Source organism: Dermacentor silvarum, chromosome 1, assembly GCF_013339745.2.
Source record: "Dermacentor silvarum isolate Dsil-2018 chromosome 1, BIME_Dsil_1.4, whole genome shotgun sequence".
Taxonomy (NCBI): domain Eukaryota; kingdom Metazoa; phylum Arthropoda; class Arachnida; order Ixodida; family Ixodidae; genus Dermacentor; species Dermacentor silvarum.
Genome location: NC_051154.1, coordinates 37,390,398 through 37,534,576, shown reverse-complemented (window position 1 = coordinate 37,534,576; position 144,179 = coordinate 37,390,398). Strand labels below are relative to the sequence as shown.

The window sequence follows — 144,179 nt, the reverse complement described above, 5'->3', positions numbered from 1 at the left end:
CTGGCCACCTTCACTGATATGTGCAGCATCGAGATTGCCTGGAATTTGCTCCTCCGAACAATTCTAGCGTAAAGCTTTTCGTGAATGTCGGCCGGCCCTGCTCAGTCACTTGGAATCTGGAGCTCGCGCGCGTCCACCAGACCGGCCGTGGCTCAGAGCACATGAAGCGCAGAATACGCGTCCATGCCTCGCCGGCCCTTGCCGGTGACAAAGCTTCCCGTCAAAATTACAGCCGTAAGCTAAGCGCGAGATATATTTGCGTGCTCAGCCGCTTCACACCTGTGCACCGTGCGAGCAGCACGCGCTGCACCGCGCCCACTTTCCGCGTGGGCGGACGTCATGCGGAAAGCTGTGCGGCGCAATCTGCAGAGGAAGCGTTTTTTGCGGGTGAATCGCGAAAAATCATGTCACGCAAACTGGTGTCCTAGGGGGGGGAGGGGGAGGGGGGGGGGAGTATTTTGTATGAGTCCACCTAGTGGACTGTCCATTTCGGCCGCTGCTGATTGGCTCGAGCTGCACGAGTGAGGAGGTGCCCCCAGCCAGTCGCTTCCTCGCTCGTACAGCTGCAGCCAATCAGCGACTGCCGAAATGGACAGTCCACTACGCGGACTCTTACAGAATACCGACCCAGGTCACGTGTACTCACCCACTTCCAGGTACTTCTTGGCACGGGTTGCCTTCAGTAGGACTTGGTAGAGTGTCAGCTGCGCAGGCTTGGTGTACATACGCCCGTGAGGCAGCTTGACAGTTTCCTTTATGTTTTTTTTTTTTCCACAGAGAGAAAAAGAAAAGAAACTATGAGAAGCAGAATCACGACAGAACGAAAGAAGCCGGGGAAAAGTGGAGAGGGGGTCGTGCAAACACAATGTGTTTCAGCATCCCGCGAATGCACCGAAAAATATATAACCGGTGCGAAGCCGCAGACGCAGTAGAAAGACTGGTGTAGCGTACGTTAGGGAAGCTTCAGAAGGGTTTGGGTGCGAGCTAGTTGGTACGGATCATTCATATTTAAAACAGCGCCAAAAAACACGGACGGGAAGCTTGTCTTCGGCAAGACGTTCTCATTATAACGCTCCATCGTGAAACGAGCGCGTTTACCTCCAACGTAGCATGTTGCGTTCCTGTTTGATTATAGCCGGAATTTACAATCATGACTGTATGAACGGGTGGTGCACGGAAAGAAGGTGCGAGGATCGCTGTAAACATGCGCTGTTCTGATTTTCTTTGACTGTTTGCTATGACTATAAAAAATAATTACCGAAATATATGCCAATACTGCTAAACCATATAGTTGATAACAATATTTGTATGCAAGCATGTAAAAGCTCGCCAATTTGAACTCTGGTAAAAACAGCGTGAAAAGAGAGGTATTACATTCTGTTTAAACAGATAGGCCGGCCCCAGCTGTCGCGCTCTATAACCTGAAACTCTGCGCCGGATAAGAGGGAAAGGGAGCAAGAGGGGTGATGAATCATGATGAGAAAGCGAAAGGTAGGATGTGCAGAGTATGTACGTGCGCGTGACGCAGCGGAAATCGTAAACCCGCGTGAATAGCTCGCAATAACTTCAAAAAGGCTTGTGTTGTCTGCCTTGCAGCTGCAGCGTCAGTCTATATAGGGCTTTTCTTTTCTTTTTTTTTTAAGCTTCACCAAAAGTTTAAACATTGCCCGTGGCAGACAGAACGATTGTCACCCTTGAACTAAATTACTCGATGTGGCGGCCACTACCTCTACGAGACATCGTAGCATCGATTGTGATAGTAAAATAGAGGGTAGCTAGACGAAGCAAGAATAGTAGTTTTATCGGCTGTATGAACTTGTAAACATAGGCATACTAACTAAATTAACAAGCATGGTGTCACGCGCGCACAAGCAAACATGAACGCATCTCACTCGATGGCCGCGGAAACTCGCTGTCAGAACGCTGCAGGTAGAGTGAGTAATAAGCGCAGCAGAAGCAGCGAGCGAATTGACCTTCGTGCCGCTGCTCGCATCAACGCGATCTTCGCCGCGAAAACACAGCGAGGGCTGACTGTGCCCCCGCCGCAAATGGCTCTCAAGATACAGCCGCGCGGGCGCGCTCGGCGCAGAACGCCCCCCCCCCCTCCCCTCACAGTCAAAACACAAACGAAAACACGCATTCAGTGGGTGATTCGATTTGCCGTAACACCCTTTTATTGCGATAGCAGTTATATGGACACTCCAGGCGCATTTCTGCCGTCAGCGCCGCCGTCGCCGTGAGGTTCCGTATACAGCCCACAGGCGATAAAATCGTCGCCATGAGCCGTATGCTCTATGTGCGAGTGAAAGCGTGCGAGGGTGAGCCGGCGATCGCGGCTCAATCTCACGCATCTCGGCTCAAACAGAGGTCGCAGGGGGCTTTAACTCCGCGCGCGCCCTCCGCGCCGCAAGGCTCCCGGGGGAGGGTAGGGAGGGGGGAGGCCGTGTACTACGCCACGCGCTGCCGCCCGGGCGGCTGTGTCTTGAAAGTAGGGTGTAGTAGAATACGCTCTACTTGAAAGCCATCTGCAGCGGGGCAGAGTCAGCCCTCCCTGTGTTTTCACGGCTAAGATCGCGTTGATACGAGCGCCGGCACGAAGCTCAATTCGCTCGCTGCTGCTTCTGAGCTGACTGACTCCAGTGTTTTGACAGCGAGTTTCCACAGTCATCGAGCGAGATGCCTTCATGTTTGCTTGTGCGCGAGTGACACCATGTTTTTTAATTTAGTTAGTATGCCTGTCTTTACAAGTTTTTACGGCCGATAAGATTGTTATCCTTACTTCGTATAGCTGTCACCGTATAGCTGTCAGTATAGTAAGCTGTCAGTATCGCAATCGATGCTTCGCCTTTCGGGCGAAACTGCGACTTTTTTTTTTCTAAAGGGTGCAAGCCATATGTAATTATACCCATTCCTTAGAGGTCATGCATGCACGCGCTATTCATTGTTGTACCTTGCTTATTCCACTATATTAGGTATAATCCTAGGCAGCGCCACCTAGAAAAAGAACCACTAGAAGTAGTAGTTACTGCATCGACTGATAGATGTCACTAGAACCCGCTGGGATAAAAAAAAAATCGGTAGAGTTATTTTTTTTTTTTTTATGTTCCGCAAACTTACATCTCCTTACATCCTTACACACATTAAGGCAACCCGAACACTGAGCACACAGACGCACGACAAATTTGCATGCAAACACTGCAATTGCGCTGCCAACACCTATATGCCTATTACCCTGCCACGGAGAAAGTGTACCCGGCCTATATAGCCATGGTGCTTCGACCTGCAGTGTATTGCCAGAAGAACCACCTCTGTTCTACGTAATTAAACGATAAATATCTAGAGAACACTTGTTTGGATATAGTCAGCTAATAGGCACCTCCAAAGCCACACAGACATTTTAACTAAAAATCCCGCTATATTGAATGCCTTTCGAGTAGCGACTTCCAATTATGAGCATGGTGGCAATATGTACAAAGAACAGGTGTTTTGACAGCCCATAACACCCTTAACACCAGAAGGGTGTTTTGGTTGAGCAATACACCCTTAGGAAACGAAAAGACTGTTTTGGTAATCAAAAGCCCCCTACACCCGCATTTTTTTGTTTCGAAAAATGATGTTTTGGTTGCTCGAAACCTCCTTTAGAGTGCAAAGTGGTTTACAGTGCATTACACTCCACAATTAAACAGTTTTGAAGCGTGGGTAAAAGTCGGAGAGGAAATAAAAGCATACCGTCGTCGCCTTCGCTACTGCTTCATTAAAAAATAATTTTTATAAGTCTAGAGTTGTTGCTGTCTAAAGTCTATAAGTCAACAACTGCAGTCTAGAGTTGCAGTCTATAAAATCTAAAGTGCTAGAGTTGCTGCAGTCATTGTATTTGTGTGCGTGGAGTACGTGCGCGCGTGGCGCATGTGTGTATTACACGCTTCGCAAAGCACGTGTCAGAAAACAGTGACGCAGTCTATAAGGCTTAGAAATTCTGAAATACAGCAGCCAACGTTATACAACGGGCAGCTCGAAGCACGACCAGCGCTCAATTAGCGCAGGGCGGAGTTCATACTTACAGCTATAAGTTTCTCGAGCACCGGGTGCAGCTTGCAGTGCTCACTGACGTAGGCCTCAGCCTCTGGCGTCGCAATCTTGCCTTTGCCCCTACCACGATGTGACGGTGCCGTCTCCATGACTACGGTGCACGCGATCCTGCGAACCAGGGAAAACTAAAGCCCCTAAAACTATAGGTGTGTCGGCGTATAGTATAAGGACCGGACCACGACACTGCCAGCGCTATTGTAGTTTTTAAGAAGCGCAAGCAACCCAGTTTCATATCCAATCCATAGCTTGCTACAGCATTGCGACCCTCTTGCGTGAACTGATAATCTTATAGGTGACACCACCGCGCACTGTAGGATTCAGAAAGGGGGCCATGCCACCCCTTATCTATACCCCCCCCCCCCCCCCCCCCCTGGAGACATGGCAGCACTTCAGCGCTGACTAGCTGAGCGTGCAGTATACGCCCCTTTCGATCATCCCCGGTTCACTGTTTTGCCGTCTGCCTTTGGGGCTACCCTGCAACACCGTCTTCGGCGCCATGCGACAAGTGCCGGATAAGGCCACCGTGTTTGTGATGCTAATCGATATACGCTTATATTTTACTCTGCTAAGCGTAGTAAAAAGCCGAGCGCTCAAAAATTTGAGCGCTCGGCTGCACTTGTTAAGCGTTCTTTTTTTTTTTTAGTTCTTCAGCAAAAAGAAGAAGAAGAAGAAGAAGAAGAAGAAGAAGAAGAAGAAGAAGAAGAAGAAGAAGAAGAAGAAGAAGAAGAAGCCTTTTCGAACCGCCTTACTTTTGTTCTCTGGGATCAGTGGCTGCAGTGAGGACAAACTCCAAAGATGGAAACGAAAATGCTGAATTACAGGCGTGAGCAATATAAGAGTGAATAGCGAATTCGTTTATATAATAAGCGACCACTATGCTGGTGATGTTTGGTCTCGTATCGGCATGATATGCAACAAGCAGGTTGCCCGCTATAAACTATTAATATCACTGACACATTTATGCGGGGCGCAGGTGCCACTACAGCTTCTTGAAAGCAATTTGTGTGTTCCCTTTATTGCTTGGGGGGGGATTACGTGCGTTGTAGCTTTTCACACACTGACCTTATGTGTTGAACGATGCGTAATCCGCATGAAGGCAAAGCGGTGCCTTCGTGAATAGCGGCGTCAAATTAGACAGCTCCTACTTCAAACTTTAACGGGAAAAAATAAATAAATAAATAAATAAATAAATAAATAAATAAATAAATAAATAAATAAATAAATAAATAAATAAATAAATAAATAAATAAATAAATAAATAAATAAATAACGTGACTGGCTGGCAATCGTGTAGAGAATAAACGGAAAGGATGAAGAATTAAGGATCGAAGCAAACCAAACCAATCTCCTACCTCCAACTCGTTTTACCCACAAAATATATTTTACTCCCTAATTCCAGTCAAACATTAACCGCACCTCATTCTTTTTGTAACAGATAAAATACATCAAATCAAGCATGACCCCTGCATTGCAGTGCCTTTGGGACTCACCTTTGGCGCTAGAAGTGAACCACGAGTCCGGGGAACGGACGTTCGTGAGGTGCGTCTCGTGCAGTCGCCGGCGTAGCTCTGAGCCCAAGCAGTGCTTATCGACGCGCTCCGCGATACGGCAGCAATCGGGGACTGCTACACATATTTCAACGTCTCGACCTCCGCGACAGATACGAGCAACAGCAGTGTATACGGTCGCCGGCGTCGTTCGGTGAAAGCCTCGCGTGGACGCACAAGTCGGCGCCCAAAAGGTGTGCCGAAGTGAAGGCGCCTGCTGCGACTGCCACGAGTGAAAACGGCGTTTGCAACCGCTGATTCAATGTAACTCCCCGCTCCCTGGGTCGTATACACCGACACTGCCTACGCGCGTGCACGTTTATCTCCTTCTCTGCGCCCGTTTCCTTTTTTTTTTTTTTTTCCATTCAGAGGCTTCCGTGTTTTGTAACCGGCGCCTGTTGGCAGCTCTACAAGCGGCACTTCTGCTCATCTCTGTCTCCTTTCATGACATTTCGTCACACGCAAGGCCGTAATATCTGGTTAAATAAATGAAAAGTTAACAGTGTGAGCGAAAGACGAGGACACGTAGAAAGTGACAGGAACAGCGCTCGTATATACAGGGTCTCAAGATGATCATGCACCAAGATTTAAAAACATGCAAATGCCACGTCGCTGAACAGAACCAAGGTAATGTTGTTTGCTGTCGCTGGGAGATTCTCAGATCGTTCCCCACCGGCGGACAGTTGTTTTTTCATCCATTTTCATTTCCATTAATTTATCATTTCTTTAATTCAGTTAGTAAAGTATAAATAATTTCCCCTATGTTGTCCTTGGTGTTATTGTTTGTTGGCTTCTTATGATATGAATAATAAAAATCGGGCCCCTCGGTTCCCTCTCTTCTCGTTCATATTCAGGGTGTCCCAGCTATCACGCAGCACGATTTGAAAAAAAAAAAGAGGAACGGCGTTACGCGAAGCAAAGCTATAGTGCGTATTATAAAACGCACTATAGGTTTGCGTATACATAAAAGTGGTTTTCCGAGCGTGAAAGAAGCCCGCGAATACACGCAAAGTGCCTCGAGCGGCAATTCTGCGTGTATTCGCGGACTCCTTCCACCCTCGGAAAAACACATTTATGTGGCACGTACGGAGCAACAGAAAGCTGTATCGGGAGTTTTTCATGCCGCTCTACAATTTTCTCATTGACACTTTGATAATTAGGGCAGTACTTCTCGAGTTAGATAATTAATTACAATTACCTAATTAAATGTCAGGAACGAAAAAATTACTGGCGGCTACTCCACTGCACTGAGAACAATACGCACTAGGTTTGCTTCGCGTAACGCCGTTCCTCTTTTTTTTTTTTTTTTCAAATCGTGCTGCGTGATAGCTGGGACACCCTGTATATATATATATATATATATATATATATATATTAAGGTGAGTTCTAGGTGTAAAAAAATAAATACCTAGAAAGTGGATGGGAAAACGGCGCCGCGGTAGCTCAATGGTGAGAGCATCGCACGCGTAATGCGAAGACGTGGGTTCGTTCCACCCACCTGCGGACAGTTGTTTTTTCATCCACTTTAATTTCTGTTAATTTATCATTTTATTTAATGGAATTAGTAAGTACAAGTGATTTCCCCTATGTTGTCCTTGATCTCATTGTTTGTTGGCTTCTTATGATATGATTAATAAAAAAAATCGGGCCCCTCGGTTCCCTTTCTTCTCGTTCATATAGATAGATAGATAGATAGATAGATAGATAGATAGATAGATAGATAGATAGATAGATAGATAGATAGATAGATAGATAGATAGATAGATAGATAGATAGATAGATAGATAGATAGATAGATAGATAGATAGATAGATAGATAGATAGATAGATAGATAGATGATAGATAGATAGATAGATAGATAGATAGATTACAGGAAAGTAGCGAGAGCTGACTTTACAAGACAGAAAACGCAAGCAAGACGCCCCAAAGGGTGTAAACGTTTTTAGAGTGTGTAGACCATCATTTACTCGCTGTCATGGGCAGTGACTCGCGGAACACCAGAATGGCCCCTAACGTCACAAAAATATGTTATTTCCTTCTGCTCACAAATCGAGTCACTAAACATGCGTACATAAACTTATGAATCGTGTTATATAATACACCGTAGTGCTGAAATGCCATTCATTGTTTTGTCATGTTCGTGCATTGTCGCAGCGGCCGCTTTGGCACGCGTGAATGGGAAATTTGGCACACAAAAACACGCATGACACAATTGTGTTAGGTTTGGCAGCGGTTGGCGTTTTCAGCTCAAAACTACTGGTCCGTTCAAAGCTTTATTAACTTCAATTGAGCACAGAATCCTTGTCGCTCTTTAACCACTGTATAAAGATACAGTGGTTTACTATTTTTGGGTCATGTGATGCTCCGTGATTAAGGCACCTTGCACAGCCGCCATCTGCCTTCGCAGGGCTGGTTATTCATAGCCACTGAGGCGTTCCTCTCAGATATGTATACAGCATCAGCACGTGCTCTAGATAGTAGAAGTATAAGTCTATTTCATGTGCAATACAGTACACAAGGAGTGAGAGAAAAGACTGCTTTTAGACAGTTTGACGAAGCTCTCACCATAGCTCACAACATTGTATCTTGGACATGGGTCAGCATTAGGTCACAGACCTATTGAATGGTACATCACGTGGTGAACTACATACAATTCATTTAAATGGACAAATGTGCAGGCTATAATCACATTGAAGAGAAGTACAAAAAGTTACAATACAAATCTAGTATATAATTTCATATGATTCATTTCATGGTACACAAATAACAACAATTTTCAGGTTATCTCAGCATAAGAAACTATGCACACACAAAGAGCATACAAAGAAAATAGAATAAAGTATAAAATTAGCGCTACATATAATACTGCTGAAGTTGGTCGAGTGTGAAATACTCTATATTTAAATTTCGTTCATAAAAATCATTTAACGTTCCAGAAATGATGCAACATAATCAGTCTTAACCATCATTAGTTCTGCTGGGACGCACTTCCAAATATTTTAAACACCTAGTGTTATATGTACGTGTGTTTACGTTTAAGTTACCCGTGAGCGCGTAAATAATTAGTATTTTTCTTCATTTCCTTTCGTAGCGCATAACATAGCTTAAAATTAGAAAGATGGTCCAAACTAATCAAGGCATTCTTCGTAAGTAACAGCCGCGCCGGATGATCAGTAGCGGTATTAGCAATCACCCTTATCATTTTGTTTTGAAGTCTTTCTAGTTTCAAACTGCTTGTAGAAGTGGTGGTTTCCCACACGAGAAAACAGTATTCGATAGACATAAATAAAGAATGATAAACAAAAAGCCTTTGTTGGTAACAAGTCATTGTGACGGTAGATAAGTCCTAATGCATGAACTGCCTTGTGAGCTACATAATCAGTATGTGAGTCCCATGACATATGTTCAGTAAATGAAACACCAAGAGGTTCGAAGTTACTATAGCAGCTTCAATGGGGGCTTCGTTTTGTAGGAGTTGACTACGTTGTACAAAGTGCTTGCTTTTTGCCCGAAATACAAGCGCACCCGAAAACAAACAATTAAGGCGTTGGATCTGTAGTGTTGAACATGCGGACATGACTTCGTGAACACATTTTAATGCGATTAGCATTCTTGGGATACCTGACGCACTTCCGGTGGGTCTACTTTCACGCCCGTTTGGGGCAGTCCGCGGTCTAATGGTTAGAGCACCGGGCTACTGTTCGGAAGGAACCGGGTTGGAAACCAACCGTCGGACCAACTTGGGTCACTGCAGGTATGCACCGCTCTTCAATAAACCTCTTTCACGCCAACTTGGGAGTCACTCGCCCGGTATGTGGCGCTCTTTAATGAACCTCTTTGGCACCAATTACTTGGGTCAGGGGGTATGTGCCCGGTTAGACAACTTAGGGATAGACAACTTGGACCACTGGGTATTCATTCTGGCATATAAAGTAGCGCACATAAAGACCAGAACGCATAGAAAGAACGGCACATACCACCTGCGCTGGTGGTATGCGTCGTTCTTTCAATCAGTCCTAGTTTTTATGCACGCTGCTGTTGTTGCGATCGCAATTATATGGGCACGTGACAGTGCCCGCAGAAACAGTTCTGTTTTGTGTGCGTGTGTGATTTTCTTTTCTTTCCTTCCTTTTTTTTTTTGTATTCTTTATTTTTACTTATTTTTCTCTCCCTCGCCTTTCGCATCCCTTTTCCCCTCCCCCGGTACAGGGTAGCAACCGGAGATAACCTCTGGTTAACCTCCCTGTCTTTCCTTTACCCTTTCTCTCTCTCTCTCTCTCTCTCTCTCTCTCTCTCTATATGGGCACTTGCTTGCTTGCTTGTTCCTTACTTGTGGCGCTTACCCATTACGGGGGATTGGCCAACAAGCCGGCGGTTAAAGGTTAAATGGAAGGGGGAGAGGGAAGAATGGTGCTTTATGAAGAAGGGAAATGTTGGCGCTATCTTCCGCAGCCCTTGAGGGAACGCGGCTCAGCGCCAACGGCTAGGGGCAGAGTGAGGAGGGGAAAAGAAGATAATAGAGGAGAGGGCGAAGAAGCCAGTGCAGTCATGGGGAGCCGAGGGAGGACCGCGTGGTTTGGCAGACCTGGGAAGGGCGCGGTGAACCTATTGCTGAAGGGACGCTACACTCTCGCCGCGAGCCCCGTCGATCCGAGGAATTCGACGACGCTGAGCTAGTGCCGGAAGCTGGCTGCGGTGGGAGGGGAAAAGGATGTCCTCCTCTCTGGCGGCACGAACGCCCAGGCGGCGGAACTCCTGAAGGAGCTGGCCTCGATGTTGGAGGTACGCTGGGCAGGCCAGGAGGAGGTGTCCCAGTGTTTCAGGCTCCCCCACAGGAGCCGCAGGCCGGTGAAGAGGCGAGAACGACGGCTTCTGTCCAGCAGCAGCCGACCATCAGGCGCAGCAAGAGCTTCGAGCAAGAGCTTCGCTCTTGCTGCGCCTGAGGGTCGGTTGCTGCTTAAAGGTTAAAGGGAAGGGGGAGAGAGAAAGAAACTTAACGAAAAGGTAAATGAGGGTGAGGTATAACGTTTATAATAATTAGGAAATAGATTGGCCTAGGCAGATACAGAAATAAAAATAATTGTAATTATACATAAACAGCAAAGTTTGCGTGGGTTGTTTGTATTAGAATAACTCCGAACACACAATCAGCGATTCAATTAGCTATCCAATTATTGGTTTCGAGAATTAACATGGTAGCCTTCTTGTGTCACAGAGGTAGTCACAAATGGCCACGCAGATGTTCCTGTGGCTAAATCCCAATGAAGATGCCCCGAAGGAGAGAATATTTTGCGTAGTTAAAGAAATGCCCAATTTTCGGAATGAAAATTCGAATTTCTTCCTCTGATTTGTAAATCAACGGCATGCTAGTAGAAAGTGGTCAATGCTTTCAGGTTCCTGGTAGGTAGGACATAGAGGGGATGGTGCCAGACCAGACCTGTATAAGCTAAAATTTAATGGTGGGATGGGGCAGCGTAATTTTGCTATGGAGATTTCTAATTTAAGTGTGGGACACAATTTAGTGTTCCATGAATAGGACAAATGATTAAATTCAGACGTTTGGATTTTCAGTTTTGTAGAATCTTGGAAAAGAGAAAATTTTCTAAACTTAGCCGCAGTTACATAAGCCAAAGTAGGCATAACGGACATAACTGGTTCATCAAGAGATATCCGTGCAAGTGTGTCAGCCATTTCATTTAAAAATACACCACGATGACCTGGAAACCACATCACTCGCACCAGATATAAGTTTGTAGGGGTTAATGATTCAAATGTATTGGCTGCAGTATATAGTGTCAGAAGATGAAGTGAGTGAGGTGCATACTGACAGTGAATTTGTAGGAAGTTTTCGAAGAGCTAATATAATTGATGATAGCTAATTCAGCCAGAAATATGGGTGTGAAATCCAGAAGGCGTAATGCATATGCCCGAGATAGTGACTCAGAGAAAATACCCACACCCGCTTTCTCCTCACTCATTGACGCATCAGTCGTGATCACATTATCTATTCCCAACTGCGTCAAATGATCTTGTAATATGCCGTTTAAATATGTAGTGGGCAGGAGTTTGGAATTCGGTGGAAATATATCATCAAATTCATTCTTTATTTTAGGCAAGAGCTTACCTGGGCAAATGATCTCGCGTACATTAATGTTTACACGATCTAGTTCAAAAATATATTCTACGATGGGATATATTCCGAAAAATATATTCTACGATGGATATATTCCGAAAAATATATTCTACGATGGAAATATATTCTACGAAGGGATATTCTACGATGGATAATATCCATGTCATCAATCAGGTAATTGAGAAATATGCGGAGTACAATCAACCTCTCTATATGGCTTTCATATAGATTATGAAAAATCATTTGGTTCAGTAGAGATACCAGCAGTCATAGAGGCATTGCGTAACCAAGGAATACAGGAGGCATACGTGAATATCTTGGCAAATATCTACGATTCCACAGCTACATTGGTTGTCCACAAGAAAAGTAGAAAGTTACCTATCAAGAAAGATGTCAGGCAAGGAGACACAATGTCTCCAATGCTATTCACTGCATGCTTAGAAGTAATCAAGCTTTTACACTGGGAAGGCCTAGGAGTGAAGATCAACCGCGAATATCTCGGCAACCTTCGGTCTGCAGGTGACATTGTCCTATTCAGCAACAATGGAGACGAATTACAACAAATGATTCAGGACCTTAACAGAGAAAGTGTAAGAGTGGGGTTCAAGATGAATATGCAGAAGACAAAAATAATGTTCAATAGCCTGGCAAGGGAACAAGAATTCAGGATCGCCAGTCAGCCTCTAGAGTCTGTAAAGGAGTACGTTTATCTAGGTCAATTACTCACAGGGGACCCTGATCATGAAAAAGAAATTTACAGAAGAATAAAATTGGGTTGGAGTGCATACGGCAGGCATTACCAAATCCTGGCTGGGAGCTTACCCCTGTCATTGAAAAGAAAGGTGTACAATCATTGCATTCTACCGGTGCTAACATATGGGGAAGAAACTTGGGTGTTAACAAAGAAGCTCGAGAACAAGTTAAGGACCACACAAAGAGCGATGGAACGAAAAATGTTAGGCGTAACGTTAAGAGACAGGAAGATAGCGGTGTGGATGAGAGAACAAACGGGGATAGCCGATATTCTAGTTGACATTAAGCGGAAAAAAGTGGAGCTGGGCAGGCCATGTAATGCGTAGGATGGATAACCGATGGACCATTAGAGTTACAGAATGGATATCAAGAGAAGGGAAGCGCAGTCGAGGACGGCAGAAAACTAGGTGGAGTGATGAAGTTAGGAAATTCGCAGGCGCAAGTTGGAATCAGCGAGCGCAAGGCAGGGGTAATTAGTGATCGCAGGGAGAGGCCTTCGTCCTTCAGTGGACATAAATACAGGCTGCTGCTGCTGCTGCTGCTGCTGCTGCTGCTGCTGCTGCTGCTGCTGCTGCTGCTGCTGCTGCTGCTGCTGCTGCTGCTGCTGCTGCTGCTGCTGCTGCTGCTGCTGCTGCTGCTGCTGCTGCTGCTGCTGCTGCTGCTGCTGCTGCTGCTGCTGCTGCTGCTGCTGCTGCTGCTGCTGCTGCTGCTGCTGCTGCTGCTGCTGCTGCTGCTGCTGCTGCTGCTGCTGCTGCTGCTGCTGCTGCTGCTGCTGCTGCTGCTGCTGCTGCTGCTGCTGCTGCTGCTGCTGCTGCTGCTGCTGCTGCTGCTGCTGCTGCTGCTGCTGCTGCTGCTGCTGCTGCTGCTGCTGCTGCTGCTGCTGCTGCTGCTGCTGCTGCTGCTGCTGCTGCTGCTGCTGCTGCTGCTGCTGCTGCTGCTGCTGCTGCTGCTGCTGCTGCTGCTGCTGCTGCTGCTGCTGCTGCTGCTGCTGCTGCTGCTGCTGCTGCTGCTGCTGCTGCTGCTGCTGCTGCTGCTGCTGCTGCTGCTGCTGCTGCTGCTGCTGCTGCTGCTGCTGCTGCTGCTGCTGCTGCTGCTGCTGCTGCTGCTGCTGCTGCTGCTGCTGCTGCTGCTGCTGCTGCTGCTGCTGCTGCTGCTGCTGCTGCTGCTGCTGCTGCTGCTGCTGCTGCTGCTGCTGCTGCTGCTGCTGCTGCTGCTGCTGCTGCTGCTGCTGCTGCTGCTGCTGCTGCTGCTGCTGCTGCTGCTGCTGCTGCTGCTGCTGCTGCTGCTGCTGCTGCTGCTGCTGCTGCTGCTGCTGCTGCTGCTGCTGCTGCTGCTGCTGCTGCTGCTGCTGCTGCTGCTGCTGCTGCTGCTGCTGCTGCTGCTGCTGCTGCTGCTGCTGCTGCTGCTGCTGCTGCTGCTGCTGCTGCTGCTGCTGCTGCTGCTGCTGCTGCTGCTGCTGCTGCTGCTGCTGCTGCTGCTGCTGCTGCTGCTGCTGCTGCTGCTGCTGCTGCTGCTGCTGCTGCTGCTGCTGCTGCTGCTGCTGCTGCTGCTGCTGCTGCTGCTGCTGCTGCTGCTGCTGCTGCTGCTGCTGCTGCTGCTGCTGCTGCTGCTGCTGCTGCTGCTGCTGCTGCTGCTGCTGCTGCTGCTGCTGCTGCTGCTGCTGCTGCTGCTGCTGCTGCTGCTGCTGCTGCTGCTGCTGCTGCTGCTGCTGCTGCTGCTGCTGCTGCTGCTGCTGCTGCTGCTGCTGCTGCTGCTGCTGCTGCTGCTGCTGCTGCTGCTGCTGTGCTGCTGCTGCTGCTGCTGCTGCTGACGACGACGACGACGACGACGACGACGACGACGACGACGACGATAGGAAGAAGCTCAATTCCCTCATCAGAAAGGTCTTCAAGCTCGCCCTCGGCTTACCTGTAAGCACTCACACCGAAAACCTGTTCAAGCTCGGAGTGCACAACACGCTCGAAGAAATAATCGAGGCGCAAGAGCGCTCACAGCTGCTCAGGCTATCCGGCACCCGGGCGGGACGCAACATACTCGACGAGATGGGCCTCAACCGGTCGACCAATGCGCCGACACCGTGCGGATTCCCAGCGACATCAGGTCTCAACTGAACATCGCGCCCATTCCCCGCAATATACACCCCGCACACAACGTCGGCCAACGTCGGGCCAGGGGTAGAGCTCTACTCGAGCATGTCCGTATAACAACCACATTGAGGTAAGCGTCGTGGATGCCGCGGAATATGTCCAACAAGAGGCATTCGCCGTCTCCATCGTCGGCCCTAATTCCAGGATCACTTGTGGCGCTACGGTACGCACTTCGAAGCCCGTGGTATAGCCGAACAGGTTGCAATCGCTCTGGCTGTGCTCGATGGTCACAGAGAGTCAATATATAGCTATTCCAAGGCGGCTATTAAGGACTACCAAACCGGGATGTTCTCCCCTCAGGCCCTCCGCATTCTCCAAAGCGTCAAAAGTCCCCATTCTCTCACGTGGTTTCCCTCTCACTTGGGGTCGACTGAGGGCTTTCCCTCTAACCCTACGAGGGCACGCACGAGGCCGCGCGAGGATTCACTGACCGCGCCACCTCCGCAGTCCCCTTGCTCCGCGCGGAACCCTTGCTCACGTTCAATGAGATCACCAAACACTACTATCTGTCAAGACGGGTATTCCCCCTCCCCCACCCTGCCTTATGCAGGGCGCGGGCGGTCTGGTGGCTTTATGTGGTTATGACTAATAAAATCGAGCCCCTCGGTCCCATTCTACTTTGGATATATATATATATATTATATATATTATATATAATGTCGCATATTCCTGAGGCGAAATAAAGTCAGCAATTTAAAACTCACATCGAACTATGAATATTATACGAATTTGAACATTGCCGGTGGCAGATTATCTGGAGATAAAAAGATTCAAAGAAACGCTCCTAGACTAAGTTTTTCAGGGAGCACCGGACATACTCCAGACATGTCTAACTGCAACTTTGGTGCTCGTCTATTACAAGTGCAAAACTCATGGCACTTTCCATTCGGTCTTCAAATGCACAGTCACGATACTGCGCTTCAGATCTGCAAATAGAAAGTTACTCACATGCACCAGTATCCTCCGAGACCCGAACACAACAACGGGGCATAATCACTGTTCAAGGTGTTTTTTATTGTCTACTGTTATGTCATATTTTTTTTTATTTCTCCTACACACTGCACTTTTTCTATAATTGGCAATTTCCATTCTTTTCTTTTTTTGTTAGTTTGCATCTTCTTGTCCATTCCCCTAAACCCCCTAAATTTATGGCCAATCCCTCACTGTGGATATGCGTCAGAATTATTCCTGAAGTATGCGTCCGAACAATGACCAGGGCGTGTATTCAGACACTGAGGAGCGTTGAGCTGCAGAGAAGTGAAGAATTCGGCTAGCTACAGAACTTCAAAGAACTTCACGTGACGTTGATTCTTCCGGTGGTCATTTCCTTTGGTGCTACGATGTCCTTTGAATGTCTTTTGGTGCTACGATTTTGCGATGTCCTTTGAAAGCTTCGCTGCGAGACAAAAGAATTCAGCCTAAAATTTTCGATTTCTTTTCTCTTTTCCAGTTCAAATTTTACTCGTATATTATGTATTATGTAGATACAACAGATTTCATATCTATAATATGTAAATTTAATTTTCACAAGTTCCAGTTACCAGTTCTGATTGAAATTATATTCCTCAAGATTAATTAGTACTAGCGATTGGCACATCGTGCGGCAATGAGTACTATTCTGGACCACGCCGTGTTCTGGACCAGGTTCTGGAAATTGTCAAGTGACGCTATTACCAAATTCTATAACATGGCGGAATTGACAATGCCCAGAACGATCCAGAATAGTACCCAATGTTGGTGGCAATACAATTTTTAAAGACCTTAGACAACCGCCTGTGTGTGTCTTCGTCCGTGTGTTTTTTTGCGCTACAGAAAATCTGCAAACATGTTACACCAACAAGCCCAAATGTCTACACTGATGGACTTAGACAACAGTTCATTTAACAAGCACAAAGAAATCACCTACGCGAAGCATTCTTATGATGTCTAAATCTTTTTACTCACATTTTTGTAATTCATCATTACATTCCTCCAACAAGATGACAGCACCAGAATACCGAAACTGAAACGGTGACATCGGGCACAAACACATATAAAAATTAATATAAAATATAAATTACAGATACCTTCTTTTGGAGATCACTCGAACGCAACAACACATTGCGGTTTCACGTTTATTGCGACATTATGGTAAACCATTATTGAAAAAAACTGCAAAACATCGTTGTCGCAGGGCTGGCCCGTGGTCACGCTTACTCTGTTTACGCACGCTTACGCTGTTACGCACGCTTACCTGGGTGTTCTATACAAATGCGTGAGTGGCTTAATTTTAGTCCCAGCTCTCAGCGATTAAGCAAGATGGAGCTCAAAAACAAGGTCACTGTGATCTAAGCATGATAGTTTCGGTGCTAATTGGTGCTAATATGGCGTTGTAAAAATTAATATTGTGTGCAGCTTAGAACACCTCTCAAGTGATGTCATTTTGGTTCTGTTTTGACAGTCGCCAAGCAGAGCCACCAGGGTCGCTTCGCTCGCTATGCACTCCTTCGCTTACCCGGCGTTACCCGGTGCCCGTGGCAGTGCGGTGTTCCATGAGGGAACTTCAGCGAGGGATGCGATGTATTGGAGTTTTCGTATAAAATTGCCAGATTCTTCAACGTAGATTATTCTCTTCGGATTTCTGTCGTGTTCAGAAACTGCCCGTAGTGAGTAAGTTGTTGTTTACTTTGCATTTAGCTGGGGGACATGCTGATAAAGATGTGCGGTCGCTGCACGCCTAGCGCTCCGCCATGTCTGCAAGGGCAGTTGTAACGTAACCTGATCTGTGAGCCTGCCGAAGGCCACTGAACTGCTTTTATAGCGAGGAAAAAAATGCATGTATTTAGCGTAATCACGATTACCAGTGATTCAGATGTTCATGTTATTAAACACCTGTTTGGTGAAGTTACATAACCTCTGTGAAGTCGGAAAAGCGAAGACAGTGCAAAGGTCGCCCTTCGTTGAGCGAGCTAACTGGTATGCTTGCTGTTTCCTGTGTTATAGCACAATGGTGAAGTTTTACGAGAGGAAGGACACGTTCAAGTTCTCGTGGGACCAAGTGGCTCAAGGTTTCTGGGCGAGGTACCCCAATCCGTACAGGTAAGAACCTGGAGAATATTGAAGAATGTGGTCAACAGTGCACACGAGGATGCACATTTGTGCGATAGCACCTAATTTTGTTTGTTACGTTTGTTTTTATGTCACGTGATGAGACGCTTAAAGGAGTGTTTAATGTTGTATTCTCCCTTGTCAACATAACGCATAGGACGCATATGTCTGTCGTGACCGTGACGATGCTTAGCAGGGGCCGTATTCTGAAACGTTCGCCTAGGCGAAATTTCTTTTTTCGCTTTCAGGCGTGTGTGATTGGCTGTTTTAGCAAAATTGGATGAGCTGATTGGGTGGTTGAGCACGACGTCATTCAATTTTGCTCAATCAGCCAATCAGCGCGCACGCTGATTTCGCCTAGGCGAACGTTTCAGAATACGGCCCCAGGCGTGCTATTGACGCAGTGGCAGCGCAAGCAGCGTGGCGAGTATTACTACGGAGTGTATGTACATGGGCGTAGAATATTCGTTTTGTCTAACATTCGGCAGCCTCATTTAATTTTGCTTTATGTATGCTCAGTTTACCTGCTTGTTTTGTAGTGCTCCATTCTTGCTCGCTTGTTTATAGAGTTTGGCGTTTTGTTTGCAGCACGCATGTATTGACAGAGGACATCGTGTCACGATATGTAGAAGGGGAAAACTGTTCACAAAGCGATTACTCACCAAGACCAATCCTATGAACCGGCTACCCAAGTGGGGGGAACGCTTTGTCAGTTCCAAGTCCGTGCGCATTGTTGAAGAATCTGTCGTGGACCCCCGCACGAGGACATTGGTCACCTATACACGCAATATTGGCCTCCAACATATTATGGTAAGTTTCATTTTATTATCAATTCAGCTTACAGTGATTAGGTACAAATCATTGTGAATGAATTTCAGCACCTCAGAACTATTGTTCTAGAGAACACCACACCTCACTGATAGCGTGCAATTTTTGCTCATTTGTAAGAAAGTTGCGCAACTTTGGTTGGTGATGTAGCATTCACGTCTGCCCCTTGACTGAAATTGTGCTTTATTATATAAGGGATGTGAAAGTATGTCCAGTTATGACTAGAGGAAGAATCTCATCCGGTGGTGCATGATAATTCAATTTCATTTTCTTTTTCTACTCATGTTCAACACGGGTCATGGAGCACATGTGGCTTTTTCATCATTGACAGGATTGTCTAGTGTGTTTGTCTGCTTCATCATAAATGTCTAGCTCCAATTCTAATTCAGTTGTCTATACTTCTGCCTTGAGCAGTTGATCTCTGGGCTGCAAGCAAAGAAAGAGTAATACCACAGCAACTGATAGGTTTGATGTACCGAGCTAAACGATGTACCGAGCCTGGGCATCCTTGTGGCTTCTGCTGCTCACCAGCATTGTCTCTCAAACTGGTCAACAAAGCACAGATATTGATTTGATTGCAGTGCACTGATTCAGCACTCTAGACAAGACTCGCTGCAGGGCAAATGCTAAGCGCCAGAACCTCTACACTTTCGCCTCGTCTAGTTAAGTGAACAAGCACTAAATTCTGGGCAAGCTCTGCTCAAGAACATCTCAGGGTTTCAGGGCTTAGCTGATTCTTCACATAAGTGACAGTTTTAACTAAGTACGTCGATGTACAGATGTTGCTGGTCTCTTTTTATCAATTTATATGAAAAAGATGCTGGAAGACCTGCTGATGGCTTCCTAATCAGTTTTTTGGATATGTCATGGTGTCGGAAAAGGCCCAGGGGCTTTCTTTAATTCTTGTAGGCCCAAGCACACGCAAAACTGGTGCTACTCATATTCTTGAAAATGTGGTGTCAGGCATTTTAGAGCATCCAACAACAGTTGTTCGCAGTGCTGCAAGTGGGAGCTGAACCCACACCTTCCACATTACGCGTGCCGCACTCATAATATGGAAAATCTGTGTTAAGCTCCCATCTACGGCAAGTTGTCTTTTCGGCCACTTTCATTTCCCTTTTCTTTATTATTTCTACATTTCAATTAAACATCACAATTTCTCCTTTCTTATGTCTAACGAAAATTGAGCCACTCAGATCTCCTTATTCTTTGGTTCTGTGCATTCTCCAGTGTGATAAGGCATGAGATTTTGTGGCATTGCATGCCATGCCTTGACATGCATGCATGGCAGGAATCAGATTATTAGTGCGGAAAATGAAGGACAAAGTTCTGCATTGAAATTAATCTCCTGGGATGTGAATATGCCATATTTTTGTGTATTTGGGTTCTTCAGTAAAATTGCGCTAGTTTCCAGGTTACGTCCTTGGTATGATTAGTGGTACCAGTGAGCATCAGCGTCAAAATGCAGCATAAAAGGGTGTGTTCTAGTTGAAAATTCTGTTTTCTACCTGACCAACTTCATCACCTTTAGATGTAGCTTAATTTCAATTTGCTTGAATAAGAAAAGGTTGGTTGGTAACCAGCTGTCATTGTGGTTACACCTATGGGTACTGCCACTCCTATTTGTTGAGCTTTAAGTACCCATTCTTTTTCAACAATGGCTCTGTCTGAGCAGGCTTGCTTTGCCCAGTTCATGGGCATTGTCACTATTCAATTTTCGAGATGTGAGGTGTACCAACTCGAGGTGTCTTGCTGAGTGAAAGTCTCCGCCCTTGGAACATCTCTGCCTTATTGACAGGTCAAGCCACTTGGGAATTGTTTGCTTAGGTTGCCCTGGAAATGGATGCAACTGGTGGTTTCAGAATTCTGCAATAAGTGTTAATTATGTTTCTAATCTAGCATACAAATCGTCTGTGCAACTAAACTAACAACTTAAATCATGACTGAGAAGATTCAAAGGCGCTCGTTTCGTTTTGGACTACTATGTTGGCCGCCGTCAAAAATATTGACACCACGGCAATATACCATATGGTCTGCTGGTGTCACCCCTGAAATGACATGCCATCAGCAATGATTCAAATGTGAACAGTGGAGTGTGTGGCTTTCAATACATGCAGCATAATCTAGCTACGAGCAATAGATGCAAGGATTTATGAAGAGACACTTTTACTCTGTGCAACAGGGCAATACGGTCAAGCCTTGCTTGGTGATTGTGCAGGCAGCACTTGTCACTGCATCGTGTTTACAGTCCTCGGCACCTTCTTGTCCGTCTGTATCTTAAAATCATTCTTCTTGTGGAGGCATCAGTTGCAGGAAAAGGACTTCAATTTTAAGAAGCCAGGTGCTCTCAAGTGCATGTAAGCCCATGATTTCTTCATAAAAAAAGATTTCTGCTGTCTGTGCTAGTTTACCAAGAAGACTGGGATGAAAGGGAAAACAAGACTCACTACAACCGTAAAGCCCTCATGCCATTTTAACTGATGTGGTGCACCAATGATCATTGCTTGCCCATAGGTATGAGCTGAGATAACCAAGGCAAAAACAAGATCTGGTACTACTTTGCAGCACCAAGTGAAAGCGCTGGTTTGCAGAATGCTGCTTGTGACACTACAAAGGTGGTCATAAATCCTTGTGCCCACTTTTTATCACCAAGCAATGCTACATGTACTGACACGCAAAAAAAAACTTTGTTAGATAATAATGTTATTGTGCCAGAATTCCCCGAAACGCATAACAAATAATTATGTCCTCTTATCATGCAACCGTTGAAAATGCACACCTAAAGCAATGTGGCTTCATGGCACAGAGGTGTCATGAGTTTATCGTATAATTGTATGTACTAGTATACTCAGACTCAGAAGCATGTGTTCATGATTTAAAGAGAAGTTATAACTTTAAGCCTGCGTAGAAAGTTGTGTAAAAGCTGTAGGCCTCTACTCTGGAAATTTTGTACTAACTTTGGATCCTTCCAACGTGACTACAAATAGGCGTGCGTAAGTTAGTTGTCATTAAGTGCACTGTAATTTTTATAAAAAGGCATATTTTATATGGATTTGTATGTTCTTTTCAATGTGTATTACAATGTACAATGTAAGAAAAGGTTCACATCTTACAAGTGTCACTGCCATTGCAGAAGCAAATGGAACAACAGTACAGTGACGTTCGGTGGCCTTCCTCGTTGCTTGGTGACAGGCATAAACGTTTCATTTTCTGTCTGTGCGAGTTTGCAAGTTCCCTAGTCACCTTATAAAATAGAAAATGGTGCTAACTCATGCCATAAATTAAGAATCAAGTAGCCATAGACAAGAAGCGTTACTTCGGGGAATCACTACCGAATTTATTACAGCATCACCGGAAAAATTTTGGAGAGCTATTTCGCCTAAATCATTGGACTGCGATACCTTTGAAATTAACGGGGAACCGGTAACTGGGGGGGGGGATTTTGAATTAATATCCAATTCATTTAACGACCACTTAAAATTTGTTTTTACTAAAGATGATGATGCCCTATCTTTGATGTCTCCTTGCCACGTATACCAGACGTCATAATCTCAGAACAAGGTATCTTCAATATGCTGTTAAAACTGAATGTAAAGAAGTTCCAGGGGGCCAGACAACACCCCAAATTCGTTTCTAAAAAAATATGCCGAGTGGGTGTCCAAGTATTTGCATGTTTAATAAATCATTACGCGACGGTGAACTACTGAATGACTGGGTGTCAGCCAGAATCAAACCGTTACATAAAAGTGGAAGGAGAAACATTAACTACTATCACCCAATTTCACTAACATCAACAGCTTGCAAATTACTCGAACACATTATACATAATGAAATGCTAAATTTCTTAATAACCATAATTTTGTAAGCAATTATCAACAAAGTTTTAGAAAAGGATTCTCGACGTGTACTCAGCTGACAGAAACCATCCACAATTTTGCAATAAATTAACAATGGTACACAAATTGACGCTATATTCATGGATTTTTCTAAGGCATTTGACAATGTTTCTCACAAAAAGTTACTCTATAAATTGCATAATGTTTTAAAATATGATCAGTTAATTGAATGGATTGCTGCGTACCTAACCCGCAAAACAGTTTGTTTCCTTTCGGGGAAACAGTTTATCTGCAGTTTATCTGCAGTTTCAGGGATGCAGTTTATCTGCATCAGTAACGGTGGATTCTGGATTACCCCAGGGTTCCGTGTTAGAGCCACTTTTGTTTCTCATATACATCAGTGATATTGTACGAGATATTCCAGTTCATATCAAACTTTTTGCTGACGATTGTGTATTGTACTCCGAAATTAACACCAAATTGGATCAATTATTGCTTAACCGTGCACTTCAGAAGGTTGCTTCCTTGTGCCACGAATGGCAGATGGTGATCAACGTTGAAAAAACAGTTTTCATGAGAATAACACATAAAAAGAAACCTTTGCAGTTTGAATACAGTATTAATAACACTTTCCTCTCTGAAGGTAGTAAGTGCAAATATTTAGGGCTGTGGATTTCAAACGATCTTAATTGGAATACTCATATTGATTATGTAACTACAAACGCTAACCGTAAACTCTTTTTCCTAAGGCGAGCTCTTAAGTTTTCCTCCCCTTCTGTTTGCCTCCTGGCTTACAAATCCGTTGTACTGTCCATTTTAGATTACGCTGCAATGATATGGGACCCTTTTACAAAAACTAACATTGCCAAACTAGAACAGGTTCAAAGAAGGGCCATGCGTTTTATTTATAACACATTTACGAGAACTTTTAAACAGGGCTAATCTTCCTTCTTTGGCACAAAGAAATCATTGTTCACGATTGAAGTTCTTGTATCAACTAATAAAGGGGCATTATAAGATGGACATAACAAAGATCATTGCCTTCTCCTCCGGATACGCTACTCGGCAAAGACATAATTTCACTATAACTCCTTTTTCCTCACGCAGCAACTCTTTTAAGTATTCTTCTTTTCCATGCACAATAGTGGACTGGAACCAGCTAAAAAATGACGTCGTCTCTGTGCTAACGTTAACTTTTTTCTTATCATGTTTACAGTGACATTATTTTATTTGTACCATGTTTGCAGTGACAATGTTTTACTTTAGTGCAATATTGCGTGTGCCCGACCTGTATGCTTTGTATTATTCAAATAACAGACTTTTTATTAACCTGTGCATTTTCGTGCATACCAATGTATTCATTATGTTTTACCACCCTGCTAAAATCACCGCATGGTGGTTGCAGTAATTATGAAATAAATAAATAATAAATAAAAAAAAATAAGGGATCCTTCGAAGAGGTGTCAGCCTAAGCACAAAGGCACTGCTAACAAACCTTGGCTTGGCTTGGAGATGACTGGAGCTTTAAAGACAGTTCAATTGGAAATGGCAAAACTGCATATGTGTTATCAGCACAATTGCATGCGTAAGTATGATGTGGCTACAAATATAAATATTCTTTATAAATTGTTACACAGCATTCTACGTGCAACTGCTGCAGGATTGGGCACATTGCACAGTAAGCTTTTCATTTAATAAAAGAAAGTAGTACCATAAAAACGTCATTTGTCAACCCCTTTTCACTCTTCTGTTCACATTGGAATGGTTGCTTAAAAGTAGTACAGTTGAACCTCATTAGAATGAAGTTCCATCTGACACGAGAATACTTTGATTTTATCCTATATTTGGTCAAGCATATATTCATTGCGCAGTGTTATTTTATATTTACCCTGTTATACCTAGTATTTCGTTATATCTGTGTTCAATAATTGAGGTTTGAATGTACGTTCATGAAGCAAGACCAGTGAAGTGCATAAACCTGGTCAACATCAAATAGTGTACACCCATTTACTACAATGACTGCTTACAGTCATGGCAGGAATTGATGTGCATGCATGAAGGACAAGCTTGCTATTTTCATCATGAGCAATGTTATCTCTTAGCTTATGAAACTTTGCTTATTTCATGTATGCTCCCCTGTCTTGTCCACCACTAGGGCCTTTTTCAGGCATCACGGCAAGCGTAAATGAAGTAATTTCCTGAAGTTGACAGTTGCCACTGCATTTTACTTTTATGGGACTTCGGCTGAGCATGTATTACTGGTACAAAAGCAATTGGGCGAAGGAGCTCGTAATGTAGGTCTTCTCTGCAGAATAGTGCTCCTTGCATACATTGTAAAAAAAAAAAAAAAAGCATTTTTCAGATTTGTCTAAGTGCTGAATATTTGGTCCTTGTTAAGTTACCCAATGTAGATAGTGCCTTCTGTTGCCATCTTATTGTTTATCAGTTCATGGCACTAGTAATGTTACTTTTGTGAGCATGTAGAACTGTAATGTTGAGTGCTTTAAAGGGTCCCTGAAATGGTTCTGTCAAATTTTGGGGATGCGTAGGGTACAGCTACAATACAATATTCGTGCCACAATTTAAGTGAAGCGTCTCATATTAAGTGAGCTACGGATGATTACAAGTTACCCTACTCCCTAGCTATGCTTTTTCTTCTCAACTTGTTTGCCGAGTAATCGGAGCTAAGCTCCACCTTCACTGGCTCTGCGTCATGATGTGACAGCGCGTTGTCTACTTCTGGTTGTCTTGGAGTCAGCGCGCAAAGCCTCTCCAACCTCTCTGCTAGCCGCCTGGCCGTCAATCCCAGTGAGAGCTATCCAAGCAGAGGCGTAAACTAAAGCCCCTCCTTACTACTACCGCTGTGATGAAGGAGCTTTAGCATAGATGTACGTGACCGGCCTGCACGGTCCAGACACCTGGTGGCGCAGAACTCAACCAGCCAAACACAGAGCTAATATTGCTGTAACCAAGTGTAAAACACTTTAAACATTTAAAAAGGTGTGTTCAAGATTACGCTCCTGCCGAAAATTTACACCAGCAGCAAAATAATACTTGGTTTGGTTACTGCTATATTAGCTCTGTGTTGGTTGAGCTTTGTGCCACCAGGTGGCTGCACCATGCAGTCCGTTCTAAAGCCCCTGGAAAAAACTAAAGTAGCGCCAACTGCGCCCCTTTGCCTCCTCTCCTGGCGGCTGCAACAGCGCCTCTAGGGTGTCCACAAGGAAACTACGAATGCGAGAGCCGCGAGCACGACTGGGCGCGTCCGGGCTCGACTGTTGGGCTCGACTGGTGCGCATTTGCTAGCGCAGGACCTGCGTCTCCGGCACCCATGGTACCACTAGCATAGCAGGTCGGCATCCCGAAACGCGCAGAGCCGCCGTGCAAACAGATTCAGACGCGGTCAACAAAACTAAGGAAGATGCCATTCCCCGTCCAAGTAAACAAGAAAAAATAAAAGAAAAAGAAACGATTGGACACTCAAGGTGGCGCTTTCTCGACCTTTTAAAACATAGTGCGTCACGTTTGAAACCGTGCGATTTCTCAGTGCCGCCGAGCTTACCCGAATGTCGACATTTCCAGTGTAGTGGCGCTGCCTTCAGTAGCGTCAACGCTGAGCGCATCTGCATGCAAACGCACTCGCGCCGGCCCTGCTTGCTTGCGGGGTAGTTTTTCCCAGTACAAGCATTTACTTCACTTCAATATTTATCAAGCACTTCCATGACACGGTGTACCCCTAAAATAGTGAGCAAGTCGTAACCACACTATCGGCATAAACTTCTCAGTTTAAAGAGCCTAAAAAAATACCTTTCCATTTTAAGGAGCTTTATATCATGCATCTGAACGCATTGCGAGCACCTCTGTTTATTGACTTATTGAACACCGCATTTTTACACTTTCTGGCACGACACAAATCACGCCTCTTGTTTCTACATACATTCCATTGCCGTACTCAATGTTACCTTTTTGCATTTTTCATTCTCGAACCTCTCTCAATACACCGCTGCGAACCGCACCGCCCTGCTATGCCCTAGCGGGATAATTGCACGAGCCCATCTTTCTGGCCAAGCGCCACACTCGACGGGCTTCGCACCTTGTAACACAAGCAGACGACACTTGCTTTGCCACGGAAGTGCTTGAGTTTAGTGATAAATGGTCCTTATGACTTTTCTTTCGATTACTTTCTTTTTATAGAGACAAATTAACTAACATTCCAAATATTATGAACAACATTTGTCCACCATGATGTTGGGAAAATTATCGATGACGTGCCCTGGGCAGCCAATCGGATAGGGCCTAGTGATGTCATATGGTCAAATCACGTCACCTGGTCAGGGGCGGCTGGAAACTCTGCCGAGTGGCGTGCTGCAATTGGTAGCGATGTGCGTTTTTAAAACCTTATAATAAATTACACGCTTTATGCGGAGCACTTAGATGCGTCAATTAATGATCAAAGGACCTACCCTAACGACTCGGTACGTTTGTACAAAATCGTTTCAGGGTCCCTTTAAGGACAAAATAGCTTTCCATTAAAAACAAGGTATTTGTAGGGACACTGAGAGTATGTAGCCAACAAAGTGCTTGTAGAAATACCGAGATGTCAACTTGTGTTCATTTTTTGGCAAGTAACAAGCGATTTTGATAGCCAGTGTAGACTTGTAGCATAAAGAAGTGTTCATATGTATGACTTAAACTGGCATGCTGTTTTGGCAAATAACTTCTGCCATTAAACTTCAAACATGCATCATGAAATTCCTCAACTTCATCAAAGATTTTTCTGCACTTCTAGATGCAATGCCAAAACTTAAAGCTAGATTGAAAGATGCACGCATGTATATGTGCTCACCGCTTTTTTTTTTTTTTTTTTTTTTTTGTACATGAGCTCGTTGTCAACACTGCCTTTATAGTCTTGTATTATTGATCGGAGCATGTGCAGAATATTTTGCTTATGTGCGCTTATGTTTTTTTTTATCTTTTTTGTTCGCTTATTCATGTACTGTAATTGCCGAAATGCTGCTATTGACCTGTTTTATTTATTTATTTATTTTTGCTTATGTATGTTGGAATTTTCATGTATTGTACTAATTGTTGAAGTGCTGCTTTTGACCCACCCTGTAACGGCCGACAGGCCAACAGTATGAGTAAATAAAAAAAAAAACACTATGGAACATCGGTTTCCATGACAGTTTACCCTTCTGCTTATGTCCACTGCTATTTATGCAAGATGAGGTTTATTTTTTATACTTACTGTTTGGTCTCTCATTTCATAGGTCTGCAAAATTTCATGTGATTACAAGACAATTGAAAGTCATGCATATTGCTCTTGACTCCCATTCGAATGCATATCTCACTTTTTTTATGTTCATAGGGAGTGCATTATTTCACGGAAATGTGTTAGTAAAGTTGACTCTGTCTCTGCTGGATGTCGCTGTAATGAAAATTCCAACCACACCAGAAATGTTTCCAAATACTTTGCCATAGCACAGCAAGATGCAATACAGGGCTAGCAAGCTATTTCTGCGCAGTTTTTAACTCTTGCATTTCTAGCTTAACACAAAACCTTTGTCCTGCACTGACCTCTATGCCATGTTCTTTTGCAGTCGGTAGAGGAAAAATGCATCTACAAGCCTGCTGCTGACAACCCTAAAATACCGTGGTAGAGCGGAGAGCCTGGGTTTCATCTTCTATTCTAGGTTTTCCTGCGCCATCCAAGCCTTTGGTGTGGAACGTTTCAAACAGAATGCTGCCAAGGCATCCAAAGGATTTACATATGTCCTGGAGCGCATGTTCCCTGGGACCCATCCAGCAGAGAAGGAGCGCCTTCGTTCCAAGCTGGCTACTGAGCTGGCCAAAGCCAAGGCTGTGCCACTGGTGGCTGCAGCCAGTTGCAGCAACTAGTGCGCTAGGTGTCGGCGTTCACTTTACACTGCCACATAGTGCTCCCATGATACAGATGACTGCACTCAGGTGCACATTGTTAAGGTTGTCGACAAGACCTTTCTCTGCCATGAAATGTCTTTTCTGCACCTTTTTTTTTTTTTTTTTCGTACGTCTTTGGGTGCCAAGTAGTATATAGCATTCCAGTGAAACTGTAAAAATCCATGTTAACTGCCACTGCAGTTTCGTGGGAAGCTGCATATTTTATTGGAATTAATGCTTATATGTGGCATTGGGTGAGATGGCGGGGAAGTGTTTTGTTTTATGTTGTTTGTGCCATTTTTTACTGAGACTACTGTATGTGGTAGCCATGTAAAATAAAATTACTGTATTTTACCATTGCAACCATTCACTGATCCATTTTTTTCTTTGTCGAATATTCTTGGTCAATTGTCTCCTGGTAAAAACATTAATTTTGCAAAGAGGAGGTAGTGTAATGTAAATGATCTGCACCTAACTGCACAAGTTCTTGAAGTGTGCGAGCAATGAAGTTATTTTGTCAGGACTTCACTACATAGCATGGAACTTTTTAGCATCCGCAGCAGTGGCTATGGTGTTCTGCTGCTCGGCACAAGGTCGCCAGTTTGATTGTTAGCTGCATTACAATGGGGATGGCATGCAAGAATGCTTGTATACTGTGCCTTGGGTGCATTTTAAAGAACCCAGGTGATAAGATACAAATCCAAATAGCCCCACACTATGGTTGTCTCTTATAGCCCATATGTTGCTTTGGAATGTAAACTCATCAGCCCAATTCATCAGTGGTTGGTGCTAACCACAGTCTCTAGCAGGGTAAATGCATTGGCTATAAGGGGATTGTTTTCGTGGCTGTTAGACCCAGAAAACTTCTGTGAGTGAGTGTACTTGAGTTGCACAGACAGTTTTGTACAGTCACAGCTGTAGCTGTACTGCCAAAACGTACTTATGTAAATGGAACCTTTCAAGAATGCAAGCAGAAACTGGGGACCTATCTTTGGAAGGTGACTTTTGGCAATACCACTTTCAGTGCGCGCTTATTCGTTGGTTGAGCAAAACTGGGTGAGCTCTCAGACGGTAACTTTCGGTGATATCACTTTAAGTGCATGCTTATTGGTTGGTTTAGCAAAATCGGGTGAGCTGATTGGCTGATTGAGCAGCGAAATAGATTGGATAGTACCACCAAAAGTGATCGTCCGAGAATACATCCCTGGACTGCATTCAAACACCAGGATTACAATGCATATACATGCCACCAGATTATTTGCCAATTCCCCAGTAAGCACATGTGCCATTGTTGCTGCTGTTGAGATTATTTTATAGCATTGTAAGAAGGAAGACGAGAATCAAGGCCTGCAAAAAATATTGACTAAATTCCACTGCCTCAGCTGGTAGAGTCGATAAATGTTTTCTGAAAAAAAGCTTTTATATGGGCAAAATATGTGGACTTATTCAATCATTCTGGTTACTTGGATTCTTCAAATAGAGGCATCTTCTGACATGGCTCTCTTCACAGCTCCACAGTAACTGATGCAAATAAATGTGAAGCAAATGATACGTCAAACTCTTCCATACACATAACTGCTATATTACAGTTTGAGCAGTATAAAAATACCTTAAAAAAGAGCAGTTGGGGCAACTGAGGATGTTCTGTTCCTTGAATGTAGGAGTTTTCCAATGATAAAACAAAATTGTGGCTGCGACACGTACAGGTTGGTTACAGTGCTACATTAGTACAAATTGTGAATTGATACATTCTTTGTAGTGTTTACTTCCATGGATACAGACATTGGCATGGAAAAAAATGACTAGAGGAAGTGTGGGACAATTTTGTAGCCTAGTCGTAAAAAAGAGTAAATTTAAGGAAAGGGCCTCATCACGTCCATGTTAAGCATTGATGCATCACCGCAAAAGAAAAAGTGAAGGTCGAGAAAAAAATTTTAAAATAATGAAATTTCGAACAAACGTCCATTTTTTAACACTGTATTCACACAAAAATGTGTTTACCTGAACAGATATGTTGGCACATATTGCCAAACTATGGAGGAATGAAAAAGATTAGGATGTAGGGTCGCGTGACACTTTTGAAGTCGAGTAAAATATATAAAGGAAAGGTTCATGGGAAATGGGCCTCACCAAGTGACAGGCAAATAACAATTTCTAGTTTCCGAGCATGCGGAGAGATGCAGGGTTAGGGCCGATCGTGACGAACTATGCGGTTACGAAGCCGTTACCAAATGATCTACCACATGCCAAACAATGCCTGGAAATGTCCGGTAAGCATTTAAGTGGCAACCATGTAGGGCCTTTCTCCCAAGAGAGAGAGTGATTGTGAAGAGGAAGAGGCGCTATTTTCTGCAACCCTTTAGGAAACACGACTTGGGCGCCGAGTCGTGCGAGGGGGGATATAAGAGAGAGAAGGTCGAGGCTGTCACAGAGCCCTTGATGTCAGCGATAGCACGAAGGCGCATTCACAAGTTACACGACAGCCCCGTGTCCTCCAGGAATGATAGAGGACGGGGTGTCTGAAGGTGAGCCGTGGTGCTGGCCAGGGAACAGGAGCTGCGATGCCGAGAACGCAACGAGTCCCAGGCATCGAAGCGGCGCGTACAGAGAAGTCCTCTTTTGGAGTAAGCTAGGCAGAAACAATGAAGATGTTCAATTGCTTCAGCCTCGCCGCACGCTGAGCAGGCCTGAGATGTTGCCAGGCATTGCTGTACTTGGGATATGCCTCTGCAGTTTGCCCTACGTACGGGTTACACGAACAGCTAGTAAGAAATAAGGCAAGCTCATCACTACGCAATTGAGAAAGGACACGACATTGTATTTCAGTGGTTGCCGAGCCAGCGGAATTGTTGGCAACGACAGCGCCGGGTGAAGCTGCTCGTCGGCTCATCAAAAACATGCGAGCTCTCAAGAACGGACGCTGCACGGCAACTTCAATCAGTTGCTCGCCACATCACACTTCAAAGATGGAATTCACCAGTTTTCAGCAACTCACGCTTGCATTCTCTCGACCTAAATTGCGACTTTGCCTGCCACCCATGGACTCTCCCGTAGCAAAGCAACTTTACTGTGTCGCATGTGGTTGGCCGTTGCATTTAAAAATTCCTATTCATTTCTAATAGGAATGGCTAACAGTGCGGCATGCAATTCGTGCGGGTGCGATGAGCTAGAGCACCTTCTGTAGGTCATTGCCCAGCTTTTGACGCTCAACGAAGGATTCTTCAAGCTCAACTCGGCAAAAAAAAAAAATTAAATTTTGGGGTTTTACGTGCCAAAACCAGTTCTGATTATGAGGCACGCCGTAGTGGGGGACTCGGAAATTTGGACCACCTGGGGTTCTTTAACGTGCACCTAAATCTAAGTACACGGGTGTTTTCGCATTTAGCCCCCATCGAAACTCAACTCGGCATGTTAGATAGCAGAGTGCTGTCAGAGGAAAAGATTCTGGGACCATGGCCTACGCATTTTGCATGCGAAAGGCCACAAAGCTCTTCTTCACTTCTTGAAGGAGACTGGACTATATGAACGCTTGTGACAGTGGACCTTCCTCTGCGACTGACTGTGTGAATGACTGACTCTTTATGATTTTTTAATATTCTCGCTCCTTATATATTCTTCCCTCGCCCCAAGCGTAGGGTAGCCAACCGGGCACGTCCTTGGTTAACCTCCCTACCTTTCCCTTCTCGTCTCTCTCTCTCTCTCTCTCTGGGAGCACCCGATCCGGAGGCGCAGCAGACGCGCAGATGGGCCCCGAAGGACGTGTTAGATGCTGCCGATCGGTTAAAGTTAAAAAAAAAAAAGAAAAAAAAAAACGCAAGCATATCCAGGGGCTTTAGTCGAGACTAGGCTTCCTCCTAATGACGCACATATGGACTACAAGTAAGCCACACCACAGAACACCCATACTTTTGGAACACCCATTCAAGGAAGTTTCATTTAGGACACAAAATTTCATTCGTGTACCTTTATTAGTTTTAAACCTCAGCTTCGTAGCTTTAGTACCTTCCCGCAAAAAATGGGCAAAAATAAAACCGGAATTCTAAATGTTGCTTAATTTCGGCCGCATTATTAGAAAAACTGATAAAGTTACATGTATGACATTTTGCGTCCTAAATGCAAATTCCTTGAACTCTACTTTATCCAAAATTTAGCTTCCTTGAGCATGTAGTTGCCGGGCTGTTACAACAGAAGATTGCGATATTTGGCAATTTTCAAAAGCAAATTATCCAAAAAGTAAAAGTTCAAAATTATTTTGCTACGTCTAGGAACTACATAAATATGTCCTAAAGCTACAGAGCAAGCCGCAATGCAGTAAGTGCGGTAGTTTTTTCTAAATGGTCACAACTGAGACACAGTTCGCGAAACTCATGTATCTCATGCTTGTTCTTGAACGTTTATTTCTAAATCACAATAATCAATTTCTTTAGATTATATATAGTTGGAATCTACAAGGATTGAGCTTTTTCATGGTATATACCACCACTTTATATCTTTACCAGAAGAGCCGCCACGGTTGCTCCAAAAGTACTGAAAACGGGGGCGCGTGCCGCCGGAGTGGGACCGCCACCTTAAGTAATAGAATTGTTTTCGTAAGTTTGAATAGGCGCTGGAAAAATTCACACGCAATTCATGTGATGACTGGAGCATAGCTCGGACAAAGCCATGGCCATAACTGAGCAAAAGAGGCGTGTCCGCGTTGCACTGATAGGGCAACACTCAAAAAGTCGGAGCTGGCCGAAGCGCCACCGACATCATTCACAGGTAGCGAAAGTGGCGACCCGCATTGCTTGCTGTTCACGTCAACGTCACAAGAGTTTCGGGAGAGCTTCCTCCCGCTGTTTGCCGTGTTTGAAAGAACTGGTAATTTTTTCTCGAACCGGTCAGTTATTATAGAATGTGAGCTTGGCGTACACGCCATAAAGAACACCGTCGCGTAGGAGAAACACTGCAGTGTCAGTCATGTCTCTCAACATACGTGATAAGCAGATCGCTGCGCTGAAGCAGATGCTCAACTTCAACGTTCCTCAACCAAAAGGCTCCTTTTCGGAGCCTGTGTGGAAACTTCTGGTGTACGATCGCTGTGGACAAGACATTATATCGCCTCTTCTGTCGGTGAAAGAGCTTCGTGACATGGGCATCACTTTGCACATGCTTCTGCATTCCGACAGAGATCCCATACCGGAGGTGCCTGCAATTTATTTCGTTGCGCCTACTGACGAAAACATTACGCGGATATCGCAGGACTTCCGAAATGAGTTGTACGACCATATTACCTGAACTTCGTGTCACCCGTGTCGCGCCAGCACCTTGAAGATCGGCTTCGGCAGCTCTGCAAGCAAACTCTGTGCCAACGTGTCGAAAGTGTTTGATCAGTACCTCAACTTTATCACTCTGGAAAATGATGTTCTTACTGAAGCACAACGATCGGCATACTGTTTCGTATTACGCCATTAACCGCGGCGACGTGAAGGACACAGAGATCGAGGCAATTATGGACAGCATTGTCGACTGTCTATTTTCCGTCTTCGCAACGCTAGGTACCGTGCCCATAATTCGATGCCCCAAAGGAAATGCTGCTGAAATGGTCGCAGAGAAGCTCGACAAGAGGATGCGCGAGAACCTTCGCGACTCTCGGAATAGCCTGTTTCTGGATTCCGCTCATGGCAGTGGCCAGTTTAGTTTTCAAAGGCCTCTGTGGTTGTACTTGATCGAAACATGGACATGGCAACACCATTGCACCACACTTGGACTTACCAGGCCCTGGCACATGACGTGCTAGGCCTGAGCCTGAACCGTGTTACCTTGGAAGAACCTGTCACGTCATCCCCATCATCTGAGCATGTGGGTGCCAAGCGAGAAAAAAGACCAAGACGTTTGATTTGACTCAGGCAGACAAATTCTGGCAGCAGCACAAAGGAAGCCCCTTTCCCACTGTGGCTGAAGCGGTGCAAGAAGAACTAGAAGCTTACCGTGCACAGGAAGATGAGGTGAAGAAGCTGAAGGCAGCCATGGGTTTGGAAGGTGACCGAACAGATGAAGCTATCACCATGCTCTCCGACAACACAGCAAAGTTGACATCAGCCGTCAGCTCACTGCCAGAGTTACTTGAGCGCAAGCGGCTCATTGATTGCACACCAGCATAGCTACTGCAATTCTTGAACACATCAAGGCTCGAAAACTTGATTTGTACTTTGAGACTGAAGAAAAATTACTTGGTAGGCAGGCTTTGGATCGTTCCCTCCTAGACCTGATAAATGACCCAGAGGCAGGCACAGCACAAGACAAGCTGAGGTTAATCTTAATAGCGTATGTGCTTGGACTAGATGGAGCCCTTGAGTACGAGGATGCCTGCAACGAGCAGGTTGTGACCTGAATCCTCTGCGGTATTTGCGCCGCTGGAAGGACTATACCGTGTCACAGCTCCGCAACCAGTGGGCTCCTATGGTGGTGGCCCTCGCACCGTGGGCATGTTCTCCAAGTTGATGAGCCAGGGCTCGCAATTTGTAATGGAAGGTGTCAAGAATCTGGTTGTCAAGAAGCACAAACTTCCCATAACACGACTGGTGGATGCTCTAATGGAGTTGAAATCATTGCCCGAAACGGATGACTTCCGGTACTTGGACCCTAAACTTCTTGGACGTGTTGAACACGTGCCCAAGCACCATTCCAAGAAGCAGTTGTGTTTGTTTTGGGGGGTGGCAATTATATTGAATACCAGAACCTTTTGGATACACTAAAGGTAAATCCAAGAAGGTTGTTTATGGATGCACACAGCTCACCAATGCTGCTCAGTTTCTGGAGCAGCTGGCCCAGCTTGGAGATGAAATTAAGTAAACCATGCCTGGGGGGGGTGTCACTTGTGACCGCCACATGTTGCAAGTCGGGCCGGAACAATACTTGTAGCTCTGGGCACAAAAGGCAAATAAAGCCACTGGGTTTATGAAATCTGGGAATCGCAGTCACTGATTTTGAAGGTAGCCGTACTGCTTACATTGTTACTTTTCCTGCTTTTTTGCTTTCTTTTTCCCATGTTTCCTTGTGCGAGTACGTCCTCAACACACGAGGATAAATAGTTATATAGTGTTGCAAAGTGAGAAAGCCTATAACCAAAAAAAGCCGTGTTAACCATAGTCTGCATGAAAGAGACAAGGTCGATATACGTGGTATGTGTATTTATAGTACTAAAGGTGGTGCAGTTAAAAAGGATGCAAATGTTGGCATAATTGCATGACATTTTGGCATTACTTTCTTTGTTCCATTGATGGACTTAAAAATTTTTTCTGGACCTTCTATTTCTGTTATTCATATCGAGTAGTTCTCATTTGCTTTCTTTGTAAATTTATGTGTATCTATGTCAATGTGTCATCTTTTGCATTAACTTCGTTTGACATGGCTTCCCAAAGACATTCCACAAAGTAACGAAATTTCCCTCTTAGGAGGTTAAATACATAGCGAGATCCCAGATATGCCAACCCGAAATGAATTCGGCAAAGAAGTTCAAAAGAACCTTGGCTGGACAGACAGTCATATGTAGCCCTTGTATACAGAGGTGACGTCATTTAATGTAACACTACTTATACGGCGTAATGGGGCGTGAAATAAAGTGAAGTAAGACCAGGGCAGGAAATAGCGTCGACACACTCTTTCCTGTCCTGCTCCAGTGTAACGAGACGCGAAATAAAGTGAAGATAAGGTGAAGACTTCACTTTATTTCAATCACCTTTTGCGGAAGCCTATTGCACGTCCCATTATTTGTGTCTCATTACACCACGGTGAGGTCATTTGCAGATTTGATGCACATATGTTCTCTGGGGCACTTTGGTGGCTGCTTGCAGGGAAAAAAGCAAAAACCAGGCTGGTAGTTTACAACACTAAATACTTGGCAACTAATATTGCATATTGGTGTTCTTTAACAACTGGTTAGTTTAAACTGGTTATTTAAGCTAAGCACGTGGAAGTGGCACTATCAAGAGACACATATGGTGAAATTGATTTTTGTGAGGCATTACACCGCTGTAAGAAATATACTTCAGGTGTCGACACTCTGCCCAACAGCGCGACCAGATCGCGTTCGCTGTAGCCACGCCCAATCGGCCCCTGAGCCGCTGCGTGGGGGGGGGGGGCTGCGGCTCAGGGGCCGATGGGGCGTGGCTACAGCGAACCACGATCTGTCCGCGCTCTCCGCCGCGGCAGACAGCGAGTGTCAACACCTATATTTCTTACACCATGGCATTACAAAAGCGGGAGTGTTTCATGTTTGCTGTAAGTAATACAGTAATTGACTAGCCTGTCATAACTGATTCTGTATTGGCGCTTTATGGATGTGAAGTGTGGAATACCATTACCTATGTGAAAGAATGAGCCAGTTGCATCACGGCTGCATACTCGTATTCCTCGTATTGTACCATGTCTAGGACAGAGCGTAATGCTTTTACGAAGGTTTGTGTAGCAAGCATGAAACTTCTCTGGGCCAGTGGCATAGGGCTCTTGCAGCTTTCCTAAAAAATATGAAGTGCTTCAAAGGGTTGAACAAGACAGTCCCTCCAGTCTACTGCACTTTGGAACACAATTTCCACAAAGGCTCCTCTATGTGGCTTGGAAACAGTTCAAGAAGTGCTGTGACAGACTTTGACGAAGACTGTGCATATGCCAATCAACATTGAGGTATGCCGTTAACTAAGCAAGTACGAGTCTAAATTGACCTTGTCCACTCAGGATTTGCATGACCTGTTAAGGTGCATCATCTTTAGAAACAAGTTAAAGTATTCAGTATCATTACGGCTAACAGCTCATCTGCATGTAGGCATTTACAAGGTTTATATATTCATACAGGTCATGGAGGTCGCTTGTACTTTGTTACAGTACTACAAAAGAGGTTTAAGTGTGCAGTTGTCAAATAAATGTTTTCTGCTTTGCTCATGTAGTAGCCTACTCACCACAAAGAGAAGAGCATGAAATGTATACTCGGCAAGACATGTGCAATAGCTTAAACCAAGAGCAGATGATCATCCAGACCGGGTTTTCATGAGCTTTTATGCAGTTTTGAGCTAGCACCCATTTCAGCCAATCTCTTGCAACATAATTGGTGGGACCTTGCTCTGCTAATTGCACTAACTGCATTTTGAGAGGGTTCTGATAGCAGCATAATGCAAGTTGGGTTGATCACTTAACACAGACAAGTGGAATATGCATTCCTTGATTTTTGCAAATGTTTTGTATACTGGCGAGGTTCATGGAAGAAGAGCTGAAGTTAAGGTTAATCAATTGTAGTCTGGAGCACACTTGTGCAATGTGGAAATGAGTCAAGGCATTACATTGGTCGGACAGGCGCATGTTGATTGTACCACTTGATTTCTGCCTGCCTAGGGTGTGAAGAATAAAATAATAATTTGTGGCATTTGTGGTCAGACTTTTGCTCACAACTGTATATGACTAAAATGCACGTCGAGTAACAAAGGGTGCACTAGAAAAATGTTTCTCCGAGTCTCTTTTGTCATTCTAGTAACGTGTCTCAGTCAACAATTTAGGGAAGACTTGCAATTCACAAAAACAGCACAATTTCTGATGCACTATTTATGATGTCATCTGACATAATGCACTGTTAAAGAAATATATTAATCTATCTCTGCTGCACTGTTTTAATAAGTAGCCTTCATTAAATTGCTTAGTATCAGGGTATGGTGTTGCTTGTCCAACTGTTTCCTCAAATGTGCATGCAGTTTATATGGCTTCTTGATTGTTCTGGTTGTTAGAATTGACTACATTTTCTACACTGGGACTAAAAGCCTAAATGAAAAATTTAATACCCCGAGCTTTTGAAAGCTGAGCAATTAAATTTGGGCCTGGGTACTAATGCATGACTAAGCATTGTAGAAACATCTGCGCTGAAGGATAGTTGAAAGTGAGGCTGGTTGGTACAGCATTTTTGGAAATGGAACAGCACGAAAACGCAGAACACAGAAGATGCCACACACACAGCTACGTGTGTCCCCTTAGTGTGTCCTGTGTTCTCGCACTGCTCCATTTCCGAAATTGTGCACTGTTTCCTTAAATTTGCTAATTGCTAAACATGAGAAAATTTAGCACTTGCAATCGGGCTATACCAATGGTCATAAAAAAGGGGCCAGCAACACCTGTTCACAAGTGCTGGCTTCAGATGCCAGCACATTCAAGCAGGGTAAATTCCAGCAAACTTCTGCAAGGCAACCTCCACTTGCACTATAGCCACCACCACGTATTCCCAAAGCAATCACTTCTTTGTGCTTGTGGCTTTCCTCCTTGTACTGGCATCCATTTGTACAGGGGCTAGTTCAGAGTAGTACATGCAATAATCATGATGCTCAGCCAATTGTGTAACTATGGTCCTTTATTGTTTTTTTACATTGTGCCTGTAAATGTACGTTGCTCATATGTGCACGAAAATCTGTTAATGGTGGCTGCCATTTTCAAATGCACCTGGGTGCGAATGCTTCAACAATATTTACGGACTGAAACGCTAAGGATTAAAAAACATAGGTGGCACAGTGCCCCTTCAATGAGGGAGCATTGCCAAGGCTCTAGGCAATTTTTATGAAACGTTTCTACTTTGACTTCCAAATATTACAACAGTCATGTGTGTTTTACGTTGCACACGCATGTTAACTTAGCACTGCCACATGCCACAATGTGGTGTTCATATTTACAGTTCACCATTTCACACACATCATCAGCCATCAGCTGAAGCTAAACTAGTACTATATACAGAAAAATGTGCCAAGAGCCAGTAGAGGACTACAGTGGACTATCAACTGCACACACACAGCAATGTAGGCACCAGAATACATGCACGCACTCCACAAAAAAGCCCAGCTCCTCTGTGTGGTGCAGAAATACAACAGTTAGAATTCTAGACAAAGCAGTGGACATTCTAACTACAAACTGCTAGGATGCTGTATCACACACAAACATAGATTTATGGCATGGCTAGTGTACTGAAGTGGTTTCTTTAAACGACTTTCCAAGCTTCACCATGCTGACGTCCTTGACATTCAAGACAAATTTTCCAGTTCCACAATGTGCAAGGTCAGATGAAGTGACTGCATGCTGCATTTAACCAAGATTATGTAAAAAACCACGAAACTTAATTTTAGAAGCAACAATGCAATCCATTCGTGCTTGAATATGCCCCACAAGCCATGCACTTTATGGTATGTTTGCAACATGAATGTATGAGTACACACCTTGATGCTGGCATATGCTGCAGTTAGTATGTCATCAAATGAGGTTACACTTCAGAGTGCTCAAATGTTATACAAATATACAACAGTATGCTGAGCATGATGCATTACTGAAAAGTTCAATGATTTCATGTTTAAAATTGTTGGGTGTCTTACACAATGCTTTTAAAATCACTGATACAGAACAGGCTACAGAAACGGCCCTTTCCTGTCAATGTTCAAACTAAGGCTCGGCACACAGTTCAGGCCCAGAAAGAACTACACTTGCTTTGTCTTCTTGGCAGGTGTTGGTTCTTCACTCTCTTGGAAGACTGGCTTGGGCTGTGTTGTAGCATAAGCAGGGGTCACCCAGTAAGGGTTTTCAGCTGCTTCCTTGGCGTACTTAAGAATAGCCTCACGTGGGTCCACATTGTCGTCAACACGCTTAGTGGTGCCAAGGTTGCGCACAATATAGGAAGAGAGCGTGTTTCCTGCTGAAGCGATGCGGCCTCCTTGGCCAGGGCCTGTGACAGGAAGATCAGGCCTTTGAGACAATACAGGATCTTTGCGTGCCTTCTCCAACCGCTTGCGCGTACTCCGCGGCCGCTCTTCTCGGAAGAGTGGCAGCGCATGCGGCGTGAGCACTTGCGCTTGGGTGAGCCCCTGCTGTGCAGGTTTGGCCCGAGCAGCCTTGGACACACACAACAGCGCACCATGGTGGCTGTGCGCTGTATCGTATAGCAGGCGCACTTCACCGCATGCCAGCCCAGCCAGGAGTTGATTTAGCCGAGCGTGCCAGATGACTCTGGCCACTGGCACCGGCAATCGAAGTCGCATCACTTCCTGCAACGTGTCGCGCTCAAAAAACACCAGCTGACCATCGCCAGAGCGCTTCGAGGTGGCTGTGTAGATGACCCGGTCGTCTGGGCTGAATCCGCAGTCCGTGGAAGGGTACAAGTTGTCGAGGTCCGCAAACGTGTGCAGAGCCGATGGCCGCAATGCGCGGAGGTCCCACAGCTTCATCGTGTCATCGCAGGATCGCGTGGCAAGCTGGCGGCCGTCCTGGGCGAATGCTACGCAAGTTACGTCGATGCCCCGTCGGTGCGCCTCGCGTACCGTGTGACTCGGGTGCACTAAGGTGCGTCGTTGGTCCCAAAATTGGAGCGAGCCATCCTGGCAGCCAGCGACCATGAGCTGGCCGTCTCTGCTGAAGCGGCAGGTAGACGGAATTGCTCGGAGGCCGCCCTGTTGCTTGGTCTTTACCAACGCTTTGTGGCAGTTGGGTTTATCCACAGTCCACAACCGCAGTGTGCCGTCGTTGGCACAAGTGAGGAAGTCTTCGCGGCTGCGCGGGTGCCAGCAGCCGTAATTTAGCATCGCCACATGCCCTTTGGTTCGGGCCATGTCTGTTACATACTGGTCTCCCTTAATGCACTCCATCACCTCGAACCCGTCCCGATCCAGCACTTTGGCCTGGGCGTTTCCGGACACCACGAGGAACGAGTCGCCCGTACAGCTGTACTCTAGATTTCGAATCTGGTGACAATCGCAAGGGCGAAGCGAACGGAACGGCTGCAGGGATGAATCCATGCCGGCGAAATCAAACAAAGTGATGTCGAAGTCGTACCCGCCGGTGACAAGACGTGCTCCATTAGGATCCAGAGCCAACGCAGATACTATCTTTGTGCCATGCCGTAGCGTATGTCTTCTTTCACTGGAATTGCCCGATATGCAGCAGTACACTCACTTTCCTCGTCGTCGACGTCCTCTGAGCTAGATCCGTCATCTTTGGCCTGAGCTGACAGAGAAATCGGAGGCCCCACAAGCTCGTCTTCACTGCCTTCTTCCCTCGGTTCACCGTCGGGCGCAGGATCATTCTCTCTCTGAGCCTCGTCTTCAGTGCAACTTTCAGGACGGCTATTGCATGGTTTTGGGACTTGCATGGTTTTGGGTTTTGGTTTTGGATCTTTGCTCCTACTTATGGCCGTTTTCCTAGCTTCCTCGAAAATGGCATTAAAGTCAAACACGCGAGCTTTCTTGCTTGAGTTCGGAAGAGGAGCGCATTCACCTTCACTCGGAGCTGCCATTTTGAAATTGAAGCTGTGTCTGGCTTTTGGCGTGCCTTGGATCGATGCCTGAAGGATTCCTCCGTTTCTGTTTGCCCAAATAAAAATAATATAAATAAGTGAACTTTGCAAAATAATTGATTCAAAAAAGGTTATTGGCACAAATAATACTATTTTACTGCATCTTTATTTAACAGAGTTAGTATACTAACTCTAGAGCAAAAGCTGGGTGAAAAACACACACACACACAACGGCGGAAACCGCAAAGGCGCCGCCATGTACAACTCATTTTTGTAGCACTAAAAATATGCATATTATTATGCAAAAGCAAGCACTTATACGTAGCACGTAGGCACGGACAACGTTTGAAGTTCATTCCGTATATTTTTCAGAAAGATCGGATGACTATTTAGGAAATGTTTATGTGAAATTTACGGTGTCTAAAAGGCTGCGTTACTGACGGAGGCTCGGGATCGCGTTGATTTCCCCCATGGAGGTAAAAAAAGTTTTTTCCTTCCTCCATGATTTTCCCCTAATTGCGCGCCTCGTCTGAAAGTCTGGACAGCGCCTGGTCTGGATCGCACCTCGTCGTCTGCGCTTGCGGTTCCCGATTTCTATTGACCCTTTTCGCGGAGCAGTTAGTGAGTGGTCCTGATCCCTTTTGACGCAGGGTAGGCGTCTGTCAACGCCACAGGAGACGTAAAGAACAAGAAAGGAAAGAAAGTGAGGCGTATAACGCAAAGAGGAAAAAAACAAAACACAGTTCGTCACAGTCTTTGAGGCCGTCTGGTTGGTCCGGTTCACTGTTCACCAGTCGTCTCGGATTATAGTTTGTTTTAGAGAAATGAGATGGCGCTCACGGCGGGGCTTTACGCGCCATACTAGAGTGTACTAGATAATGGTCGAGTGGGCCGAACGGCGCTCTCCCGCTGAGGCGCCGCGTGTGGAAAAATTTTGCGAGGGCGCTGCGAGCGAACTGGATTGGGGCGGAGACGCGCTCCGCGGCATATTCAACGCACTTTCGCTGCGGGCGCCGAGGCCGATTGCGCATAGTACGCTCTTAAAATAGTGCCTTATTTCAACTGCAAATTTATGTTTACACCATCTTGCCAAACATATATATTTGAGGCATGGATTATACAACGCGTCGTCTTCAGTTTTGCTGTCGTTGTCAAGCGCGTCGTCTGCTAGCGAGCGCGCGTTCGCTACGCGGACGCTGGCGGCGCCCAGTTTTTCTCGCAGAACGTCTGTGTAGTACATTTGTTTTTATGTTTTAGTTGCTTTGGTGCGCTCATGACTCTTGACGGCGGGTACCAAAGGTAGTTTCAGTCAAGTGAACCATTGTTTTTAACACTGTCTTCTAAAAGCAACTGGCATCTCTGCAACATGAAGCTATGTACGAAAATTTTATTATTGATAGCGTGTCATTTTACGCGCGCTTCTTGTCGGTGGATATTGATCAGGAACAATGATCGAAGAAAACAATAATAAAGTGAAATAAACCAGGTTTATTAGCTGCGTGGCGCGAAGAATGACCGATGTATTTCTACGTAATTAAATCAAAGGGTACATTGAGAATGGTACAAATGGTACAGTGAGAACTCCCGACCGTGCACGTTTACATACGAAACACACCTATTAGTGAATACTGCACATAAAACTCTCATTCGCAGAAATATTATTCATAGCAGGCAATTAAAAAGACCAGTTTTGAGAGACCGATGCAAGTGCGGACTGTTAATCCGAATGATTGTGCTGCCGGAGAGTTGTGGCTGTTGCGCAGAGGCGCAGTTCCTGAGAAAATTAACGCAGGGGTGTTAATAAGTCCGGCTAATAAGCTGCTAATAAGTCTTGCTAATAAGTGTAATAAGCTGTCATTCAATATAAATGCCCCGTTTTGGGGCAGCCTGTAAATCTGCTAACTTGATTCAGGCAAGGAAAACTTCTTTTTGACAGTCTCACCATCTTTGCAACCCATAAAAACTGGGTGCCCCATGTGGTACCACACTTATCTTCTTGAACGAACGCAGCAGATCTGTACGTGTATGTGAGGTATGCCGTTTCTCTAATTGCTTCATTATTGTCGTTATGATAGTGCGTCGAATAACTGAAAGCAGCCGTTTATAATTTACAAGCTGCTTAGTTGAGCGGACAGACATTTGGGAATGGCATTACGTTTATGTATGAAATATAGGATAAACGTAACATGTTTTTCTCGGAAATCAGACTCGAGAATAATTTATTTTGTTTACACTCCTAGCAAAAAGACGAAGAACGCAGCCAGCTGTCTTTTTTTTTTTTAGTTCAAACAAATTTGTGGGTTTTACGTGGCAAAACCACGATATGAGTATGAGGCACCCGGTTTAGATTTCCCCACCTGGGGCTTTTTAACGTGCACCTAAATAGAAGTACACGAGTGTTTTTAATTTGTTCCCATCGAATTCCGCGACGGATTGAACCCGCGAGCTCCAGTTTAGCAGCGCAACACCGTATATCCACTATACCGGGTGTTCGAAATTAAGGTTTAGGGAATTTTTAAAAATCTCCTGTGGCAGTTAGCACAATTCTCATTGATGAGCTGGGTTATTCGAAGAGGCGGACATTAGTAGCACGAGAATCGAAACACCTATTCAACTTATTAACAAAATTGATTAACGAACTTCTTAGTTAATTACTTTACGACACATATTGCAATTTACGAGTTGTAGCCGGTGAGGTTGCAAAACGCATCCACTTGAAATGAATTTCCAGAATGACACCAGAATGACACCGACCGCGATAAATGACCCCGTACCCATTACTCCGCATTCTGTTACGCGAGTAAGGCGGAAACTTGAATAGAATGTTGCGCTGCAGTTTTTTTTTTTTTTTTTCAATAACAATGCTTCCCGTAAATCTGAGTACCCGCCGCGGGGGCTCAGTTAGCTAAGGCGTTGCGCTGCTGAGGACGAGTTCGCGGAATCGAATCCCGGCCGCGGCGGCCGCATTTCGATGGAGGCGAAATGCAAGAAGCCCGTTTGCTTGCGTTGTAGTGGACGTTAATGAACCCCAGGTGGTCAAAATTAATCCGGAGCCCTGCACTACGGCGTGCCTTATAATCAGAACTGGTTTTGGCACGTAAAAAAACCCATCTTCTTTCTGGGGTTTTACGTGCCAAAACCAGTTCTGATTATGAGGCACGCCGTAGTGGAGGGCTCCGGAATAATTTCGACCACCTGGGGTTCTTTAACGTGCACTACAACGCAAGCACACGGGTGTTTTTGCATTTCGCCTCCATCGAAATGCGGCCGCCGGGGCCGGGATTCGATCCCGCGACCTCGGGCTCAGCAGCGCAACGCCTTAGCTGACTAAGCCACCCCGGCGGGTCGTAAAAAAAAAAAACCCAAAAGAAGAAAGAAATCTGAGTACGAGGTGCCGGATGGGGCAGATATGCTTTACTTGTTTGATGCGGCAAGCAGGAAGGTTACATATGTTTCTCCGTTTGCGTTCCGCAAGACCTACTGATGGAAAACTATATGCGGAACAATACACACGAGAGATACATGCTGCTTGAAAAACGAGAAAAATATTTGTTCTCCAAAGGGAACCGTACAATAACATTGTAGAATGAAAGCCGACACTGCGGCCGCAATGCACGGGCAATCACCGAGCGGCATTAAAAAATAAAATGAAGAGAAAGAAAAGCATTTGTTCTTAAGACATATATACATGTCATATTCGATTATGAACACCATTTGAGAGGTCTGAACGCAAATACCAGCGCGCGAAGTAGTGCTATTGACCCTGCCGAGCAGTATCGCCAGCAGTTTCCAACGGCGCGACCTTGATGCGGCCCAATCCAGTTCGATCGCAGCGCCGCCACAGTATTTTTCCACGTCGGGCGCCTCACTGCAAAGCATGCGCCGCCCCAGCCGCTCGTCCCACTCGACCATATTCTAGTACACTCTAGCCATACCTCTCCTCAGTGACCGCTAGAGTGTACTAGAATATGGTCGAGTGGGACGAGCGGCTGGGGCGGCGCATGCTTTGCAGTGAGGCGCCCGACGTGGAAAAATACTGTGGCGGCGCTGCGATCGAACTGGATTGGGCCGCATCAAGGTCGCGCCGTTGGAAACTGCTGGCGATACTGCTCGGCAGGGTCAATCGCACTACTTCGCGCGCTGGTATTTGCATTCAGACCTCTCAAACGGTGTTCATAATCGAATATGACATGTATATATGTCTTAAGAACAAATTCCTTTCTTTCTCTTCATTTTATTTTTTAATGCCGCTCGGTGATTGCCCGTGCATTGCGGCCGCAGTGTCGGCTTTCATTCTACTATGTTATTGTACGGTTCCCTTTGGAGAACAAATATTTTTCTCGTTCTTCAAGCAGCATGTATCTCTCGTGTGTATTGTTCCGCATACAGTTTTCCATCAGTAGGTCTTGCGGAACGCAAACGGAGAAACATATGTAACCTTCCTGCTTGCCGCTTCAAACAAGTAAAGCATATCTGCCCCATCCGGCACCTTGTACTCAGATTTCTTTCTTCTTTTGGGGTTTTTTACGTGCCAAAACCAGTTCTGATTATAAGGCACACCGTAGTGCAGGGCTCCGGATTAATTTTGACCACCTGGGGTTCATTAACGTCCACTACAACGCAAGCACACGGGCTTCTTGCATTTCGCCTCCATCGAAATGCGGCCGCCGCGGCCGGGATTCGATTCCGCGAACTCGTCCTCAGCAGCGCAACGCCTTAGCTAACTGAGCCCCCGCGGCGGGTACTCAGATTTACGGGAAGCATTGTTATTGAAAAAAAAAAAAAACTGCAGCGCAACATTCTATTCAAGTTTCCGCCTTACTCGCGTAACAGAATGCGGAGTAATGGGTACGGGGTCATTTATCGCGGTCAGTGTCATTCTGGTGTCATTCTGGAAATTAATTTCAAGTGGATGCGTTTTGCAACATCACCGGCTACAATTCGTAAATTGCAATATGTGTCGTAAAGTAATTAACTAAGAAGTTCATTAATCAATTTTGTTAATAAGGTGAATAGGTGTTTCGATTCTCGTGCTACTAATGTCCGCCTCTTCGAATAACCCAGCTCATCAATGAGAATTGTGCTAACTGCCACAGGAGATTTTTAAAAATCACCTAAACCTTAATTTCGAACACCCGGTATAGTGAATATACGGCGCTGCGCTGCTAAACTGGAGCTTGCGAGTTCAATCCGTCGCGGAATTCGATGGGAACAAATGGAAAAAACACTCGTGTACTTCTATTTAGGTGCACGTTAAAAAGCCCCAGGTGGGGAAATCTAAACCGGGTACCTCATACTCATATCGTGGTTTTGCCACGTAAAACCCACAAATTTCTTTGAACTAAACAAAAGAAAGACAGGTGGCTGCGTTCTTCGTCTTTTTGCTAGGAGTGTAAACAAAATAAATTATTCTCGAGCCTGATTTCCGAGAAAAACATGTTACGCTTATCCTATATTTCACACATAAATGTAATGCCATTCCCAAATGTCTGTCCGCTCAACTAAGCAGCTTGTATATTATAAGCGGCTGCTTTCAGTTATTCGACGCACTATCATAACGACAATAATGAAGCAATTAGAGAAACGGCATACCTCACATACACGTACAGATATGTGTAGATCTGCTGCGTTCGTTCAAGAAGATAAGTGTGGTACCACATGGGGCACCCAGTTTTAATGGGTTGCAAAGATGGTGAGACTGTCAAAAAAAAAAGTTTTCCTTGCCTGAATCAAGTTAGCAGATTTACAGGCTGCCCCAAAACGGGGCATTGAATGACAGCTTATTACACTTATTAGCAGGGCTTATTAGCAGCTTATTAGCCGGACTTATTAACACTCCTGCGTTAATTTTCTCAGGAACTGCGCCTCTGCGCAACAGCCACAACTCTCCGGCAGCACGATCATTCGGAATAACAGTCCGCACTTGCATCGGGCTCTCACCTTTGAGACTGCAATAGTGCGGCTATGCGTTACATTCGTACGGAAACGACTGTTCGGCGTCGTACAGCATATCAATAGCACTTTCACATATATATATATATATATATATATATATATATATATATATATATATATATATAGTTTAATTGCCTGCTATGAATAATATTTCTGCGAATGAGAGTTTTATGTGCAGTATTCACTAATACGTGTGTTTCGTGTGCAAACGTGCACGGTCGGGAGTTCTCACTGTACCATTTGTACCATTCTCAGTACCCTTTGATTTAATTACGTAGAAATACATCGGTCATTCTTCGCGCCACGCAGCTAATAAACCTGGTTTAGTTCACTTTAATATTGTTTTCTTCGATCATTGTTCCTGATCAATATCCACCGACAAGAAGCGCGCGTAAAATGACACGCTATCATAATAAAATTTTCGTACGTAGCTTCATGTTGCAGAGATGCCAGTTGCTTTTAGAAGACAGTGTTAAAAACAATGGTTCACTTGACTGAAACTACCTTTGGTACCCGCCGTGAAGAGTCATGAGCGCACCAAAGCAACTAAAACATAAAAACAAATGTACTACAAAGACGTTCTGCGAGAAAAACTGGGCGCCGCCAGCGTCCGCGTAGCGAACGCGCGCTCGCTAGCAGACGACGCGCTTGACAACGACAGCAAAACTGAAGACGACGCGTTGTATAATCCATGCCTCAAATATATATGTTTGGCAAGATGGTGTAAACATAAATTTGCAGTTGAAATAAAGCACTATTTTAAGAGCGTACTATGCGCAATCGGCCTCGGCGCCCGCAGCGAAAGTGCGTTGAATATGCCGCGGAGCGCGTCTCCGCCCCAATCCAGTTCGCTCGCAGCGCCCTCGCAAAATTTTTCCACACGCGGCGCCTCAGCGTGAGAGCGCCGTTCGGCCCACTCGACCATTATCTAGTACACTCTAGTGACCGCGCACGAATACGAAACCATTACCGCTTCTACCTTGCTTCTGAGCGATCAGTTGTCGGAAATGCAACTGAGTTTTCGCTAACACACTGTGCTCCAATCATGCTAGATTGAATCATGTGGATTGAAGACGTGTGCAGTAGTTGGCTGCAAAAAGAGTGACTGGCATGTTAAGGAACAGAATGAATCTGTGTGGCCATGTTCGCGGACCGCTGCTGCAACTGTCCGAACTTGTTACCGGCACTTCGTGATGTACGGCTTTCCTCGAGGACACAGAAATTTGCTCATCCGCCAGCCTTGTATCGCTACTTCAAAGAAAGTGATTCATCCCCAGAACGTCGACAAGTGAGTACCACTCGTTAAACAATGACAAAGGGAGCATCGCCGCTTCCTGTCATAGTAAGTTTCGCGCACGTTATCCATACATATTTGTCCCAAATGGCAGGAAAACTTACGCCCACTCTATCGCCGTCGTATCAAGAATAAGTGAATGGACGCACACTTGAATATGTGTGCACTGTATACGGACAATAAATGACGGTACTACTCCGATAGCGCAGGAATGGTCGAAGCTGAATGTTTGGTGACGGTCGACAAGAGTGAGCGAGATACTAGAGGTAATATATATTTACTACATAGCATGAAAATGTACAAAACAGCTACGTTTCAAGCCTTGTGCGCAGCAAGAACAAATCTATCGGAACTGAGCACACCCGCGAGCGATTGTAGGCAGAAAATAATCAGATAATGGCCGCACCGAGGAACTTCACTGGGTCAGAAACTGACAAGCCACTGCTTCAAAATATTCGCCAAATAAAGAACAAAGGGCAAATCACACTAATCCTGACTGAATTCATAATCGGACAGCTTGGAATACATATTTAGCTCCGCTTTTAGAACAAGCACCATATACGCTGCTTGCGCCGTTTGGACATAGCTTAATCAGCTCCGAAAGCGCTTTTGCATGTTCTCTGAAGCTGTGATCAAACCTTCGTGTCGTCCACCTAGTCACCGTGTACGATATCTCCGAAAACAGAGGTTTTCTAAGCTGCGCCGGCGTCATGCACTTCCATTGTAAACAAGGAGGCAACGGAGACAGTTGAGGCAAGCAATGGACGCATCACCACGTGATCAAACATGGCAGCGCCCACGGGATCGCCGCCCAAGGGTCTAAACATGGGCGCTACGGGGCGCTTTTCTTCTAGAGTTCGTTATATGACGTCACTTGCCGCTCACCATCGCACATTCTCAAAAGTCCCTAAAAGATCCTGAACCTAGGCCCCCTAGGGATTTTTGTCAGGGTTGCCAGGTTGGGCTATAAATAGCCAAATTGGGCTACTCTTTTTCTTTTTTTTTTTTTTTTTTTTGAGATGGCGGGATTTTTTGGAGTTGGGCTATTTGGCTACTTTTGGGCCATGGAATGAAAAGTTTTTTTTCGCAGAAAAGAAGGGCAGAACAGGCCCCAGAAGGTCAAGACGCACTTTTTGAAAAGCTAATGGAAACAGTGCAGGTAAATTTTGACAAACTCCATGTCAAAATTGACAGAATTGAACAAAGAACAACCGCATTGGAAAACTCATTTGCAGAACTCAGACATGCTGCAGGGCCAATTAAAGCTGAGCCATACTAGCGGCCACCCGAAAAGACCGCTGAAACACCACCCAACTCGCATTAGAAATGGCTCCAAAAATCACCAGTTATAAAATTTGGCAATGGAACTGCCGTGGGTTTCGCTGGAAACGGGGGAACCTGCAGCAGTTCCTGGAATATTGGCAGAATTCTAAAAAAGAAGAGTCACCCGACGTGATTGCCTTGCAAGAGACCGGGGGACCGGCAAAATTAATGGGGTATAAATCATTTGCCTCTAGTGGCGCAGACTCTCGTGTTACGACCCTGGTGAAGCACAACTTAACCGTTGTACATGATGTCGCGGCGTCTAAGACGGAACACGTGCTCATTGAAATTATACCAACCAAGAAAAGTGAGAGCAGCCTCTTTGTGCTAAACATGTACAGTTCGCTGAGAGAGCGACAACGGTTCGGGCCCCTGTTGCGCAAAACATTAGACATAACAAAGCATAACACCACCATCGTTGTTGGGGATTTCAGTGCTCCGCATCTGACATGGGGTTATCGTAAAGACACCTTTAAGAGGCGAAGCCTGTAGGCGGATGCGCAGTAGATGGGTCTCACTTTAATGACCGACCCCCAACAACCCACGCGCACGGGTAACAGCACGGGTGGACACAACACCCGACCTCACATTGACAAAGAATACACATGAACCTAAGTGGGTTAACACACAAGAAAATTTGGGCAGCGACCATTTTATCATATCCACAACACTACACACAGGGCCAACTAAAAAGCAGGGGTGAAAGCTTGCAATGGTAGAATGGGACACTTTCAGGCAGATACAACACGAAGACGATGACACTGACACAGAGTCCACCATCATCGACATCGATGAGTGGACCTCAAAATTACATAGAGCCATCAAGGAAGCCACTAAGGAGATCCCCGAGGAAGCGGGTCTAGAGGCAACTGACAGCAAACTCCTTCATCTGTGGGAAGCGCGCAGCAGCCTACAGGGACGGTGGAAGAAGCAACGGCATAACTGCAATTTGAGACGGCGAATTGCAAGGCTCGATAGGGACATCGAGGACCACGCCAATCGCTTATCCCGGCAACAGTGGGAATCTACTTGTAGTAGCATGGAGGGCCAGCTGGGGCTGAGCAAGATGTGGAATCTCCTTCGATGTCTCTTAGACCCAGACAACACTCACACAGTGCAGCGACAAAACCTTACCAAAATCATACATGGGTACCCAGGGACCACCGGGGAAATGTTAAATGAAATTAAAGATCGATATATTGGCAATACATAGAAAGAGACACAGAAAGACTACATAGGTAAAGCGAACCCCTCTTTAGATAAGGACATTACAGAGGCTGAAGTGAGGGCGGAAATTATGCAGTTACGCACGAAATCGGCGCCAGGGCCAGATGGTATCACGAACAAAATTCTACGAAATTTGAATGATGAATCTATCACGATCATTACTAAATATATGAATGAGTGCCGGGCAGAGGGATCAATACTGCAGCAGTGGAAAACTGCACACGTGGTGATGATCCCGAAACCTGGCAAGAAACTCCAAATTGAAAATCTCCGGCCTATTTCTTTAACATCATGTGTCGGGAAGCTGATGGAGCACATAATCCTTATGCGTCTCCAAAATTACATGGAAGACCGCGGGCTGTACCCTCTCTCTATGATTGGGTTCATACCGCACCTCTCAACGCAGAACGTCCTGCTCCAAATTAAGCATCAGATCCTTGACGCTAGGGGCCGGGGTACAGGACTTAAAGCCATCTTGGGCTTGGACCTCACGAAAGCCTTTGATAACATAAAACACAGTGCGATTCTAGAGAATCTCCGGGATTTGGGGGTGGGCCACAAGGCCTACACCTACATTCGGGACTTTCTAAGCGCACTGCCAAAATCACCCTCGGGGATCTTCGATCAGAAAATATAGTTTGGAAGTAGGGGTACACCACAGGGCTCGGTCTTGTCCCCTTTTCTGTTTAACGTAGCAATGATCAGCTTGCCAAAAATTTTAAGTAAGATCAGGGGCCTCAATCACGCTCTCTATGCCGATGACGTCACACGGGCAGCAGAGAGGCGGAGATTGAGGACACATTACAACATGCAGTGAGGGCAGTCGAGAGCTATGCTACAAAGAGGCGACTTAACTGCTCGCCACAAAAATCTGAGCTACTGCTGGTGTACCCCACCACAAAAAAACAGTACAGAGGACAACCCAGCATAACACTCACGGCGAATGGGGGCCCATACCCGTAGTGGAGCAACTCAAAGTACTCGGACTCCGGGTGCATGCGGAGGGGAGGAATACGGAGACCCTCAAAACTCTAGAGATCAGCACACACCAAACAATACGATTAATTAAGAGAATAGCCAATAGACGGTATGGCATGAGGGAGGCCAACCTGGTTCGCCTGGTGCAGGCCTTCGTCATTAGCCGTATCGTCTATGTGGCACCTTGCCTAACATTTGGAACCGCAGAAAAGAAAAAGCTTGAAGCCCTCATTAGGAGGGCATATAAGCAAGCGGTCATCGTGACCCTCACTACACCAACTGATAAACTGTTAGAGCTAGGTATACATAACACTTTAGACAAATTAATAGAGGCGCACACAATATCTCAATATGACAGTCTGACACTAAATCTAACGGGACGACACATACTTAGCAAACTACACATACACTATGAAGAACAGCACGGAACTAAGAAAGACACCCCTAAGCAAATAAGGAAGGATCTCCGTGTCCCCCCAATACCAAAAAACATGCACCCGGAGCATCACAGAGAGTGCCGGGAGGCTAGGGCTCGTTATGTTGAGCACAAGTATCAGGCCGTGGAGGACATGGTCTATGTGGACACCGCAGAATATAGGAATCAGGTGGGTATGTCTGTGGTGGTGGTAGACACGGAAAGGGAGCCCCTCGTCAGCGGGACCGTCACCACAAACAACCCTCCTCTGCTGTACAGCAGAGGAGGCAGCGATCGCATTGGCAATTGCATCGACAGAATCAAAATTCATTATCATTGACTCAAAGATCGCTGTCTTCAACTTCGCCAGGGGCCGCATCTCCATGGAGGCGCTCAAAATTTTAAAATCATATAGTGACCAGCGACGGCACGGGGCAATCCATGTCATTTGGGCACCCGCGCACTGCTCGCTTCCTGGTAACGTGGCAGCTCACACAGTAGCTCGAGGACTTACTCGCCGAGCAAGTGAGCCAGCCCAGCCAGAGTCCAGAGGAGATCGAATGGTCACATATAAACAAATTACCGATCACTATCGGCTGGGCCGGGCCCGGTATCCCCCGGCTCACCCTAAATTAACTAAGAAACAGGCAGTGGTGTGGAGGCTCCTCCAGACCAACATGTATCCGAGCCCTGTGTCCTGCAGCCGGTTTTATCCTGGAAATTATACAGAATTATGTAAAATATGTAATAATAGAGCGGACCTGCCACACATCTTGTGGGCATGTCCCCAGTTAGAACCATTCAATGGCCGCCAAATAAAAGACCAAGGGAAATGGGCAGCACTGCTGCTCAGCTCAGACCACCACGAGCAAGATTGGGCGACCCGACTGGCCGAGAGAGCCGCCGAGATACAAGATATCTTAGCCATCTCCTAGGTGACGGGGGCAGGAGCGTCTTCGAACCCCCCTTCGAACGAATTCCTTCCCTTCCAATTAAAACGAAGCTTTCATTGTCTACTTTGCCTGGTTTCGCGTGGCTGCTGAGTCGGTCCCTATTTCGGCAGGTAAACTTGTGGATTTAAATACAAAAGGTAAATAAAAGTACCTGCAAAGTGACTTAATAAGCCTTGTATGCTACCCAAGTATATATGCATAACACCTGTACATATAATGTCGATTCACAGGAGCATACCTCTAAAGCACACCGATCTGATAATGGAATTATGAATCACATTTCAAATTCTTTGATTTACTTTACTATCCTTGTTTTAGAAATTTGGTGCATGTGACATTGGGAGTTTTGCCCGTTCTCGGCCAGTCTTCCAGAACGGCTATGTCTCACTGTCACACAAGAGGTTCAGTATTCCTAACTCTTGCTTGACACGTGTCGTACTTATTTTTCTGTGCCTACGCATGCCATCACCAAATTGTACGCATTGCCGTTAGATGTGAAGCATTTAGTTGACTGCTTTAGTTACGCTTCGCTTGACATAGATTACGACATGCGCATTAATTGGATTGGAATTTAATCTTGCTCGATTTGTTCATTCACATCGACTTGTAACATTCGCATCAACAAATTTGTAGATGTAAGAACGTTATTAAATGATTTATTTTGGCTCTAATTGTTTTAATCTTGGTTGATTTCTCTGTTAATGCATCATATTTACATTTTGTTCATGTATAAACTCTCTCCGTATAAATAAATAATAAATAAAAATGTTCTTTTCTGGATTTGTTCTCTGTGGCTAATTTGGGCTGTATTTATGGATTGCGTTTGGCTACTTTTCAACATTATCAACAGTATCAACATTTACAAGCAAAGAAAGGCAGTTACCCTGACCTGTGCAAAAGTGGACATTTGCTTCATATTTTTCACTGCGTTCTGATCTTGTTTTTCCTCGTGCCTGAAGCTTTTGCGCTTAAGCTCCTCGAGTTTCAGTTTCAACTCCTTTACTTCTTCGTTCAAACGGTGGCAGGAGTTGCACACAGGCGTGTCTGCTTCCGTCTGGACTCCTGCCGATCTGCCGATGAAACGCACACATTATATATAGCCAAGGCACAGCACTGCACAATCGCAACTAGTCGCGGGCTTTTGCACGAACCTTGTATTGCTTGTAGCAATGATCTGCGATGGCACTTCGGTATCCTCATCCTGAATATTGTCACAAAAGTCGTCTCCTGGTGAATCGATCGCTTCCTCCTTTATTTTGACTGCAGCGGTGCCCAGCGCGCGCCATGTCGTCGGCTGCTGTGCCTTCGCAGTCTCCCGTTTTTTCTCAAGAGACGCATGTCGTGTATAACTGCAGAGAAAAAGCACTGATTTAAGTATCTGAAAAGTGCACGAATTATTTTGACGTTACCTCTCCTCCCTCTTTCGTGCAGCCTCAGTTGCCTTTTCGTTGTACAGGAATAAAGACGGCACATAATCAATGTGCTGAGGATCCTTGCTGGGTGCACCTGTGTGTATTTAACTGATCGTTAGAAAGGGGGTATTGGCACTAGAACGTAAGTAGACGAAGTTATTCGCCAAGACACTTGCCTGTGATGAAATGATCTTGACAAATTCTCGCTCCTACGTTCGGTATCCACAGCTCGCCGTTCACGGTCGTTCGTTTGACGGCAACTGCCCATTTACGTTTGTGCGCTTCATTCCATGGAAAACGAAACATTTTTTTTCCTTTCACGGAAGAGTTCGTGCACCCTAATGCCGAGCAGCCAACCATAATCACGTTGCTGAAGCGTGTTTTCTTCGCGAATAGCGGGAAATATCGCTGCAGAAACTGCAGACAGGCTGAACGAAGCAACAGAAGCGCCAACCCTCGAGCCGGAAGTCGCTAGCTGACGACATCGTTTCTTTCCTACCATGGAGGAAAGAAACAAAACAGGAGAGGCCCTGACGTCACATTTTTGAAGCCGGAAGTGCAGCCGTGTTGGTGTGCCATCTCTCTCTGCGCCTCCAATCAGGAGTTCTGCAGCTCGCCAGAGCAGATGGGCGCGAACTTTGAACTTGCATTGTTACGAGCCGCCGGAAGTGTGTGCTGCCGACGCGCGTCAACACAAAGCCTACAAAACTTCTGTAGCAGTATTAGCGGAGCAGACGCGCTCCTGTGTTTTTCCGTGGCACGTTGAAGACGACGACGAAGACCCGCGCCGTGATTGCTTGAGTGTATCTGTTGTCGGCTAACACTCACACTTATGGCATATTCGAGTGGTCGTTTCAGAGCGCTCTGGCCGTGACATAAAAGTGATGAAAAACAACTTTAACGCTGTATTACGACAATAACCAGGTGTGGAAGTGATGATCCTGCTTCGTTATCACAAGAGGAACCCGTTTATGCAAACAGTAACGCTTAGTAACTATTTTGCATGACCGTTGTAGCACTACCAGAGCGCTCTAACAACGACCACCCGAATATGCCATTAGAGACCCAAAACACAACTTTCAAGCTTACTCACCACACTCCGAAGTCAGCTTTTCTTGCGAACAAAATTTGCTGCGAGAAAGACACCGGCGGAAGAATCTTATCTTACTTTTCAGAGACCGAGAGCAGCAGCGAAAGCTTCAGGAGCGCGGTTGCTATGGCAACGTTGACATTTGGGGTACCCGTCCCAGTGCTCCTTTGCGAAAAATAGCACGTGACTTCCGTCTGTGCTGGCCGGGGGGGGGGGGGGGGCGCGCAACACTCCAATTGCTAGTAGGTACAGCGTTTGACCGCTGGCGCCACGCTGCGCCGCTCGCGCGTACCGCGTTTCTAGGTGGTTTCTTTCGCCGAGGGCACTCGAACGCAATCATATGGTTATCATGAATGCAACCCTTAGACGCGTGGTTGTATGGCTGAGTGGCTACGCGCTCGCTTTGGGACATGCGTACGCTGGTTCGAATCCCGCCCGGGCTAGAATTATATATTTTTTAATATAACGCTTTTCTTTTTTTTCCTCTCTGTTTGCCAGCGCGGTCGCTTGAACCCCGGTGCCACGGCGCCAGCCGTGGTGCCGAGCACCGACGCGAAGCGGCGGTCGTTGGGGTGTTGCGGAGCGCAGCGTAGCAACACCCCAAATAAAAAAATACTGCTCCAGTCAGGTAGACTGCTCCCTCCCTGATAGTGAGATTATATTTGCATCATCAAAACAGTGATGCGTTTATAATACCACCGATCCCAACAGCAGGCAGTCACCACCAGCCCAGCGTTTTCTCCGTCAACGAGGCTCCTTCGTTCCAACGGCGGCGGCTAGAAACATGGTACGCGCGAGCGGCGCAGCGTGGCGCCAGCGGTCAAACGCTGTACCTACTACCCTGGGTTTTCTTCCTCCATGTTTCCTACATGTTAGGGTGGCCAGATTCTAGCCAATTCTAGCCCACGGTGTATCTTCTTCCACCGTGTTCTAGCCACCCTATCCATGTATTCACCACGACCTACTGTACTACCACCAGAGGTAATCTAGTAACGTTGTGTACTACTGACCTGACCAGCAAGCAGAACGCCAGCGTGCCTGTTCTAGCTCATATTTCTGCCACTACGAGCCTTATGGCGCTACTAGTTACCCCATCTGCGCCGCACTTTTGCTGTGGTCTGCTCGCGCCAAGCCGCGATGTTTGCGTGGGTATGCACTTTGTATGATTAAGAAAATAAGCAAAAGTACGTTGATTGAGTAAAATCAACAATAATGCTGCACTGCTACGTTACTTTGTGTAAATCACGGCAAGGTAAGACGCCTGGCATATGCCTTACACTAGGGGCCGTATTCTGAAACGTTCGCCTAGGCGAAATCAGCGTGCGCGCTGATTGGCTGGTTGAGCAAAATTGAATGACGTCGGGCTCAACCACCCAATCAGCTCATCCAATTTTGCTAAAACAGCCAATCGGGGCACGCCTGAAAGCGAAAAAAGAAATTTCGCCTAGGCGAACGTTTCAGAATACGGCCCTTGCTGAGCTCCCGCTTTACGCACCTGGGTGTAAAAAATGGATCAAGGCATGCAGTTTCTAGAAAAGGTGAGGCTGCCCTAGTGTTATTTGGCGTGCCGAAAATACAGCTACATGCCTTAAATTGTTATGCGTAGGTGTTCTATGATTAAAGAGATGTGCCCGTACATTTATTGTCACTTCTTGGCATTTCCCGAATACCTTTGCCACCGGTATCAAATTTGCGTTGCGAGCATGCGAGGCAAGGGTTGCACGAAATATTTTTGCAACGAACATTCGTGCAAATAAGTTGCGCCGCAGAAAAAAAAAAAAAAAAAAAAAAAGCTATTACCGTTGGTGGTTTACGCGTACGTTTTCATTATTTATTCGTCTCTTTTAACGGCCCGATATCCCCACAATCAAGTTCAGATTTGAAGCGCATATAGCCTTTACTTCACTTGAGATGGTTTTAGACCAGAATATGACATAAAGACTGAATGCAAGATGCACTGCTTTCAATAATTCTATCCATTGTACCAGGTGCACGTGCGGTGCCTGCCGTACGAAAAGCAAGCCGCATGTAATCAGCAAAAAGGAAGCGGAGCGAGGTGCAAGCACGTACTTTATACAGTCGAATTTTATACAGTAAATAAACAGTCCTCGGTCGTATACATTACGCGCGTCGCAAAGCCTGTCACACAACAAGTCATCAATTGATACAAACAGATGCGACCACTAATTTTCAGTGAGAGTTTAGAAGATTGTGAAGTTGACGGTGCTCAGAATTGCCCACTGGGCCATGGAATTTTATTGCAGATTGTAGACTGCAGGACCAAAAATATTTGTTAAAGGGTCCGAACAAATCTAGTAACATGAAAAATTTGGAGGACGCTTAAGCTTCGCCTTCAAGAGTGGAACGTGATAGCATTCAAAGATCCTTGACTGTTTCTCACACTTCCCGGCAACTGCAGCTTATGTAACCGTAATGTTTACCGGGAAACGCTGGCGGTGAACGCCATGCACGAAGGCGCGCTTTCTGGTAGAAACGCGCGGCATATTTCATGGGCCGACCTTCTTTTATTGTTTGCACCTTTAATATTTCAGCCTGCGAAGATTTAGCATAAAAGGCATGCGCTGTCGGTGTTTTGTTTCATGACAATTGTTTGTAGGCTCTCATTCTCAAAATTCCGAGGAATAACTTTTTAAAGAATGCAAGACAAAGTGTGAGCAACATTAGTGGTGAAATATATTTGGAGGGCCTGCGTGGTTGGGGATGATTTTCTCGGCCGCGGGCGCCAATGCCGACGCCGGATTTTCTGCGACAGGGGGCCCTAAACGCAATCGCGTTAAAACATTTCTAGTAAGAGTCGCAGAAGATACAGCGAAATTTCAGTCGTGCGTGGAAAGCTATATAGCTGTAGTTCCCATGCGACTGCGGGGATCATTATGACATGGCAAGGTGGGCTGCTGTACCCGAGACAAGGGTTCTTTTCTGTAGACGTGCATGAGGTATATGCTAAAGCTTATGCGCTATTGCCGGATTAAGAAAGACAAAAAAAAAAAAAAATTCAACTGCCTTCAAGCTTATTTGTCGTGCACGAGCTTTCGTGCACGACAACAAGTAAGCCCATTTCTCACTTGCACGATCAACAAAAAAAAAAGAAAAGAAAAAAGAAACGTGCGCGACATATCAGTTATTTGATGAAGAACCGCCCAGTCTTGGTGCAGTTGCTTCTTTTGTAAATAAACGCTTTGAAATGTTGGCTGAAGTGCACATAAACATTCTCACTATCACAAACATTACAATAAATCAAAATATGTCTAAATTTGAGCACGTTGCGTGGGTGAAGCATTTGTACAGCGCGCCCGCGTGTGCTGTGACCATTGCACGTCGATGCTCAGGATGGATGGATGGATGAGGCTGAACCCTTTAAATCGGGCGGTGGCATACGCCACCTAGCCATGACTATTAACATATTTTGTACTTTGTGGTGGGTGAAATTTCACCCCTGCCTTGATTTTAGCCACCAATCAGATAGCCTCCGTTTGGTTATTTCTACCTGCTTAAAGTCTATTTTGCCTTCACTGTCCCTAAACGAGAACCGGCGCAGGCGGCTCCATAGAGAGCCGCCAGCTGAGCAGGTCGTAGTATTCACCTATTGCAGCTGTTACTATTACTTTCGGCAATGCGGTCCTGTGCATGAGATCAGAGGTTCGAGCAAGGTTGGAAGTTATAGCGTCCTCGATCACCCGCACCGGTGCGCACCGGGGCGCCTTGGTGCGCACTTTCATCCTCGATTACCGGACGCGCACCCTGTTGGGGCGGTTTTCCGTTGCCCCGTCTCGCACCGAGAAAATCGGCGGTGCGCCGGGGTGCAATCCCAGCAAGCACTGCGGGACGCGCGCGCACCGCCGACTGCGGAACCGCGCACGCTCTGGCCCGATAGCTGCGGTTGCACGGAGTTGATGGAGTTAACTAGTTGAGATGTCGGCAATGAGAACGGAAGCGCTGCTAGTTGCCGCAATCGATGAGCCCATTCAGTTCGTCTGACAGCGAAGACGACATGCTGATCGACCTCGTCCAAAAACAATGTGGTGAAGAGCGGCCGAAAATGGACAGCTTCGTTGAACGGGTCGTCAGGCGCCTCGACGACACCGAAGTAGAGAGATTATTTGGCTCCCCATCTTTGTGCTACTAGAACTTGCTGGAAGCGGGTCGCAGAAGCGCACCGCGCTGTGTTACTGACATTACGCTCGACTCCCCGCGCGTGCGTTGCTAAAAACGAATACTTACTCGCCATAAAATCGTTCATTTCATCCACCGACATCGCCACATTATGTCTTTGCCATCAACTATAAAATCCATTGGTGTGTACTTGTAACCAGGTAGGTCGGAGCACGCAGTTTGACAAGGTTCGAGGGTTCGAGTGCTTGCCGCGTATCCTCTGCACCTGCAAACAATAAAACGTGCGCGCGCGCGTTTTGCGCACGTTTTGCGCGCCAGGGGCAAAGTGGCGCTTCATGCAAGCATCTGCACGGGGTGCAGTTTTGTCCTCGATGTTGACCCTCCGCAGTGCGCCACCACCGCGGTGCACAGCGCACCATTCTGGTTTCGGGGCAACCCCGGGGCAAGGTGATCGAGGACGCTATTAAGCAGCGAGGGGTAGGTAGACTGGCTCTGGGAGCACACGGAAATACACCAAATCAGGGGGTACAGGGTGACATGGGATGGACGTCATTCGAGGGCAGGGAAGCCAGCAGCAAGATAGAATTTGAGGAGCGATTGAGAGAAATGGCAGAAAAGCGGTGGGCAAGGAGAGTTTTCAGTTATTTGTACATGAGGAATGTTGATACAAAATGGAGGAAGCTGACCAGAAAACTGTCAATCAAATATTTGGACTGCAGGAGGGGTGCGAACCAGGAAACAGCGGTTAAGAAAAAGGTTAAGGAAACAGAGAGGGGTCTGTGGAAAACGGGGATGCAGACGAAATCAGCACTGGGAACATACCGAACTTTCAAGCAAGAACTTGCCAAAGAAAATATCTACGATAATTCTAGGGGAAGCTCTTTGTTGTTTGAAGCCAGGACGGGAGTATTGCGGACTAAGAGGTACCGAGTCAAGTACCAAGGTATAGACACGTTGTGCTGTGCGTGTGGAGAAGAAGAGGAAACGGCTGAACACCTCATACTTTTCTGTAAAGGGCTTAACCCTACAGTGCAAAGCAACGGGGCTGATTTTTTCAAAGCATTGGGGTTTAGGGACAGTGAAGGCAAAATAGACTTTAAGCGGGTAGAAATAACCAAACAGAGGTTATCTGATTGGTGGCTAAAATCAAGGCAGGGGTGAAATTTCACCCACCACAAAGTACAAAATATGTTAATTGTCATGGCTAGGTGGCGTATGCCACCGCCCGGTTTAAAGGGTTCAGCCTCATCCATCCATCCACCCATCCAGTGAGCCAGAATTTGGCGGGTGGTTCTGCGAGTACCTGGCAACCCTGATTTTTGGTTCTTTATTCTATGATCACGCGTTCGTAACGCGTCGCTGGGAGGTTTGTGTGCATGGATGCGTGTATGGAAGCAGTGAAAGCACGGCTACAAATATTGGTGGTGGCGTGACACCTGAAATACTTTTTTTTTTTTTTCTCTTGCGTAGCTGCACAGAACGAGCTTAGGGACCATGTCCGGTAGCAGTGCTATATCGAATGCTAAAGAGCTTCAGGATGCGATTTCCGGTGCAAAGTAGGTAGTCTCGCAACGTTTGGCCTTCTGTTTTGTTTAAAGAACTTGGTGGTTTTTGCAATGAACTGGATAGTTTTAAATTTATTCTGTTCTTCTGGTAATAACACAATCCTATCGAATCGATTTCTGCTTAACAACACGTGTGCTTAACGCTTTACGGGCCATAATGATAAAAGTCGTTATTCCATTTTCGCCTGTATAAAAGGCATTTAGAATACTGAAGATGTTGCTTCTGGCGCATGATAGTTGGCTTTTCGATTGTATAGGCTGTTTACACCATGTCTCCAATTGAGCCTGCCGTGGTTATTGCCGAATTACGCTCTAAGTAGTGCTGTAACAGTTCTCACATTTTTGCCTAGCAGATTTCAATAAAACATTTTATTATCTGTGCTATGCATTCAGAACTTATGTCTGTGACTTTCCTTAGGGACAAGCTGCTTGCCCTGTACTTCCATGCGAGCTGGTCGCCTCAGTGTAAGCAGGTGGATGACTTATTGCCCGACCTTGTCAAAGACGAAGATCTAGAGCGGACAAACTTCTGTAAGGTGAGGGTTTAGTTGCCGAAAATAGTTTTATGTGGCTATACACACACACACCATGTTGGAAGTGTGTGCGTGTGCCTCGTTCTTCATCTGTGTCCGTGTACTACTTGCTCTACACCGAAGTCTTCATGATGACTTCTGCTAACCCAAATCTGTACATTTTCGGAAAGAAGCATTTATATGGATTTCTGTGCAGGTCGATGCTGAACAAGTCGAAGACGTGAGCCTGAAGTATAAGGTCACCTCAGTGCCAACGTTCGTCATCCTTCTGGTAGGTTTAAATGAGAAATGCTGCCTAACCTGAAGAGAGGCCACATTTTCTTGTGGCACTTTTGCTTAATCCAATGAATATTCTTCATAAATTTCTGTTCATGAATTGTCACATCACTTGCTGCATAGCTTGATACCCACCAGTGTTTAGAAAAACACAATAAAGTCTTAAAGCATTGCATAATATTTAGGGAGAGCCCTACATACAGAGGTTAAATGTAATATGCAGATGCATGTAATTACAATCTTTCAGCTCTAATATTGAGCTGTGTGCTGCAAGAAAACTTGGCATCTGATACAAGTGTAATATGTTGGCCATGATGGCACTAATGTTTCAGCACTCTGTTTAGACAAAACGGCAGTTATCACTGCAGTATATATATAAATTTTGTCTCCAATTCTCCAATTGTCATTATAATTTCTTAGCACATTGTTGTGCTGCTTATGGAAGCCAGTTCTTGACAATTTTTCCTGCTGTTGTTAGGAGATTGAAATAATGATTGTTCTTTCAAATGCACAAGTACATTATTATAGGGATTGAATGCAACATTGAAATGAGCTGTTTGTTGTAGGCCATCTCAGGGACACCCGCTGCTTATTTGGTCTTGTTTTGAGACAGTGGTCTGCTTATGGCATGGCAGTCGAACGTTGATTTGGACAAGTTAAAACTTGGTTAAAACGCAGCACGAATGGGACAAAGACAGGAGACACAGAAAGTGCTTGTGATGTGTCTCGTCTTTGTCCCAGCCGCACTGCATTTTAGCCGAGCACGCTTAGGCACATTGAATACATGTTGCCAGGTGGGGAATGATTCCCCACCTGGCAACATATACAACTGTTTATGTTCATTGTTTCAACGTGATAGGACTAGCTCAATACAAAAACCTACAAATAAGTTCTCCTGCACTGCAAAAAATGTCACAGATAACGACAGTGCAACTTGACCTCATTGCAAATGTTAGGTGCAGTGTAGCGTCTGCTGGAACGTGTTCGGCTTCTGGAGATGCCTGGATATTGGGGATAGATTTCATTGTAGTCCCTCCATTAACACTTCATGCCATATAGATTCCACCCTTATTTCTTGCATAGCGCTGTCGCGTGCTGCTTCTGGTGAGCAGCGTAGGCATTGCCAAAAGCTGAACGCGCGAGAAGCTATGCTGCACCTAACAAGTGTAACAAGGACGGGCCGCGCCGCCACAGTACAGTATAGGCCGCTTATAACGTAACCATTTATAATGCAGTTGCGGGACACGAAATACCGGTTACAGTGCGGCTGCCTGGAAGTCCGGCAGTCAACCTAGACGGCAAACGCTCCCCTCAAGCCACAAATACTGCATTTACTCGAATCTAGCGCGCACTTTTTTTTTCCGATAAAACAGCTCCAAAAATTGCGTGCTCGTTAGAATTGAGTACGACCCTAAATCTTTGTTACCATATACAGTCCAGTCCATTTATAACGATATCAAGAACGAAAAATCCGATCGTTATAATCGATCATCGCTATATCTGCACTGCCGTTAAAAAAAAAAAAAAAACGAATATATTTTTGAAGTCCCGAATCCAAATTTGCCACTTGCGGTAAAAAATCGACGTTGTAGACAGTAGGCTGGGAAAAAAACGTTTATTTATACCTCTATATAGCGTCTCAATCGTTAGGCGCGCAGAAATAGAAATCTGCGCTTGCTTTCGCAGAAGTTTCGGATTCACAACCGCCGTATGCCTCGCGTGCAGCTGCTGCGCGAACACTGGCGGCTATAATTTAGCGTGCGTCAAATCAATGAGCGACTCCATCGACGACATTGCACTTTGGTTGAACATCGGGGTCGGTGTCAATGACGGGCCACTGTCAATCTCGTCGTCACTGCCGCTGCTGTCGTCGCCTCTGTCGCACAACGCCGCCGTCAGTCGGGACAACGATCGCCCCGGCGGAGATCTCTTCGCAGAACGAGGCAGCACTACCTGCACTTAGAGAAGCACCACCTATTTCATCGTCAGTAGCGACGTGCTCCCGCAGTTTGGTAATGTCAGCGGCGTCCACCGTGTTAGTTTCACCCATGAGGGTTGTCCTGGCGCACAAAGTCCGCTTTTTCCGTTGATCGGCATCGCCACTGCTTCTAGCCTTCATGATCGTGGCGCTCCCGGTTTTCATAATTCTCGATATCATCGACTGCGCGAGCTCGTACTTCTTCGAGTCTTGCTAAATTTGCAGCTTCGTCTCGAGAGACACGGCTTGGCGCTTTGTCGGCGCACCTCCCACTCGTTCCGCAGCGAATTGCCGCGCTCGCTGAGAGCGGGAGGCCATAGAATAAAGAACCAACTTTAGAGAAGGGAAACTGTACCTTCCACGGTGGTACGAAAATAAGAAGCGGCAGCGCATGGAACTTAGTAAGTAAGTAAGTAAATTTGTTCCTAGTCCCTTTTGACGCAGGGCAGGCGCTTTGTATGGGTTTGTATGGGTGTTCTGTGCTTTAGGCGCCACAGGAAAAATATATACTTACGTAGGCATAAGACAGATGGCGCTGTTCAAACAGGAAGCGGAAATGTACCTTTTTTTTTTGAGCAAAATTCAATATGGCCGCTTTTTACCGGTCGCGTACGCTGGTACGCGCCGCGCTCGTCCGGTTGGCATTGCGGCACGCCTCATTGCCGTGGCTTCCGCGTAGTTTTCGCGTTCTAATTGCCAGGAGACCAAAGAGCCTCCACTGACGCCCATAAAGGCCATTCACAAGTGGTCGCGCGACCAGTCGCAAATGGTCGCTTTTTTCGAAAAGCGGCCATTTTGGGCCAGTCGCTCACTGCTCGATTTTTCAGTCGCGCGACCGTGGTCGCAAAGCTGCTCAACCAATCAGCGCCGCGCCGAAGGTGATGTTATGTGTCGTCGTCCACGCCAAATGCAATGTCCGCGTCACGATATGCAGGCTACAGGCCGGTAATTGGTGTCTTGTGATTCTGGGACGCAGCAGTTGCAGCAACGTGTCGAATGTACGCGGTCGCATTCGCTGGAAGCTAAACAGCAGGAAAAGAAAGCACAACACAAACCCTTTTTCCAGCTGCCGTTCGTTGGATGAGCACGCCACGCAAAGGTGTAGAGCGGGTGAACAGCTTCGCTTTAATATTATGCACCGAATAACGCGCTATGCGAACTAGAAATTACAACTTGCTCTCGATAATACTCGTTGTCATGCGCACAAAGTTCGGGCAGGAGGCGGCTTGCGTGGCCGGTCACTTCACGCGAGCGGAGGCACGGGCCCACCCACGAGGGTCGCGTTTTCTTCGGAGGCTTCCGCGCTGCCACAGCTGACACCCCGGCAGAGCACATCAGCACAGGGACGACGTCCTCCTGTTCACTCGAATCAAAATCCAGCCATCGCTCGAATCAAAATCCATGGCTCTTGCCGGAACGCGAAACCAATTTACACAGTGCCAGCAAAGTGCGCGCTAAAGTATAAACCGCATTCACGCGATCTTGCGCGCGACAGCGACAAGCGACGCGATGGAGATGGCTGTCGTGGTCGCTCGTCGCCTACAAGTCGCACCGCATGCGAGCGACGACTTCGAGCGACGTCTCCCCGGTGTTGCCAGTATGAGGGCAGCAAATACTCGCCGAAACTGGCGTGACGCTTGCTTTATTAATTTAAGTTGATGTGTTTTAGTGTAAAGAGCAGCATAAATATTTCTAAAGGTCTTGCACTACGTTATTATCCTTGCACGTATCAAAATCTAGTCGTTTGTTCGTTCCGTGCGACAATCGGTAGTACTTGACTGACGTATATCCAGTTCCGGCTTCGCGCTATTGGCTAGTCGCTCATAGCACTTCCGGGCGACGAGCGACGAATTCTAGATTTCTAGAATCGAGCGATTGAGCGAAAAGACCAAGCGATCTGTTCGCGCGACGGCCCGTTTCGTCGCTCGAAGCCGTCGCTCGTCGCCGTCGCGCACAAAATTGCGTGAATGCGGTTTGGGCTTAACTGCGTAGATCCCTAGAATTCTCGCTGAAGAACGAGAATGTCCGGGATTGCGACTTGCAGGTTGCGCTCAGCCGGGCTTGCCGGTGTGAACATCAGTCGCCTTCGGTAGCTTTTTGTTTGCTAGTCGCAAATGGTCGCGCGACCTCCTCAAGTCGCCGGCGTGAATGAGCCTTTTTAAAGCCACAAGTGAGTGAACGGAATGTGCGACTTTATTGGCAGAAGACAAGCAGTGCACCTTCTCGTACAAAAGCAGAAATAAAAATTGCATGTCGAGATACGCTGGAATCATTAATGCGAGCACGTAAACGGCTCACTTTTGTCGTCGCACATGGCGGTCTGGTAACAAGCGACAACCAGCAGTGCAAGCAGGTTGGACAGTGTCCCACCTGTTTGCACCGACAGTCGCCGTTGAACATGAGCAACTTGCATTGCGAAGCAATCGGGTGACGCCGGCATCTGCTGCCGCAGCCAACACAGCGATATGGACTACCCGGAAATTTAACGTTACGTCCGTTCGAACCTGCACCTTTCTTTTTTTGTTATTTCGGGGGCCGCGAATGTGTAGGTCACACTTGGTGCCCCTCTATCTTTCAATATGGACATGGTCAGTTTCGTGGGCATCACCTTCGGCAGCCTTTTTGCGGGCCTTTCAACTTCACACACATCGGACCATGTAAGCATGTATGCTGGTCTAGAATTGCCGCAAAAAACACACGAGACGAAGAAAGAGATAACACGAAGCTGTACTGACAACCGTTTATTTAATGAAACGAACGCCGAACTTATATAGATCAGACACAGGTGTGCACCCGAAAAGCAACGAGAAATCCAATAAAAACACAGAGCGACTTTCAACAGGGTTGCGATACAAATGCTAAGATAAACACTTGTAGACTACCGAGGCACCTAACACGTGTGTATCACGTAGAAAAATAAAAAAAGTTCCTTCTGGGTAACAGCAACTGACTGAAAATGAACACAATCACCATCCTTAAAGTGTCGCATGGCTATTGCCTCTACAACCTCTCTTTTCAGCAGGCCATTTTTTCTGCTGATAATCTGCTGTTACCCAGAAAGAACTTCTGTTTCTTTCCACGTGATACACACGTGTTAGGTGCCTCACTAGTCTATCAGCGTGTATCTTAGCATTTGTATCGCACCCCTCTTGAAGGTCGCTCTGTGTTATTGGTTTTCTCGTTGTTTTTTGGGTGCACACGTGTGTCTGATCTATATAAGCTTAGCGTTCGCTTTATTAAATAAACAGTTGTCAGTACCACTTCGTGTTGTCTCTTTCTTTGTCTCGTGTGTTATTTGTGGTAACTTCCCAAATCATGAATCACCAACTGGCCTACATCTATACTCTTCTAAATGATGGTCACGCCAAATCGTGGCCGAGGAAGGCCACATGCATAATTTGCTCATGGCTGCAGCAGGAAAGGACAAAACGGGGAGCACCAATCACGAAGCATGTAAATTGGGAGTCTATGTTATTGTGCGGACTGCAGGAGCGAATGCTTGCCACGAGAGACTGCTTCCCAATGCAGCTGACCAGGCCGCCTCGTCCGAGAAACGTAACATGGCAACCATAACCAAGTCAGATAACAGTGAAATGAGACTGCAATCAATGACCGCATAAGGTCCACACAATACATTATACATTGTTGAAGATCCATATGGCAACAGTGAGCATTCACGTACATGGGTCGCTTACGGCACATTCAGCTGTCCGACTACAGGCATAGTGCTTGCCTCCAACACACATGGTGGTCTGGCAATGAGCGACAACAAGCAGCGCAAACAGATTGGGCGGCGTGTTCCACCTATTTGCACCGACAGTCACCATTGAATATTAGCAACTTGCATTGCGAAGCAATCAGGTGACGCAGGCATCTACTGCCCCAGTCAACACAGCAACTGGACTACCCAGCATTTTAGCATTAACTCCTTTCCAGCCTGCATGTTTCTTTTCTTTGGAGGGCCGCTAATGTATGGCTCACACTTGGTGCCCCAATTCGTCTCATTATGGACAAGTCGGTTTTGTGGGCATCACCTTCGGCAGCCACTTTTGCGGGCCATTCCACCTATATTGGCTATCAACTTCATACGCCTCAGATCATGTAAGCACGTATGCTGGCCTATGTTCATGCCAAATTGCAGCTGACGAAGGCCACGAGCAAAATTTGCACATTGCTACAGCAGGAAAGGACAGAACGGGGAGCACCAATCACGGTGCGTGTAAATTGGGAGTCTATGTTGCTGTGCGGACTGCAGGAGCAGGTGCTTACCTTGAGAGACTGCTTCCCAATGCAACTTACCAGGTCCCCACATCCGAGAAACGTAACACGGCGACCACGACCAAGTGGGACAGCAGCGAAACCAGACTCTGTAGTCAATCACTTCAGTGTAGCACAAGGTACACTGAAGGTTATCGAACAAGGCAAGGCTACACCCAGGCAAGGCTAGACAAGCAGGGCTACACCCAGGCTATTGAGCAAGAAGAGCAATGCTGAATGAAACTAGGAATTAAATATGGCAATCAGAAAGCTTGTGTTCATGAAAGAAGCCACTCGGCTCTGCAAGCACTGAACGCCAAAAACATTAAGAAAAGTCAAATGCTACATAGCACACGGTGCAACGGTTAATGCAAGACGCATGCCGATGCTGCATCAGCTATTTCTGGAGAGGAATTGCACATGGGCAGCATACACTAAGAAATATTGCTACAGATATGGTATGCTACTAGACAGTGAATGGTATTAAGTATGAGCACAGAATCGGTAGACCTTCATGTTAGGATGAGGAAGAAGAATTATCCCTAGCAAGAGTGGGGAATGAAAAAGCTTGCATTTATAGAAAAAAATGTATACTCGGCACAAATGGAATTTGAAATGACCAGGAAGCTGATTAAGGAAGGGCAAACTGATGGAACTCTTTTGGCCAGCATCGTCCGTGCTTGTTCAATGGTTGCAGGTGCATCTCAACATGAAGAATTTCTAGAAAGTCTTTGTTGAGGTACCTGGATGACTCGGTTAATATCCGTGCTGGTGGAATGATGGCTGAGGCTCTTTTCAGTTTTGACAGGCCTCCATAGACTTGATATCTCATCCAAATACGCTGCATTCGCTTCTTTGTTTGTGGTGTAAAATCCTTGTAAATTCGGCTCCAGCCCCTTCCTGTCAGGGTAGATGGGGGCTCCTGTGATGAGGACCATGGTGTGCTTGGTGCAGATTCTGTTGGGGCAGAACAGTAACACATGAGATACAGCACAGATTAGCCAAACTCATGTAGTGCTTTCTTTTATGTTAGAACCAATTATGCTGAACCGTAAATGTGGAAAGACATTTATATCATCTGCTACAAACAAATGAAATGTATCTCAAGACTAGTGAGCCAATACAGTATATATCAAGCATATTTATTTCTGAACTTGGTGTTGTTTACCTTGTACTAGTAACAGCCAAAGTCCACACAATGGCCTTGTTGTAGTAGGAAGTAGCTTGTCTTTGGTGTATGGAGTGTGTTGCTTTACACTGGTGCCATCCTCTTTACTGTATGTCTGGAACAGAAATTTTGGTTGCATCAGAAATTGAAAAAGCACAATTTTGCAATATGAAATGCAAGAAGGTGTGACATATATATTGTAGTGGTTTTAGACTGCAGAACACATGGAACTGTACACTTTGTTATAGGGTGCATAAGCAACATGTTAATTAAATGAATATTGCTACCTGCCTAACTACAATGCGTGTCAACAGCTTAAGTATTATTAGGATCACAAATGAGGGAAATCGTGTGCTCATTTATACACCAGAAGTTATCACGCTGCTGGTTCCACAAGCAAATGCAAGACAAACATGAAGCTATTAGAACTTCTGCATTCCGTTTCTGCACGAACGTGATGCACCCCTTCATTACTGAAAAAATAAATGCCCCAAGGTAAATCAGACGGAACAGCAAGAACACTTGGAACCAACAAGTACGAAATATGGGTAAATGATCATGCGTGCAACTGTTTAATACATTAAATTCAGTACTTTCACTTCAATTTACCAAAGGGTTATCCGGTTTTGTGGACGAACGAAGTTGCCAGTGGAATCGAAAACACACACACACACATATATACATATATATATATATATGTATATGTATATATTGATAAGGCTACTCAGTCGCCTACGGCCAACGGATACAACGAGATGAAAAATGTGACGGGCGTTCCATATCGCTGTCTTTTTTTCGTCATTGTGTTTGCATAACGACGGCCGCGCAACTAAACATTATTTCGGAAACAGCAACGGAGGGTCCTGACTGCCCATATGTAATGCAGGATCTATTATAGTTCGTTAACTTGTCTCCGCCTGTAAGTTAACGAGACGAATATTACATAACGATTCAAGAAGCAGCGATGTTAAACGACTTACCGGTATTGCCGTCCTCAGTTGCAGCAGAATCCGGCTCCCGTTTCGATGCAGACTTGTTCCGCATGGCTCACGACCGAAACCTAGCTTTCGGGCTTGCATTTCTCGCAAACCCGTCACTTCACCCCAAGTTAAATAATGCGAGGTGTCGAAGCGCGATAAACTGGTTTTAGCACAAAATAAGCAACCAGCATAAGTGTACGAACCAATGAATCCGTGCTTGCCGTGTACGCGAAAAATACCGGTAAAAATTTTAAATCCAGGCCAGAAGTCACGTGGGAGATCGATGAATGATGAACGTTATTTTGCGTTTATAATGGCAAAAAAGGAACAGAGTTAATACTCAATAGTACAATCTCTAATTAAGAAGAATAATTTTGTACTCTTTGTCACGTAATAAAAACGCTCCAATGAGCGCGGGAGAAAGTTCGTAGGTTAAAATTGCGCTTATTACGGCGCCTGTAGCGGGAGCTACTGAACTCACTTAGGCATATTTTCGAGGGGATGTACTATGCTTGTTTTGTTAGCAGCATTTTTTTGCCCTCTGTGGCCATTTGGTGAACTCGCGAGATACAGGATCGCGGGAGATTGTAAAGGCAGCGTAGGTCGCGCAGGCGCCGCTCACTTATCACTTTCTTCCCCCCCTCTCCTCTCCTCTGAACCCTCGCGCGACCGCCGCGGACGCGAAGCAGCTGGCGCCATCTTGTGCACAATGTGCCAACTTGCGATGCTCTCTGTGGTTTTCGTTCGCAATCGATGCGCGGGCGGGATGCGCTATGCGGTAATGGCGGCAAATACGAACTCGCGTAGGCAAACTTTCGCCCCGTCTTAGGAACAGGCAACTTAGGAACGCAAATTTCGTGACTATTCTGCATGAAAAACACTGCCCAGAAGCAAGATTTCGATCGTTATATCCGAGATGCGATGAATAATATATTGTTATATATGTTTTTTTTTTCTCATAGCCCTAATGCAGAAATACTCTTCGGTCGACTCATCGTTATAACCAATATATCGTTATATGTGGTATCGTTATACGTGGACTGCACTGTAGCCGTCGGCATTTCAAATGGCCGCCTCACACGCGCGTCGAGCCTAGCTACCGTAGCTTCCTCCATGTGCTGCAGTACACGTGCTTAAGCAATAGTCTACCGTCTGTCTTCACGTTCTCTGCGTCTGCTTTATCAGCATGAAGTACCGAGTTCATCATGATGCCACATTTAAAAGGAAAGTGATCATGTGTACGGAGACTGACGGAAATCGGGCCGCATCACGGGCGTTCCGGACTGGCACAAACAGAAGGAGGGGGTTTTCGCCAGCAAAGCAATGCGGAACGGTTTCAGTGGACCGAAGCAGGACGTAATCTACAACGATCCACTTCGGCGATGCGATCGGCTTGGCCCTATCTAGAAAGCAATCTGCACGAGAGGCATGATAGCACGAAGGTCAATTCGCTCGCCACGCTTCGTCACTCGAGCGCTTTGACAGTTTGTTTCTGCGGTCAACGAGCGAGATGGGTTCATGTTTGCTAGTGCGCGCGTGACACCGTGCTTGTTAATTTATTTAGTAAGCGAATATGGAACCTAGAACACGGTGACAGCGACGGCAGAAATGCGCCTGGAGTGTACATTATCGCAATAAAATAGTTGTTTTGGTTATAGTGCGGTGCCGCTTATAGTGCGGATATTCGCGACTCCGGCGACTTACGTTATAAGCGTTCTACACTGTACATGAAATTTTGCATTGCAGGAAAGCTGCCTTAAAGGTTTTGCATTTAGTCTATTCAAAGTATGCATTGACAAAGTGGAGAAATGAAAATGGTAAGGTGTACATGTCCAAGGCGTTATAATGCGAAGACGATTCAGGCTCATGGTTGCTTCTCATGCAAATCCACAATTGCTGCAGAATGGAGAGGCTGTTGACAGAGTAGAAGGCTTGAACATGGTGGAACTTGTGCGCAAGTTGAAGTCACTGCAAGCTCGGGTGGAGATGCCACCACTTGTGGCTGGTGACAAGCGGGTGAGTGGACCTAACATTGCTCTAAAGTACAGATGTTAAAGGGGCCATGGTGCAGTTGTTCAACTATTCTTATTTATCATCGTAACTGAAAGCAGAATGGCTAATATGGTTAAACACACACACAAAAAAACTGGTCTATCTGCACACATTTCAACCCAAAATTTCAACTTGAGATTGCTGCCTCTAAACCTCTCACCAACATTTACTGCCATTTTGGCATGGCTTGTGTGATGTCAAGAAGTGCAAGGCCACCATTGTGTTCTTTGCTCGGAAACATTCCAAAACAATGCATTTTGCTGATATGGTGCATGCCCACCACTGTGCGAGTGCTCCAGCAAAGACCACTGTGCGCAACGTCTTCCCCTGGAAATGAGTAGCAGCTCCTGGATTCTTTAAGACAGTGCATTGTGCCTGCAATTCTTCACGCGTACGATAAAAATAGCACAAACCAGAAAATGCCTAGCGGATCTCGGGCTAGCCACCGAGATGTACATGCAAAAACAAAACCACGCATATACTGTGCACATAGGTGGTGTCCAAAACACGTGGACCATGACGTGTTTCCGGCTCTTTCAATTGCTTCTGACCATAGAGTTCCCTACAACAATTACCAGGGGGAACTGTGGCGCTGCGATCGTTCAGCCACCGTGGGAATGATGGTTAATACTTGGATTTGCCTCATCTTCGGGCTTGTGCCTCAGATGTTCTTGCGACTTCATTTATTATGCTTTATCTGAATTCATCGGCCTAAATTTCAAAGCAATCTATACCTTCTTTAAATGCAGAATGTAATATCGCTGCTAATTGCAGTGGTTCCACTTGTCCATGCATCTGTGGTGTAATGGTTTCAATATCGGGCTTCTGTGCTTGAGGTCCTGTGTTCAAATCCTGCCATCGTACAATCTTAATAATGTTTGTTTAATTATTTTATAACGCAGTACTTTCTTGAAAATGATCAGTTTAGGCCAATCCATGTATTAACCATCATTCCGATGCTGGCCGAACTGCCCTGCTTGCAGCTCCCCTAGGCACTAGCACCGCAGTTCCCTCTAGTAATCATATGAAACTCCATGTTTCCGGCACTTGCATTACACAAAAGCATTGAGTTCTATTACTTTGAGGAAGCTGTTGCTGGGGGTGTGATTTGGACACAACCTATAGACTCACACAGAATGCGCTTCATTTTGGCTCCTGTTAGGGTTGCCAGTCTGCTGTATGGTTTAACTGGATGTAAAAAAAGAATTCAAATGCAAATTTTCTACTGCACTGAAGGTGCTCAAATTTTGTTAGCTTGCTAAGGGGCGCATGCAGTTTAACATGCAATGCATCATTCAAGCTAGAAATTCTGGTGTCACCATGTCCCCTTTAAGCAGATAACAAAGTATAAAAAGATTTTGATGAGTGCTTTTGTTTGACTCCTCTATGCTACAGTGCATTACTGCTGTTGATATTGCAATGGAGGAAGCCGTGGCGATTGCTGGTTACTTATCAGTTGTGATGCCTGGATGCAGCTAGTGTTATACAGGCATTTGGGAGTTGTACTAAGTTAAATTTCAACCGAATACATTCATAAAATGTGACTTGGTCCTCTTAGAAGCTCACAGAATATTTACTGAAAATATTTCTGACCATAAAGTTCCCCCTTGCATTTAATGCATGCAGGCTACTACTATATTGCCGTCAGTGTGCCTTGTGTCCTAACATGAACAAAAGCATGACTTAGCAATTTTTCTGAGGGCCAAAGATTTTTTTTTTTTTTTAATCGTCTGCAAATTACAATCTTGTCCTATAAACAATTGGGGAGACCCATTTTTTCAGTAGTGCATTCCTCTAAAGACATGGCTATCTCTTGAGCCTATGTCCTCAATGCATTCCAGAATTTCTGTACGAAATGAAATTATGAAAAAAAAAAAAAAAAACCTGCAAGTCTTCATTCCCAGTCGTTTGGGTTTAATGCATGTAAATAATTTCTGCTAGTATTGTTTGCAGCTATGTATGACACTTTCAAGGATGACATGACTCATGCATTGTCAAGCTCAGCTTAGCTGCAAGATAATAAAGAAAGCATTTTTGAAATAGTAAGGAAATGAAACATTCCTCAGCTGTCTCTCTTTTTTTTTTTTAACAGACCTTCAGCTTTGACATAAATGCACTTACAGTAAAATCCCTGTTTGCTTTTGTCTGATCTGATTTTCATGTGAAAATCAAGAACCATGCAATTAAATTAACACAAGCTCCAATGACTTACAGTTATTTTCTGGATAGACACTTAGAGCATGTTACAGCTATGAGGTATGGTATTGTTTCACAACATCAAGTTTCATCATTCTCAATACTAATATGCTTTCAGTAATGCTTAATGTGTGTTGCAATGTCAACATAAACATTATATGCGCTGCATGCTAATGAAAGGGTGTTGTACTCTGAAACAATGATTATTATTGTGGACCTGACTTGGTAGCTCAGTAGCTATGGTGCTGTGCTGCTAAACTTGATGTTGCAGGCTTGATCCCAGCTGTGGCTGGCCACATTTCGATGGGGGGAAAGCAAAATCACTCCTGTACCTAAATTTAGGTGTACATCAAAGAACTCCAAGTGGTCAAATTTAATCCAGAGTCCCCACACTTCAGCGTGCCTCATAATCATATTGTGGTTTTACTCCTGAAGCTCCTGAATTTATTGTATTATCAAGTTATGGGTTTGACCACTTTCTGATGGGTGATCAATGTGAAAACGATGCTCTTGGAAAAAAAAAATTTTTTGAAAGGGTTTTGCCATTCCACTAATGCACATAACCTTGTACTTCCATCATCTGCTTTCCTTGCGATGCAATAATACACTTGCCTGTCGAGCTCCGCAGCACCCTTAGCCCTTAGTGCGGCGTACTTCATCATGGTGCTCCACTGCCCTAGCCTCGCAACTATTCTCAGATTTTTGCAAAAGATCAGAAAGGTAGTAGGTTACAATTGCGATAGGCAGATGTGACCTAATGTGCCTCTGGCAGTTTATTATTGCTCCACGAAAAAAGCATACGACAGAAAGCAAGGGAATATGCACATTGCTGAAATGGCGAAACCCTCTCCCCTTTTTTTCTCTAAACCGTCGCATGTTAGCACCACCAGGTTGACGAAGAGAGTGCTCCAGCCTTGGCTCGTTTGTTGCCGCTCATACTGAACACCATACCCACTGAACACACATTGGTCTATAAGCCGTCTTCAAGACGTTTTGACAAGATAAACAAGACATCTTGAAAACCATTTTAAACGTTTACAAGACGTCTTGGAGACGTTCTGGCAAGGTATTAAAACGTTCTTCAAGACATCTTACCACGATTTTGTGACGTCTTAAAACGTCTTGTAGCCGTCTCCAAGACCGTCTAATGCACCGCAAAATTTGGGATATCAAATGTTTTACAAGATGTCTTAAAGACGGTTAGAAGACGTCTTGCAAGACATCTTGGGAACGTATTGAAAACGGCCACAAAACGTTCTGCTGGACGTCTTGATGCGTTGAAAACGTTTTTAAATGCTTTAAGCATCTACTGGTAAACTAAGGCATGGCCTTTTCTAGTCGCTCATATTTATTTATTTATTTATTTATTTATTTATTTATTATTACAAGTACCTTACAGGCCTCGCAGAGGCATTGTGTAAGGGGGGGCGATACAAAGTAAGAACCAATTGGGTTAACATCAAAGCCAGTAAGAACAAGCAGAACAAAATGAACAACAACAGCAAAAAGTTGTCGCAGTTTCACCCGAAAGGCGAAGCATCAATTGCGATAGCAACTTAGTAGAGAGCTATACGGAGTAAGGATAGTAGTTTTATCCGCTGTACAAACTTGGACATGCAGCAGCACCGGCAACACACAGCACTGTTGTCGACGCCGTCGGCGTTTTGCCCGCGTTCGCACAAAATGCGTGCAGCGTTGGTGACTGCTGCCGGAGCCTCTGATATAAATAGGCACTTGGTGCCGCAGCTAAACGTCGCCTCCCTTCCCTGCCCCCCCCCCCCCCCCCCCCCCCCGCGGCCTTTCGTGCGTCAGAAGAAGGCGCGTTTGCTCTACATATATGGTGATTGTAAAGGAGGAAAGAGACGCCTACTTCTGCAGCCCTTAAGGGAGCACGGCACAGAACGCGCGTTTGTTCTCCGCCGTGCGTTCACTCCCCGTGAAAGCGCGCGTCCCTCGCGCCCTTTCACTCGCACATACAGCGTTCGGCGGCGCGCGGCGACGATTTCATCTCCATTGACGTCATACGGAACCTCACGGCGACGGCGACGGCAACGGCAACGGCGACGGCGACGCCGACGGCAGAAATCTGCTTTGGAGTGTCCATATAATTGCTATCGCAATAAAAAATGTCCAAGTAAAAAACTAGTGATATGTATGTCACATGAATAGGCAAGTTTGAAACACAAAAGAAACTCAACAGCGTGTTGGACAGATCGAATGAAGCGCAGTGAAAGACTACGCAGTTTACCGGTACTAACTGGGATAACAACCAGAACCTAATGCAACAGCATCACTTTGAAAAAAAAAAGGGGGGGGGGGGGATGCATGAAACATGGGAGCAAATGGACCAGCTAAGCATTATCAGTGAAATGGTTGATGAGAAGCTCGCGAAATTTATCGTGATTACGCTGAAGGGCGATACTGTTTGGAAGATCATTCCACAGTCGTATGGCACGCGGGAGTGATGAGTAGTTAAAAGCATTAGTGGTGCCGTAAACACGGGTGTAGCTGAAGTCATTGTGTAATCGGTGCGATAAGTGAGAGGAACGTTGTAATTGTGCTAGCGGTGATCGAGTGCCAGTGACATATTTATGAAAGAGAGACAAAAGCGCAATGTCACGACGTAATGTTAATGGATGGAGTGAAAGTTCGAGCTTTAGCTGCGTTACACTGGACAAGTTGTTATAATTCCGCGTGATAAAAGGACAAGCCCTGTTCTGAATAGCTTCTAACTTCTGTGTTAAATATTTTTGGTGAGGTGACCAAATGGATGATGCGTACTCTAACTGGGGTCGGACAAATGTTTGGTAGGCCTGTTTACGTACGTGAGGAGTAGTGGATTGTAGGTTGCGACAAAGATACCCCAATGATCTAGAAGCATTAGCAGAAATGGTATTTATATGGTGGACCCAGGAAAGATTTTCTGTGAGGTGAACGCCTAGGTATTTATACCATGTGGTTCTAGCCAATGTGTTGTTATTGGTGTTGTAATGAAAGAGCGAACGAACTGATTTACGGGTAAATGAGATAATTTTACATTTTGAAATGTTAAGAGTCATTAGCCATGTTTTACACCAGTTGTTAATGCGATCCAGGTCACTTTGGAGGGATTGGTGATCATCAGCACTTTTTATGAAACGGTAAACAATGCAGTCGTCAGCAAATATACGTATACAGGATGATATGTTATTTGGCAGGTCATTAATGTAGATTAAGAATAGTAGAGGACCAAGGACGCTACCTTGCGGCACCCCGGATGTAACATCGGAAGGAGGAGAGAAGTAATTATTGACAACGGTGAACTGCCGGCGGTTAGAAAGTTATGGACCCATGACAAGGTTAGCGAATCTAATTTAAGTGCAGAAAGTTTTGATATTAGTCGGCAATGTGCTACGCGATCGAATGCTTTAGAAAAGTCTAGGAAGATGCAATCTATTTGTAAGTTATCGTTCATGTTGTAATGAAGGTCAGTAGTGAATTCAAATAACTGTGACTCACAGGAGAAGCCTTTTCGAAATCCATGCTGATTTGGGAAGAAGAAATGGTTTGATTCTAGGTGATCATAGATATGCGATGCGATAATGTGTTCGAGCATCTTGCAGCAAATGCATGTTAGTGAGATGAGGCGATAATTTTCGTGCGAATGTTTATTACCACTTTTGAAAACGGGTACTACCTTTCCTATTTTCCAATCAGTGGGCAGTTCACTTGTTGATAATGACTGAAGATGTGAAGTAAGATGACGCTGGAAACTGAAGTGGTATTTTTTAGTATTTTTGAATTTATTTCGTCGACACCGGAGGACGAAGACACTTTAAGGTTATTGATCAGGTGCACAATGCCATTAAGTGTAATGTCGACAGGTGCCATGTAGTGGTAATCAAAATCATTGGCGTAAGGGATGCTAGAATTATCTTCTTTGGTAAAAACAGATGAAAAAAACGTGTTTAAAGCAATGGGGATGTCAGCATCCGAATATGGGGTGTTGTAAGCATTATGTATCGAGATATCGTTTCCCAGGCTACGTTGACCTATCGTTTTCCAGAATTTACTAGGATTATTTTTTAGTAGTGCGGGAAGGTCTTCTGAAAAATACTTATCTTTAGCTTCACAAAGGGCAGAACAGTATGATTTCAGGTAGTTTTTATAATTAACCCATGCATCTGGCTTATACTCACGCTTTGCGGCATCGTACAGTCACCTTTTCTTTTTTCTCATATGCTGATGTTTTCTCGTAAACCAAGGGTTAGTTTTATCGTTAGATATTGTGATAAGTGGTACGTGCTTGGATACTAATTCTGTGAGCTTGTCTCTAAAAAGAACCCAGTTACTTTCAACAGACCTGTTATGAAAATGGGGTATCAAGATGTTATTATAAAAGACTTGCAGTTCGGCATTAATGCAATCGTAATTAGCTCGGTTATAGTCGTGAATCTGTTTTCTTGTTACACCAGTGAAAGGAAGCGGAATGTTAATGGTGATTTGAAGTAATTTATGGTTGCTCAGTCCATCTAGGTAAGTTATGTTACTGACTGTATCAGGAGCTGTTGTAAAGATGAGGTCTAGTATATTGGGACCGCGGGTAGGTTGGGTAACTACTTGAAATAGGTTAAAATCTAAAGTCAGATCAATGAGGCCTGATGAAACAGTACATGGGGATGATAGCAGTGTCCAGTCAATCTGCGGAAAATTGAAGTCACCGAACAGATAAGTGATATCTGCGTGGAAGAGCTCAAGTGCTCTCGCAATGCTTTCACGCAGCTTGTCTGAGAAGGAGTGATCGGAGTTCGGTGCTCGGTAACAGTTGCCTATCAATAATTTTGGGGAAGATGTAATGCAGGCCGTCCATATGATTTCCAGATCAGAATCTGTATTGATAGCAAATGATGTTAGCGATTTCTTAATGCCAAGCAGAACGCCTCCCCCTCGCCTATGAATGTGATTGCGCCTGTATATGTTAAATGAGCTGGAGCCTGAAAGAACTTTGCAATCAAGAATGTCTGGGTGTAGCCACGTTTCAGTGAAAGCGATGATATCGGGATCACTGTCTTCGAGGAAAGACGAGGCTTCAGCACACTTAGATAATATACTTCGAATATTAGTGAATGATATTGATAAGGGGGAAGAGATGATGACTGGTTTCGGCTGTTTCAAGATGTACGCACGTTCACTGCGCATGAGCTATTGATTAAACTGCATGACAGTATGATTCGTCACATTGTAAGTATAGGTTTTTGAGTCGATGCGCAGTTTGTCAACTGACAACTTATACTTCTTTTTCTGCGATTTCGCGAAATTTAGCTAATTAAGCCTTAAATTTTGTTTTATAGTATTTATAGTATTCACAAAAGATAGTCACAATGAAAATAAACTTAGTCTAAAGTGCAGAGGATGTGAAATCTGAACATGACATAGGTTATTTCAACACAGAATGTATTCCACAAAGTTACCAAGTCTTCACTTCGAGGAAAAAAAAGTGAAGAAACAAATAAGCAAAAAACATGGTGACTGTGAATATATACATACTAAAGTACAACGGACATGACCTCTCCAAACTTTAGTTCAACACCTAATTTTTGTCAGCTAGGGGAAGCACTAGCACAAAGATTACATTTTAAGTAGTCTCTTGAAGCTAAAATTATGTCATGTTGCAATCCAGATGGTCTGTCTCCTTCCAATGTCAACTATCCAACGAAATGTTGCTTAGCTTCAGTGATCTGGCTAGAAACGGCATACACTGCCCATTACGGTCCGGGATGACCCAATACTATTTTACTTACCTTGTCAACACTGATCTAGATTTGTAGATGAAATACTATTACCAACTTGCATTGATGTTTGGCACGCACAAGAATTCAGATACACATAGCACCCTTCCATTATAGGAATAATTATAAAGGAATTGAGTGCCTTCCTGTTATCTGCTACATAGAGAAATCAATGAGGATGTTCCTATTCCTCACAATATAGAAAAAAAGCTTGGCTTTACCGACAGCACTAATCCCTATGGCTCATTTCTTACAACCCACCACAGCATCACTGAAATATTGGCAAAGCCACAAAAGCGATAAACACATGTCAAAGCCACGCTTAACATAAAGCATGATTATTAACACAAATGAAGCGCTAAAGTGGCCAAAGGTTTCGAAGAATTTCTAATAAATCAGTACCACGCCACTACATTAGCAAAATGTTTCTACTGCACCTCGTAGAGTTTTGCATTGTGGCGCTCTGTTATCACAAATTGGTCACGTCACGATTCAGGGAGCTGGCTTAGACAGTTCCACAGGCTGATGCACCTGCAGAAAATTCAGTGTGTTCCAATGATGCTTGACCTCAGATTTGGCACCTGCAATTAGAAGGTAAAACAAAAGATTAACAAATATATTACAGTGAAACTTCGTTATAACGGAACTGGATATAACAAATTATTGTATACAACAAAATAACATTCCAGCTGAAATCCCCGAAGATATCCATGTTTTTATAACCTCGTTTCAATGAAGTAAAATTATCCTGCCGATACACCAAACTTGATTTTTCTCCGAAACAAGAAATGCCCGACCCTTGCAGGCTCGCTTCTGTTTTCCGCAGATTAGAACACACATTCGGTGTCGATGCTTAAAACATTTAGGTATTTGCGTTGAATCCACCGTCGAACACTGGTCCTTGTCACCACTACGCGTAGTTGCACATAAGCAGACTCTAGATAGCCATCGCAATTTGTTTCACTGCGGCACCACGCAGGCTAGTTAGTACAGCTATAGGCGTGGCCTCGGAGATTGCGTGCAATTTCAGAGGCCACGCCTCCCTGTGTGTACCATGTGCTGCTCGAACACGACGAACATTGTGTCGCAGCGTGCAACCTATTCATCCACGTCGCCTTTTTGCCGGTGTTGCGATGCTAGAGACCACCCAACTAAAAGCGGTAACGAAAGATCATCACATTGAAACAGAAGGCAGCTATCGTAAAGGCAATCGTGTCGGATGCTAAGAAGTGGTGTGTTAAGAACGCCGAAGTTTCCTTTGTTGTTTTATTAGAAGTTCAGCGAGCACGTGGTCATGTAGTGGTTCTCCTGGCCGAAAAGCAGTCTTCTACTATGCAAGCTCTAATTTGTGCGCGACATTGCGTCTATATTGCAGTGAACGGCAGTAATGAATATAATTACATAATTTTGGCTCCCCCTTCAACTTCGCTATAAAAAGATTTTATTGCATATGACTGTTAAGAGCTCCCACTCATTTATACCGCAGCCTTGTTTGCAAACAGTAACTGTTAGAAATCCCACCTACGCATCTTCCGTATGCAGATGCAATAATGCCATCGCTGAGATTTGGCCTTATCTGTAGCCTCGGTAGCAAGCCCCCGAGATACTACCATGAAATCCGGATTCTTGGTGATAACGACAGCCTTGTCCAAGAAGGCCATTGCCATGGTTGGAGGCTGCCACATCCTCCGGAAGCACGTCGCAAGCAACATTTTTCATCTTCACATCATACACATGCTGCTTCGAGCGCTATTTCGAAATTGCATCCTTTGTTGATTTAAACGTAGTAGCAGTTTGCACCGAAAAACAATTCTACACCGTGTCCTTCACATGTACCAGTTCATGATGCAACGTAAAGGCAGGAACATATATGCGCCGTGCATCATAGGTTTTCAGAACACGTGGCAAGGCCTCCTGTTAGGGACATGTTGAATGGCAGCGTCAACTCAAGGACGCGCGGCCAAGCGAGGTCACTGGCCAACCTGAACGATGTTCTACGCAACGAATGAAACACTTCCGGGGTAACCGCACTCAGAATGTTCGCGGCGTACTTTGGGCGAGGTGCGTAGCCCGGATATTTTTTTGCGGGGGTGGTAGGGGAGCTGAAGCACCGTGATCGTCTTGACTGCGGTGCTTCGTTCTTTTTAAGCTCCCAGGCGTCGGACAAGCATTGAGACGCGAATGCCCATAATAGCCGCACGTTCGAAGGATATGCGCCGTTGTTAATAGGCGACGTGCCAGGCACAAAAGGGGGCAGGGCGCCGGCCTTAAAAAAAAAGGGGGGGGGGGGAAGCCCGCTCAGCCCGCCCCTCCCCACCCGGTACGCCATTGCCCTGAACGTCCTGATTAGAGCAACTTTGCCGGGATCGCTGTAAGATTTTTGCTTTAATCCTGGCGACCAGATTTCTGACAATGACTTGCACAGATTACGTCCGAGTCAACATAACCGGAAATTTTCATTCATTGCATGAAATATCGTTGAGGCCTGCCACATTGCCGGCCATGCGCCGTCGAGCTCACACGACCCTCGCCTATGTCCCTTGAGTGAGCAAGGCCATTGCAATTGTTCCAAAACCCTATGAAGTCAATGTCCCACGTTTCGGCCCACTAGTTGCAGCATGAACAGGCAGATGTGAAGATGCACAAGATATGTTCCAAGCGTTGTATACAGAACAGCCTGCGCGAATCACGACCAGCTTTACATCAGCGAAAGCAGTCATTTTGAAAGCGCCTGAAGCAAGAAATCTGTCAAAGAGATGAATTCGAAATGAATGAGAAGTGAAGAAACAATATTGTTTCCAATGACCTCGCGGAGCATGTGGCAACCTGAATATGCCACTGACGAGACAAGGCTTCTATCATTGCCAAGGAAATTGGATTTGAAGGGAGTATCTCGAATCCCTTGCTATCCAGACTACAGAAAAAAACGCTGTATCACAACAATGGCAATATCCCGCCTGCATATGCAGAATGCCATCGTTTCGAGCAGTTCGTGTTATGAACAAGGCTTCCGTACATCCAATTCTTACTAATACCTTTTGATCAGCGTCCTTTCTTTATTTCTTCTTGTAACCTGAACTCCAGAACCAAGAGAATAGTATAAGCCAGATGCCGCATTGAATTTGAATTTACTATCTGTTTAGAGTATGCAAGTCAATGTGAGTAAAAAAACTGAAGACTGCAAAATTTTACTTATTAATCACTCTTGTGATTATGAGAGGCGGCTAAGCATTTGAAGCTTTCTTTTGTTTGTGTCCCGTGAATGCTTCTTCTCGGCCGTAAACAGTGCGCTGCGCTCTCGATCATGCTTGCATGTTATCTTCATGTTATCTTCCGCGCAAGTTGTCGAAGTTGTAGACGCTCATTCCTGCACATTCCGGTGCTTTTTTGGTTCATGTCTTTTTATGGTGGTATCCGTTTTCACATTGCTCCCGTATATGCGGCGATATGTCTTTTTTCTGCAGTTAGTGTAGGCATCGCAGCTAACCCGTGTTCGCCCCGTCTCTCCATCGTATCTTGGGTGGCAGCTCGAAACCAATGCGTTCTATCTATATATAGGCCTTTGATGTTAAAAGAAATGCACTTGTTGAGATGAGTAATGACCACACGTACATTAGCTTTATTGCTCTCATGATCGGCCAATACTATTTTTCGTGTGAAGCTTTTCGCGGGTTACAGGCAGCGTGCATTTTCACGCGCCAGCCGCAGCCCCAGCTCCTTCAGCACAGGAGCAGAATTAAGAGGAGCACCATCAGTCCAAACAAACTTTCTGAAATCGAATTCAAGCATGTACTAAATTTTATGCATATAACTAGACGTACCCGATATCCTGCTATTTCGTGTCTTGTCAAATGTCGCCAGTGGCCGACGTGATCGCTATACGCGCAGGCATCCTCGAGTGATCGCTTTAGCGATCACGTAGGTGCGATTTCACATCTTGGAATCGGATGCGTCGCACGCCGTTTGTTGCGCTGTGCAAAGTGAGCTGCATAGTGCGCGTCCTGTGCAGAGTCGCGCGCGATCTCGCAAAAGTGATCGTATTCTTTAATTCAACTATATATTTCCAAGGTGGCAACGCAGAATTGGGCCGACTACACCGCCGCGCGCTGCCCACAATCTCGCAAAAGTGATCGTACTCTTTAATTCAACTATATATTTTCAAGGTGGCAACGCAGAAATGGGCCGACTACGCCGCTGCGCGCTGCCCACGCCGGTCGCTGCCATGCTGGTGGCATGTTTACATTTCTCCCACGGCCAGCGCTGTCCCGGCGTTCGATTTTGCAAACTTCAGGCAGCTCCAGGTTGTCTTGGGATCCCAGCCTACGTGACTTCCTATCAGAACCGGAACTAGCTGGCTGCCATCTGGCTGCCAGCGGGCTGCCAGAAGTCTGAAAATCGAAGAAGCCCAGTGTAGGTGCGTTGGCAGCTAGTAGCTTTGTGCATACTGTGTGTTCTCGGCGCTCAGTTAGCGTTGAAGCGATAGGCAGCAGCATGAAGGTCACTTCGCTCGCTGCTGCTGCGGCGCTTCCTCACGCCAGCGTTAGACAGCGCGTGTCTACGCTCATCGAGTGTGATGTGTTCATGTTTGCGTGTGCGCGCTGACCAACGTTACTAGATTAGCTTCAGTTTGAAAGCTGCGCGGCGGCGCGTGTCCCCTTTCCGTCTCCCGCCGCGTGGTGGCGCTAGTCACACGCTCGGCCCGGCTTCGCGGCTCGTCGAAGCACGTTGCGCGAACCGTTGTTGTTGGTGCTGTGGTGGTGCGCTTTGTTCATGTGCTTTGTTCTTCACGTTCGAGTCGTCTGACGTTATAAGTGGCGTTGTATCGTGACCAACCGACATGCCGCGTTGTTTCGTAACCGGCTGCAAAAGCGGTTACGATTCTCAAAGATCTGCCGAGAAGCGGCATTTCTTCCGGGCGCCTAGAGATTCTTCACGTCTTCAAGTGTGGCAGCGTGCGATTCGACGACTGGACAAGCAGCTCACAAGCTCTTGCGTTGTGTGCGATCTCCATTTCGAGGACAGTGACTTAGTGAAGGAGTTCGTGCACAACATAAACGGGGACGTTGTTATCATTCCGCGCGACAATTGGGCGCTCAAGGACGACGCTGTTCCCCGTTTGTTCCCGAACTGCCCTTCATACCTGTCGAAACCGGCGCGGAAACGTAAGCAACCAGCTGTGCGGAGGGCACCTCCCGTTAAGGTGCGCAAGGTGATGTTACAAGCCTGTGCGATGATGGAAGTAACTCCCCTGTGTGTGGAGCTATCGCGTCGCTCTACAGCGAGCTCGTGGATTTGGCAAAAACAAACCAGAAAATTCAAGGCTGGTCTCTTGAAGTTGTTGACGCCAGTGTTGTTGTGTACAAGCTCAAAATGGAAAATGCTGTGCCTAGGGTTGACAAGGCTGTTGTAGTGTCTAGGACACTTACTGTTTCTGTGAGTGTTTTATAGGAGCTTCAAGGAAGGATGTTTGAAACATCCTTCGAGAAAAATGCTGCACTTTGTGAAAATTGTGAACCGCGCAGTTTCACATTCTTTGAGCGGGGATCAAGTTACATCAGACATCTTTTGGGACGTGCTTGATGAGATGGAGAACATCGATCGTCTTGGATGCGTAGAGCATGAGGCTGCCTTTACATGTCAGGTGCTGAATTTTATTATAGTTACCAGGATGCACTTCTACGCTAGGGATGTGAATCGCCGCCTTGAGAATAGCGAGAAAGCCGCCGTGGCAAATAAAAAGGCCCGTTTGCTGTAGATAAATGCGTTATCCATGGCCAAGTGGGCGCATAAAATTTTTTTGTAATTTTACAGAATAATCAATTACTTTGTTGAATCAAAACACAAGCTCTCTTTCATTCATTCGTCCAGACACGTTCGTCCAGACTCCCGAGCAAGCAACGAATACGCGAAATGAATGCGAGTCTCGTAACTTACGCAAAGATGGGAAACAACATCGCTGGCCTTAAACTATGTCGTCAAATAAACAACTTCACTGAGAGACACCGAAATAACAAACGAGATTGGCTATTTTTGTGTTGAGCAGTTTAACTGAACGTCTAAGCGCAATTATAGCTGAATAGCACGTCAGTCCATACCCTCGCATTGCTCTTCGCATTACCGCAGATGTGCACATCTGCGGTAATGCGAAGAGCAATGCGAGGGTATGGACTAGTTAAGGTAATTTATTCACCATCCCTGAGATCTGTACTTCAATCTTATCGCGGAGGAAATACAAATTCACGTGTTGCAAACGCTCGGAGCAGGCGGCCGCTGACAGCAGAGGCAAGCGAACGCGGTTTTAGGGCCGAGAGAGGTGGCAGCGCCACCCCGCGAGAGGAGACGGAAAGGGGACACATTCGCGCGCACGGCTCGGGCGGAGCTTGCAAACTGAAGCTAATCTAGTAACGTTGGCGCTGACACTATGCTTGGTAATATAGTTAATAAGCGAATGTTTACAAGTTTATATGGACGATAAAACTACTATCCTTACTTTGTATAGCTGCCCACTACTTTGCAATCGCAATCGATGCTTCGGCTTTCGGGCGAAACTAAGACTTTTTTCACACGTAAGAATTTAAATATTGTGTGCAGTTTAACACTACTCTCACTCCTCAATTTTTCCTGTTTCTCGGTTCTTGCGTTTCCCGGCTCTTACGTGTTATTGTTTTTCGTTTTTTACGGTCCCGTGAAAAACGTATCAGCGGGGTTCTACTGTACTAGCTGCGTTTCCGGAGTAGATAACGTCCGCCGATGAATTGCCAATTGACCTTGAAGCCATGAGCCTCAGCAGAAACCGCACCACAGAACACCCATACAAACTTAGAGAAGGGAAACTGTACATTCCACTGTGCAACGGAAATAAGCGTAGCGGTGGCGTTGTGAACTAAAGTATGCGACCGAGAGATTGCGCTGCCAGAATCATAACTAATATCATTACGTAATGCGCAATATGGCCGATACGTTAGCGGTTCGTAGGGCTTGTCATGTTGCTCACTCGCTAGTTTTGGGCATTTTGTTACTGCTTTCGGGGCGGTATTCGTGTGTACTGTACTCTTACATGACTACAGATATCTTTATTATGTCGCCAGGTCACCGAGAGGCCTCAACTGGCAATAAAACACTTCAAACAAGTAAGCTTACATTGTTTATTGTCAATGGTGAATGAGGCAGTACATGCTCACAATTTTCGTACAGCTCAGGTGGACTTAATGTTGTCCGTTACTGAGTTTACAACATATAGAAACACAGATAACCATCTATTTAATGGAACCCAAAGCTGAAATCAAGCGAAGTTTTCTTATCGTGTTCGACGTGCCGTAAAGCAGGGAGAACGAAGGTTCAGACAGTGATATTTACGCTGAGCTGCCCTCGTACTTGTATTGCGTATAGTGCTGCTTGACGTTTTATATTCTCTGCGTTCAACAAGTTCAGCTAGATTAAAGAAAGGAACATAAAAAATTGCTCGGCAAAAATGTACTGTCAGCAAGCTAAGCTCGAGCTGCAATGTCGCGTTGCTCTCATAACACATTGTCGTGAGGCACGAAGTGTAGGAGGGGGGGTTTGCTAAATTTTACATCACATATTTTCTGCTCTTGATATTCTTCTGCTGCACATTTAGTGTTCAGGTGCGGCAGTAAAGGCTTTGACACAAGTGGAGTACTTGTAGGGAAACGAAGGAACGTTATGGAGACAGCAGTGCTTAGGACTTCTGGAAATATTGTGTGAATAAACAAGGACACTAAATCAACATATAAGCAAGCCCAATTAATGCTCACAGATCCTTGGAAATTGGAATTTGTGGTTTCGTGTTGAAAAATAATCTCGGTATATGTATTCAAACACAGCAAAGAGGTTGCAAGGAGATGAACACTTCAGTTGAGTAACAGGAGAGCAAGGGAAGCCTCAGCTTGGAGCCAGCGTTTCACCAAGCACACATACTTGTGAGGGCCGAAACGAAGACAAATTCCCACGCTGAGGTTTCCTTTGCTCGTTCACTGTTGATTAGGTGATTGTTAAGCTGAACTTATTCTGCGAGTACATTTCAAAATCTTTTGGGCAGCACACTGTGCTCAGGTTTGTCATCTACTGTTTGAAGAGAAAGAAAATTTTTTAGTGATTTCTTAAGCTTGTGAAGTGTGAAATAGGCTGGCCGGTTGTGTGAGCTTGCCTTTTCTAGATATCTCTTATGGTGCAGGGCTAGCCTAGTTATTCATTTTATGCAAACTGTATATGAGCCTCTTGTAGTAAACAAACGTAAAATAATGTGCATTTCCAGATCTAATTCTAATCCTATCACTTGCCATGTTAACGTTCCCTTAGATTTTGTCATGTCATATAAATATCTCAGTTTACACATTACAAATAACTTAAATTGGATCATTAATATAGATACGTCATTAGCAACGCTAATCACATGCTCGGGTACTTATGGCGCAACTTTTCCAAGGCACCGTCTACTTTAGAACTACAGCTTTACAAGACTAATTTGCTCGAAACTTGAACATGCATCTGCAATACAGGATCCCAGTTGCGTTAATCTTATTACTTCACTTGAACTAGTACAAAATAACTCTACTCGTTTCATTATTTCTAATTATAACCGTACCGCGAGTATAACTTCAAATATAAACTAGCCTAGCACCATGGAGTAAGATAAACAGGAGCGCCGACTCCACTGCCGCGCAACGCATTCGCTCGGTACAAACCGTGTAACGCTAAATTAGTCATCGCGTAGCGCCATCTGTCGAGGCGCGTGGAAAACGCTCAACAGCTTGCTTCCATGTGCGCATGCGCTGAGTGGCGGAGGCCGGTGGCGACGGCAGCGCGGAACCGGCAGGGCGGCACGCGTAGAGCTTGTCATCTGCTAGAAACGTGGGGCCTCGTCCGCCTCAATATGACAGCAATGAAACACAAAAAAATATATGCGCACAAATAATAAAAGCGCAAATAAACACGCGGTAGCGCTTTTATGCACGTATGCGAGACATTTTTACATGTCTAGAGGAAACAGACGATAAATGATGCCGTACAAAAAGACACAACAGAAGTACCTGTTTTTCACTGCTCATCGTCTGCGCGGAAGCAAAAGTGCGAAATTTTCGTCTTTCTCGCTTTGTTTACCATGTCTGCAGTATGTTTATTCATGCATAACGGAACAAGGTATTTTGATACTTATGCGTGAAGTGACTGTGAGCAACAGGACAGTGTTTTGTTCCCGGCTGTAAATCTTGGTATGGCAGAGGACGCGAGGAGTTTTCGCTCTTCGCGGCGCCATCTGATCTTCAACTACTGCACCAGTGGCGTCAAAAAATTCCTGAAAGTAAGCGAGCGCTTAAAGCAATGGACAAAATATGTGCGCGACACTTCGAGAAGCAACTTAGTTTTGATAGTTACTTCAGCAAAGACAAAGGCGATGCCCTACTAGATGTAAAGAAAGTGCCTCGACTTCGAAGCGGAGCCATTCCTTCAATTTGTTTAGGGAAGCCTGGCGTAGCTCAATGATGCTGAATGCCAGGAAGAACCAGAAGACGCCAATGCGGAAGGACGGGAGGAGCTCAATTTAAATTTGTCTACAACTACACACAGTGCAGGTGCCTTTCCTTGTCCAGAGACATGCCGTAATGTAGAGAGAGAGAAAGAAAGACAAGGAGGTTAGCCAGTGTAAATACCAGCTGGCTACCCTGTAAATTCTCAGCCTTGCCTTCGAGATGATTCCCCCAGTTATGCAGATACATAATCAGAGCTGCTCTTGTGAAATAATAAGCAGGAAACACTGGCAGGAATTCCCAGTAATTATGTTTTATGAGGATGTGGCGATACTGCTCGCAAGAGAACCGGGCGACACGAAAAGCACTGTGAGAAACAAAGAAGCAAGCGAAGCATCTTAGCACTTGATGCGTGCTCAGATAAAAAAGGAGTTATAAACGTCAGCTTTTGCATAAAAGCTTCTTTTCGCTGTCGTTTGTCATTCCTTGAGACCACCCGAACTGCCATTATATCACCTTACCATTTGCTATAGTTTTTCTTTACATCTTAGTTTTCGTAATTTGTTTATTTTCTGTTCCTGTGCCTTGTAAAGTTCCATGTAGGTCACCAGACAAATGTCCTGCATTTGGCCTGTATAAAATAAATTAAATAAAATGATACATGACTTCTTTCTCCTGCTAACGTCACTCGTGAACCGCAAGAGCTATGCGCGCTACAGGCCTCAGGGCGTGCGCGGAGCAGGTGACAAAACGGATAGGCAAGCAGGTGCCGCGAGAGAGTCCCAAGCTTGTTATGTTTTTTAGGCTTAGCTCACCCGCGCCTTTGCTCCTTCGGTTTGTTGGGCCAGCCTCTCCACTCCAGAGTTTTTCCTCATTCATAGCGCCATCTGGCGAACACGCTGTGGAGCAGGAACCGGCGTTTCAGAATGTGTCCCTTCCAGACGAGTGAAGTCGGCGCTCCTGTCTTATTTTACTCCATGCTTAGCACTCATTCCACTAGCTAATCGCCGCAAGGTCGGCCATCTTTTGCTATTTCATAAAATTTTCTATCACATCACACTTCATGACGACTTCATACTGCGGCCTCAGTGCATTTCAAACTGCGTCGATCGTCGCAGTAAGGTTGGAATTGATTCATGTAACACGAAGTCTTTCTTTCATGCTTCGTACATCTCAGAAATGGAACCACCAAGTATCGTAGCCATCACAGACAACAAACTTTTTTGCAAAACATTAGCTAACATTGTAAAATCAGGAGAATCATTATGTTATAAGAACTCACTGCACTTGTTTGTTTTACTCTACTACTTTGTAGCCACTCCCCTCTTTAATGCCATGTGACCCTGAGGGTACTTTAAACAAAAAATAAAATAATAAAATGAAGAGTGACTGCCAGAGTTTCACTCAACATGAAATATCATTTCCTTAAAATTGCATTAAGCGCTTTTGATCATTTTAAAATTCTTTGCATTTTCATGTAACAAATTATCGTTATGAGGGAGCATGTGATACTTCGTGGTACTAATGTCCGTCAAACTGATTTGCAAAGAGCAGATGACAGAGTTTGTGCATTAGCAAGTAGGAGCTTGCTACATTGTTTCCGTTCTGGTCGTCATGGCTATGACTGGAAAAAAAAAACAAGTTGGGACCACGGAGTAAGATAAACAGGAGCGCCGACTCCGCCACCACGCAACGCATTCGCTCGGGACAAACCGTGTATTATACATCGCGTAGCGCCATCTGTCGAGGCGCGTGGAAAACACTCAACAGCTTGCTTCCATGTGCGCATGCGCTGAGTGGCGGAGACCGGCGGCGACGGCGGCGCAGAACCGGCAGTGCGGCACCCGTAGAGCGTGTCGTCTGCTACAAACGTGGACCCTCGGCCGTCTCAATTTGACAGCAATCAAACAAAAAAAATATATGCGCACAAATAATAAAAGCGCAAATAAACACGCGGTAGCACTTTTATGCACGCATACGAAACATTTTTAGATGTCTTTAGAGGAAACAGACGATAAATGATGCTGTACAAAAAGACACAACAGAAGTACTTGTTTTTCACTCTACGTCTGTGCGGAAGCGAAGGTGCGAAATTTTCGTCTTCCTCGCTTTGTTTACCATGTCTGCAGTATGTTTATTCATGCCTGACGGAACAAGGTATCTTGATACTTGTGCGTGAAGAGACTGAGCAACAGAACAGTGTTTTGTTCCCGGCTGTAAATCTGGCTATGGCAAAGGACGCGAGAAGTTTTCGCTCTTCGCGGCGCCATCTGATCTTCAACTACTGCACCAGTGGCGTAAAAAAATTCCTGAAGATAAGCGAGCACTTAAAGCAATGGACAAAATATGTTCGCGACACTTCGAGAAGCAGCTTATTCTTGATAGTTACTTCAGCAAAGACAAAGATGATGTCCTGCTAGATGTAAAAAAGTGCCTCGACTTTGAAGCGGAGCCGTTCCTTCAATTTGTTTAGGGAAGCCTGGCGTAGCTCAATGATACTGAATGCCAGCAGGAACCAGAAGACGCCAATGCGGAAGGATGAGAGGAGCTCAATTTAAATTTGTCTACAACTACACACAGTACAGGTGCCTTTCCTTGTCCAGAGACATGCCGTAATGTAGAGAGAGAGAGAAAGAAACGGAAAGAAAGGCAAGGAGGTTAGCCAGTGTAAATACCAGCTGGCTACCCTGTAAATTCTCAGCCTCGCCTTCGAGATGATCCCCTAGTTATGCAGACACATAATCAGAGCTTCTCTTGTGAGCAGGAAACACTGGCAGGAATTCCCAATTATTATGTTTAATGAGAATGTGGCAATTCTGCCTGCAAGAGAGCCGGGCGACACGAAAAGCACCGCGAGAAACAAAGAAGCAAGCGAAGCATCTTAGCACTTGATGCGTGCTCAGATAAGAAAGAGTGATAAGCGTCAGCTTTTCCATAAAAACTTCTTTTCGTTGTCGTCTGTCATTGCTTGAGACCACCCGAACTGCCGTTATATCGCCTTACCATTTGCTATAGCTTTTCTTTCCGTCTTAGTTTCCGTAATTTGTTTATTTTCTGTTCCTGTACGTGCCTTGTAAAGTTCCATGTAGGCCACCTGACAAATGCCCTGCATTTGGCCTGTATAAAATAAATTAAATAAAGTGATGCATGACTTGTTTCTCCTGCTAACGTCACTCCGTGAACCGCAAGAGCTATGTGCGCTACAGGCGTCAAGGCGTGCACGAAGCAGACGACAAAACGGATAGGCAACCAGGTGACGCGAGAGAGTCCCCGCGCCTTTGCTACTTCGGTTTGTTGGGCCCGCCTCTCCACTGCAGAGTTTTTCTTCATTCGTAGCACCATCTGGCGAACACGCTGTGAAGCAGGAACCGGCGTTTCAGAATGTGTCCCTTCCAGACGAGCGGAGTCGGCGCTCCTGTCTTATCTTACTCCGTGGTTGGGACTCAACATGTTACTTCTCCGATTGTCACAAAGCACCCTTAAAAGCAACTAAGCTTGTATGGCGAATTTCTCATTCCCGCTCAGTATGACACAGAACTGTAGACTGCTGTTTTCCTAATAGGGCTCACACCTCTCTATCTGGTAAACTTCCAAACATTTCATGGTGAGGCACATAGTTCAAGAAGACCTGTTGTCATTATGGTGACAGTTGAGCTTCTTGTGGCTTAGCGTGGGCAGCTTGCAGACCAATAATCTCTTTTTTGTCCGTCTTCCTGAAAAGAGAAATGACGAAGCCATGACACACATGCAAGCAAAAAATGGTGAAACAAAAGTTAGTCCCATAAATGAACAAATCACGGTTCTAGTTGAAGTGTTCAGAAACATACCCTGTGAGTATTCGGGCCCTTGATGTTACTTCCAGTGGTGACACGTTTACGGTTGACTTGCACATCCAGAGACAATAGAGTCCAAAGGGATGAGTACAAATATGAGCAGCGTCTTGGAAGCTGGAGTTGGAAAGAAAAAAGAGCCTCAATTACTATGGTGGAAATGTGGGTGAGTTTGTGATTCATGTATGACAAAGAACAGTGCACAAAACACTCCATGACAGAAAATGACACACACACAACAAACACTGTTTTGAGTGTGCATTTCTTTTAGTGGTGTCCTTGTGTGGGCTGTGCTTAGTCAAGCTTCGATTAGATAACAATTGTTTCTGCTGCTAGTAATAAACATGTTCATTTTATTATGTCTCAAATGCAATTAATCTAATTGTATCACCGGAAGTACATTTGTCACTAATGTGCAGTGAATTTATCGCGGTGTGTCATTTATGCAGAAACAGCCACAACTTTATTAGTTATCCTGTACACATGTTAGCAATTTTAGCAACTTGGCAAAATAGCATGAGCCTCGTTTGAATTGCTTTGGAAGGGCAATAACTTTATAATTATTACCATTTTCTACTGTGTTTATTACCTGTGTTTGTAGAAATGACTACAGGAATCTGTTTTACCCGCCTCGCACGCAAAGAAATTCATAGTTGAAAATGCGAAGCACTGCTTTTTTACTCACCGGCGCACAAGCCCAGGGGCTGCAAGGTTAATCCGCTTTTGTGGGTAGTCTTCAAGCAGACTGTGCTCGGTTCCAGCGATGAATTTTCGTGCTGGCGAGCACTTTTTTTTCGAGCAACACGTCGTTACGCAGCCAGACGCGGCAGATCACAAACTACGGAAGCCGAGCATGCAGCCACCAGTGAAACGCTGCAGCTGGTAAAGTTCACCGTCTTTAAACACGTTCACTTGGTGGCAGCTATCGAATGTTGGATGCATAAACTGGCTGAGGTACTATTGATATCTAATTAAAACGAACCTGCATGATGCTGTTCAAAGGAAACAACCACCCCGTTCGCAAATATAACCGCCGTACAATTTGAATCGATAAATGGCACGGACTGCAATCGATACCAGTGGGCTGCTGCTGATCACAAGTCAGTGAGGCCTCAAAACCTTTATTCAAGTAACAAAGCATGGACTTTAATAAAAGAAGTCCAATAAAAACAATACACTGCTTATTTTATTAAAAAAATGACACCGTAACAGTGTTTGTCAGTTATTATATGTACATTAATAGACCAAATATTGAGTCGTGTTGAGCACCCCTAGCAGAAAAAATACAAACTAAAGTATGCGACCAAATTACAGCAGCTCCACTTGCACCTTTATGCTGGAACGCGGATGGATGGATGGATGAGGCTGAACCCTTTAAATTGGGCGGTGGCATACGCCACCTAGCCATAACTATTAACATATTCCGTACTTTGTGGTGGGTGAAATTTCACCCCTGCCTTGATTTTAGCCACCAATCAGATAATCTCCGTTTGGTTATTTCTACCCACTTAAAGTCTATTTTGCCTTCACTGTCCCTAAACACCAATGCTTTGAAAAAATCAGCCCCGTTGCTTTGCGCTGTAGGGTTAAGCCCTTTACAGAAAAGTATGAGGTGTTCAGCCGTTTCCTCTTCTCCTCCACACGCACCACACGTGTCTATACCTTGGTACTTGACTCGGTACCTCTTAGTCCGCAATACTCCCGTCCTGGCTTCAAACAACAAAGAGCTTCCCCTAGAATTATCATGGATATTTTCTTTGGCAATTTCTTGCTTGAAAGTTCTGTATGTTCCCAGTGCTGATTTTGTCTGCATCCCTGTTTTCCACAGACCCCTCTCTGTTTCTTTAACATTTTTCTTAACCGCTGTTTCCTGGTTTGCACCCCTCCTGCAGTCCAAATATTTGATTGACAATTTTCTGGTCAGTTTCCTCCATTTTGTGTCAACATTCCTCATGTACAAATAACTGAAAACTCTCCTTGCCCACCGCTTTTCTGCCATTTCTCTCAATCACTCCTCAAGTTCTATCTTGCTGCTGGCTTCCCTGCCCTCAAATAACGTCCATCCCATGTCACCCTGTACCCCCTGATTTGGTGTATTTCCGTGTGCTCCCAGAGCAAGCCTACCTACCCCTCGCTGCTTAAATTCCAACCTTGTTCGAACCTCTGATCTCATGCACAGGACCGCATTGCCGAAAGTGAAACTAGGGACCATCACCCTTTTCCAAATCCCCCTCACCACTTCGTACCTATTGTAATTCCACAGTGCCCTATTTTTCATCACAGCTGCATTTCTGCTACCTTTAGCCGTTACATATTTTTCATGTTCCGTTAGGTACTCAGCCCCATTGTTTATCTACACTCCAAGATGTTTGTACTTATCCACCACCTCCAGCGTAAGTTCCTGTATCCTATGCTCGCTGCCCTTATTATCATTAAAAATCATGAATGCCGATTTTTCTTTACTAAACTTCAAACCTAAGCTATCTCCCTCTTTACCACAGATGTCCATTAATCTCTGCAAGTCTTCCTTGCTGTCAGCCATAAGTACAATGTCATCCGCGTACAGCAGTCCTGGTAATGACTGTTTAATCCATTCTCCTTGCTTGAAAAAGGAAAGGTTGAAGCCAAGTCCGCTCCTCTCTCATTTTTTCTCTAATCCTTGTAAATACAGCATGAACGACAGAGGTGACAGAGGGCACCCCTGCCTAAGCCCCTGCTGTATCTCTATAGGCCCAAATACCTTGTTTTCCCATTTTATAAGCACCTTGTTACTTTTATAGATATCTTTTAAAAGATTACTTACTCCATCTTCCACATCTAAAGTGCCCAGTATGTCCCACAAATCCTTTTGGATTACACTGTCATAGGCTCCCTTGATATCCAGAAATGCAAGCGACAGGGGCCTGTGTTCCTTTTCTGCTATTTCAATACACTGCGTCAATGAGAACAGATTATCTTCTAACCTTCTTTGTTTCCGGAACCCATTTTGTAGTTCCCCCAGCATCTTATCGCTCTCCACCCATGCCTGCAGTCTGTCCTTTATAATCTGCATCACCACCCTGTAAACCACTGACGTCACTGTTATGGGACGGTAGTTGTTTATGTCGGCTTTGTCCCCCTTTCCCTTATATATCATGCTCATCCTGCTCAGTCTCCACCCGTCGGGGGCTTTACCATCCATTATCATTTTGCTCACTGCCTCTCTTAATGCTTTCTTAGATTTTGGGCCCAATGTCTTTATTAACATAATTGGGATGCCATCAGGACCTGTCGACGTGCTACTAGGAACCCTCTTCTCTGCCCTTTCCCATTCGCTTTATTCAAGTGGAGCCACTGCACTAACTAGTCTATCCCCGCCTGATTGAGCACATGCTACATTTCGTTCTTTAAATTTTTCTGTCATCATTGTTCTTATATGTTCCATTGCCTCATCTCCTTCTAGCTGAACATCTTGAGCTGTAACTATAAACCTCTGTTCAAGGCTAGTCTTATTACTCAAGGAGTTGAGATGTTTCCAAAATTTCTCCGCTGCTTTTCTATCCTTTTTGTTTACTTCTGACAACCATTGGGTGCCCTTTCTTCTAATCTTCTAATTGATCAAATGGGATGCTTCCCTTCTACAGTTTAAGAAGTTATTCCATTTTCTGTCTACATCAGCTTCTGGTTCACCCCTCTGCTTTGAATATGTGTGTTCCCTGGATGGCTTCCTGACGTTTCTCTATGGCCTTCTTAACCTCCTCATCCCACCAGCTCTTGGGTTTACGTCTTCTATTCCCTTTGTGCCTGACTCGTACCTTACAAGCTGTAGCTCAAATACCTGTTAAATTTGCATATGTCCATTCTGTTTTTGTATCCTCTGAAATTACTTCCTCAATTTGTTGGGTTGCTATTTCGAGCTGCTTTTCCGAGTGAAATATCCCACCTGGTTGTTCATCTTGCCTCCTACCTACTCTCATTTCTCTTCTAAAACTCACCTTAATACGTTTGTGATCACTACCTAGACTTCTGGAGCCATATTCATCTATGCTCATTACCTTTAGCCTATCATGCATCCTATGTGACATTTCGTGCATAATCTATCGTCGGCTGCAGGCTCCCTACCTCCCATGTTATGTGCCCTTCACACTTCTCAATACTGTTGCATACAACTAAGTCATGCATTTCACACATATCCAGCATCATGTTGCCTGTTGAGTCTGTGTACCCGTCCATGTCTTCTATGTGTGCGTTCATATCTCCTAGTATAATAATCTCGCACCCTCCTCCTAGCTCATTAATGTCACTTGATATGCATTCCAGCATTTTTTTGTTTTCCTCTTTGGCATTTACTCCTGTCCACAGGTATACAAAGCCAAGGAGTGTCTGCTCTCCTGCAACTTTCCCTTTTAGCCATAAATGCTCCTTGCATTCCTGTTTGACCCTTTGCCAATTCATACTTTTATGAATGAATGCCCCAATTCCACCCCCTTTTCTGCTGCCCTCTGCTCTATTGCAACATTCCCATGCATAGTCAGGATTACAGGGTGGTTGCTCCATGTCCCTAAGATGTGTCTCCACAAACCCGTATACTATCAGCTTTTCCTGCCTTAGTTGCCCGTCTATCTCCTCCCACTTCAGCCTATTCCTGCCACCTTGCATGTTAATGTACCCTATGTCAGAATAACCTTGCCCCTGGTACTTACGTCTATTTATTCTCCTACTGACTCAACGTTTCTTGAATCTTGGGGCCTCTCTGGGTCCGTCTTCGTCTACACTGGTGGCCTTAGGGCTCTGGGTCCCCCCCAAAAAATCCGTAGCTTGGCGCCCTATCCTACTACCTATCTTCTTGCCCGTGGCACCACTGCGGTGAATGCCATCCTGTGCAAAAGGATGAGAGCCAGACTCGTACACGTCCCGGTTTACGTCCATTACGCCGCACCCAAGTGGTCGGCTCAGACCCCTAATGACCCGGTTAGCGCCGCGGTTGATTTTTCGCCCTCTGTGGCCATTTGGTGAACTCAAGAGTTTCCGGGGCTTGACCGCACTTTGCCGTCGAGTCGCCTTGCAAGGCAGACGCCGCGTCGGCGCCGTGCGGTGCACTGTGTCTTAATCGGGACGCACGCGCTAGTGCTGTTTCGTCACCTGTTCGCAACTACGGTTGCAACTAAGAAGGCTCGCCCTATCATCACGTTGCAAATTTTAATTCCCCGGTGGTGCAATTGTCGGCGATCGACGCCGTCAAATCCGAGACTGTTTGGCGCAGTTATTTCGTCTATTGTATCAGGATGGCGCAGTAAATCCCATTTGGCGCACTTTGGCGTAGTTAATTGGCGCAGGAGTGGAATCACTGAAGAACACAACAGCGGGGAAACGCGTAGATGGCCTGGCGATATTTCTTTAACCAGAGAAACCAACACGGACACAAGATATGGGGCGTGCTGTAGGTGCGCAAATCCCGTCTGCGGCGGCCGCATTAGAATGGGGGCGAAATGCAAAAATACCCGTGTGCTGTGCATTGGGTGCACGTTATAGAGCCACAGGTGGTCAAAATGCATCCGAAGTCACCTACTAAGGCGTACCTCATAATCATATCGCGCTTCTGGCACGTAAAGCACCAGGTTTTCATTAATTTTAATTACGAGTTCACCTGAAGTTTCGTTTTCTGCCCGCGAGATTTAGCATATTCAGATTCATGGCTTGCGGTACAAACGCCGAAGCGAATTAACTTAAGCCATGCACAATTTTTGAGTCAAATGGATAGCGCGAAAGAAAATTATGTGCGAAGCGGCGTCCCGAGTCTGCATCCATGTGCAGGCACCCACAAAGATCGCAATATTTTAGTAGTGCCAACCAGCAATCGATAGATTCGAAGCGTGAGTGACTGTAGCTCGACCGAATGCGCAGTACACAGTTACATCACCGTCACTAAACGTAAATGAAAAGAATAAAACAGGTGAAACGTAACACGTTGCAAGCAAGCGCAGTAACACGTAACAACGAGCGCGCGATTTTCCGCGAGAACCATGGGGATCAAAATTCAAGGCGGGAATATTTTTGAACGGCGCTACCGCGCCACCCAGGAATTCAATAACAATAAACATGCCAAACAAATTATTTCGGCTACGCAAGTTTGCCTGATCGCGTTCGTGATCGCCAACAATGCGGGAATGGTGGGCCACTGGAACAGCAAGCAACGTAGTTCTAAATCGTCAAACGAGCGACTCTGGTTGAAGCCCTTTTTCGGCATGCGTACAGCAACAACTGTGATATGCCTGTCTTGAGTAATTAACTCTCCTTAACGTTTCAAAATTTAATGAAGGGGTTTTACGCGCCAAATTCACGATCTGATTATGAGGCACGCCAAAGTGGGGGATTCCGGAATAATTTGCACCACCTGGTATTCCTTAGCGTGCACCTAAATCTAGGTACACGCGGGTGTTTTAGCATTTCGCCTCCACAGGGACACACTGTCCCGAACGAATTCCACGGACCATGGATGACTGCAATATAATTAGGAATTAAATTTGTCAGTGTAGCACTATATCTCGCACGTTGTCAAGATCATCGAGAAAAACACGAAAACGCGTCATGAAATAGTTATTCACAATGTGAAAAAGCAAACATTATTTTATCTGTAAAATTACATGTATCAACGTTTAATCTAATACCGCGGCAAGCTCTCAGTATACCTTTCGAGCGCGTCGCGCAAACGTGACATGCCCATATAAATGGCATTTTGGCGTAACAATTCTCAGAAATAAGGCACTTTCGTGCGATACTCACTTTTTTTGTCGGTATCGATGAGGCAGGATCCGCTTTCCGAGTCAAAGAAGCGACGCCGCGTACTCCGAGGGTCAACAATGGTCCTTCGTTAACGCATTGAAAACACAAAATGGAGAGCACGCCAGCATGCTCTGCGAGTGTTCTAAATCGAAAACAAAGCGAACCGACTTGCCCTAGGGCGCCTCGACGTACGCGTTGGAAAGCGTCCCCACGCGCCGCGCTCACTCGACGTCACGTCGCGTCCGATAGAGGAAGAGGGCGCGCACCCAAACGATGCACGAGTTGCCGCGCGTCCTGCGCGTTTCGTCGCGGCTGCCATGTTCACCACCTACCAAACGCGCAGCTTGCCCGGCCCTGTCTGCACGCTGCGCGAAGAGTCGTTCCGGAAGTCACGCTGGTTCGCCGTGGTCACGTCATAGGCGTTCTGTGGTCACGTGAGGAGCGTCGCGCTTGCGATGCGGTGGCAGCGTCCGGCGTCCGGCGGCGTAAAAATTCTAGCGGTGGTAGGTGTCCACGCCGCAACGCGTACACACGCGACGCAGTCTCCGTGCCTGACGCCGTACGCGCCCAGGCGCGATGCGGCATGCGGCGCGTGCGGGCGCTTTCCAACGTGTACGTCTGAACCGGCGCCGCTTCCCGCCGTGAAAGATGTGAAAGAAGATTGGAAGGGCGGGTCTTGAGAGAGAACGGCAAAGTGAGGTTGGAGGCGTAGAGAGAGAATGGTTGTGGAGAGGAATCGACGCTGTGCAGACAGGGCCGTCGGGCATGGGAGAAGGTAGAAAATTCCAATCTCATCCTCCTTCCATGTCTGCCAGTTGCGGCGCCGTTTTCGTTAGCAGGGAGAAAGGAAGCTCTGGAAACGCGCTCTCAAGTAGAGCGCCCGCACTGAAATGCGCCATGCTTGCAGCAATAGCTCCGGATACATAGGAATGGTGAAATCGACATTCTTAGCAATCGCTACACCGATTTTGATGGCGTTTTTTGCATTTAAAATAAAATGTGAAATCAAGTATGTGCTAGAAGCAGATGTTGATTTAATGTCGGCGCTGTATTTCGAAAGTCTCGAAAATTTCAAAGTATCAAGTTTACAACTCTGCGACATAGCAATACTAAACGATATCGCAATTTTGTAATGTACACCTAATAACACATCCAAAGCAGACAAAATAGATTCAGTATACACGGCTCTGAAAGATACCGCTAATTATTGAATGTGATTTTTTTTTTTTTTTTTTTGCAGAGCCCTTGTAAACGGTGCACGCGGGCTGCAAACTTATTTCTAACGCAAATTTGCCCGCCTTAAGCGCTCTAATCAAGGTAGACGCTTGCATAGGCCCCCCGCCATGCATCCGCTGTATATGGCTGTACTGAGCTGCTGACCAACCCTGCTCAGTCCTGGTAACTGCAATATCGGTCTTGGTGCAGAGTTACGAGTTTGTTACGTTCGCGCTTATATTGTGAAAGACATTCCAAGTAAATATACAAAGCAAGGTCATTCAAAACATTTCAAATACGTCGCAAATAAACGTCGCAGTATTAAAATTTCTGGAAACGCTTACTATATTATGTGGTGCACTTCTAAAATCTCCGTGCTGTGGTTGCAAATAATTGGGCAAAACGAACACGTCTAGATGAAATGCATGGTATGCTGCTCTCCCCCCAAAGTGTGCATCATTATTGATAGTGCCAATTTTAGCTATAGCTTTTGAGCATATATAGGTATTTAATTTGAAAGTGCGATGAAATTAATGATTCAGTCTCACAACTTCGGAGTACACGACGGTGAAAAGCGTTATAAGGAATTTATGAACTTGGGATGTACTATAGTTTTTTACTACTTGATTGAACAGCTGACAGCGGAATTGTGATGCAGCTCAATGTGCAGATTTCCGTAGGAGTGAAAAACTGCCAAATAACGCGCTGGCATGGAGGTTGAACTAGCACCGTGCGAAAAACGCCGATTGTGACAGCCAGCAGAAAACCGAACAGGTAGAAACCCGCGTTACTGCGCGCGATCTTCTGCCACAAAAATATATCATTAGACTCACCTATTCATCTATCTGAAACTAACGTTTCACACTAAATTTGCGCAGCATGCACAGCGCAGGCACACGGTTTCTGTTACCCGCCACGGTAGCGCTGCTGAGCTCGAGATCGTGGGTACGATAGGAGCGAAACGCAACAACGATCATGTACTTAGAATGATGTGTTCGATCCCAGGAGGTCAAAATTAATCCGGAGTCTCCACCTACGGTCAGCTTCATAGTTTAGGCACGTACAATCCTTGGATTTATTTTTGACTTTCTGTTTTCTCATTTAACGTCGTTAGAGGCCTTAGGTCTTGTAATGTATGCTGACTTCAATCTAGCACAATTTTTTAACATTTGCTTCACATTTTTTTTCTTTGTGAATACGTATAGACAAAGGTGAACGTGTTACTGGACATACAGCACAACGACACATGTGCAGCTAATGGAAATGTACACCTTACAAGATGGTAAAATGACAGACCAAAGGAAAGGCAGTGCATGTACATGTTTTTAAGCACAGGCTTTGTGGCCAGCATGGGTGCTAGATATCTAACAAGTTGATAAGACGCAGTATAAAGCGTCGGAAAGAACTGAAATGCATATTTTATACATATATCTGGATAAGGATCCGCATGAGATATCTTCAAGACGTTTTTACAAAACGTTTTCTAGCCGTCTTAGCAAGATGATCGATTAAAACAACTTAACAAGATGCCTTCTAGGCGTTTATCGCAGGACGTCCTCAAGACGTACATAAGAGGATGTTTTGTAGCCGTCTTGAATAGTTGTGGGCGTTCTAGTTCATTTTGACTGGTCCAAGACGGCTACGAAACGTCTTGTGTTCAGAGGATAGTAAAAACCGTCATCCTGTGACCTTTCTTGAGTCCTTCGGGTACTTGCATATATACATATACCGTATTTTCCGTTGATAAGACGCTGTTTTTTTTAAAGAATTTTTGGTTGATGCGTCTTATAGAACGGTGCGACTTATGTGCGTTTTTTTTTCTGGGAAAACTGCCGTCAAAATCGGATTCGATGTTATGGCCACGCGAAGCACACTGGTTGACTTAATTGCTCCGTGTGTTCTGTGCACGCTATCGAGGTGCCGGGTTCTTCTCGTGATCGAGTTCCCGAGTGCCGTGCAAGGACGGAGCAGCAACGCAAGCGGTGGCAGGCCGACCGCAAGTCGACCGACCCCGAAATCATCGCATCTGTGGATCGCTGTCAAGATACGGCACGCGCCACTGCGTAAACTACGCAGTTGCTACCAGAGTATACAAGCCGCCCCCCCCCCCCTCCCGCCTGCGCAGCCTTCCCGCAGTGATTCCACTCCTGCGCCAACTACGCCAAAGTGCTCCAAAAGGGATTTACTGCGCCATCCTGATACAATCGACGAAAATTGCGCCTAACGGCGCCAAATGGTCTCGGATTTTACGGCGTCTATCGCCGACAATTGCACCACCGGGGAATTAAAACGTACAACGTGATGATAGGACGAGCCTTAGTTGCAACCTTAGTTGCGAACAGGAGACGAAACAGCACTAGCGTGTGCGTCCCGATCTGCCTTGCAAGGTGGCTCGACGGCAAAGTGCGGTTTCTGCTGAGGCTCGTGGCGTCAAGGTCAATTGGTGATTCATCGGCGGACGTTATCTACTCCGGAAACGCAGCTAGTTGAACCCCGCTGATACGTTTCTTACGGAACCGTAAAAAGAAAAAACAACCGTAAGAGCCGAGAAACAGGAAAAATTGAGAAATGAGAGTAGTGTTGAACTGCACACAATATTATTTTAATTCTTACGTGTGAAAAAAAAGTTGTAGTTTCGCCCGAAAGCTGAAGCATCGATTGCGATTGCAAATTAGTAGGCAGCTATACAAAGTAAGTGGTATAGTAGTTTTATCGTCCGTAGAAACTTGTAAACATTCGCTTATTAACTGTATTAGCAAGCATGGTGTCAGCGCACACAGGCAAACAAGAACACATCACACTCGATGAGCGCGGAGGATGCGCCGCAGCAATGCAATGCTGGCGTGAGGATGCGCCGCAGCAGCAGCGAACGAAGTGACCTTCCTACTCGTGTCTATCGCTTCCACGCAAACTGAGCGCCGAGAACACACAGCACGCACAAAGCTTGAAGAGGGGGAATTACATAAGATTACTTGAAGAGGGGGAATTGCATAAGATTACTTGAAGAGGGGGAATTACATAAGGAACCACAGTGTAAAATTTCGTAATTAACAAAGCTACAAAGTAATTTTCTCGTAAATTACTTTAGGGTACATTTTGCAATTGTAGAATTCAAAAGGGGGCGGTGGTGATGTTCTGAACTGGTGCTAATTTCAAGATATCGATCACCAAATGTGCGGTGAAATGCACATTTCATTATTTTCCCCAGAATTGTTCCTTACGTATTGTGGGACAAGATTAAGGGGAAATGTGGGTTGAAAATTGTATTTTTCCTTTAAAAAATTAGTTTTTAGATTTTGGTTGCAAAATAATGCTTCTACATTCTATTTTCATGTTTAAAAATCTGTCTAACCGGAAGACTGCTAATAATGATTCTATTTATGGCATGTTAGCTGTATGAGCTTCATTTTTCCATTCATGCTTTTCTGATGATGCTCACAAGGATGCATAGATGCAAGTATTTAGGCAACATTTTAATCTGCTGCGATTTTGGTCATGTGCACCTTAGCAAACTACTGTTCGTGATTCTCAATAATAATAGCTTTGGTTAAGTTTTCAAAGTATAAAAGCTAAAAAAATTATTTTTCAGTGTGTGCAATCTCTTCTGTATAAGGAGGTATATAGGTTGCTTTATAACAATCTTCTAGGTTTGGTATAAAATCCAAATCTTGTACAAGAGACCATACTTTTTTCCAATTCCAGGAGGCACGGAAATATAACCAGATAAGATATTGTGAAAATAAAAATATATTAGAAAATTGATGGAACTTTATAGTCTGCATAAATTTTATTCAGTTAGCTTTATTATTAATGAAAACAGGTCTCTGAGGAGTATCTTCCCTAAGAATGTCAGCATACTTCAAAACATATTTTTGTGGATGGATATCTTCCAACTGGTGCAAGTCTTAGGAATTCTCGTAAATGGGCATGTCTTGAGCGGGGGGGCTGGAGGACGTGTATTTTGAAAGAACCCCGGGTGGCCAAATTAATTCAGAGCCCTCCACTACGGCGTGCCTCTTAATCAGAACTGGTTTTGGCACGTAAAATCCCAGAAAGAAGAGTGGGGTGGGGGGATGGTTCGGGGGGGCAGTGCCCCCTTGCAATGGAGCCTGTGGGAGGCACCTGCCCCATTGCCTCCCCTGTTCCAGAGGCGCTGGCCTTGAGATTTTATTGGCTTCATTGACATAATTGAAGCATGTGCCCTCAAGTAATTAATTAGACTAATGAGTTTCATTGTGTTATTTAATTGCATATTGTGTCCTGTGCAAGTGACTGTGTCAGTCACTTCAAGTAATCCAGCTGGAGAGGCTAATTGCGCTCTCTGGCCATTAGTGATTTCGTAGAAATTTGTTACATATATCCTACGTCAAGGAAAGGCAATCAGTTGAATTTGTTCTTGCAGTAAGAGGCTGCAAAAATGAACGCTCAGATGGTGTCAGGCATACAGTTATGAACAAATGAAATGCAAAGAAATTACTAAGTAGAACACCTTTCGTAAGTAACTCAAGAGCATGATCTCACACTGCTACTTATGCAGTCACCAAAAATTGTATAAGCCTCACACTAAGCACACAAGCTGGAATCGTGCTCTTATTACACATATTGGTGAAGGTAAAAACAAAAGAACACATTCTAATTAGCCCTAACTTGCTTGTATTTCAATTGTCCATGACTATGTTGTGCTACAATTCAAGCATTCACACTTGGTCTTGAAATTTTTGTGTTTCAAATTTGAAAAACAAGTTCTATTCATGGCTCGTGACATCAATTTGCAGGAGCTGATGCATAGGCTGCAGGCCATCACGGCACAAGCTCCTTGTGTGCTCTTCATGGAGGGGAGCACAAGTGCACCTGCAGAAGGTACTACGACGTACTGGCAGCTGTGGCCAAGAACACCTAGTAGTATTGCGTAGTACTTATTCTGACATCTTGTGTGTGCAGGTGGCAGTTCACAGGCTGTGGCTTTGCTGAAGAAAGCTGGCCTTCAGTTCCAACATTTTGATGTGACTACAGACTCGGCACTGCGGCAGCGTAAGGCACCTCTGTATTTTGTTCCTCTAGTTTTTCTAGTCAATAGGCAGAGTCTGTATTTAGCTTTTCTACTTAAGCGTTCAGCATTACATACAGAGTGCCAAAAGTAACAGAAATAAAAATTAAATAATTTGAAAAGTGAGAAAAACAAATATATATATATATATATATATATATATATATATATATATATATATATATATATGGCAGATAAATAAAATTTGATACCTAAATTCGTCACTGACAGGTAGTGCTCTAGTGCTGTGCACCACTGTTCAAGCTACCGAGACAACTGAATTGGCAGATGTCAGTGGCTCAGTCAATTTGTTGTTTGGCAGCCCGAAGTTCAGGACTTCTCTGGTAACTTTTACAAGTTACTCCTTTTGGACACGAAATCACTCACAGGAACATGTAATGGCAAAGATATCTGCTCGCAAGACATGTAGTGACGAACTCATGTTATGTAACGGCAAAGAGATCTGCTTGCAAAACATGTGACGAACTCATCTTATAAATCCTCATTTGTTAGGCATTATTGATACATTTAAAAGAAATCAGATTACCAAAAACAGTAAATAAAGACGAGTTTGGCAGTCACTTCTTTACTTTATTAGGGAGTTTTAGTATAGAGGAAAACAGCAAACGCAAGGATTTAGCGTTAGTGTTGCGTGCTGCAAACTGCACATGCGCAGAATGTAAACGTAGCCAGAACTCTTATGTACGTGCTCTCTTTCCGAAATATAGCGTTCAACGCTAGCGCACGCAAGGTATTCCGTACGTAGGGCAAGATGGCGGCGCCTGTTGAAGCGAGAGCCGTCCACTTCGGATCTATCGAATCGTCGGCCTGCACTGTTCGGCTCATTCGTTCCCCACTAATGCTCGTGTTTGCTTTAGATTTGTGTGATGATGCTTCGACAGCAGCGTACAGGTGACAAATGAGCGTTGTTTTCGATATACGTTCTCGATTAGCGGCAGAGCAGGCTTAACGAGAGGGTTTGCTCATGTTTGCTCATGTTTGCTGTATCTGCCTCGAGATGGTGCCCAAGTGTGTTAGCGTTAGCGTTTTGCTCCGTTCCACTATTCTAAAACACTACCATGTACTGCGCAGTGCAGCCTTTCTTTGCATTAGCGTTGCGTCGCTCGCTAATGCTAACGCAAGCGTGTTCCGCTATACTAAAACTCCCTATTTTCTTTACTGTATTTTCTTTTTTTTAATTTAATTTTAATTAAGACGTTTCATCACTCACTGACTTTGTTCTCTGCACTTTATTAACAAAGGAAAAAAAAAGTACAAAAAATAGTGCATACTGGCGTACTTTGCAGGTATGAGGCTTTTCTTCATCTTGCAAGCTCTTGTTGACATACATATATCGTTAACAGCGTGTTCAAAGGGGCTGGTTGGTTTAATCATTTGAAAAGTACAGAAACAGCGTGACACAGGACAAGCAAGGAGCACATCTCACGCTGTTTCTGTACTTTACATATATTGTATTGTCTCAGTGCACTAAAGACAGGAGGTGACGACATTTATTACAAAAATACAGTGGAATCTCGTTGATACAATCTTCACAGAAACCAGAAAATGAAGCATATTCTGAAAATGTTATTATCCATAGCAAGCTCCAAAAAGCATAAAAATAGGCGTACTTGGTGACAAACTCAGTAGCAAAGGTTCCTGCGTTTCCTCACTCAACTTAGCAGCGGTGCACTGGCAGATGGTGTGGCCGCACTGCTGTAGCAGCGTTCTACCACCAGTGGCACATCACGTGCATTTTTGCTCCAGTGTGGCTGGGGCTTAACATGTTGTTCGCGAGTCGTTTAAATGTTAGTCTAGCTAGTACTCTGGAATAAAAAGCTATTTTTTTTTACCAATACAAATTTTGCAGTGGTATTTTGCAATTTCAGGTGAAAACGCGATCGCAATAACTGTATGAAAATACATTCCTCTTATGGGACGTTGGTTGGGAAAAGAAGAAAATGTATTATGCAGAATCGTATCGGGAGATTCTACTGTAGCTTGTTTAAGTAATCAAGCGCAGAGCCGTCCTATTCGTCTTAGGATCTTTCACAGTTCAAAGGTACGAAACAGGAGTGGATGTTATTATTGATTCCTTTGTCCGCTGACAATCCCATCGTCGTCTTTCTCTTCTACACCGTGCAGATGCAGCATTTGCCTCCCTCTAAAGGAGCATCGTCCTGATGCTACAATGAGATTGCTCTCAGAAGGTTTGCTTAAAGAAACAGTCCCTCGCCAAGTCTGCTCTATGTCGACACGACAGTATGCATTGGAAACATTCCTGTGTTCATTCTAGACCTCAAGCATTTCGTCCTTGTCTGTTGTAGCCCTGCTTTACTGGTTCCCAATATATGCTCTTGCAACAAAATTATTGGAATACCAACTAGATGAATCAGCCAGCCTTCTTTGAACGTAACGTAGTTGGGTAAACATCCTGTCAACGTCAGAGGTACCGTTCACGATGTAGAGCAACATGACTGCTGCGTAAATTTGCTTCCCAGCGCATTACTGCCGTTTACGTATACTATTCGACATGCAGGAAATGTGATGCAATGTGACATTGTCATATTTATGTAATCATGGCTACTAAAAAAGCAAAAAAGCTTTTATTCAGTCCATGTCACCAGGCGCTGAGTATAATATATTTTTGTATATGCCAGTTCGCACTTGAGTGTTAAGCAAGAATGAATCATGTACAGTTAGACCTCGATACAACAAAGCCGGTAAAATTTTGCTGTTTGATTTGTTATATCAAAATTTGGTTATATTGAAATTTGAACTTTTGTGCAGTTAAGTACAGCCAGTGATGTATTTTTCTTACGTGCAAAGGACTGCAATGTTTTTCAAATTATCAAGCAATCGCAAAAAAGCAAATTTGAATGAGAAAAAAATTATTTCGTTAAATTTGAGAGTCGGTGATGAAAGATACGGTTTCATGCTGTGTTGACAATACGAAGCGAAGCCATGCTTTTGCATCCACTCTGCCCCTGCGGCTGATCGCCCGCAGTGGGACGACGCTATCATGAAAAGCACCAGCAGCGGGGAGCAAATGCTTCGTCTGCATCTCGCTTCAACGTGTCTCCGAAACTCGAGATTACGCACCCTCTAATACTAAACGCGCGGGAAGACTGCGCACATGATGCCATGCCATCTCAGCACGCTCACTCTTTGCATACGTGGCAGATTACCTTATCAAACAGGGCACTCTGAGAGCCATGCGCCGGCATGGCCGCGTTAGAAAAGGTGTGCCAACGTACTCTGCTCACTCCCGCCCTCCTCCTTCCCCCTCGCATGCGCTTATTCGGGTTACCGTGAGCTCACTCCCCTCCACCTTTGCACAAGGTAGCACTCTGCAGCTCATCAAGCCACCATCCTTCTTGGCTCACCATTGCATGCTTTCACTCGCACCTAAAGCATACTGCACGCTGGGTGCAATAAGATGTTATCGTTGGACTTTATATGGAACATGATGCTCCTTTGCTTCGGCAGTTGGTCATGGTCGCAAGGCGCATAATTTGAGAAGTGTGTTGTTCATAAGCAGCCCCTCCTTGTAATTCAACCATTTTGACCATCTGCTTCCACGGAAGTTTCAATTTATTGTCTCGGTAGTCTTTCGCGGCTGCACTGAAATTTCGTTATATATTGAAATCATGTATGAACACATTTCGTTATATTGAGGTTCAAATAAATGTTCTTCAGAAAGTTATAAAATGTAAAATACTTTGTTATATCGAGAATTTAGTTATATCGAAGTTTGTTATACCGAGATGTAAATGTACCATATTTGTATAGTAATAATAATAATAATAATAATAATAATAATAATAATAATAATAATAATAATATGATATATCTTGACCACTTGCTCACAAAAGGTACGCAGGGTTCGTTTTCTAATACCTGCATTTATAATTACCCTTTACGAAAGTGCAAACGTTGAGGAGAAATCAGGTATTACCGAATTATCAGTTTTTACCTGAAAACAAAGAGCCTATATATAATAACCATGGGGTGTCGGAAGGATATTAAGTGTGCTAGTGAACAAGTAAGACCAAAGAAATGCACAAGTTAGTTGGGAGTTGTTCCATCATTTTATTGTATAGCTTGCTGAGCACATGGGGAGAGAATACATGACTGGACAGTAATGAATAAACTTCAGAGGAATGATACACTGTGAATTAGAACTGTATGCCCCTTAACTGTCGCGCAAAACAAGATAGGGACAAAAAACAAACTGGTCCAGCATTGCTAGGTTCATCACCACTGCTGCTGCTGTGCAGTGCTGTAAATAGAGGTACTCAAACAGCAGTTTCTTTTAATTTAAGCAGATATGGAGAGTACAGTCAAACGTTGATATAACGAAGTAAATCTAAAATGTGTCTCTCATATGTTTGTGCAACGTATATATGCGTATAAAAAGAGTATCGAACATAACGAATGTATTTTCATGTCGGATGCAACTTTATTATAACGAGGTTCGACTGTGTACAGATTGGATGAAAATAGAAAATTTAAAGATGAATAGTTCATTTCTTTAAAGAAATAGTTTAGTGCATAGGTAGGTCACACAGGAATACCGCCTTGTTGAAATCTGGTAGAAACCTAACCATAATTATGTTGCTGAAAGATGCTTTTCCTTACTTAGGTAACTGCACGTTTTGGGGGGGGAAATTTAGCAAAGTTGCAGAGATAGCCAAGTATCCTCAGCTAAATTAGATTATTGATGTAAATTTGGAGTGGCCAGTATACAGTCACCACTTGTAAAGGTCATTCTACCTGAAACCTCTGAGAACTGTAGTTATCTGACAGTAGCTTTTTTCTAATATTAAAAATTTTGAGTATCATAATTTTAAATTGAATGCCACACACTACCTTATACAAGTAAGATCTCAAGCATGTGCACATACTACATACCTACTTATGTAGGATAAGTGACAAATGTACTTGCTGTCATCTTGTCTGGCTGTCCATGCTGTGCTGCTCATTTTCATTATTATTTTGTTCTTAATTTGACTGTTTTTGTAACATTTGTTTCATTATGTTTTTTTATTTTGCGCTCTGATTTCTCTCACATGCTTGCTTTGTTTCAGAGCTCATTCAGCATTTGGCAGACAAGGCAGCTTGCAATTACCCACTGTTGTTTGTCAATGGGGAGTTTGTTGGTGGTATTGATGAAATAAAAAAGCTGGATGACCAAGGACAGCTCGCCCACTTAAGTGCCCCTGGAAACCTGACACTGAGGTATCAACCTGTTGTTGGTGTCAAATTCTATGATTTTACGAATGCTGCATCAAGTTCTACGAAAAATGTTTGTGAAAATGTTTTAATGCTTTTAAAAGATGGAGCAGTGCAAGATGGCAAAAAAATGTATGCAAAGGAAAATAAATTGTGATGGTACCTACACTGCCCTCTTGTGGTAGCGCAAGACTCCTTATACCAGAGGGGGACTTGCTTTGAAACGTTTATTCAGACATGTTTATAAAGCATGTGAGATCGGCAACAGCAAAGTCCAGAAAATGTCACTGTGATATAAAAAAGTGTGTTGCTTGTCAGTATCTACTATTGCTAGTTTGCTGCTGCTTAAATGCTGTGTCATAAAAAAATATATTGATAATCAAGTGCATTTGTATCCCACTATGTATTCCACAAGACAGGTGTGCCCAGACAGGCTTTAAAAAATGCATGATATTCCTCCCTTGTTGTGCTCACATGATTTTTACAAATTTTAATGTTCAAAGGTTGGCAGACATGTTAATAGTAACTTCAATATGTACGCCATCTTAATAGTTCTCGGAGCACTATGGAGGCTTTGCACGTTGCTGATCAATAGGGACTGTGAATGCCATTGATAATGGCTTCACCCTAGCCCTGTTGTCTGCTTGTCATCTGCTCGCGCGTGTGCGACTCCCTGTGCCCAATGATCGTAGTTAATTTCTGCAGTATAAGCTACAAGCTACGACACTCAGGTCGAAGTTGTCCGGTTCTTTCATGCTCTCTATGTGTCTGTGCCATGCCAGAACTTTTTAGGTGAAATACTTTCCCAACTCGGTCATATTCTTCAGTGCAATGGTACGACGAGTGTTCACTCACATTTGTAAGTTCTGCTACCTTTGCCAACTGGACATGTCACTTTGTTCCAAAGCTCTTTCTGGAGTAGTTCTAGCATACTTAAATCTACTTGCTTTAGCACCTTCATTAAAAAAAAAAAAACTACTTTTGAGCAGTACTGCTCAGGCGATGCTGTAGGTAATGCACATGTGGCCATACTGTAATAGGCAGTGCACTACCTAGCCACCAACCTGTGATGTTTGTTATGGTGTTTGCTATAAATATTGACTCTTTGTTGCCACAGTCATAAGTTTAACTGTTTCTCAGGTTGTGTAATCAAATATGTAATCAAATATGTTAGATAGGGAAACGTGTCCCCACTGTCTCCACCTTCCACTGAGAGAAAAGTGTCTGTCCCCACTGAAGGTGTCCCACACCTCATAGCCTCCACAGTGCTGTTGGGAACTGCTGAAGGGGAGTGTAAGGAAGGAACGTGGAAGATGCCACTGTGAAATAAATATGTCTCTGAGGTCATTTCATTCTTTCTTGAGTGCAGTTGAAGCACAGTGCAGAGGCAGGTCGCAATGCTAGTACATTTTGATAGCTTATGCCAGAACTTATATTGCTTCATCCTTTGTACAGGGTGACCATATTTAAACTTTGCGGAGTTTTTAAAATTCGCCTGTGGCAGATAGCATAATTCTTGCTAAATTGTAACACTTACTTGACTCATCCGTGGGCTTGAGCTGTAGCTTGCATTTGTGCTTAATATCACCCATCTGAGCTTATTCAGTACATGCCTGACTACCTTATGTGCACCAGCAGATCGCCTGATGAGCACAAGGCATGCGATGCCTGGTTTGATGTCATGAGAGTTTTGCTTGCAGGAATACCATGCTCTGAGGTTGCCTCACATTTGTGTCGCCTCATTGCGATGGCACAAATTACTGCTGCTTTGTGTTCAATGTTTGGTACATTGATTTGAGAGCTCTGCACTGTAGGTGGAAAAACCACTGATCCGAATCCACTGAAAAAACTGATTTTGTGCAGGGCGGTGTGTGGCACGTGCTGCAGTGAAGGCATAAGCTCACTGGAACCGCTGCCACTGATAGGTGTATCCAACCACTGCGATTGAAATCTGGCGAGAACTAAACCAACATGGTGATAGGTGTATAAAGGTGGATTAAGTGAAAATGGAATGCCTTATTATACGCAATTGTGTAATATCTTGTGTGAAGTTGAGGAACATTATGAAGTGCTTATAGTGTCCTTTTTTTGTGTGTCCATGGTGATTATGTTTAAGTAAACATGGTTCATGCCATTTTCTGAGCACTGTTCAGTTTTCATTTGATCCACCCTTATGCATGCATAACTTGGTGCTTTGATGCATATGGTAGTACGCATGCTGCAACGAGTGTTTTTTGTAAGGCAGCTTTGCAGCGACTTCCTTTTTGCCACAATATTTGTTAAAATCAAGGACGGAGCTGTACTAGCTTTAGTTTAAAAGTCATTGAACCCTCTGGATATCTGCAAAAAAATTCATTATTTGTTTGATTAAATGATGTCATAGAAATTGACGTTTCCTTTCTCGTAGTTGCTTTGTGGCCTAAAATTCTGTGGTGTCACTAGCCTGAATGAGATTCGTGACCACTATTTCAGATTACAGAAGCTCATCAATAAGGCACCCGTGATGGTCTTCATGAAAGGCTCACCTGACACACCTCGATGTGGTTTCAGCCGAACTTTGATGGATATATTCAAGAAGCACAAGTATGGCAGTCTTTATATTTGGATTGCACTTTATTTTCAATCTTGTTTTTCTAGAAATATTCTACATGGGCACTGTACTCAGTCTATATAGTAAATCAAAGGCTGACTTTTCATTTCCTTCTCATGGGTAATACATTGGACTATGACCATAGCACCTGCGAAAGATGTGTGGTGTTGTGATGCAGACTAACTCTTAAAAAAATACAGAGTATCAGTTTTTGTTTTACAGTGTTTTCTCAATTTCATTCAAAGTCAGAATTGATTTAACCATGAATCTCATGCTGGCCTATATCAACGTAAAGCGAAACACTATGATTTTCCCATGCCTTGAGAATTGTTGTTGGCTCCTTTGTACTGGCATCACACAGGCATATAAAACACCTTTGAACCAATAGTCTATTGACTCAACGGTGAAATAGGCACTACTCCACAGCAGCTTCAGCGCCTGTCAAGTAAATAGTCGACAGAGTTGCGCGAACTTAATCGAAGTCAACACTGTGTCTTTTAAAGGGGCCCTGAAACGCTTTTCTAACTAATCGTAGAATGACATCACAGAAGTTACGTCACCTCAAGAATCTCCTGCCGCAAAATTTTTTCGAATCCTTCAAGCACAAGCGAAATTAGACACAGTTATTAGACCGATAAGCGGCTTTCTTTTCCTTTCCATTAGCACTACCGTACCGGAAGCTACACCGGTGAGACGGCAAGGGGGCGCAAGGGAGCAGTGCCCACTGGCCCCGCCTGAAGGTATCGTCATGAGCTGTCTCAGCGGTGAGACAGCTCGTGGAGGCACCTCATGGAGGCTGCGGTATCTACACTATGGTTTTCATCTCTGAGGCATGCGGAGCAGCGTGCAACTGCCGTGTGTAGACCGGCAGTGCAAAGATGAAATGGCATTTCTGTCATTTTGAGATTGCATATATATTTCTCATTAAAGGGCGGACAGGGCAAAAGTAACTTTATTATTCTTTTAAACAATTTGAATGAAATTTGCACAGTTAATGTACTTTTACCAGCTGATTTCAAGACTACAATTATTTTTTCCTAAGATATTTTTTATGATATCCAAAACAGGATGTATATGTTTGGGGCCTAATTAGCTAATTAACAGCAACTTGCACAGTAAAGTACAGCACATGTAATCGATTCTAAATGTTCGTAGTGTGTCATCAGCTATAAGTCGTTTTTGGCTACATTGAAGCGAAGTTATAGGTTATCAAACTTAGTCATAAAAAGTGCCCACCTTGGTACTAGAAAAGTGTCAAGGTGGGCACTAGAATCAAGGTGGGTAGTTTTTATGACTAAGTTTTACAACCTATGACTAAACTTCAAAATGGCCTAAAACACGACGACGTTGCACTGGAGAGAACAAGCAATTTTTCACTGCTTTTGACACGAGATTGTAAATTTTCTGTTGAGCGCAGTGCAATAATACTTGGCTCAGATGTTCACAGGAGCCTCGTTAACAGATCGGCATCGTTTTCTTACTATGTTCGAAAAGTGTTTCAAGGCCCCTTTAAGGCACATGTTATTGCCAGGTTTCATTGCACCAGTCTAATCTTAAAGGGACACTAAAGCAAGAAATAAATTCAGCTGTGTTGGCAAATTACGCTTCTAAAATGCCCAAAAAGCCACTCTTAACCATGAGAAGAGTTGTGTAAGCCAAAAAAAATGCTAAAACGAAAGACAGGTCGCAGTGCCGCCTTGAAGTTCCCGCACCAGCGTGCTATGACGTCATATATTTTGCCGGCATCTGCTCGGGCCTAGTTTAATTTTTATCGGTAAATATAGACTACATTGTGGGGGGGGGGGTTCTAAAAGCACCAAAGATTGAACGTAGCAAGTTTCAGAAAGTTTTACTCAGTCGGAGCAGCCTAAATAGGAGAAAGTACTTTGAAATCTGTGACGTCATACTGGCGTACCACTGCTGTAGTTCCTGTGCGAAGTTAAAAAATGAAACTTTAACTCTTTTATTACAAGTAGAAATGTGCTAACTTTCGGTGCTTTTATGTTTTAATATTTAATTTCAGGACGTAGTAGTCGCAATGTATACTGCGATACACAAAATTATAGCCTGATCACTTGCGCTTTGAATAGATGTATAGGAGTAATTGCTCAGACAGTTTTTTAGAATTCTTATGTGAAACTTAAGAATTCTTGTTCAGAGAACACGAATTAAAGTAATAATTCGCTATTTTTAGTACAAGTATTCTGAGTAAAAAAAAAAATCTGAAATATACAATATATGCACCTACTTCCCAACTTTTGTGACTCAGATTATGCAAAAAAAATTAAGATTTTTTGGCATCAATATATATATATATATATAACTAGAGTGATGCCTATGCTATGCGGGAAAGCACTAGCTTCGCAAATGTGAAAATGGGTAAGTTCCTGTTGCACAGTGAGCATTCTCTTTTACTCATTGCAGCAGGCACCTGGTTTATTTTTTACTGCATTCTTTACGCTCGTGAAGCAATGGTTGATGGGTCAGAGAAGCATGCAGACGCCTCCTCACACTTGATTATTGCGTTCGATCAATTTTTCTGTGCAAGCAAGGTGGTTTAGTATGCATTCAACTGGCGCTGTAGCCTCCACACACTTTGTTCATTTCCTGTACAGTGCTGTACAGTAATGTGGAGTGTTGCACAGGCAGTGTTCAGTCAAAGGTTGGTCTGAAATCAACTGCATGCTCTTGTGTGACTGAAAACCCCACACGATGGGAAGGATTGCTTGTAATAATTTGTGCATACGTTGTTGAAGCGCTGAAGAATAAAAGCAACACATGAGGGGTAAAATAAGTTTGCATTGATATTAACTGAACACAATTATCAAAATAACACAAACTCATGAGCATCGACCATTGTTTGAGACATCGTTAAACTGCCTATACGTCGGATCGGGGAGTTGACAACCCGAGAAGCTTCTCTGTCTTCACTGCTGCTGTCATTTAAAGATTAGGTTGCCGAGTGGACCAACGCGCAAATTTTGTGAGTTTGTTCTAGGTGCAGTAGAGGCTAGTTTCGACGATATCTTCAGTCAAAGTTTTATTTTTCCAGACTGCCTGATCTGCCAAAAATTGTCAAATCTGGCAAATAGTTCAGGTGTCGTTTCAGACGGTGCATGATGTTGCTAGTAAAAGGATTCCAACTGAAAAGTTTAACAATGCAAGGAAAAGCTGTCAATCAATTTGATCGACTTCTGTAGGTGCAGTAACAAAAGAGTTCATTTTCTAATGCAGTAATCAGTCTCATGCCACGAATTTAACGAAAATATTGTTTTGAAACAATACTTTGTCAGTCTCAGCTGATTTATTGTTTCTCTTTAGTGTCCCTTTAAGAGGGGTATGGTGGTGTAAATCGACCAAAAAGATTTTTTTATTTCATTACTAAAAAATAATACACACTGTGCGGAGTAAAACCGTGCAGTGGCGAGTGCGCAGGAGCGCGCGAACCCATTTAAAAATGGTGCCAAAAACCGTGTCTCCTGGTGTTTAAAATAAACAAAATTGCGTTTTTCTCGAAATCACTTTTTTTGAAAATTTTCAAACCTTGATGTACCTTTTCTGGTAAACTATCTGACCGATTACGCTGAAATTTTCTCAGACTATACTGAAATCCCTTGCAAATAGTCTGAATCTAAAACTGTGAAAAACTGAGTTATAATTCTGAAAAAAACAAAAAATTAACTGGAAGGTCTTCCTTATGGTACTTGACAAGTGAGGGCAATATTTTTTTTTTCTTGCGAGATTAATGTAGAAACCCAATTTTTTTTAAGGTTCGGATTAAAGCTACTATCATGTGGAATTAGTGTGCAAAATTTCACATTCGTGCTAGTTTTTGTTTATGAGAAAAGGTACGTTTAATTTTACACCCCAGCCCGCAATTTGGTTCTCAAAACATAAAAAATGAAAAAGGCTGCAGTGAAAAAATTACACCAAGTGAAGGCTGAAATTATTCTTATTCAACACGCAAAATTTCATAATAAAATATGGAACTGTTGTTGAGATATAAAGCTGAAACCAAGATGACCCGTTTACCCTACCACACCCCCTTAAAGGTTTAGCTTATGCATCAAAGCAATGCTTATATCCATCCAGCCATCTAATGTATTAATTACACCGCATTCCAGAGTCACCTTTGACAGCTTTGACATTCTGACAGATGAAGATGTGCGACAGGGTCTCAAGCAGTACTCCAACTGGCCAACATACCCACAGGTGTATGTCAAGGGAACACTTATTGGCGGCCTCGACATAATCAAGGTATGCAGAGCAGTCATTTTTAACCTCATTTTATGCGGTGCGATTTTGTTTTCAGTTTTGTATGTGTGATATTGCAAGAAGTGAGTTGCTATCTTCTTGTGTGCAATTTTGTAATTTCTAGAGGACTGAGGTGCTTACTAACTTCCCTGTGAAAACGCTCATTCAGAGTGAGTGGGAAACCAAAATATTACGGCTCCAAATGTGTTCAAACAAGTCGGTGCAAATGTGAAAAAGTCAAGCCGAAATACACAGTTTCTAATATGTTTTACTGTATTTACTCGAAAATAGGTCGAACACGAATATAGGTCGACCCCTATATATTGTGGTCTCTGAGAAATATTTTTAAAAAATATATTCGAATATAGGTTGACCCTTATGTTTTGAGAAATGGAAAAATTGGAACATGACACACCTTTGTTTACAATAAGCTCGGCTCAGCCACTCGCTAGTCAGTGCCACAAGCCACATCCTCGTCAGAACTGTCAGGAAAGTTGTTGCATTTCGATGGGGGCAAAATGCGGAAACACTCGTGTACAGTTAAACCTGCTTATAACGGACCTCCATAATAACGAATTCCTGGATATAACGAAGTTTTTCTATTCCCCGCCGTTACTCCATAAAAGCACATGTATTTGAGACCTCTACGTAACGAAGTGGCAGCAGGAGACCCCCTCGATATAACCAATTTTCTCCGCCGACAACCTAGAGATTTCGCTCCAAATTTTGTCATTTTTGCGCGAGCAGCAACCGGAAGCACCTTCTCTGCCGCGACGGAATGCGAAGCGAGCGCACGTGTGCGTGTGTGCGAGCGTGTGCGAGGCGGGCCTGCATCCCTCGACCCGGCGATCTTGCCGCCGCGGGCGTGACCTTTCCCCCTCCCTTCATTCAAACCTGATCCTGCCGCTTGCTGCAGCTGGCCTAGCCTGCCAAGCCGGTTCTCTCCTTTTCCAGTTGATGTTACTGTCAAATGCTGGCGGCGTGTGGAAGCGCCGCTGCAGAAGCGAGCGAAGTGACCTTCGTGCTGTTGTCTATCGCTTGAACGCAAACTGAGCGCCGAGAACACACAGCATGCACAAAGCTACGAGCCGCCGACGCACCTACATTGCCTAGACTCTGCCCCAACGTAGATCGCTTTCAAGATACGGCCCGCGCGCCGCCGTGCAGTATGCAGTTGATGCCAGAGTACAGTACCACGGCCGCTTTTTTTTATCCAGCGGCCGTGACAGTACAACGCCGCCCGCTACCCCCCCCGCCCCCCCTCACCGGTGCCTCGAGCGCAACGGAAGAAGGCGCGCTTCCTCCCTGCTTTTCTTTCGTGCGCGCGCAAGATTTAGATGCGGTCGTCAGCTCCCCTCGCACGTCACTTGCACATACAGCATACGGCGCGCGGCGACTGTGTTATCGGACTTTATACGGAACATCCATGAGCCAAAACCAACTTTAGGGCCACAACGCGTCATAGACACCATCTTTAGATAGCAAATACGGATCTCAAGGGCCATACTTTTGCTGGCGGAAACCGAAAATACGTCATAGTTCTCGCCCCTGGCACTTTGGGCGGCCAATGCCATCGTCAAGCCACCAAACATGAAAAGTCAAAATGGCCGCTTGGGCCGGCGCGGGGTGCCAGTTCGCAACGTATGATGCGGGAACGGTCCCACAGTTGCGACGCAACAGCGGGGTTACCAATGCATTGGGTTCTATGGGAGCTGTGCCAGGACCAGCCGAAAACGACGTTACAGCAGGGAAAACGCAGCACCCGGGAACGTAACAGCGGGGTTCTACTGTAACACTATACGACGCCATCGTGACGCTGGCTCTTGGTTTTCGATGCCTCACGCTTGTGCGAAACGACACGCGCCCACGCATCCAGTACCTGGTGTGACATTCCAAGGATGAGTGCTTCGACGAAAACGGAAAACGGGTGCGCACCGCGTTACAATCGAGGGCGCGTTACAATCGAGTAAATACGGTAGGCCTTTCTTTTTCGAATTTTCGTGCCGAACCTGCATATAACGAAATCCTCTTTATAAAGAAGTTTTTCAGGAATTTGTCAATTTCGTTATATCCAGGTTTAACTGTACTTAGATTTAGGTGCACGTTAAAGAACCCCAGGTGGTCCAAATTTCTGGAGTCCCCCTCTACGGCGTGCCTCATAATCAGATTGTGATTTTGGCACGTAAAACCCCATAATTAAATTAATTAATTAGGAAAGTTGTCTTCCACATGCACATAAAACCTCAGTTCTTTCTCGTGAACGTCATGCCTCCCGGTTGCTGGGCCACGAAAAGCGTGACACTGCCCGTTGCACGCAAAAAATTGGTTCCGCTGCTTCCTCCAACCCCTAATCAGCTTTTAATTCACGACGAACTCGCGCTGAGTGGCGCATTTGTAGGAGTTCTCGGTAAAAAGTACGACTTGACACTTTAAGTCAGCAGTGTAGCTCTACAGACGTGGCATCGTCGCACAGCCACGCAACAGCAAATGCGAACCGTCACATAGAAATGATCACAAAATGGTGACGCAAAGGGAAAAACAACCAATAAACATGTGTGTTTCTTTAACCAGAAACATTGTCGTGACTTATTAATTGCGCTACCACTTTTGTTGGATCTTTAACTGCCGCAAATTTCCTATTTTCATTATTTGTGTTTTGCACGACTGCGGCTTCGACGTGTGGTATCGACATGCATGCCAGGTAGGCTTGTGCGACTAGTGCTTTTTTGGTTCGAAGCAAATTCGAAGCGAATAGTAATTCTTCTCGAATAATTTCGAAGCGAAAATACTTCGAATAGTAGCAAGTAAAGAAAAAAAAACGGCAGTGGGCTAAGGTCTGGGATTTATTCAAGGAAAATAAACAACTTGATTATTTACGAAAACCTACAAATTTTCGTGCAAAAACACTAGCTGTTCCACATGCTGGGGTTTGAGATGCTCTCTTCTGCAGCTTACAATGGCTCCTGCAGTGGAAAAAAGCCTTTCACTTCTTGTCTGGGTGGCTGGTATCGAAAGATACCTGCGGGCAGCTGTAACCAGGATTGGGTAAAGGTGGCTGCCCTTGCTTTTCCACCACACAAGGGGCTCTTCGGACCGGGAAAGAAGGGGGGCCTTCAAGTGCCCAGCAACCTCATCCGAGATTGGACGGCTTGACTGATTATGTGAATGCGAACTGAAGTGTGTAAAAGCACTCCACACAGACTCCCTTGATGGGTCTGCAGAGCAGGTGCTGTTCTCACTTGTTGCTGTACCATGTTGATCAACTGGCACAGTCTCTTCTGCTGCCATTGTGAGTAGAGTGAACGCCCATTGCTTTGCGGGTCGTTCAGCATAACAGACATCTTTGTATCTAGGATCGACCAACATTGCCAATGCAGGAAGGCGTGACATCTTGATATCAGGGAACCTCGTCTTGATGCTACGCAAAAGGCTTGAGGCAAGCAATGCTGCCTCACCACCTTCGGAAACATGTTCAGCTAGAACCACCTCGGTACAATGCAACAGGGGAATGACTTGTGACAGCGTGGGATATCTGTCCCCAGACAGTTCAGTTGTGGCATGGTCAAGTGGCTTCGAGACTTGCACTGCTGCATTCATAAGCTTCCACTCACTTGCGTTCAAGGTTGGAACTGCGTCAGATTCTGAAAGTTCTACAGTGATGACCGTACGGAGCTTCACTAGCCTGGCCATCATGGCATGCTCACTGTTCCATCACGTCGGGACGTCTCGTATAACCTCGAGAGGGTCCAGCTGCATGTTTCTCTGAATTTCCTGAAGCCGTCCTCGGGCCTTGGCACTCCGTTTGTATCTAGCCACAATCGCTCTGGCTTTAGCACAGAGCTGCAAAAACCCTGATACTTCTCTTTTGGCATCACTAACACACAACTGAAGGGTGTGTCCGAAACACTGCACACCATTCCAGGACGACCGTGCTACTGCAGAAGTAAAGTTCCTTCCATTATCTGTAACGACGAAGATCGGCACAGTATCGTGGGCTGGAAGTTCCCACTCCTCTATGACACCTGCGATAAATAGCTCCAGCTTTGCTGCAGTGTCATCTGTCTGTCATCTCCGTGCAAGCCAATGCATGCACGTTTTGCACGAAGTCACTGTCCATGACGTGACAAGTTACACAAACGTAGCTGTCATTTGCCCGCGATGTCCAACCATCAGTTGTGATTGAAAGCAACTCCACTCCACTTGCAAAAATGTCCCCGAGCTTCTTTTTCACCTTCTCTTTCCTTGATGCGTAGAGGTCTGGAATAATGGCTCTCGAGAATGTTGTCCGAGACGGCACGGCATAATCCAGCATAGCGAACTTTATCATGTCGAGGAAACCCGGTTCTTCGACAATGTTGTAGGGGTGCCTACCACGAGCTACGAAGCAAGCTATCATTTTTGTCATCTGTTGGGCCTTTGGGGCCGACGCTTTCATTTTCGGCTTGAAACTGTCGGCTATGGAGGCTGTTGACCACTTGCCTTGCTTGCCCCCTTGAGCTTGGATGGCCTTTTGCGTGTGTCCTGCTTCTCTTGGTAGTCCTTTCCTTGTGCAAGTCCAGGTGTCTCCTTAAATGCATTGCTAGGGTTGTTGTCGTACTTGTCAGGGTCTTCGGGGCTGCCTTGCATTTAAGACATCGAGCTTTATTTTCCAGTGGAATCTTTACAAAAAAGTTCCAAATCGGATCGCTGGCCGCATGCAAGTCCGTCATGGTGCTCTCTGGAGTGGTCCAAGGTGGCTGGGATTGATCAAATACCGCCGCGGCAGAGACAGAGTCGCCGACTAAACGCAATTGACCACACCACCACGCCGACGAGATGCGTTTTTGTACGCCTTTGTTCTGAGTATAGTTCTGTTTTCCTGGCTTGGTTTGGATTGGATTGGGAAAAGTATTACTGAATAAAAAATTGAAACTTCCGAAAACGCCTTCTCCCTGCCACGTGTGGCTATTCGTTCGAGCCTAATACTTCGCAATTTCCGAATAACAAAATTCGAATCGAAGCGAATATCGAATAGCACATTATTCGTTCAACTATTAGAAAATATCGAATATTCGCACAAGCCTAATGCCAGGGCATTTTGGTTTGCGGCCTTGGCTTTGGCGGCTCCAGCGGCGGCACTGTTCCACTGTGGAACTCCATTAGCTCGGTACTTTTGCTAGCTTTGATCATGGATATAAGTCGATAGCTAATTATGGGTAGCATTTCTGAAAAAAAAAAAGAAGGTTGACCTATATTCGAATAAATACGGTACTTCGTTTTTGCTAAAGCGGAATGAATTAGGCCACACTAGCAATAATGGAGTCTTCCACTAGGCACTAGCAAATGCAAGTACCTAGCTATGGAAAATGCAGTACAAAATCGCTCCATGTGAAATGGGCATAAGACATGATCTGGAATAGAGGGAACAGCAAGAAGGATGTATAGTTTTCTGCATGCAACCATTACAGTTCCTATGTGCATACCTCTAGAGGTGACTTGCACTGTTGCAATTGTCATATTGGCAAACTACTACTACGGTGAAAAGCTCCAGTTTAGCCCAGTCTGCTTGTCTGTGGATGCTTTGAATGGTTCACCAGATGGCATCCGTTACAATCAGACTTGTACGTAACGAAATACATGCGATTAATTACTTGTAATCAATTAATTTTTTTTTACTTTTGTAATTTAACGATTGCTTTGTTTACTAGGTAATACTCACTGTAATTCAGTTACATTTTTCAGTAACCAATTAACATGTAACCAGTTACTTTATTGATAAGACAAGCTGAAACAAGCAACGCAGATTTCAGAACCTTAATTTGGTAGGAGCTGCAGCAGAATGCTCGAGATAGTGCCACGTAGAAGCCTTGTTGCACATATTCGGACAAGCAAACCTGGTGGCTCAGTATCTGTTTCCTTATGTTGATGCTCCACCAGATGCTGGCTGATGAATTTAACAGGTGCTGATATTTCTCGATAGTGTGTAGGACCATTTTTTTTTTTTTACCTTTGCATTGGCCCAACTGGGAGCGTTTTCCTCAAGTCCCAGCAACTATGAAGTGCTGCACTTCATAGACATAGAGGACTCAGATGCTGAGTAACCACAATATTGTGCGCAAGAACCATTCACGTTACAACACTGCCCTACCCCCCAGCGCGCACACTGAGCGAACTGGCTAATTTTCCTGTTCTTCCCTCTCTTTTTCCTCCTCGAGCAAGTTTTCAGTGCCGCTGCTCATGTTTTCACAACAAAAATGAGGAACGATGACCAACAATTTTTTTTTAATCCTATTGTTAGTGCAGATAAGCAATGTATGAAAGGCTGTCGAGGACACACAGAAAAGGGCCAGGCCAGCTCCTTCTGTTTACTGTATCCATGCAATGTTAATAAAAGTTTGGAGAAAAGTAACATAGAAGTAATTGATTACTATTGAGTAATTTCTCAATTACTTTCATAGGGAAGTAATTGGTAACTGCAATCAATTGCATTTTTGAATGAAGTAATTGTAATCAGTTACTTTTTTCCGGTGCATATCAGAAGCTCAGCAATATTGCCCAACTCATTGCCCTGTTTGGAGCCAGCAAAACGCTTCAGCCATATATTCAATGACAAGATGATCATGATATCGACAGAAGTAGTCACCAGATTTGTGCATAAAATAAGCATTGGTTCACTCTTACGCCAGGAGTTTTGTTAGGAATTGATGTTCTTCCATTCATTTTTGGATATGACCAGCTTCACAGCAACCTGAAAATATGCTAATGCAACTGGTGCTGAGGAGAATTGGCTTTGTATAATTCTGCTAGAGGTGTGCATGAAGTTGGTAGTTAGCTGCCCCTGAGAAGAGCCAAGGTTGGCAAGACGCACTTCTATGAGCATGCAGATTGAAACAAGACAACTGCGATTGGACTATATCTGATACACTCTCTCACCTTTCACACTGTAAAAGCAAGCAGACACTGTACAATTCCAAAAGTCAAGCAGAAGGCTAGTGCATGTCAGAAGACCACGCCCACATCTGTAAGTACAATGTGCCTTTAGATAATTATGCACAGCCTTTAATTTGTGAGAAACTGCATGCTCCTCTTTGGAGCACAATCAAGCCCTGTATAGTAGCATACATATTGTACCACCATTTCCAAATGGGAACGCTCTAGTAAACAGACAAATTACAGTAGGCTGAAGAAATTTGATTGTTGGCCTCAAGACACCAATCTAAACCAATCGCAGGGTCCAGTTTTGTTCTGAATCTTGAACATCTAGTGGTGGCACTTAAATTTAAGGCCACCTCTTCTACTCTAGGTCAGTTGTAAACTTGTCAAAGAAGTGCGAAATTTGTTATGATAATTAGTGCACACAAGCCAAAGTTATCAGTCGCAGGAACCTGGTTACAACAGCTTCTGTGAGGCAGATGCTGGCATACTATGTGCTCAGCATATTGATGGCTTCGTTTCCATCGTTACAACACCTTCTGCATGACTGTCATGATAATTATGTGATATTTAAATTACTGTAAATTCTTTTGTAGTACAGTTAAACCACAATGTAACGAACTTCACTATAACAAACTTCTAGATGTAACAAAGAATTTATCTTATTATAACTTCTTGACCATAGAACACCATGTATTTTGAACCTTGATATAACGACATGTATTTATACACGATTTCAATATGACGAAATTTCGCTGCCACCGTGAAAGAATACAGAGGCAATAAGTGAAAACTGCTGCAGCACATGGTCAAATGGTTGAATTACATACAGCTGCTTGCAAACACACATCTCCAATCACACGCCGCACGACAGAGAGCGGCCGCCAAAGCGGAGCAGTGTCTTTGGTGGTAACGTGCATTTTGGCAGGGGCAAAGGGGAGGAGAGATAGCAGGTGGCATCACTTGTGCTGTCTTCAAGTGTGTTTAATGCTGGAGGTTGCGTAATCTCGAGTTTCGGAAATGTGTTGAAGCGAGAGGGAGCCAAAGCGTTCAATCCCTTCTGCCTGCGCTCTTCATCTCGCCAGCTTGTGGCAGCAAGTGTTTGTGGTCACTGAGCGAGATCTGTCCATGTTTGCCTGTGTGCACGTTACACCATGCTTGTTAATTTATTTACAAAGTAAGCAAAATTTCTCGGACATGACACACACTTGAAAAGTCGCAAACTAGCAACAAACATGGCGGCTGTGAACAACCGCTTGTCACCCGTTGCCTCACTCTAATGCAATTTTAAAACGAAGCTTTATTTGCGGTGTCCAATGGGTTTTGATTGGTCAGACTGTGCGGAGAGGAGTCCACTGATAGCGTCGTAGCACCATGGGTGACACTATCAGCCGCAGCGGCGGAAAGCTTTGCAGGCTTCACGGCATGATACTATTTCATTGGTCGCAGACTCTCAAATTCAATAAAATAAATTTTTTTTCTCCTTGAAATTAGTTTTTTTACGATGGTCATACAATTCATAAAATGTTATCTTCCTTGCTCATAAGAAAAATCCGTCAGTGACTGTACTTAGTTGCATAAAAAGTTGAATTTGAAAATACCAAAATTTCAACGGGGACCGTCACAATGTCTGAATAATCAGTAGTCCAAAATACCGGGCTTGCCTAAAAATAAGCGTGCCGCATTCTTGGATTGTCACTTTTGGAGATGTATGTACAGAGGTCAACACACATGTCTAGAACACACTCGCGAGGGCCAAAGCAGCCACAAAAGCTTAAGCCGACCACCAGGCTGAGAGAAATCAATGGAAACTGTAAATTTAGTCACGCAAGCTCACATACAGCCGATTTTGTGCCACATGACGTCATCAGATTCGCCAGCACAGTCCTGCGAACATGATTCGCGCGTTCTAGAGATGTGTGTTAACCTCTGTACCTTCAATTTCGTGTGACTATAGTGCAAGAAGCATCGTTGTAGAGGGCATATAGGTATATACTGTCACTGCAAATAGATGAAAGTACTGTCAATGCACACACCAAGTTCTCATCGATGACTACTATATACATCAACTAGGATTCGCTAGTTTCGGTTCCACGGAGAGCTGATGACATGGTTGATGACCATGCCGGCGACGTCTCAAAATGAAAATATCGCTATTTATTCTTGACTCATTGGCCATATTGGCACACGGTCGTGCATAATCTTGGGTAAACAGTGCAACACAGATACGGACAGGAGCTAAGGAAGTGACGGGATAGGCGCTGAACAGTGCAAATGGAGTCTGAATTATCGCACGAAAGGCCGTAAGGTGTCATTATATTGAGGTTTAACTGTACTCACAGTATTTGTGCAAACGAAAATGGCACATTAAATTTTTAACAAATTATCGTAGTGCTACAGATACGATGTCGTGTCTGTTGCACGAAGTGCATGAAATGGCTGCATCGCGACAATGCTATCAGTGCCGGCCAACGAAGCTTTCTCGGGCTCGTTGCAAGGCCCTTCATTGGCAGAACTGAAACTTATAAGAAATGCTTCTAGAAGCTTCATTTTAAGTATATACAGGATATAAAGAGCAAATGTTGAGTTTTGGAACTCCATCATTGTACGCTGGAGAAATGAAATGGTGTTAGAGCGTGTTTGGGTTTATTATGATTGTGGTTTTACATGCACAGTAAGCCAAGATTGGGCATTTTTAGAATGACAGTTTCAAATGCTAAGACTGCCATTGCAACATTTTGGTAGATATGAGAGAAGAAAGGTGCATGTTGTGACAGAATGAGCTGGTGTAATGAATGCATCCTCCACAGATTCGGCAATTTTATTTTATAGCCTACATCTCTGTGTCAGAATGTTTAACTGTAAGCACAACTAAAGTCCTATTTTTCAAGAGTCTGGTGAGGACCCATGGTTGGTTGTTATCGTAGTGTACCAAATGGTGCACATGGCTGTTGTTGCAACAAGTATGTTTCAATGCCTTCATATTTAATACGACAGGAGGACAGATGTATTGTATCTATATACAGGGTGTTTCATTTTAGCTGTACCAAATGTTTAACAATTGCCTGTGACAGATAGCACAATTATAATCCTTTATCTAAACTACACGATGAGGCGGCCATTACTTCCGCGAGAAATCAAAACGTCTAATAGAATATTTAAAAAAAATTATGCTAATTAACTTTTTAATTAGTTTACGGTACAGCTTTCAATCTACGAATTATAGCCGCTGAGTTCGCAAGGCGTATCCACTTGGAACAAATTCTTAGGACTGAACGATTTCGAGATATTAATTTTCAACGTGTCCGACGGAATGCATGGCCGTTCCAGTTAACTTTGTGCTTCAATTACAAAAAGCAGCGTTTTCCTCAAAAAGCTAACTGGATTGCCCATGTATTTTGCCGGACACTTTAAAAATTAATATCTCGAAACTGGTTCAGTCCTGAGAATTCGTTCCAAGTGTGTACGCCTTGCGAACTCAGCGGCTATAATTTGTAGATTGAAAGCTGTGCCGTAAACTAATTAAAAGTTAATTAGCATAATTATGTTAATTATTCTATTAGACATTTTGATTTCTCGTGAAAGCAATGGCCGCCTTATCATGTAGTTTAGATCAAGGATTATAATTGTGCTATCTGCCACAGGCAATTTTTAAAATTTTGGTACAGCTAAAATGAAACATCCTGTATATAGATACAGTACATCTGTCCTCCTGTCGTATTAAATATGAAGGCATTGCAACATACTTGATACAATAGTGGCACCATCTGCCATCACCAACCGAAATAGAGAAAAAAAAAAAAAGGTTTTTCTTTTCACTTGCTCTGCCATTCCGGCAGATAACCCGTATGTATATGGATGGGTGCGAAGGTATATACAAATATTATTTGTGCTGCAAGGCTGCCTTTCTGAACCTAATGTGATAATGCATGACCGTGTATGCTCAGAAGAGCGCTGAGGTTGCATACAAGCTGTTTAGTTTAGTTTATTTAGTTATAAATTTATTATACCTTCAAGGTACAGTTGTACATTGCAGAGGGGAGGGTCAAAGGTAGATATAGAGGCAAATAATACATACTTGATTATAGATACAAAATACAAATAAGCAAGAACTTTCAAAGAAAAGGTCAAAGGCAAACACATTGAGTCAATAAAAACAAAGAAGGAAAAAAGAAAGAAAAAAAAAAAAGAATTGTCCCGGAAGTGTTAGATAAGTAGCTCATATAATCGACAGTTTTAGTTTAGCGTACGCTATAAAATAGCGGGTCGTCGCTGCGCATGCGCAGAACGCTAAACGACCCATAGCGTATAGGTTTCGCACGCTGTTTCTCAGATTTAGCGTTACCGTCTTTGCGTGGTTTGCGTAGTTTATGTAAAACATGGCGGCGGTCCCCGCTGCCCGCTTCAAATTGAATTTGGCGTGGCTTTTGTACAATTCGCTGTGTTCTTAGCAAATGACTGCATAAACAGCTTTCGCTTAGTCTCAGGCTGCTTCGACGACAGTGTATTATTGATAACCTTGTAGAGTTTTCCAGAACGCTTCTCTTTTCAAACGACACGAATACTAATGAGGGAAACCTTCGAGATATGTCAGCGCCACCTATCGGTGAAGTCTAGAGATAGGCGCGATGATGGCATATGGCCTCTGAGATGGGAAGATCTCGCAGGCCAACTAAAGCTGTAATAAACGTGCGCTGATTAGCATACGCTGTACTATAGCGTATAGCGTACGCTATACTAAAACTGTCTAATGTATGGCAAAAAACATGGCAAACAAAATGATAAGAATGGTAAAGAGAAGCAATGGCAAGCGTTTTCTTAAGCTGTCCTTGTGCTTTCAAAGTAGCATGCTTTTTAACATGCAATGTAATGACAGAAACTTTCTACTATCGTGAATGCCACAACGAGAAAATTGTTTGATATTGCTGGTGAGAAGGCTGTACCATGGCCACTGGATAAATAAAAAAATGTGGCCTGCCGCGTGCATTGAAAATGGCATGGTTCGCCTTGGCGCCACCAGTGAAGGAATGTTCTCTGGGAACGGTGTAGAAAAAGCGTGAGGAACGCGCTAGTAACGCCGTCGCTCGTGGAAGCTAACGCGCCCCGGGCATCTCCGGCAAGTAGCGCCGTTGGGGCAAACCAAGCGGCTGCGAATGCAACTACGGCTGGGATGCTCGTTCCCATTGCAGGCCGCCTGACGCAGTAGGCCGTACCTTTTTTTAAAATCCAGCGGCCGCGGCCGTACATTCAAAAACTATTTGAAAAATATTCGATATTCGGTTTGATGCGCTTCCGGCACTATTTGGTTCGTATTCGGTTCGGTTTCAAAAACTACTATTCGCACACCCTTAAAATATGTACAATATACATACAGGGTGTCCCAACTATCATGCACCAAGATTTAAAAATATATGCAAATGCCATGTAACTGACAGAACCAAGGTAATGTTGTTTGCTGGCGCTTGGAGATACTCCCGATTATTTTTTGCATTCCGCCTATTTACATAATTAGTCTTAATTAATCAATAAAAAAAACTAGGGCTTAGGCAAACTTCAGTTGTACGGAGCAAAGCTTTCTCGAAGTCATCTGCACAAATGACATCGGATGGAAAGTATTGCTTACTTTGCTGCATCAACGAGGTGGTGGTGGTAAATTATTTTTTTGTGCTGCAACAAGAGTAAAATACTAAATCCTACGGGAAAACACAATAGCAGTAGTGTCACCAAGTGTTGGGGCCTGCCCTATTACTATGATGCCATTTTGAACCGAAAAGTCAGGTAGCCTCAATTTGTGTTCATGAGAACATGGCATTTAGAGATTTGTACTGCAATACAGGCCACTTTGCACATAATTGCAATTGCTTTATGGTTGTGCAGTGCAATTTATTTAACAGTAGTCAGGTGACATATCTATTAAAGATATTTATTTTCATTCTTTAGAGCTATGGAATACCCAGAGTGCTACTGGAGTCGCACTTGAGGCCTTACAGTAGCTCCGATTGTGTGCATTGTGGCTGTTAACTCCAGACATAGGTATTATTGTAGTGCCATAAGGGTAATTAATTGCATCCTCATTTCACGTATTCATGTATTCAGCCAAATTCGAGCTTCCTTGCTGCCAGGCATCTAGCATAATGTTGTGTTTTACACTGGGGGGCGTATGTTAATGGCCAAAGAAAAGAGGGTTACTTGCAATGTGTGAAGTCTTCTAACATGTTGTGTGTCTGTTACAGGAACTGGAAGAAAGTGGTGAGCTTACAGCTGCTCTAAATCCATGACTACCCAACGCCTCATGCTCTTTCACATGAATAAACTACATTTGTGCTCACCTGGTCAGTCAGTTTGCTTATTCTTCTGCAGATATGTTCTATGAACATATGGCTTGTAATTTCCAGGGATGCTTATGCAACAAAATAGACTTCACCATGTGCAGAGCGCATGCACAGTGGCCCTGTAGGCGCCACGATTACAGTAGTCCTTGTTACTTTTCCGCTGTACTTGGGTTCAAGGAAACATTGAGAAGAATGCCAAGGACAATGCCCTTGATTGTAAATATTTCCAGTCAAGTTTTCGGGGAAGCTGATGGCGTGAAGGAGGGTTAAATCTCCTGAACGCCACACATATTGCAGAATCCCTTTAGTATTCCCTTCCTGCCTTTTGATCTCGAGGGCTAAGCAGATTTGTGATGGTGCAAACACAGCATGCATCTTGCCATTAGGAGCCCACTCGGGACTACTACCAGCATGCTTTTCAGTAGCAGTGGAGTTGTGAAACTCGCCGTAAAATAGGTTTTTTCCAAGAACCAATACTACAAATACTAAGTGTTGGTTCTTGGAGAGAGAGAGAAATATGTTTATTAAATCATAAAAGAATAGAAAATTGTACATGTATGAAAAGGCAACCCCAGTGGTTCTTCCGGTGAGGTGCCTAGATTAAGTTAATGGTTTCGCTTCTTATAAGGTAGGTGAGCAAGCTCTCATATATAGCTTTGCGGTGTTGAGGGGTCCCTCTGGATCCTTCCTAGAGGGACCCCTCAACACCGCAAAGCTATATTGGACAGCTTGCTCACCTACCTTATAAGAAGCGAAACCATTAACTTAATCTAGGCACCTCACCGGAAGAACCACTGGGGTTGCCTTTTCATACATGCACTATTTTCAATTTTTTTATGATTTAATAAACGTATTTCTCTCTCTCTCCAAGAACCAACACAATTAGTATTTGTAGTATCGTTAGTGAGCTGCATGATAACACTAGTGATTCTCCAAATAAACTAACTTTTGCATTGTTAATGTTGGCACTTTATGCAGTCCCTTTCCCCTCAAATGCTAGGAGCACATTTGCTTCCCTCCGCAACCCTCTGCTGGAAAAAAAGAATTATGGTTAAGTCGCTGATGTGAAGCACATACTGAGTGATTTTGTGGTCCGACACTCACCAGCAAGAAGCACAGATTGGCATACTCACAAATATGTTGTTCTGGGATGCTGTTCCTTCACTCTTGAATATCTGTGCCTTGATATGTACGATTGGTTGTTTCGATGTGGCAAATATTTTCAGCTGAATGCCAACGTGTGAGAGTGACTCAATTAGTGGCTAATACATGCTGCTTTGGCTCAGTGGCTATAGTGTTCTGCTGTAGAGCACAAAATCTTGAGTTCATTTCTTGACTGGCAGCTGCATTCTGATGGGGTTGAATGCAAAACTGGCTTTTGCTTTTAGTTTCGAAGTGGTCAATGTTAACCAAGAGCTGTCCAGTCCTTGAAGCCCACTCTGCAGCCTTGGGAAGTAGAACGGTAAAACCAATAAAATTAGTGCACTCATGGTACCAGTGCTGCTGCAAGAACAGATTCACTGTGCAGCATTACTCTTTTACTTTTCTGAGAAGCTGCCTTACTTTGTTACACCTATCTGCCGCAGGACAGACACAAGAAACACAGCATGGGTGATAATCGATATTGCAGGGGGGGGGGACACATTGCACACATAGTTGAGACACTTCAGCTATTGATATAAGCAGGCAGCAAAGTTCATCTAGGAACAATGGATGTGTTGGCAGTGCAGTTAGTATTTTGTTCTTTATGTAGGCCAACTTCCCTGCTACCTGATAAGCCTGATACATTGAGCAGTGTGCATATGCATATCCTTTTGCAGCAAAGGACATATGCATTGGTTCGAGCATTTTGTTTAATATCCGATGCTTATGTTATTGGAATGCTGAACACAAAACGTCCCGTGGTGCTTACATTAGATACTGTGGCATCCTTGTTGGTGACAAAACACCTTCACTTTTCCACAGTTTGAAAACCTGATACCTTTTCATTCTTCAAGTGCAAGGCAAGACATTGCAACTTTGATCCTTGTCTTCTGTGGGCATCTCTTTGAAACTCTCCACAAGAATTACGGTTACACACTTGTCTTAATAATGCCTGTTGGACATGCAGCGTTCTTGCACTGCGTTTTTTGCAACTGTGAGTTCTGCAAATGCAAACTTTGGATTGGTGTTTCACATGAAACGATCGCAGCAGCTGCAAGATCCTAGTGGGAGACTGAATTATTCTTGGCGTAGGGATTATTTGAGAGTTTGAGATTTGCTTTATTTCACCATTATGGCACATCAGTACATAACAAAAATGTACCTAAATGGTGAGGATAGCTTGAAAAAGGCTGCATTTTAGCAGCTTGACTTGTGCCGTCACCCCCTGCTTACAAAGACTGCAACGGAAACAAGCTCAAAAAGAACAATTCAAAGCAATGATTTTTCAAGCTCATACAGAATAACTCAAAACAATTTTCACGTTGTTCAGTTCGCTTCATTCATTCAGTCCGCTTCGGCGAAAAAGTAAAACAAAAGAGAAACTGTTTTTGTATAACATTTTTTTTTTGTGTGTGTATTTGAACTTGTCACTCTATCAAACCAATAAAAGCAGGCAGGCCACAGTAAAATGTTGGACGATCCACATTGTTATTGGTTCCACATCCAACGCCAGATATGCAAGTTTGCAGAAAGGTTCAGTACCTCTGAACATCGAAAAATTGAGCGCACGGAAGAGCTGACAGCACATTTGCTGCATCTACAAATTCGCAAGTGAAATCGCACCATGTGGAACAGGCTTTAAGCAAGAGCTCATTACATGTGGGCACATTAGACTTCAGTGGTGTGTAAAACAGCAATGTAAACATAACAATGATTCACATTATGTACACTACATAAAATTGCTAATTTATAAATTTTGACATTATAGAATGCCACATGTATGCACACAAGTGTCTTCACTGGTAAATGCTCTACCAGGCTACATGCTCAAGTTCTATGCAAGTCCAAAAATAATGAGCATATCTGATGAACTTTGTGTGTTTCAGTGCCTTGTTTAGCCAGGAACATTTAATTCTGATCATCAACTCATGGAGTTTAACATCCCAAAGTGACACTGGGGCTATGAGAGATGGCATTGTGGAGGACTCCCATGTTTTGGCCAACTGGGGTTCTGTAACATGCACTTATATCTAAGCACACACTCACTGCTACATTTTGGCCCCATCAAAACACAGCTGTGGCAGCCAGGAATCCAACTTTCGAACTTGTGCTCAGCACAGCACCATAGCATGAACTTCACACAACCACCAATTTCTCTTAATATCACTGCTTTTAACTTCTAAGTGGATGGTGTTTTTCACGAAGAGTATGAACATATTTGGTGGGGTTTTTTTTGCTCTAGGGAATGCAACTTAAGCCCACGAAAAGAATGGATGTGACAAAATGCTGCAACATAAACTATATATTTAGTGGCCAGAACAGAACTGACATATTGCCTCGAGCAAAAAAAAAAAAAAAGACCTTTGTCCAGACATAATTCGGTTTTCCGGAACAGAAAGTTACACTGCTTGCCAGCACCTCTTTTGTAGCCAGCAATGCCCTTCTGTTGCGAGGTACAGTGCAAAGCAGGGATTTCTACTCGAGGCTATCTAGCACCAACTGCACCAGACCATCTTTTTTGAAATGTTCCTCCCTTTTCGATCTCTGCTGAGGCAGCTAGAACACACATGTCATGTTAGGTCTAGTCTTTTGTCCTTTGCAGGGATGTATGACAAAAAGTAACTCTCTGATGTGCCTCAAAGTGTTGACTGACCTTTTATTCATACTTCTGTTACTGATAGGGCTTAGTTATGCTTTCAAACACCCATGTTTCATCACATCAAACGAAGCTGTTCTTTCAAGCAGGAATGTTTCATTAGTGTACAAGAGCCCAACTCGAAAGGGAGTGTAACAGTTTGCTTCAGTGAAAATAGTTAACAAGCCTCCCATAGCTCCAGTGCATCTGAAAGAGAGCTGGCACTGAATGAAATCTCGCATGATCCTTTCAAGGGAAGCCTCTGGAGCACTCGTGGGAACCTCTCTACACAACGCATTACGCGTGGCTTCTGGAAGCTGCTTCCACATTACAGCTTCTATTAGAATTGCAACCTACATTATTGTCAGAATTTTCTGTTCCATGCTCCTAATCACACCATCATCCTGACATTTCGCTGCTCCTGTACAATGGTTCTGGCTATCACAGTGCGATTTTACTGCTCACTAGTACGCCTAAATCCATCCGTGACATAAAGAGAATAGTTGAACCTCACTATAACAAAGTCTCATCCAGCAAGAAAATACCTTCGTCGTAGTCAATATAAGCGTGTGCGCTCATGTTGGCGAGAAAAAGAAATTGTGATCGGATCTATGTATAAGAAACGTGTGATGCCTCTGACAGGACAGCAAAGGGTGTTTTGTGAGCTTTTTTTTGGCTTTGGAGGCTTGCCATGCTAATATGTAACACGTGAACACTTCATTACAAACACGCTCTTTGCACCATTATTAATAAGCAACTGCATGATTGGGGTGACAGGATCAGCACGCTGTCTTGACGGCTGTGAGCCAGCCAAGCCAAGCTGCTGGCAAAACATGCATCCAGAATGTGCCGTTTCAAGTTGTTCTTGTCAAGCATTGACATTTCTGATACCAGAATATCCATTTTGAGCCATGTCCAAAAAATTTGCTTTGCTATAGTATAAGCAATACTGCATTGGATCCAACATGTTGAGTTTCGTTATAGTAGAATACTAATCAAAATAAAGCATGGTCAATCATATTTTATAATTACTTTGCTATATACAATTTGAAACTTATATCCATCCATGTTAGTTCGAGGTTAGACTGTGTATTGTGTTTATGGTGCTTGCCTGTACACCTAATGTCATTAATGACACAAGTATAGAACTACAGCTCCATTCTGCTGCCTCGCATCATAAAACACAAATGGCACCAAAAAATGTACCTGACATAGCAGGCTCATCACAAACCACAAACGGGGTCATTACTAATAATGAGGTGAGCTTATCGTAAATACTTTGAGGGATTAAGCACTCCAGCATAGTGACTTGAAGTGCAAATAATATACCCACTACAAGAAAAAATTGCATCAGAATGACGGCCCAAATAGCAGCAGTTACATTACATCTTTTTATTCATTCAGAACACTATCGCTGTACACATCAAAGAGCAAGTAAACAGTATTTACAAGAATTAAAGTAACAATGGAAGAGTTGTGTTCCCGGAAGTGGTGTGAGCTGTGGAGGGCACTATGGCCATAAAGGGGCATCACATTTTCTCACTGTTACAAGGGGTCCCCAAGAAGCAGCTCCCAGCAGCACCACTTGTATAAAACAAGGGGCACAAGTGGGAACAAAATGGAACGTTGATCTGCGCACGGCACAAGTGGAATAGTCAGCATAGTTCCTTCAGGAGGCATCTGCACGATTGGTCTCATCTGGTGCTGCAGGTGGTTCAGGATCACTCGCTAGCCCAAGCTCTCCGTTTTCCAAAGAGACGTGAGCATGGCACAGGGGGCACTTGTCTTGTATGTACAGCCACTTGCGAAGACATGTTCGATGGAAAAAATGCTGGCACTTCGTGATGCAAGCTGATCGCATCTCGGAGTAGCAGATGGAGCAGACATCGTTGTGCAACAAGAGCTGCTCTGGCGTTGCCTCAGGAAGAGACTCAGTCTTTCGCACAGCCTCACGGCGCAAAAGGAAGCTCTTCCAGCCAGCCTGCATGCGTTGCCACACGTTGAAGTAGCAGTGGACGAGCAGGATGGATGCATTAGCCCAATTCCACTTGCCTGTTGTGGATTCCCAGAAACCCATTCCTACAACGAATAGAGCTACCAAAAACTCCAGAATTTTTGTTACTGCTCGAGCCACATAAATGACATCATCCAAAGCCTCCCAAGGTTCCGTGCGCCATGCATCATACACAAACAAACCATAGATGACTAGTAGACCCACTACCTGTACAGAGGTGAGGATGCAAGAGGAGAGCACAATCATCATCCAAAAATCAATTGGGAAGAGAGTAGACAGTCGCCAAGTGATATGCAATGGGAAAGCAACAAGAAAGGTGCACATGCCCAAGGTCCGAACATGTCGTCCAACCTGTCGACTCTGTGATGCACTCAGAGCCAACACCACTGGCTCGGTAATCTCCAGCACTGACTGAAGCATAGATGACATGACAATGAACAAAATGATGAGCAGTACTGCCACTCGGCTGGGCATCTTGATTTCAGTAAGGCCAGTCTGCAGCGCCAGCAAGAGCATGGTGATGCCCTCTGTCCAGCCGCTGTGCATTGGATTGTCATTCAGAAAAGTAAAGCTCCCATGCAGAAATGCCTTGGTTCCCGACAATGTGAGGTAAGCCAAATAGGATACTGTTACTGAAGAGGCAACCAAAGTCACAGGACTGGAGCAGACATTGCTAGCTGAGCTTAGAGCTAGCAGATACCATGGGCTCTCCCAAGTAGGGTAACTTTCTGCCAACTTTACACAGAACTCAATCAGCCAAAACACAAGAAAATGGGTTGGCACAAATAGCTTGTTCCAAAACAGTGTCATCAGACCAATCCAGCCAAAGCGCATAGTCAGCAGCAGTGTGTCCAGGTAAGTGTCTTTCAAGAAGCTGATCAATGATGGCACCTGACTATATAGATAACACGCAACACTGACACACATCAGTGCATTGCCAAAATTATGGAGGACTTCAAGCGACTCTGGGGGAAAGTCCAGGACACGAGCCAGCACAGGAAGGGTATAACAGGACAAGATGGGAAGCATGGGCCGTGAACGGCTTTCTAACAGCGCGAACACCATGCAGGCCAGCACAATATGGGCCAGAAAGGCAGTCACCTGCCTTCGGGCAAAGCTTTCATCAACATCCAAATGCCGCGACAGACTTGTCTCCATCTGTATGTAGTACTTTGACAGGAGATGAGAGCTGAGCAGCAGCAGCGCGCTCACAAAGTTGGTGTAGAGAGAGCGCACCCGTGGAATGGGCAGCAACAGCAAAAGGAAGCCGTGGACAAGAACTGAAAGAAATTTAAAAATGCTTGCGTAAGTTAGCGTCGCTCTCAAGAAACCAAGTCCAAGTAATTACCTAGGTTGGTCAGCACTGCGTTCAGGACTCCAGGAAGCGACATGGACTGCGGCACCGACTTATTTCTGTCATGCTGCCACCAGTAGTCAATAATAAACAAGCCCGGCACACGCATGATTATGCCAACGGCTGCTTCCACTTGGGCTCTAGATGGCCTCATCCTGAAACCTGCGATTAGAGCATTGACAAGATGTTTACTTCCTGTGTACCATCGTGAGTCGCTCGAAGTCCCCACGTGAGCTCTACAGACCGCGGATATTTCTTAGAAGTTCAGTCATTTCGAAAAAAGAAGAAAGCAAGCCCTCAAGGCACTAATCGCCGTATCACACAGGGCACGCACGCACGCACCCATGCGATACACATTTTGTAGCCAGTAGTTCTGTATCCGCGCTCACCAATATGTCACCAGTGATCTACGCAATATCGGCTGCTATTTTGGACAGAAAGTGCAGTCTCTCAGTACTTCTTAACGCAACGCGCCTGAGATTGCAGAGTGAAACCGCTGTCACGCGTCCAAATAGAAACAAGACATGCTGCCGTTTCACTCTTCCGTTCTATACGCACCAGATTCAGTTCGCCAGGGCAGCAGTCATGTAATCCCAGGTTCTCCACCGCCAACTCGGCAGAACTGTATACTGCCGTATTCACGTCTGTGCCAACCAACGGCCACAATATTCCAGCAAACGCAACATGTTAACTCGCACACCTCACATCGCTGACCCACCAAGATGGTAAACACTAAACGAGCACCCCGCAGCGGCAGTGCATCGAACTACGCCACAGCATATGATAACCGATTCGTCCACGTAGTCCACGTGTCGATCGATGTTGCGGTGTTTCCCCTGTTGCATCAGAGGATTGTGAACGATGCGCCATTCACCCCAAAGGACCGAAGTCATCATTTTAAACGGGACGCTCTGTATCTTAACAAGCTGCTAGGTTCTATCTTAATGCTTGATGTTAAGCATTCCGCGTGTAAATCGTGCTAGTACCTGCTAGTACTTCCGCAAAAACTTGATCCTCCGTTGCACACATGCTGGTAACGGTACTGAACTATCGGCTAGAAAAAAATAATAATAATAATAAAGTAACGAAGGATAGCCTTTTCACGTTAATGCTAAGTGACGGCGTCAACCCTTACTACACAGGATCAGTTTGTCCATGCCTACGTACTTCCTTAAACGTACCTACTTTAAAAACAAAGGGTAAATTACAGTAAATAAAATTATATATGTCACTGCGTTCCTACATATATACTTACGGCCATTATATGCACTTTTGACCACTATAAAGAGTCGTGGCATGCAGTAGAGTTGCTTCAAATTAGTGTTTGGCAACGTAGAATCAGTTTACTGACAATAAATTTAATAAATTTAGATTTCATTGGCACAGCAGCCATTGCCACTATAATTATGCACCAAGAACAGGTTTATCGGTCCTCTTTTAGAGAAACGGTCACCTTGGGTAATGCTGAGTGATGCTACATGTGGCCAAACTTCATGTACAATGTCTATTGCCTCTAGAAATCTAAAGCCAGAGATGTGATTGATGGTAACAAGCTGGGAAGTAGCTTAACAGGTACTGATGGACTAGACGGTCATCCATGTTAATTGGATAAGCAGTGCACATGACAAAACACATTCACACAAACATGAATGATAAGGACATACACAGGCACTATGTATGTCCTTATCATACTGTTTATGTGTATGGTGCAGTACGTGTATGAGGACCATACACAGGCACAGCGCCTGTGTTTGTCCTCAGCCTTCATGTTTGTGTGACCATGTTTTTTCAAGTGTGCTTTGAACTAGTTGGCTGATTTATTCAGCCTGAGAAGTGAGGACCATACTCGATCCATTCGTGACAGGCCATCATAGGTCAGCAGAATAGGTGTGCACTAGATCACCCACCAATATTTTTTCAGTATATGCACTCACAGAACTAATCAGCATTCACTTGCATTTATACTCACTTCCACAATGCATGGTTACTCAATTGTGTTCACACTCATGCCCAGTCACACTCACTGGCACTTGCTCACATTCACACTCACAGCCATGGTCACTCTCAACGGCACTCACCTGCTTTCATACTAGCACACCCATTCACACTCACAGATATTCACTCGCATCTGTATTCATGTCTACTCACAGTAACATGTACTCATTGATGTACACACTCTAATTTTCCCACATCCACTCACAATCACTAGCACATATGTTCATACTCACATCCACTCATGCCCTTCATCTCTTACCCTTTGAAATGAATATGAGTGATTGTACTCATGAATGAGCATATATGCTGACCTATGCACGCCACTGACCATGTCAGCAGAAGAGCAGAATTCACTGTTTGGCCTGATGCCTTTAAGGAGTTACATACTGCCAATGCTGCTCCAGCAGGTTGGAAAATGAACTTGGGCGCACGATTGTTATAAGCTGTATAAGGCATAAGGCCGACACAGGCACACATAAACGTGCGAAATCACAGGCTAGTAAAAGTCGCAATGCAAATAAATTTTTTTTTGCTTTCTGAAGCTAATGCCTTGGGCTGTAAATAATCAACTTATGTCGTAGAATTGTATAACGCACAAAACTTCACCTAAGACTTGAAAAGCTCAAATGCGCTCAATTGCAACAAGGAAGCATGTACAGCAAAAGTTATGTGTACCAGTAGTGATAACTGGCCAACCAAAATTTGATATCTTCCACTGACCTACCAGTATAACTGTGCTCTCAAAATTACTGCTATAAATACACTAAGCATTTTTGAAGCCATGTTGTGTAGTCACCCATTTGATCTCCTTTATTGTTTGTATCTTTCTGTGCAGTGTAGTTTTCTGGTATGGCCATGACAATATCAACTAATGGTATAATGAATGTGGGAAAAAGAGCAAAAGTATTTTTTTCACTACTTGCTTTCTTTTCTGTGTGTAGCTGTTAGAACAGAAGCAACCTAACTATGGTCATGGAAGTGGTAAATATATATATATATATATATATATATATATATATATATATATATCAAAGAATAGAAGCACGTAGGAAAAATTTAACAGGACTTTACTGACATTTCAGCTGGGGTCTGGCCTGCATCAAGAGAGATGTATATATATATATATATATATATATATATATATACAGGGTGTTTCAGCGAACACTTTCAAAATTATTTGAGATTGCCTGTGGCAGATAGCCCAATTGTAGTTAATGAGCTGGTCTACTCGAAGAGGCGGACATTAGTTGCACAAAAAATTGAAATGCATAATCGACTATTTAACATAAATTTACTAATTAATTTTTTAACTAATTACCTGGTGGCCCATATTGCAATTTACAAAGTGTAGCCGTGGAGTTCGCAAGGCGGATTCCCTTAGAATTGATTCTCAGGATGACACCAGTTTCGAGATAATAATTCCCTAACTTTGCGGAAAAATGCATTGGCGTTTCAGTTAATTTTGTGCTTGAATGCAAAAAGCGACGTTTTGTTAAGAACCCCCCCCCCCACCCCTTACCTGGAACGCCAATGCATGTCTCCGCGAAGTTTGAGAATTAATATCTCGAAACTGGTGTTATCCCGAGAATTCATTCCAAGTGGATCCGCCTTGTGAACTCCACTGCTACAATTTGAAAATTGCAATATCAGGTAATTAGTTAAAAACTTAATTAGTGAATTTATGTTAATTAGTTGATTATGCATTTCAATTTCTTGGGCAAGTAACGTCCGCCTCTTTGAGTAGACCAGCTCATGAACTAGAATTGTGCTATCTGCCACAGGCAACCTTTAAGAATTTTTGAAAGTGTTCGCTGAAACACCCTGTATATATGTTGAACAGTCCCCACTAAACTGGTGAACTTGATAATGCAACCGTATTAGTTGACCAGATCTTTAGGCACTTAAGATGTGTGTTTTAGATGTGTGCCAAATACAGGCACTTAAAACCTAATTTTAGGCAAAATAGGGGCTGAAGTAGGCATTATAAACTGTTCGCAAACCATGACCTGTTTTATGTATTAGATGTGCATAACCATATTCATGGTAAGAAACTGACGTGGCATTCACTTGCGAGATCTGAAAGCAGCAACTATAATGTGCAAGCCTTCTTTTCACAGGGCTTTGCTGGGCACCTGAGAGGCACCTGTCAGTCTGCATACTGCAGCCAATACACTAAATACACTTGTTCCAACATTATATT

The 144,179-nt window shown here is 44.6% G+C and overlaps 6 protein-coding genes and 1 pseudogene across 8 annotated transcripts in view; 3 read left to right on the top strand and 4 right to left on the bottom strand.

Annotated features, from left to right (window-relative positions):
* The window catches only part of LOC119431851 (uncharacterized), a 7,693-nt gene extending 3,515 nt beyond the window's left edge, over positions 1-4,178 (bottom strand). The window contains exons 1-2 of the mRNA XM_049659977.1: positions 4,062-4,178; positions 647-713 (exon numbers count right to left, since the gene is read on the bottom strand). Of these exons, the coding sequence (XP_049515934.1) occupies positions 647-713; positions 4,062-4,178 (184 nt within the window). The remainder of the gene's footprint in view (positions 1-646; positions 714-4,061) is intronic.
* A 6,064-nt stretch (positions 4,179-10,242) lies between these two features.
* LOC125941755 (uncharacterized protein DDB_G0271670-like) lies at positions 10,243-14,167 on the bottom strand (the record flags this gene model as incomplete). The annotated part of the gene is made up of 3 exons (XM_049659689.1): positions 10,243-10,509; positions 13,087-13,142; positions 13,255-14,167. Coding segments are annotated over 3 exons (1,236 nt in total), but the record flags the coding sequence as incomplete, so codon positions are not given.
* A 2,926-nt stretch (positions 14,168-17,093) lies between these two features.
* On the top strand, positions 17,094-28,618 carry LOC119460617 (PRELI domain-containing protein 1, mitochondrial-like). The gene is given in 7 exon segments (XM_037721644.2): positions 17,094-17,319; positions 17,653-17,748; positions 18,346-18,386; positions 18,389-18,567; positions 28,022-28,067; positions 28,070-28,120; positions 28,123-28,618. Coding segments are annotated over 6 exon segments (606 nt in total). The 5' UTR covers positions 17,094-17,319; positions 17,653-17,656; the 3' UTR covers positions 28,320-28,618.
* Positions 28,619-33,090: 4,472 nt separating this feature from the next.
* On the top strand, positions 33,091-35,242 carry LOC119460588 (sec1 family domain-containing protein 1-like; annotated as a pseudogene).
* A 3,446-nt stretch (positions 35,243-38,688) lies between these two features.
* On the bottom strand, positions 38,689-55,307 carry LOC119460580 (WD repeat-containing protein 70-like). Its single transcript, XM_037721546.2, is given in 5 exon segments — positions 38,689-41,235; positions 41,238-41,689; positions 54,657-54,837; positions 54,919-55,116; positions 55,177-55,307. Coding segments are annotated over 2 exon segments (1,806 nt in total). The 5' UTR covers positions 41,623-41,689; positions 54,657-54,837; positions 54,919-55,116; positions 55,177-55,307; the 3' UTR covers positions 38,689-39,814.
* A 6,384-nt stretch (positions 55,308-61,691) lies between these two features.
* LOC119460582 (glutaredoxin-3) lies at positions 61,692-132,834 on the top strand. Of its 3 annotated transcripts, none has more exons than XM_049666738.1 (12): positions 61,692-61,769; positions 61,874-61,959; positions 62,387-62,504; positions 62,698-62,772; positions 73,063-73,176; positions 88,265-88,306; positions 107,244-107,328; positions 107,410-107,499; positions 112,606-112,756; positions 115,223-115,333; positions 119,465-119,597; positions 132,740-132,834. In XM_049666738.1, exons 2-12 carry the CDS (start codon positions 61,898-61,900, stop codon positions 132,782-132,784), a joined length of 1,026 nt encoding a protein of 341 aa, XP_049522695.1. In that variant the 5' UTR covers positions 61,692-61,769; positions 61,874-61,897; the 3' UTR covers positions 132,785-132,834. The 3 variants fall into 3 exon arrangements, with proteins under 3 accessions (XP_049522695.1, XP_049522692.1, XP_049522697.1); XM_049666735.1 differs by having other exon boundaries at positions 61,769-61,789; XM_049666740.1 differs by lacking the exon at positions 88,265-88,306 and having other exon boundaries at positions 61,769-61,789.
* Positions 132,835-137,993: 5,159 nt separating this feature from the next.
* LOC119460574 (RING finger protein 145) lies at positions 137,994-140,741 on the bottom strand. Its single transcript, XM_037721533.2, has 3 exons — positions 140,543-140,741; positions 139,979-140,146; positions 137,994-139,910 (listed from the first exon to the last, which is right to left on the bottom strand). The coding sequence occupies exons 2-3, from the start codon at positions 140,136-140,138 to the stop codon at positions 138,286-138,288; spliced, it is 1,785 nt and encodes a 594-aa protein (XP_037577461.1). The 5' UTR covers positions 140,139-140,146; positions 140,543-140,741; the 3' UTR covers positions 137,994-138,285.
* Between the last annotated feature and the right edge of the window lie 3,438 nt (positions 140,742-144,179).

Coding starts and splice junctions, on each gene's coding strand:
- LOC119460582 (XM_049666735.1), top strand. Junction 107,329..107,409: donor CACAAGTGCACCTGCAGAAG/GTACTACGACGT, acceptor TTGTGTGTGCAG/GTGGCAGTTCACAGGCTGTG. Junction 112,757..115,222: donor CCTGGAAACCTGACACTGAG/GTATCAACCTGT, acceptor CCACTATTTCAG/ATTACAGAAGCTCATCAATA.
- LOC119460574 (XM_037721533.2), bottom strand. CDS start 140,138: ATGAGGCCATCTAGAGCCCAAGTGGAAGCAGCCGTTGGCATAATCATG. Junction 139,911..139,978: donor CGCAGTGCTGACCAACCTAG/GTAATTACTTGG, acceptor AATTTCTTTCAG/TTCTTGTCCACGGCTTCCTT.